The sequence below is a fragment of the Microcaecilia unicolor genome, chromosome 3 (genome assembly GCF_901765095.1).
Source record: "Microcaecilia unicolor chromosome 3, aMicUni1.1, whole genome shotgun sequence".
Classification (NCBI taxonomy): domain Eukaryota; kingdom Metazoa; phylum Chordata; class Amphibia; order Gymnophiona; family Siphonopidae; genus Microcaecilia; species Microcaecilia unicolor.
In genome coordinates, this window is record NC_044033.1 from 208,784,182 (window position 1) to 208,928,360 (window position 144,179).

Genomic DNA, 144,179 nt, shown 5'->3' on the forward strand with positions numbered 1-144,179 from the left:
AAACTATTTTGATTTTTTGGAAAAACAAGCAAACATGCTGGCCACAGCTAGTAAAATTTGCATGGGGGATCCTGTACATCCTTGGAGTATTGTGTTCAGTTTTGGAGGCCGTATCTTGCTAAAGATGTAAAAAGACTGGAAGCGGTGCAAAGAAAAGCTACAAAAATGGTATGGGATTTGCGTTGCAAACCGTACAAGGACAGACTTGCTGACCTGAACATATATACCTTAGAGGAAAGGAGAAACAGGGGTGACGTGATACAGACTTCAAATATTTGAAAGGTATTAATCCACAAACAAACTTTTTCTGGAAACAGGAAGGTGGTAGAACTAGAGGACATGAATTGAGGTTGAAGGGGGGCAGACTCAGGACTAATGTCAGGAAGTATTTTTTCACGGAAAGGATGGTAGATACATGGAATGCCCTCTCATGGGAGGTGGTGGAGATGAAACCGATAATGGAATTCAAACATGCGTGGGATACACACAAAGGAATCATGTTTAGAAGGAATGGATTTGTGACGGTGCCGGTATTTGGAGAGTAAAACCAGTGCAGGGCGGACTTCTAGTCTATGCCCTGAGAATGGCAAGGACAAATCAAACTCGGGTATAAAGTATCACATACCATGTAAAATGAGTTTATCCTGTTGGGCAGACTGGATGGACCCGTTCAGGTCTTTATCTGCCATCATGTTACATCTATGTTACTATCCTGCTACCAGCACATCTTCTGAGAAGACATTTTCTATTGCAGGAAGGACTGTGGAAGACAGGAGAGCTAGTCTGAATTCTGAGATTGTTGATGACTCCACAGATTAAAAATCATAACAGTGCGTCATAAGGCATATTTCTCCTCCACTAGGGCATACAGAAGGGGTTGTATTTTGTACTCCTGGACATTTTAACAGGGTGGATTAGGATTTCTTGGGGTAGTAGAAATCAACTATTGTTGGGATTGGAAGGGTAGAGGGTGGTGGTGAGGAGGGTTATTATAGCTGCTCGTTGTTATTATTGTTTTCTATGTGTCATTTATACACAACAGTTGCACAGCATGCTGTTTCTTTTTATACCTTAATAAGATGATTTAAATATAAAATCATAATTGTTCGAGGCTTCTGCAGATGAGAACAGAGCCCACGGGGATGGGGCGGGGACAGGGAAAGAACCTGCAAGGATGGGGCAGGGATGGAGACAGGGTGGCCAACCCTGTGCACTTATTATCTTATGTGTTGCTCTTGTCCCCTTAAAAGAGGCAGTGGAAGAGAGAAACTCAAATGCCTGAAGTCCTCTTTGTGTTAGAGCAGAGTCTAGAAAGAAAAGTATAAGAGGGAGAAAAAGCAGGGTAAGCAGTACCAGAGAGTTCCTGGATTAAAATCTCTGTTACTGTTTGTTTTCCAACTGTGTCTAAGAAAGAGAGATATAAGAGGGAGAAAAATACAACTCATTCTTAGTGGGTGAATTCTGGCTCAGACAAATGGTGGTTCTGGGTTCAAGCTGGTAACAAGCAGGGGCAGGCTGATCATTTGGGCAACCGGGCAGATCCTGAGGGCTCAATGGCTCTCCCCCACTGCTGCCGCACTCCCTCCCTGGTCCCACCTTCAAAGGCCCTGGTGGTCTAGCGACCTCTGCGGGTGCTGAAAAGAACAACGCTCTTTCCTGCCCTGCTGCTGCTATTCTGCCTGGCATCGCCACGTTTTTAAACATGACTGCCGAGACTGTCGAGACCCACAAGACTACCCAGGGATGTCTCAGCACCCATTTTGAAAACATGGCAGCACTGGGCACAATAGCGGTAGTGGGCAGGAAAGGGTGGGGTTCTTTTCTGCCTCCGAAGAAGCCACTAGACCACCAGGGTTCTTCCAAGGTAGGACTGGGAAGGGCTCACTGAGGATTGGGGGACTGTAGTGTGTGGGAGGGGGTGGCGGCAGCAAAGCGGTGGGGGGGGGGGGGGGGGGGGGGTTGGGCAGCTGCCAGGGGGGGCCCAATGACCTTTAGTGCCCGGGGGCCCAGACCTCTATCAGTCCCCGCTGCCTTTCAGAATACTTAGAGGATGGTCTGCTAAAATTGTGATTTGCATGTCCCAATCCTTAGAGCTGTACACCTGGACATTTCTTCTGGTACATTTAAGTGCAGCTCTACAGATAGGTTACAGCAGACACATTCCTAAGGTCTTAAGCTTATGCCCACCCACCCCAAGACGGACACTTCATAAATAACTTCCCCAAATACACTACTTATCACAAATTAACTCCACCCATATTACAACTATCTCTGAAAAGAAAACCCCTCATTATCACAGGAATCCCCAGTCTTCTACTCACCAGCTAAGGATTACTGCTCTAATAATAAGAATCTCAGCCAACAGATCCATAGGCTGCTGTTCTCACTATATCACACCTGTTCATACCCATTTCAACCAATCAGGATGACTTTTATTCTCTGTAATAATTGTGGTGCTTTAGTTTCAAGACCAATTATCTGGAGACTTAAGGCTTGTCCTATCTGTCTGCAGCTCACTAGATTAAAACACGAGCTCAGTAAAGTAAAACAGGAACTAGATGCACTTAAAGCAGCATCTAGGACCGCACAATATCATACTGCACAGAATCATACCAAATTATCACCACTACCACAAAGGATAAAACCACCTAAGAATAGATGGATCACGGTAGGCTCAGGCAGACTTCGTTATGTGACAAGAAAGCATCCGACCTCACAAGTGTTGCCCCTACAAAATTCTTTTACTCCATTACAGCACTGTGATGTTCTTGAAAACAGAACAGAAGCCAAAGAAAAAACAATAAAAGTGGAACAAAAAGATATGAAGGTACCCAAAGAGAAAAGAAACCCCCAAATCACTAATGTTGAAACGCATACCAGGAAATGTAGATGGAAAGCAATGGCCACAAATGCTCGCAGTCTAAGCAATAAAGTTCATGACCTTCAGGCCCTGATGTTGGAGGCAGACTTGGATGTTGTTGCAATCACGGAGACGGAGACGTGGCTCAATGGTTCCCATGAATGGGATGAAAACATACCAGGCTATAATCTATTTAGGAAGGATAGAGAGGGTAGTAAAGGTGGAGGAGTAGCTCTGTATGTGAGGAATGATATCACTGCGACTGAAATGACAGGGACCTGGGGAAAGGAAGAAGCGATATGGATCACCTTAAAAAGAGATGATAGAACCTCTGACTACGTGGGTGTTGTTTACAGACCTCCGACACAATTGGAGGAATTAGATAAAGACCTGATCGCAGATATTCAAAAGTTGGGAAGCAAGAGAGAGGTGCTGTTGCTGGGAGATTTCAATCTGCCGGATGTAGATTGGAAGGTTCCATCTGCAGAATCGGAAAGAAGTAGAGGGATCGTGGATGCTCTCCAAAGTGTTTTACTCAGACAAATGGTGATGGAACCCACGAGGGAGGGAGCGACACTGGATCTGGTGCTCACAAATGGGGACAGCATGTCAAATATCCGAGTGGGTGCCCACCTGGGCAGCAGTGACCAAACGGTTTGGTTTGATATAACAGCTAAAGTGGAGAGCGGCCACTCAAAACTCAAAGTCCTGGATTTCAAGCGTGCTGACTTTAGTAAAATGGGGGAATACCTGAGGAAGGAGATGATGGGCTGGAAGGAAGTACGAGAAGTGGAAGGACAGTGGTCCAGGCTGAAAGAAGCTATAAATAGGGCCACGAATCTTTATGTAAGGAAAGTAAATAAAAGCAAGAGAAAAAGGAAACCGATATGGTTCTCCAAGCAAGTGGTTAAGAAAATAAAGGCTAAAGAGTTGGCATTCCAGAAATACAGAAAAACTCAAGAAAAGGAACACATGGAGGAATACTGGATGAAACTGAAAGAAGCCAAGAGAGCGATACGACTGGCAAAAGCGCAAGCGGAAGAACAAATGGCTAGAAATGTAAGAAGGGGTGACAAAAATTTCTTCAGGTATATTAGTGAAAGGAGAATGACTAAAAAGGGAATTGTGAGACTAAAAGATACTGTGAACCGCTATGTGGATAATGATGAAGAAAAAGCAAATTTGCTAAATAGATACTTTTGTTCTGTTTTCACAGAAGAAAATCCTGGAGAAGGACCGCGATGGACTGGAAATAGTACAAATGAGAATGAAGTGGATAGAGCACCGTTCACGGAAGAAAGTGTGTATCAACAACTTGAAAAGCTAAAGGTGGACAAAGCCATGGGACCGGACGGGATCCACCCCAGGATATTGAGGGAGCTCAGAGAGGTTTTGGCGGGTCCTCTTAAAGATTTGTTTAATATATCCTTGCAGACGGGAAAGGTTCCGAGGGATTGGAGAACGGCGGAGGTGGTCCCTCGTCACAAAAGTGGTGATAGGGAAGAAGCTGGAAACTACAGGCCGGTAAGCCTCACTTCGGTTATTGGAAAAGTAATGGAAGCGATGCTGAAGGAAAGGATAGTGAATTTCCTGGAAGCCAATAAGTTGCAAGATCCGAGACAACATGGTTTTACCAAAGGGAAATTGTGCCAAACGAATCTCATTGAGTTCTTTGATTGGATGACAGGAGAATTGAATCAGGGACGAGCTATGGACGTAATCTACTTGGATTTCAGCAAAGCTTTTGACACGGTTCCCCACAGGAGGCTCTTAAATAAACTGGATGGGCTGAAGATAGGACCTGAAGTGGTGAACTGGATTAGGAACTGGTTGACGGACAGACGCCAGAGGGTGGTGGTGAATGGAATTCGCTCGGAGGAGGGAAAGGTGAGTAGTGAAGTGCCTCAGGGATCGGTGCTGGGGACGATTCTGTTCAATATATTTGTGAGTGACATTGCCGAAGGGTTAGAAGATAAAGTTTGCCTATTTGCGGATGATACTAAGATCTGTAACAGAGTGGACACCTGGGAGGGAGTGGAAAACATGAAAAAGGATCTGAGGAAGCTAGAAGAATGGTCTAAGGTTTGGCAATTAAAATTCAATGCGAAGAAATGCAAAGTGATGCACTTAGGGAATAGAAATCCACGGGATACGTATGTGTTAGGTGGGGAGAGTCTGATAGGTACGGGCAGAGAGAGGGATCTTGGGGTGATAGTATCTGAGGATTTGAAGGCGACGAAACAGTGTGACAAGGCGGTGGCAGTAGCTAAAAGGTTGTTAGGCTGTATAGAGAGAGGTGTGACCAGCAGAAGAAAGGGGGTGTTGATGCCCCTGTATAAGTCATTGGTGAGGCCCCACCTGGAGTATTGTGTTCAGTTTTGGAGGCCATATCTTGTTAAGGATGTAAAAAGAATTGAAGCGGTGCAAAGAAAAGCTACGAGAATGGTATGGGATTTGCGTTACAAGACGTATGAGGAGAGACTTGCTGAACTAAACATGTATACTCTGGAGGAAAGGAGAAACAGGGGTGATATGATACAGACGATCAAATATTTGAAAGGTATTAATCCGCAAACGAACCTTTTCCGGAGATGGGAAGGTGGTAGAACGAGAGGACATGAAATGAGATTGAAGGGGGGCAGACTCAAGAAAAATGTCAGGAAGTATTTTTTCACAGAGAGAGTAGTGGATACTTGGAATGCCCTCCTGCGGGAGGTGGTGGAAATGAAAACGGTAACGGAATTCAAACCTGCATGGGATAAGCATAAAGGAATCCTGTGCAGAAGGAATGGATCCTCAGGAGCTTAGTCAAGATCGGGAGGCGGGGCTGGTGGTTGGGAGGCGGGGATAGTGCTGGGCAGACTTATACGGTCTGTGCCAGAGCCGATGGTTGGGAGGCGGGGATAGTGCTGGGCAAACTTATACGGTCTGTGCCAGAGCCGGTGGTTGGGAGGCGGGGCTGGTGGTTGGGAGGCGGGGATAGTGCTGGGCAAACTTATATGGTCAGTGCCCTGAAGAGCACAGGTACAAATCAAAGCAGGGTGTACGCAAAAAGTAGCACATATGAGTTATCTTGTTGGGCAGACTGGATGGACCATGCAGGTCTTTTTCTGCCGTCATCTACTATGTTACTATGTCAGAGACAGGTTGCTTGGTAATTCAGATTTCGGAGGCCCACAGTACATAAGGGCATAAGAAACATCATGATGAGTTGGACCACCACGGTCCATTGAGCCCAGCTTCCTTCTTCTGACAGTAGCTTGTCCAGGTCATAAGTATCCAGTAAATCCCAAAATGTAGATCTGTCCCATAGTTTATTTCCAGCGATGACCAATGGCTCTTCCAAATCTATGTGAAGATGATTTCCTTTCTCTCTCTCTCCTCTCTTCTCTTTGACTTCCTCTGTCGCTCCATCTCTCTTATCTTCCCCCTTTCCCTTTCCCAGTTTCTTTTTCTCCCTTTTGGTTGTTCAGCCACCTGCACTGTCCATATTATTTCCACAGAATGACCCAGAGCAGTCCGATAGGTTCATCTATGCTTATGTTCAGAGACATTTAGCCCCGGAATTATTAACCTCCCCAAATTAATTAGTTAACAGATCGGGCTGTGGTTTTGAGTTATGTGCATAATTATACAATATGGGGCTCTGCGTGTAATTTTAGGCTCAGGCATTTGCATCAGCTAAATTTACATGCAACCCCTGGGCGCAAGCGCTATTCTATAAACTGCGACTAACTTTAAGTGTGATTTCTAGAATAGTGATTTTTTTTCAGTGCCAATAGTTTTGGCACAAAAAGAAAGACCCTGTATGAGAAAGCCGATATTTTTGGCACCATATAGAGAATTCCCCCCTATATGAGTAAAGAAATTTGATGTGCTTTCTGGGTGTCAAAATCCTTTAAATTCCAAATTGTATAGGGTGGTTAGAAAGCAAAGAGAGAAGCTGAATCTATTTATCTTATCTACATCAGCTCTAATCCCCAGCTCTGTCACTGAATTTTTATGTGTGATCCCAGGTCAAATTCTTTATCTCCTTGGACCTGTCACTAATGCTCTGTGTGTCAGCAAGGGGGAAAATCCCATTCAGCCCCTGGCCTCAGTTTTGATCCTGGCTGACTGGGAAGGCTTTCAGCCTTTAATTGGGATGAAGTGTCATTCCAGCCCATAGCTTTCCCGCCAAATCTATGAAGTCATGCAGAAGGAAGCAGGGTGGGGAAAGGCGGCTGAGTCTCATCTGGAGTTCTGTCAGGGAGCGGAGGGCTATCTCATGATCTGATTGTTTTTCACTTCTGAATTTCTTCAGAGGCACCCTTTTTTAATTTCCTGTAGTCGCTCTCCATGATGGACACACCCATCCTGCCTGTAGATGTGGCTTTCGAAGTCCTGGCATACCAGGGGCCGCACAGAAAAATGCAGTGGTGTTGGTGGGGGTTAGATGCAAGTGGCAAAGCCTATTGAGCCAGACTTGGTATGGATGAAAGAGTCTGGTGGAAAACATACAGACAACACGTGAGCCTGCTCTGTCAGTGTGTGACCGCATGTAGCGTTACCACCCGCTTCTCTGTCATAAGGATGGGCTAATTCAGTCCACGCATGCAATCAGATAACATCAGGATTGGGTGGCAGAAGTTTCCGTGATGTTGCTGAACTACAGGTCCCGGGGAGCCTCCAGCTCTGGTGGAAAGAAAGCATTGCTTAGAGACAGCTCATAGCATGGCCCCTTCCACTCCGCGTGGCCAGCTGCTACCTGGATAAGGGATTATCCAGGTGGCAGCTGGCCCCGCGGAGTGGAAGGGGCCACGCCATGAGCTGTCTCTAAGCAATGCTTTCTTTCCACCAGAGCTGGAGGCTCCCCGGGACCTGCAGTTCAGCAACATCACGGAAACTTCTGCCACAGTGTCGTGGACTCCACCTATGGCCTCCGTGGACAGATACAAGATCTCCTTCCAGCTAGCCCACGGCGGTAAGAGGGAATGACAGGTCAGGTGACAGCAAGGGACTAGACCAGTATCTTCAAGATCTTGGCTTCTGTTTGGGTGGCGGTGCATCAGGGATCTGTGCTGGGGCCTGTATTGCTTCATGTGTTTATTAAATGATCTGCAGCTAGGGGTGATGAAATGGCAGAGAAGTGCGAAGATTTTCAGGAGGCTGGACATCTAGGTAGCAGATGAAATTTGGTGTGGACAAGGGCAAAGTGATACACATAGGGGAAAATGTGTTCTTGTGCAGTTTATTATGAACACAGTACATTAACATTTGCAGTCCAACATACCGAGGCTATTGAAAAGGCAAATAGAATGTTAGGAAGTGTGTGAAAAAGGACGGAGAACATGATGGAGACTATGTAAAGGTCCCTGGTGCATTTGCACCTTGATTATTGTGTGCAGTTCTGGGAATCCCATCTCAAAAAAAGGATATAGGGAAAATGGAAAAGGTTCAAAGAAAGGCAACGGATGAAGGAAAACCAAACAGAAAAGATGTCAGAGAGGGGATATGATAGTCTCTTTGGTTTATCTGTTTCCTGTCCTGTCTATTTATTGGCGTTCCTTTCTGAAGATTTATTAGGTATAGCAGGTAATAAGCAGCATAAGAAAGCGAGAAGGTTTGGTTTTACTACTACTACTATAAATCATTTGTATAGAGCTACCAGTCGTACGCAGCGCTTCACAATTTAACATGAAGAAAGACAGTCCCTGCTCAAAAGAGCTTACAATCTGAATCAAGACAGACAGGACAAATAATATTTTACTGCTAGTCTATGTCTGGGTCTTTCAGTTAAAGAGCAGCAAAAAAATACAGGTTCCAGAATGCATTAGGGCAGAAGGGGTGGGGCTAAAACCAAGACTGTCTCAACCTGTTCCTCACAATCTTTTTTTTTTCTTTAGGGACTCTTAGGGCCCTGAGTGCGATTGGTGCCTGATCCCCATCCTGTTTGATTTTTTTTCCTTAGGGGAACCTCTAAGCCCGAATGTGGACAGTGGAAAGACTAAAGGCACCCTCACTGACCTGGTCCTGGGTCGTGCTATGAGGTCAGCATGATGGCATTGCATGAATTTGAGGAGAGTGGACCTCTCACCGGTTTTCTAACCACAGGTAATGCCCCTCTTGCCCCCTAGCATGTCTGAGATCTGCTGAAGGAGAGAAACACATCCTTAGCTTTGTACTCTAATGTCACTCTGCAGTGATCTGAGCTGGGCACCTCAGAAGCAGCCACACACAAACACAGGCAATACTAGAAAGGATCGTCTATACAAAGGCATGAGCAATAGGAAAAAAAACACACCCTGAGCTTTGTGCTCTAGTGTCACTCTGCAGTAAATGTAGGCAGCAGCAAGATCTGAGTTGGGATACCCAGGAGCAGTCCCCCCCCCCCTCCCCCACCCAAGCAACACTTGAACGGATCATCTGTACATAGAAATATCAGCTACAGGAAAAATAAAACACATCTTGAGCTTTGTCTTCCAATGTCATTCTGCAGTAACTGAGTGTAAGCTGTCAGGAGATCTATCACTTCCTACGGGAGGCTGTTCCATCCACCACTATTTCCACGAAGAATTGAGTTTTTTATTTTGACCTTGCAGCTTCGTACTGCTCCTTTGGACTTCCAGTTCAGTCAGAACCAGGCCTGGAATGTGATGCCCTGAGCCCCCATTCACAACTACACAGGGATTTCTCCTCTCTTTTACACCCCTTTCTAATTTATATAGCCCAGTCATTACCAAATGTGTCATGCTAAGTCTGGCCTCTATGAGTCACTGTTGTATGACTCCCTTCCCTCGGCTAACCTGGAGAACAGAAGGCTATGCCAGTTTAGCCCCCCCGCTCCCCCCTCAGACTATAGGCATGTGGTCAACTAAGACAGGGGAGTTTCTATAGAAAAGTTGCCGAGGGTCGGGGGGGGGGGTACTTTTACTACTGAAGCACGAATATGTATGAGCTGAATTTCTATACACTGCCTCCATTACATGCAAATACCCATCATGCATATTCATTGTGGGTATCTGGAAAATCAAACTGGGCTTCAGCCCTGGAGCAGGGGCGTATCTGCGTGGGGCCACAGGGGCCTGGGCCCCCGCAGATTTCGCCTTGGCCCCCCTCCCGCCGCCAACCCTCCCCCGCTAATGTTGTTTACCTTTGCTGGCGGGGGACCCCAACCCCCGCCAGCCGAGGTCCGCTTCCGCCTGCTTTTAAAAATAATTCTTCAGCTGGCGGGGGACCCCAACCCCCGCCAGCCGCTGAGGTCTTCAAAGTTCTTGTTCGTCGTCCTCCATGGCCATGCTGTACCCTGTTGATTCGGAGTCTGTCTGACGTCGCACCACGTTGTACGCGCGTACAACGTGGTGCGACATCAGACAGACTCTGAATCAGCAGCGTACAGCATGGCCACGGAGGAGGACGACGAACAAGAACTTTGAAGACCTCGACGGCTGGCGGGGGTTGGGGTCCCCCGCCAGCTGAAGAATTATTTTTAAAAGCAGGCGGAAGCGGACCTCGGCTGGCGGGGGTTGGGGTACCCACCAGCAAAGGTAAACAACGTCAGCGGGGGAGGGTTGGCGGCGGGAGAGGAGGTGGAGAGAGTCGTTGGTGGCAGGGGGGGGCTCTGGCAATGGTGGGGGGGGGGGAGTCGGTGGTGCCAGGGGGGGGGCTAAATGTGCCCCCCTCCCTCTGGCCCTGGCCCCCCCTACTGCCAGAGTCCAGATACGCCCCTGCCCTGGAGGACTCTGTTCTAGAGCTTCCTGCTCCCTGGAACAGCTTTGGATCCTGTGAATGATTTATACCTTTAAAGCAGGGGTTCTCAGCCCAGTCCTCAGGACACACCTAGCCAGTGAGGTTTTCAAGATACCCACAATGAATTCAAACTCATTAGCTCAATATTCTTAATAGACTTCCACTCAGAAGCAGCAGAAGAATACTTAGCTTGATCAGCAGAGGTGATCCCTAGGGTGACCAGTTTCACCTCTCGGGCTTCTTCAGGGGATCTCAACGCCCCACCGTCATCCATATGCACTCAACGAATAGTTAAGCTCTGGAACTCTTTGCCGGAGGATGTGGTAACAGCGGTTAGCGTATCTGGGTTTAAAAAAGGTTTGGACAAATTCCTGGAGGAAAAGTCCATAGTCGAGACAGATATGGGAAGCAACTGCTTGCCCTGGGAATTGTAGTATGGAGTGTTGCCACGATTTGGGCTTGGCCACTGTTTGGGAAAACAGGATACTGGGCGAGATGGACCATTGGTCTGGCCCAGTATGTCTACTCTTACGTTCTTATGTAAAGATGTTTCCTATCATTAGTCAGATAGGAGAGTTTTCAGTATCTTTCTAAATGATAGGTAGGTGGATTCGAGGCATATTGTGATTGGTAGAGAATTCCAGAATGGGATAACTATGAAAGAAAACAGGGCGTTGAAATATTTGAAGAAGAGAATGTTCTTGGCGCTTGGTGTCCAGAATACCAAGGATTTTTGTAGTCGTGCGGAATGTCCGAATAATATATCTTTGAAGCTGTTAGTCAGCATCTCCGAGGTTAGCCCGTGTACAACTTGCAAAAGTAGGCAGATAGCTTTAAATCGGATTACCTTTGGAGCCAGTGTAGTAGTTTTAAGCAGGGTGATATTCTGTCATATTTTTTCAATCCAAAAACTAGAAGGGCTGATGTGTTTTGGATGAGTTGGAGCCTGGACAACAATTTCATTGAGAGGCCTGTATACAGTGCATTACAGTAGTCTGTATGAGATTGGACTAACATTTGGATACGTAATGAAAAGGACGACTGGTCAATTTTTGCTGTTTAAGTTTGTAGAATGTTTTCTGCCGTAGTTGATTAATTTGTGGTTCGAAGGTCAGGGAGGAGTCTAGGGTTACTACTATTACTATTTAGCATTTCTATAGCGCTACAAAGCGTACGCAGCGCTGCAAAAACATAGAAGAAAGACAGTCCCTGCTCAAAGAGCTTACAATCTAATAGACAAAAAATAAAGCAAGCAAATCAATTAATGCGTAGAGGAAAGAGGAGAGGAGGGTAGGTGGAGGTGAGTGGTTACAAGTGGTTACAAGTCAAAAGCAATGTTAAAGAGGTGGGCTTTCAATCTAGATTTAAAGATGGTCAAGGATGGGGCAAGACGTAGGGGCTCAGGAAGTCTATTCCAGGCATAGGACGCAGCAAGACGGAGCGAAGTCTGGAGTTGGCTGTAGCGGAGAAGGGAACAGATAAGAAGGATTTATCAAGGGAACGGAGTGCACGGGAAGGGGTGTAGGGAAGGACGAATGTGGAGATACTGGGGAGCAGCAGAGTGAGTACATTTATAGGTTAGTAGAAGAAGTTTGAACAGGATGCGAAAACAGATAGGGAGCCAGTGAAGCGACCTGAGGAGAGGGGTAGTATGAGTAAAGCGACCCTGGCGGATGACGAGATGGGCAGCAGAGTTTTGAACAGACTGGAGAGGGGAGAGGTGACTAAGTGGGAGGCCAGCAAGAAGCAGATTGCAGTAGTCCAAAGGCAGTGGCGTACCAAGGGGGGGGGGGGCGGTGGGGGCGGTCTGCCCCAGCTGCACGCCGCTGGGGGGTGCTGCGGCGCGCGCCTGCTCTGAGTTCGCTGACTTCGAGTGTTCGCTGCAGCTCCCTCTGCCCTGGAACAGGTTACTTCCTGTTCCGGGTCAGAGGGAGCTGCAGCGAATGCGCGAAGTCAGGGAACTCTGAGCAGGCGTGCGCTGCGGCACCCCCCCAGCGGCGTGCACCCGGGGGGGGGTCCACGCTGCCTGCCCCCCTAGGAATGCCACTGTCCAAAGGAGAGGTGACAAGGGTGTGGATGAGGGTTTTGGTAGAGTGCTCGGAAAGAAAGGGGCGGATTTTACGGATGTTGTAAAGAAAGTACTCATAGTACCCTAGATTTTTTTCTCCACTGGTAGGGATAAGCCAGGGATAAGGTTACTGTGATAGGAGGAACAGTAGATGACGGCAGATCAAAACCTGTATGGTCCATCCAGTCTGCCCAACAAGATAAACTCATTACATAAGGTAAGATGAGATACTTCTGATGTATAACTGATTTTGATTTGTCCTTGCCATTTTCAGGGTATTATTCTAAAATACCCTGAAGTTGTCATCGACAGCCCTGAAAAGTTCCACACCAGCCCATCCAAATCTATTCAACCACGATCAGGGCACAGACCATAGAATTCTGTCCTGGTTTTGGTGTTGCCATCTAATCACTGCTAAGCTTCTTTGGATCCATTCTTGTTAAACAGGATTCCTTTGTATTTATCCCATGCATTTTTGAATAGACAAATGCAAAATGATGCACACTGGGAAGAATAATCCAAATCATAGTTACCTGATGCTAGGATCCACCTTGGGGGATCAGCACCCAAGGAAAAAGATCTAGGTGTTGTAGATAATATGCTGAAATTTTCTGCCCAGTGTGTAGCGGTGGCCAAAAACTCAAACAGGATGCTAGAAATTATTAGGAAAGGGATGGTAAATAAGAGCAAGAATATTATAATGCCTCTGTATCGCTCCATGGTGTGACCTCACCTTGAGTATTGCAATCAGTTCTGGTCACAGTATCTCAAACAAGATATAGCGGAATTAGAAAAGGTTCAAAGAAGAGCGACCAAAATGATAAAGGGGCTGGAACGCCTCTCGTACGAGGAAAGGCTAAAGAGGTTAGGGTTGGAAACGAGATGGCTGGTGCTGATTCGCTGTGGGTTATTTTTCATGTTTGCTGTATGCTTTTTGGTATCTTTCTTCATACTTTTTTTGGAGTCCTTTGTCCGTGGTTTGTATACTGTGTACGCTGTTGATTTTTGCCTCTGGCACAGCTTTTCATCTCACAATTATTTGTGCTACTATCATATGTAGACTTTCCGTGGTTGTAGCGTCCCATTTTATCAGCCTATCTGCTAACTAACATTATTATCATATGTACTCTTGCAGGTTTTTGCATATTTGAGGTTTATTTTAATTTTATAGCATCTCGTATTATTAATATTTATCTTTTAGCATTTTACACTACACTTTGTCCCCCAGTTGTATTTTATATTATGTTGGTTATATTTTACTTACATTTTCATCTTATTAATTTTTACCCAGGTTATTCTCTATATCATCTTTTATATTCCATCAGGAACCTCTTTATGATTTTTATCTATTTATAGCACTACCCCCCTCTCTCCTGTCCATTACCCTCCATTTTAGTGAGTACATTGTATATATTTTGGGGTAGTCACTGTTGCTCTTTTTCCAACATCTTACACACACACAGGTGCTTATTCAGCTTATAATCGAAAGACAAAAACGCCTATATTGCGACCTAAATTGGGAGATAGGCGTTTATCTCCCAAAAACGAATAACGCGGTATAATCGAAAGCCGAACTTGGACGTTTTCAACTGCACTCCATCGCGGAAGCGTACAAAGTTGACGGGGGCGTGTCGGAGGCATGGTGAAGGCGGGACTGGGGCATGGTTATCACCTGAACAGAGATGGGCGCCTTTCGCCGATAATGGAAAAAAAGTATGCGTTTGTAGTGTATAATTATAGTACAGCAAGAGACCCTCACTGGATCCACCGGAAGGGTGGGAAGGCCAGATTTTAGGACTCAGGCTGTAAAAATACCAGCTAGGTTTAAAAATCTATGACTGGCTGCGCAAGGACTTGCTTTTCCTGTAAGTTAATATGCGTCCCCGCTTGGGATCCATCCACTGGAATAGTGATGGGTCAATTTACATACCTTTAACAGCTAAAATAACTGAAGAAGTACTGACTAGGCCAAATAACAGGTACATGATTTAATATTTCAGAATCTGTAAAAAGCAGGTCTGAACAATGAGTCCTGACACAAACTGGTACAACTGTCACTTTAAATCAGATGAACAAAATGGAGTCTATTAGTTTTGTATAGAAGGCTACAGAGGTTATACAGAGTTCTTAAGATGGTGTGAAAAATATTGCGACACAGAGAGATGTGGAACTGTTATCTCAACGCTTCCCAAAACATGCTGATAAGACCGCATGGGAAAGTCTCATGGGAAAGTATCATCTCAGAAATTGAGAGCTAGGTATCTAACCATTGACTTCTATGGAGAGGTTTGTGTATAAAAGAGGGGACAATTTGCCATAGCTTTGGAATCCTCCCCAACGCTTCCGTCAGACGGCGAAGCTCTGTCCGGTTGTACCCAGAATCTGTCTGCTGAATGTACCTGATTAAAGTCTGATGTCTGTATTTGTACCAACTTGAAGACTTGTCTTTGGGTAAGAAATAAAATGTATCTATCTATTTAAACCTATCTCTGTCTTTATTCTATCTTCTCTTTACCTTACATTTAGCTTACAAGGCACATCACATACACTCAGTCTCTGGAGAAACTTAGACAGATTTTTATTAGGCATTATCTGGGAACATAAATGGCCCAGAGTATACCTAGATCCAGGAACACAGAAAGCAGTAGTTATGGGAATCAGAATTCGATTACAGCCCCTAATGCAAACCCAGAGCAGACCTCCTTGTGATTGGGTGGCAATGGAGGTTGGAGAAATCATACAGAACCTGTTATGTGACATAGGTATCTTTAGCCCCCCGTGTGATCTGGAGTCAGAAAGAGGTCCAAGAGGGGGAAATTAAAACAGTGGTGACCAGCCGTACGCTGACCGTTCATTCTATCCTTCTTTCTCTTCTTTTGAACGCAAGAGGGGATACTTATATTGTGCGTTCAAATGTTCTATGTTATCTTTCTCTCACTTTTTTCTCTTTTTTTTTTTTTCCTCATCTTTCCTTCCCCAATCTCCCTGCTGTTATTCCTTCATTTTTCCCCTATCACGGACACTGCCCACTTCAGGGGTATTGGGCACCAATGTTCTGTCCGTTCTCACCCCTACTTTAAATACTCCTCTATTCTTCTGTCTTTTTACTTTCTTCCCTGAATGTTTTCATGCCCTGCGCTGTACTAACACGCCTGTTTCTCTGCCCTTTTTATGCTGATCTCTTTCCCTAATTTTTAACCTACTGGGGATGGTTCTTTGAGTTCTAACTTTCACTTCTATATTCTGTTCTGTTCTTTCTCACCCTCTTTTCTTTCTCCTATCCTGTCCATCTCTTTGATTTGCGAGATGTGCGCAAGACTGTGCTTGTTGTGTGAATGGTGCATTACACCGAATCCAGGCGACTGCGATTTGGGGTTTGCTGTAAGTTTATTTCAATGTTCAAAATCTTTGGATTGGTCTTTATGCTAGCATACTCGCTTAACAATCCTTAGAGATTGTGCATTTTCTGTTTCCCATCCCACCCTGTGTTCTGTCTTAATCCCTCCTTATCAAATCCTTGTCCTCACTATGCATTCTGTTCTTTCCCCCTTTTCCTGTTCTCCTTCATCCTAACTTCTTCTATCTACCTCTTCCTATTAATCCCCTGGGTCTAATCCTGCTCAGTTCTTCTCTGTATGTTCCCGTCTCGGGGGAATTCTCTTTACTCTGGGAGGACAGCACGCTTTCAGATTGCTCCCTTCTAAAATCCTTCTGGTTTCTCTGACAGCCCCCACCTTTCCACATCTGCTATTGCCTTCACTCTGTGTGTGCGACACATACTTTTGATCTTGTGCTGAAACAGTTATCCACGAGATTTTTTAATGTCTCGGGACTGTTCCTTTTACTCTATGCCTCTAGGAGGGTATCTTCCTATTGGACTTCCTACAACTTTCTTTTCTTTTCAGCTGCAAACACTGCTTACCGCCGTCCAACTGCTGCTTTCCCCTTATCTCTCTAAGTCTTATCTGCAGTTGTTTTAAACTTCTCTGTCTCTCATGATAACTGCAAGAATTGTATATTCCTTCAGTTCTTTGCCATCCGTATCCACACCTTTGTGCACTACACTTCCCAGCATACCCTATTCTATTCTTTCAGTCCTCTGCACTATGCTTTCCCTCTAACAGCCCTTCTTCCTGTACTTTTCTCGGCTCTTTTTCATAGTGCAGCATCAGAACCTCTGATTTCCGTTTCTCCTTACACATATATAGTTTCTATCTTATGCTCCTGTGCTATCTTTTCAGCTGTTACACACATTTCCTGATCTTATCTTTCCTTTTTAATTTCTGTGACAGTATATGGCCGTCTTGTTGTCTGGGGGTGTGTCCGCTCCTTTTTCTTTTTCCTCCTTTTGCATCTTTGTGTGTGTGTTTTTGCACTCCGTCTGACTTGGATTTTTGTGTGAACTATACTGTTCCGTCTCTGCTTTTCTTAGTTCTTATCTCTGTATGCCGCTGTCATACAAGGCACCGGTTTCCACCTGTCAAAATCTGGCTTGGCTCTTTTTCACTTTGAAGCGCTTTTCCGGTTCTTTATTATTTGCTGCGTAGTTCAACTAATTGCTCTTTTTCACAACCGCTCAGTTCTGTGCTCTCACCCCACCCTCATAGCCGTTCTTTTTCCCTTAAGTCCAATCTGAATTCCTTCCTCTACAACATTTTGTTCTGCCCCCACTTTTTCTGCCCTAATAATCCTCTCTGCCCTCTTTTCTGATGCTCTACCGACTGTTCGTGGTCCGTGTAAAATTTATAAGGGTGTGGCCCGCACGATACCAATTGGGGTAACTTAACACCTTACATACACCTTTTTGGCTTCTGGTGCAAACTAGAAATCATTTTTTTGATTCCCTATAAAACTATTCTTTTTCCTTCTCAGTCCCATGTGGTGTGAGTTTTAATTTTCTTTCTGGAACAAAACTTACTACATTACTAGTAATACTCCCTCTTGGGCTTCGAATCTGCCTTTATAAATCCATTTAAATTTGCCCGAAGAGCTGAAGTTCTAAACCCTTTTTTCCCTCACATATCCTTATCCAGGCTTCCGAAACTGCCATTTCTTTCTGTAACTTTTAAGAGTTTTCCCTAACAAGCGCTGTAGTTCACTATCTCAAGGACATGAGATTCTGGGAAGCTTGCCCACTTTAGCTGCCTTATCAGTCCAGCACTGCTTCGGCAGAGGAGGCTCTACGGTTCACTTTTGAAAGCTCAGAAAGTGATTTTTTTTTTTCTTTCCCCCTGTTCCGTCCGTTTTTTCTGTTCTATGCTGAAGTGGTACAAGTTAACCAATCATTTACACAGGGATATTGTGAACCTCTTGCTGTCTATCCTCTGTCAACTGCATCGCTCCTAAATCCATCTAACTAACTCCCTCTCATATCTTTTTCATATCTTTCAACTCCGGTTTCCCCTCATAATTGTAGAATGACTTATCTTTTCATGCCTCATGCTGCCAAGTCCGTTATACGTGCACCTTTGAGCATGTAAGATTGTACGGATGTATTTCTGCTTTCATTTTTAAAATTATGACACTGCATCTTAGTCTTACTCTGCATTCTCCTTTTATTAGGACGTTGTCTCCCACTCCCCAAAATTTATGCTCATACTGCTTTGACTTTTGTGCGTTGCCCTCTCTTTCAGCTCACCTCCCTTAAACAATAGATACTCTAATGCTTTCTCACTCCGTCTTTGAGTCATGATTTTAAACCCGAGACAGGTTTCTTTATTTTTGCGCTGCTTGTGACAGCCTGATAGACTTCATTGTGCTACACCATGTGCTTACAAAGTGTTAAAAAGGTATTTTTCCCTCAAACATACATAACTTACCCCTTTGAAAACCGGCTTTCTCCTTCTTTGTCCGAGTATGGCTTCCTATGATTACGTTACAATGCTTCTTTAATCTGTTTTTGGTATTATGCTGATAGTTCATTTACGTGGCCCCCCATGATTTATGCTTCATGATCCTGGTTTTTGCACTTTAAATGGTATTACTCAATTCCTACAGATGATACTTTCTTTTGCCCTGTACAGATATATGTCTTAATGTTCCACTATAATGTCATATTTACCTTGGTATGATTAATACGCATGTATTTCTTGCTGAATGCTTAACTGGTAGTATTTTTGGAAGACTGTTGCATATTTGGTTTTATTGTTAAAAAGCAAGTGTTTTTGTCCCATTTCAACGCTATCATATTGTGCTTTTGTTCTATAGGAAAAACGGTGTATAGTGTTGTTTCCAAAGTATTCTAGATACAGACTCTTTCCTGTATAAATATTTTGGCTCGGATCATCTTAAGTTTTACTTCTGTGATGGCAGTGCTGGTTCACTGCTCGCCTATAATCTTTACACGGTTATAGCACTAATCTTGTCAGCCATGAAAGAACATTTTAGGCTGTTTGTTTAATGATTTACAATGTCAAGTTTTTCTCTGGGTTTTTTGCTTTGCTCGTCTCGGATGATTGATTTTATACTGCCTGTCATAGCTCCTTTTCGGTCAGTTGTCATGCTTGAGTGCTCTTTAGTGCTGTGTGGCAAACTTATTCTATGTTGTCTGATTACTGTGCCTTACCCGAAGAGCTTACATGTTTTTTCCCTTTAAAATAATTTTTTTGCTTGTTACTTCTGGATTAGGTTTCAGAGGTTCTTTCTAGGAACATGCCATATTTATTATTTCCTTTTTCTTTCTTTCTCCTTTATTTCTTAATATTTTTTCTCTCTCTACTTTATTGTACTAGTGTCATGCAATTAACTTTGATACCGATGTCTGGGACTTACATGCATTGAAGGAGATCCTTCAATGGATGACGGCATCTTATTTATTAGGGGCAGACTTCCATTCCATTTTCGGAGTGGCCTGCGGTTTCGGCATTATTGCCCACCTATGAGTTACTTGTATAGATGAGCGCGGGGTTAATAAAGAGACGTCTAACGACTTTCGTTGCGATTGTATACAGGTTGACTGGGGCCCTAAATTTTTGTTCTCTTCTAGACGAATATTTAAGCATCTATTGGGGGTTAGCGACAGAATGGCGAGTGTATTCCCATATATGGCGAGTGTATTCCCATATTTCTAACCGGCGAAAACCAATTAGATCGCTGCCCTTTAATTTTAGAGAACTTATTTTCGCTGTTCGCTAAAATCTTGTTGGAGTTTTTGCTTCCCCCACTTTTGGGGTTTTCAATATGGCGAGTGTTATCCCATATCAAATTCATGGCGAGTGTTATCCCATACCAAAATTCATGGCGAGTGTTATCCCATGGTCAATTTCTATAGAAGCATACTCTGGAGGGCAGTATTTTTAGAGTAGGTTATATATAGTAAGTGACACAACTGACTCCTGCACTATTCTCATATTCATGGCTATCATTTCTTTGTTAATATAACCTGCGGCAAAAGCATTGAGCTTTCCGCCAATTAGTAATTTATGTTTTAGGTTCCACTTCTGGGACGCTCTTGAAGACGCGTGAGTATTAAGGTGTTTTCTATACGCATGATGCATGTTTTCCTTTGAATGATCTGCCTTTGAACTAGGATCCAATTGGGAATTTAATTTGCCATTTTACACTGCACACCTCCCCCCCCCCCATGTGGATTGCTTTTCCCTTATACCTGACTCCATTATGTCCACTCAGTCCTCTACTAGCCCCCTGGAAAGAGTTCTTAACTTTTTCCCCGCTGATAAAAAAGAACTTTCCCGTTTATGTCAGACCTGGCACACCGTTTGGTCCGCTAAAGACCCAGGACTAGAATGGCCAACAAAGGGTTCATTTGATCAGGGTAAGCTCCAAGCTTTGATCTGCTACAATGAATCCAACAAAACAGGAAAATCTAGGGATAAGCATTTAGCTGCTATTAATAAATTTATACTTATTGCACAAAACCAGCATGACAGAGCCCTAGCGAAGTCTGATTGCGATCAAGTCCCTTACCAAGAGGCAATAACACCTACTGCCCCACCACCCTATAATGCTGCTACCGCTGCAGGTACTACCAAGCTCCTACCATGTGCAGTAGGATATACCCCGATACCCCCAGGATATTGTGATAAAATTCAGCTACAGATTTCTCAGGGATCTCAGACACAGACCCCCTCATCTCAAGGATCACAGACAGTGATACCCTCGCTGCCTGCGATATCTCCCGCTCCTATAAAATTTGACCCACCCACTACCGTACACATTGCCGGTGTAGTTGATCTATCTCTTCCCTCATCACAAAAAGACCCAATTCCAATATCTCAGGGGTCAGTACAAACCCAGACGCCCTTAACCCCTTCAACAATCCCAGTGGCCACAACCACCGCCCAATTGCCCACTATTACTGCTGCTCCAACGATGCAAGGCACTACCCAGGCGCTAGCGCCACCCCCGCCTCATGTATATCGTACTATCGGAGGCCATGAGATTGAGATACCCCCACCCATTATTGAGCAATATCCTTGTGTCCCGAACCCATTGGTTCCGGTCACCGTCCAGCATCCTGCCATCAGTCAAATTGATGCGGCTACCCAGACCTCTACTTATCCTGAGCTAGGATCAGGATTCACCTCGCACATGACCACCCAAACGACTACCTACCCACATATGGAGCACACAACTCAAACATTACCTCCACCACTATATTTTGACTCCCATGTCCAAACTGATCCCTTGCCCACTGAATCCCTACAGTACCCTATCCTGTCCCAATTACGACAGATGGGTTTCATTCCATGTAGTCCTGCTACACAAGCGCGGGCTATTTGTCAGGAACTCTATGATCGGGGTTTCATTAAACCGCCCCCTGCTCCAGTGAACCCTTCAATGCCCATTCTAGAACCTCAGTGTTCTACTCTTCCTAGATGGGACACGTTAGGTGCACGGCCAATGCGTCCCTTGGTACTCCCAGCCAAACCAGCTAATGAGCGACTGAAGGTTAGACTCTCCCCATTAGACGAAGCATGGGAAGTTTTAAAACAACAACTCCCCACAAAATCGGACATAAAGGATATTCGAAACGAGCCTCCTCCGATGTTCCATTTCTCCCCTTTTTCAGATAGTGAAGTAATCCCTTCCCTTGCAGACGATTCACCTCGTTTCACGTTACCTAATACCCCAGTCCCCTCGGAAGAACAATACGGTCACACATTGGCTAGTATGGGAGATGGCCTCGCGTTTGTTTCAGAAGGACTTCGTTCCTTACGCAAGTCCCTGACAACACAACCGCGCCTTGATACCCCGGACACCGTGGTATCTGTTGCACCAAAATCTGATTTTCCTCAACAACATGATCTTATTTCTCATCATACCAGACAACGCCACCCTCAAAGTTATCTTACTAATGAGGGATCTAGCCGCTGCCTTACAGTCATTGATAGTCCCCATCATCCTACAGTTTTGCCCGCCCTAAATACCAGTACAGGACCTATCCTATCTGGTCCACCTAGCACACCTGCCCAATATGTGGCATTACATGAAAATTCATGGCATTATGTTCAACCATGGATTGATAACCTTGCAGGATGGTCTGAGGCGCTCCAGCCCCAGTCCGCCCTTTTCCCGCGTGAAGGATCCTTACGATCAGACAAGCTCTCACTAGTGAGAGATCTTATTTATGATCACCCTGACCCCCATTGGGATCAGAAAACGACCCTCTACCTAATTCAAGGTCTCCAAGTTTGGAAAAAGTATGAGAATCATTTTCCCCCAACCGCCACGATTGATAAACCCTCTGAGAAAGTAAAACTTTTTCCCCTGTTGAATAAAATGTCCGGAGGTGTCCCTCATACGGAATATACTCCACTTTCAGCGGTTGAATTGAATAGCCTCATACTACAGCTCCCGGATATTGCACAGGGAGGTAATCGATGGTTGAAGAAATTACAGGACATAACCCTGGGGACCACTCTGTCAGTCGGCGACATGAAAGCGCTCCTGGGCAGAACCCCGCACGCTAGTGTCACTGACATATTCACTCAATCGGGCTATGCAAAATTTGTTACAGATACCCAATATGATGGTAACCCTTTGACTGAAATTCAGACAAAAGTATTTCAGGAAATCCGGACCATGTATCCGACCCTTAAAGACTTTTCTGTTATCACTTCCCAAAGATGGGAAATGGATTCAGAGCCTATTGAGGCTTATTTACTCAGACTCCAAGACCTATATAAAGAACAGACAGAGGAAAAATTTGACTCTGATAATGCTCTTCCAGTATTCTACCATTTACTGAAGGGAACCTTACCTTCAGAAATTAAACTTAAGTTGGAGAACACCGTAGGTCTCCAATTGGAAAAATGGCCTAAAATTCGTGAACACATCCTTCATCATTGCAGACGGCTTATTAAAAGCAAGCAAGATGAAGCCCAACATCGTAAGACAGTACACACTAACTTGGAAGTGCTGCAGACTGAAGATCTCAAAGAGAAAAGAGCCTCTAGGAGCTCTGACTCAGATACCAATACTCTTGGCACTTCTCCCCCTGTTATTGTTATGTATGCTGACCAACGCTATGACAATAACGGCCGAAATCAGGGCCTAGACCGTAGAACTGTTTACCCAGAAGAAAGAGGTCGTCGCGCTCAACCTCAGCGAGGTCCCCTAAGGGGCCCTCCTGATGATAATAGACGACCTAGGGACTATCGTTCCCGGCCTAGCCCTGATAGCTATCCTGATGTGCTCTGTTATCGCTGCCAACAATATGGTCATTATGCTGCTGAATGTCTTCAGACGCAGCCATATAGATTTAGAAAACCGCAGGTCCGTCAAAATCCCCCAGAACGACAGTCATTCCCTTTGTGGAACCCGGATCAACGTAGACTGCAGTGACCACAGACCTAGGGATCAATATTAACCGCCCCATAATGACTGGACGTAATCCGAACCCGATCTAATTTTGTTGCTCTCAGTTACTCACACTACTCAGCTTCTCATTTAGTATCCAAAAACCATTTCTCTGTATATATATTGATGTGATGTTTCTGTTTCTAGTACAGATAACATGTCTTTATTTTATACTTTTCTAGGTTTAATTGCAAGTGTATATTTATGGTACCATACAAATGACCTAACTAAGTCAGCAAGTTATTTATTTATTTATTTGCTTTTATGCATACCTTCCCTGGGGAGTTCTTATCAACTGCAGGGATGAGCGATCCCCGAAGGATGTTCATTTTATATATATACCTGTACTGACTTATTTATGCCATTTTACTTTATACGGGATCCCTTTTAAATAAAAGCTGTGTATTGCTCATGGTTAAAATGTTTTCTGCTTTAACTGTTGCGCTATTTAAATTGATGTGACATTCACTTCTTTAGTTTTTTCATGAATATAAAGCCTTCATTTTTGAAATCTCTCTATGATATGTGTGACATCTGAAAGCTTTTCATTATTTCCTTGTCTAAGAAAGAAGAAATATTTAATAACCATTATCCGTTATATGGAATGAATGCGAAAAATATTCCCTTGAACTGGCCATTTGGGGGAGCATTTTGCGCTGATCATAGATTTTATAGTATTCTTGGACTGAGAATTGGTGAAGCTTTCAGACATAAATTGAGAAAGTTGTACACTCCACTTTCTGATTCCTTTCTATTCAAAACAGGTTATCACAATATGGCAACTATTGCTCTTTTTATCTCTCTGTCTTTCACTGTGAGTGATTGTGAGAAGAACTGGTGTACATTATTTGTGTGCAGCAGTCCTGGAATTTATGCTTTGTGTATTTAACTAACACCTTGCTTCAACTAACTCTTACCACGTGGTAGCTTTGTCTTAAAGCGATATGCTTCTCCCTACTTCTTTGACTGATTGAAAAGGGTTACTTAAACTCTATGTGGCTGCACTTTTTAATGTTTTTTCCTTTCCATTTGTCTTTTTCGAGGAACCTTTTCCTTGCATTGCCATCTGAATATGCCTTGCCGCAATTCAGATGTATAATATTTTGTTTTATTTTTATTTTTATTTTTTTTTAAGCCTATTTTTATCTTACACCCTTCAGGGTGCTTTTTTTTTTAAATATTTTAATTTTTTTAATTTTTTCATTTTCGATGCTTTGTTCCTTACCATGCCTCCTTCCTGAACCCCATTTATACCCACAGCCCGCCTCCTAGCATTCTGACTTCTTTCAATAAGCTTACCACATAAATTGCACTAATGGTCTGTTTAAGTTTTGCCTTTCCCCAGATGGCTACAGAAATTCCGTTGACGTCCCTCACCGAGGAGATGACTGCTATCAAAGAAGAGCTACCCGATAATGTATCCGATCTGAAGGCTATGTTGCAGCAAAGAATCGCTAAATTAAAAGACAGATGCACAGACCCCAACATTACCTGGTGTGAAAAACGAGACATTATTGAGCGTGAGTTTCAACAGATGCATCAAGTGGTCCATGAAAGAGTCAGGCTCTCCACTTATTAGAGTTACAAAAAGCTTTGGCCTCTACCTCTCTTTCTGAATCATCTAACTCGTAAGTCCTGCTGGCCTCCTGCAGCTGAGGGCTCAACCCTTGGTGAATGGTAGTCATTACAGGTGAAGAATCCATACCTACTGGCTATACATTGCAACGCATTATCCGTGCCTTTTTGCCTATTTCTGTTCACCATATTCCTTGCCCTCCATACATCAATAATTGAACATTTACCATCATCTCTAAATTCTAATTGTTTTTTTGTAGATATAATTTCATATATACTATTGCTATTTATGTAAATTGGCTTTTCATTATTGAACCCTTCTGGTTTCCCTTTTGCTTTTGCACTTAATTAGCACTGTTTTCTCCATGTTTACATTGTCTTTCATGTCTATTCAATTCACACTGATTATGCCCACTAAGATATAGCAATGTATCATTCAAGCATACAGTTATTTTGCTTATTCCTTTGCCAGCCTCTGGCTCTTGATGGACTGATTATGATGGTGTATGCCTAGAATAAAGACATGGAAAGATCCCACTTTATACACCACAAGTACGTCTTCAAGATCTATCCAAATGATGTTAGATCCCCCAAGGTTGTGGCAATAATCTTTACACCTTGCAAACTATTGGACCATAAGTTTTGGGTCCATGTGAAAGATATACGCAGAACCAGCCTAACCATCTCAAGACCAGTCACTTCCTTCAGCAGGCCAGCCTGAAAACCCAGTCCTGTTAGATCTTCCAGATCTCCGTCCAGATTCTTCAGCGCTTCCACCGCCTCAACCATGATCGATGAAAGAGAATTTGGAACTGATACTTAATTTGAGAATTACTGTTGCTGTTTATGGACATTATAGATTCATATTTTATTTTATTTTCAGTTTAGCAGTAATCATGTCTAGATATTGAAAAGGTTTTATTTTTATTTTCCTATTATTTCCTTTATTGTTCTAATTGTTTTTCTAAGAGTTTCCCCGTTATTTCTGTATGTAACTCAAATTGAAGTTGATATTGCTCAGATACAAGAGTTATGCAATTGTTTAACTCTGGTGTAGGCTTACTTACGTTGCATGTCTTTCTGTAGGCTTGACTAAGCTCCAAGTGGGGTAATGGATATATAAATTGCTTCCCATACTTCCAGGTCATTATGCATATGTCAAGATCCATGCATGACCTTTGGTGCTGGGATTGACCCTCTTTGCTGTATGAGGCAACCTCATACTTGCTATCCACTTATTAGTGCTCATGATTGAATGCCAATGATAAGTACTAGTAAGGTCCAAGAATCCCGACCTGTTTGAGGATTCTGAATATCTACAACCTTAAACAGCCTGCAATCTGAATACTAACCATATATTTGTTGAGCCACCATAACAATGCTTAATCAAAACCACTATTCCTTCTCAAGACCACTGAGAAAGATACATTAGATTATCTCCCCATGTACTATGCAACAGATACAATAGAAGTCATAGCAAAACCTGAAAGTATTTATTAGTATGATCCACCTGAAATTGCTATTACCCGTATACCTATACTGCATGGGATTTTGTAAATGAACTCGTGGATTAGTCCCATTCATAAAAACATTTCTCACTACAGGTTTGACTAAGTCTCAAGAGAAATGACATCAGGATAAAGCCCAAGGGGTTGAGTAATATAAAGGGAATTCCATATGCCCAAAAATATACCACCTAAGATTGAAGTTTTCTGTCTGGCATAATATCTGCTAGCAACCCATAAGAGCAAAACTCCCCCTCTCGTTTGATAGCTTGCCACCTTCTGGAATGGATGATGACGAGCTTTGTGTCACCCCTCCTCAGAGGGGGTGACAAGTGGGGAATGTATAATTATAGTACAGCAAGAGACCCTCACTGGATCCACCGGAAGGGTGGGAAGGCCAGATTTTAGGACTCAGGCTGTAAAAATACCAGCTAGGTTTAAAAATCTATGACTGGCTGCGCAAGGACTTGCTTTTCCTGTAAGTTAATATGCGTCCCCGCTTGGGATCCATCCACTGGAATAGTGATGGGTCAATTTACATACCTTTAACAGCTAAAATAACTGAAGAAGTACTGACTAGGCCAAATAACAGGTACATGATTTAATATTTCAGAATCTGTAAAAAGCAGGTCTGAACAATGAGTCCTGACACAAACTGGTACAACTGTCACTTTAAATCAGATGAACAAAATGGAGTCTATTAGTTTTGTATAGAAGGCTACAGAGGTTATACAGAGTTCTTAAGATGGTGTGAAAAATATTGCGACACAGAGAGATGTGGAACTGTTATCTCAACGCTTCCCAAAACATGCTGATAAGACCGCATGGGAAAGTCTCATGGGAAAGTATCATCTCAGAAATTGAGAGCTAGGTATCTAACCATTGACTTCTATGGAGAGGTTTGTGTATAAAAGAGGGGACAATTTGCCATAGCTTTGGAATCCTCCCCAACGCTTCCGTCAGACGGCGAAGCTCTGTCCGGTTGTACCCAGAATCTGTCTGCTGAATGTACCTGATTAAAGTCTGATGTCTGTATTTGTACCAACTTGAAGACTTGTCTTTGGGTAAGAAATAAAATGTATCTATCTATTTAAACCTATCTCTGTCTTTATTCTATCTTCTCTTTACCTTACATTTAGCTTACAAGGCACATCACATACACTCAGTCTCTGGAGAAACTTAGACAGATTTTTATTAGGCATTATCTGGGAACATAAATGGCCCAGAGTATACCTAGATCCAGGAACACAGAAAGCAGTAGTTATGGGAATCAGAATTCGATTACAGCCCCTAATGCAAACCCAGAGCAGACCTCCTTGTGATTGGGTGGCAATGGAGGTTGGAGAAATCATACAGAACCTGTTATGTGACATAGGTATCTTTAGCCCCCCGTGTGATCTGGAGTCAGAAAGAGGTCCAAGAGGGGGAAATTAAAACAGTAGCTAGAATTTAGGGCACTTTTCCTGGACCCTGTTTTTTCACAAATAAGGCCCCAAAAAGAGCCCTAAATGACCAGATTACCACCAGAGGGAATCGGGGATGACCTCCCCTGACTCCCTCAGTGGTCACTAACCCCCTCCCACCACAAAAAAATGATGTTTCACAACTTTTTATTTTCACCCTCAAATGTCATACCCACCTCCCTGGCAGCAGTATGCAGGTCCCTGGAGCAGTTGTTAGGGGGTGCAGTGGACTTCAGGCAGGTGGACCCAGGCCCATCCCCTCCCTACCTGTTACAATTGTGCTGCTTAATGCTTAGTCGTCCAACCCCCCCAAACCCACTGTACCCACATGTAGGTGCCCCCCTTCACCCCTTAGGGCTATAGTAATGGTGTAAACTTGTGGGCAGTGGGTTTTGAGGGGGTTTGGGGGGCTCAACACATAAGGGAAGGGTGCTATGCACCTGGGAGCTCTTTTACCTTTTTTTTTTTGTTTTTGTAAAAGTGCCCCCTAGGGTGCCCGGTTGGTGTCCTGGCATGTGAGGGGGCCCAGTGCACTACGATTCCTGGCCCCTCCCACGAACAAATGCCTTGTATTTATTTGTTTTTGAGCTGGGCGCTTTCATTTTCCATTATCACTGAAAAACAAAAACGCCCAGCTCACAAATTGTCGAATAAAACATGGACGTCTATTTTTTTTGAAAATACGGTTCGGTCCGCCCCTTCACGGACCCGTTCTCGGAGATAAACGCCCATGGAGATAGACGTTTTCGTTCAATTATGCCCCTCCACGTGTATTTGTTTTATTCACGTTGTCACTATTTAGTGAAATCACTAATTGTATAATACATGCTTGCATGTACTTCTCACTGTGTAAGGTTTGGTATTGTGTCATTTTATTCACATTCCTTTTGTGTATTTTCCTTTTTGGCTGTATATGTTATATATTTATTATACCTGTTTTGGGTCTTGACAACGTCACATTTTTAGAAGAATAAACTTTTATGTTGAAGATTGTGGACGTCTGTTTATTTTTGGAACATTTTCTTTCACCCTTTGGCTTGCTGGATAGTGATTCTACATCCTTTGTGACCAGAAGAGCAGCTGGTAGTTAACTGCTTGATGTTTTCCAATGAGAACTTTGCAGAGAAGAGCTGGAAGAGAGGCTGGTTGATGGAGACAGAGTGGAGAGGAATAGGACAGGGTTACTGCCTGGGAGTGAGAATGCAGCTGTAAAAAGGCTAGAGGAAACAAAGGAATTGTAAGGAAGAGAAGGCTAGGTAATCAGAGCAGAGCTAGTGGGAGAGGAATAGTAAGGGGTAAGTGACTTGAAAGGGGCTGGTGCCTAGGAGGGAGAATTTTGCAGTGAAAGGCTAGAAGTAACAGGCCCCAAGTTTTCTCTTTAGCTAGTGGGATACCAAAAGACTCAGCTATTGCGCAGAAGTGGTTGAGGGCGGACTGGCAAGCGTGACTATCTGCTGGACCCACGAATAAGAAATCATCTAGGTAGTGAATGATACGCTGGCTCCCCGAGGCTCTCTCCACGACCCAGTGCACGAATGAGCTGAAACATTCAAATAATGAGCAGGACACTGAGCAGCCCATGGGCATACACTTGTCGTAATAGTACTGCCCTTCGAACTTGAAACCTAATATGGGGAAGTTGTCGGGGTGTACTGGCAACAGCCGAAAGGCCGACTCTATATCTGCCTTCGCCATGAGTGCTCCCTGCCCCGCCTGCCGTAGTAACTGTACAGCCATGTCAAATGATGCGTATTGCACTGAGCTGGTCTCTGGGGGTAGAAAATCATTCACGGAATCGCCTGCCGGGTAGGATAGGTTGTGTATTAGCCTGTATTTGCCTGGGTCCTTCTTGGGGATAATTGCTAACGAGGATAGAATGAACTTTTCAAATGGCTGATGGGTAAAGGGGCCTGCCACCCTCCCTAGGTCTACTTCCTTACGGATGCGTGCCCTAGCCTCGTGGTGCAATCGCGTCACTGAGGGGGAGTTCCGAACTGCTTGTTCACGACTCGTTTCGGTAAATGGAATTCTAAAACCAAAGGTAAAACCTTCTTCTATTGTACGGGCGTCCCTTCTACGTGGGTATTTAGCCAGCCAGGGCCGCATGGAGTCTAGGTTGACGGGGGAGGGGGCTTTGTGTATCATTTTGTGACTACTGTTGGGTGGAAGGCCTGTCCGTGGCTTTCTTTGCACACTTATTAGCAGGATGCGGGGCTCCGCAAGAGGCACAAGCATGCCGGAATCTGCAATTTGGTGCGGAGCAAGCTGATCTATTGAAGCGCCAGCAGATTGCCTCGTGGGAATTCGCTGTTCTCCCTGTGCTGCTGAACCCCCCCTGGACGAAAGGGCCTGCTCTGGATCTTGATCGACCCTTTATTGGTCATGGTGTATAGCCACAAGTCGACATCTTTTGATCCCCACCCCAACGAGTCGTCCTCCTCCATCCTGTCCCTATATTCCTCGTCATATTTTAACCACCTATATCCTTCATAATCTCTATATGCCTGCATGATGGTATGGGCGTATGCCAGCATGGGGCTATATTGTGTGGGGTCTGCACGCCCTGCGGCGTCTATAACCCTGAGGATGGCCCAAACCCAGTTGAATAAGGATCTAGGTGTCCCCTTTGCCCGTGTGTATGTGTTTTCCTTCCTGTCCTTACTTCTTTTCTTACTCCTCTTCCTCCCTTCTAGTATTTGAAAAATGTCAAAGAATTTTTTATTTTTTATCTTCTTCCTGGTTGATTTGGGCACTAATCTCCACAGGCGCGGTATGGCGGCTACCGGCGGGTGACCCTCTGGCCTAGCGCTGGACGCCTTTCCCTCCGCACTCTGCAGTTCCTCCTCCTCTGACGAGGAAGAGGTCGATGACTCAGAGCTACTGTCGCTGCTGGTATCTCTTCTTCTACTCTTTCTTTCCCTTCCCTTTCTTTTTCTTCTTATCTTTCTTCCCTGTCGTGGGTTTTGGGTTACTAGTAGGTGTGCTCCTACTCCCGCTGTCATCCTCCCTCTCGGTTTGCGTGCCCTGCCACCCCATGTTTGGGTCGCTATCCTTCTCTATCCAATACTCCCCCCCACCCTCATTCATATAAAACATTAGCATCATATTGTGTGAATGTACCGCTGGACGTACCTGTGGGTTCAGAGTTCATAGGATAGTTCAGTTGGCTGTTTCTTGGCATGCCTTGTGGCTCTCCCGCGCTTTTGCGTTTTGAGACTGGATTGGGAGTGCCTGCGGGCTGCTTGCCCTGGAGTGTAGTTGGCTTCATCGGCAGTGATGTGAGGCATCTTGGCTGGCAAGGAGTCGGGGCGTATCTTGGCAATGCTCCGTATGTTGATGTGGTTGCTGTCTGATGCTGGCAGGGGCCTTCCGCTGGGCCGGGGCAGGTCGCCGCCTGCGCTACATCGTTCGGCACTGTCGGTGGTGTCCATCCCTGGCACTGTGCGGGGTTCTGCCATGGGCCGGGCGAGGTAGGCTTCAATGCGTTGTTCGTGTTGCTTGGCGCCTCGGCTGCCATCCGGGGAGGTTGCTGAGCATTCTTCTGGCCTCCTTTCTTTTTCCTTGTTGCCTTCGCCGCTGTTGTCGCTGCTTGCCCTTTAACCTTGCTGTTGGCCCCTTTCTTTTGCCCTTTCTTTTGCCCCTTTCCTTTGCATACCGGGGTCTTTGATCGTGTAACTGCTGCTGAAGTACTGTCATCGTCCTTGGCATGTGTCATGGCTACTTCTTGCTGGATGGGGGGTGCGCAGAAATTCTCATCCATATCGCGTTCGGATGGGTGGTGTGCTCTTTCCGTATCAGAGCTCTTTTCTGCTTCCATTATGCTCCAGGAGGTGTTATACACTGGTGTCGAGAGAATGGTCAGATCTAGATAACTTAAAAGATTATATGTTAGTACTACTTTTTTTTTTTTGGCACATATGGCATAACTTCGTCTAATCTGCTATAAAGACTTCCTAATTCTGCCAGTTCTTGTCTGCCCAAGATGGCCACCCTGTGATATATCCACTTGGGAGACGAGTATGGCCGCTCAGACTGGCTTCAAATATGGCTGCTCTGTACACCCTTCAACGATATAAACCTTTAATATGGCTTACCAAGATGGCTGCCTTGTATGCCTCCTGACTAACTGGGGCGGCTGATGTTTGTATCCTACCAATATGGCCTCCTGTCGATTGTTGACTTACCAAGATGGCCGACTTCTCTTACCTGAAGGCTTCCTCCCATGCTCTTATAGACTGACCAAGATGGCCACCCCCATGCTCTACCAAGATGGCCACTGTCTCTTCTAAATATATAAAAGCAAGGAGGGAAATCCATATCGCGAGGACCGATTGTGAGGGGGGGGAACTGTGGGAGATCGTCCTATGTCCGAAGCCGGTGCTGATGCACGCGAATTGAGGGTTCTCTTTTTTTTTTTTTTTTAAATCGCTCTAGATCAGACGGGCGCTGCGAGTACTAGTGGACCAGACCATTGATGGCAAACAGGGAAGGCGCGGGCCGCACTAGAACTTTATTTATTTGCCTCCCTGTCGATCGCCCACGCGGTGCCACGATCGCAGGCTGCCCGCGTGCCTATGCGCCCCACCGCAGGAGGCTGAAAAAGACCCAGGCTACATACTTAGATGAGGCAACTAGGCAAGACCAGCTACAGAGCCCGTGAGAGGGAGAAATATATTCCGAAGGGGAGTACTCACATTAATGTAGTTGTTCGAGTGAATTCCTTTAAATTACGCGCCGCTCCCTCTCCACGTGGTCTCTGTGTACCGGGTGCTGGCTGGTGCCCGGACGCCGAAGAGACTGTCCAAGCTCAGCCCTGGGGTTTTGAACCCCCCCCCTTTGATCCTGCCCCTCACAGAGGGGAGCACCTGCGGGGCGGGGTCCTGACCTCGCCCCCTCGCTCCCCGCTGCTTTGGGCATGAGGGCCCATCGGTGCACGGCGCCATGTTAATGTCGGCTCCGTGCACCGATGGGCACGTCGCCTCGCTTTTGTGACCAGAAGAGCAGCTGGTAGTTAACTGCTTGATGTTTTCCAAGGAGAACTTTGCAGAGAAGAGCTGGAAGAGAGGCTGGTTGATGGAGATAGAGTGGAGAGGAATAGGCCAGGGTTACTGCCTGGGAGTGAGAATGCAGCTGTAAAAAGGCTAGAGGCAACAAAGGAATTGTAAGGAAGAGAAGGCTGAGTAATCAGAGCAGAGCTAGTGGGAGAGGAATAGTAAGGGGTAAGTGACTTGAAAGGGTTCCTCTTGCTTCTGTCCTGGAGGTTGATAAAATCCATCGCTCCAGCAGCTGAAATCTCCATGATCAGCACTGGAGAAAGCAGGAACCTCTCCAGGTTGCGATTCTTTTTGATGTCCCATGAAAAGCTGGCACTGGAGCAATACAAAAAGTCAGGTATTTAAAAATATCTTTCCTTGTTCTGCTATATAAAAAAAAAAAGTTCTCAGAGTGTGGTGCCATTCTGGTTCCCACAGTTTACAGATATTATGAAAATGAGAGTTGTGAGTTAGAAATGATAGTTTAGTGCAGAACAATAATTAAAAACAGTGGAAAGGAAGTACAACATTCTGATTGTTAAGAAAATAACAGACCAATTTTGTAATAGTTTGTGTGTAGTGGTAATCCAGGGGGGATGTTTTTTGGAATGTAAAACATGCAGCCATGCAAGCTGCATCGGGAAGTGTAGCTGTATAGAGTGCTTACATTTAAGAGTTTTGGGGGATCTGGAGGAATGGAATGGAAATACTTTTAAAGAAAAGTGAGGAATATTTTTCACTCAATGAATAGTTAAGGTGTGGAACTTACTGCCAGAGGATATGGTAAAAGCAGTTAGCATAGTTGAGTTCAAAAAGGTTTGGACAAGTTCCTGGAGGTAAAGGCCATAGTCCATTAATGAGCGGGACATGAGGGAAGCCACTGCTTGCCCTGGGATTGGTAGCATAAAATGGTGCTACAACTGGGGTTTGTCAGGTACTCATGACCTGGATTGACCACTGCTGGAAGCAGGATACTGGGCTACATGGACCAGTGGTCTGAGCCCACTATGACTATTTTTCTCTTCTTATTCTATGACCAGAGAGTATTGGCTGGTAGCTAACTGATGTTGTCCAATGAGAAGTCTGCTGTTTAAGAAAGAGGCTGGTTGATGGAGACAAAGAGGCATATTTGCGTGGAGCAAGGAAGGGGTTATGCCTAGGAGAAACAAAGGAACTGTAAGGGGGGGGGGGGGGCAAAAGATAGTGATCAAGACAGGCACTTGCAGGGAAGAGCTGTGGAGAAAGGAATGGATGAAGGGAAGTGAAAGGGTTACTGGTTGGGAGAGAGACTGTTGCTGTAAAGAGCCAGGAACATCTGAAAGCTAGATCAGGTTTGTCAAAGAAGGTTGGTGGGGTCTTGTCTCCTTACACCGCCTGTTTCCTCTCTCCTGTGAATCACAAGAGGGCATAGGAGATCTATCAATTTCCAGCTGTCAGTGCCACAGGGATCGCAAAAAGATCACTCTTGGAGACAACAGGAACCTCTTTAGGTTGTGATTCTTTTTGATGTCCCATAAAAAGCTGGCACTGTAGGACCCCCACCAGCCCTTCCTCTGAATTCACTGAAAATAAAACATTGATGGGGGGGGGGGAAACACTGAGAAGAGCAGGAGTTGTGGTAAGGCCACACCTTAATCAATAGCGCTGGACAGGATAAAAATGATTAGAGAGTTGACAAACTCGTAAAGGTTAAGGAAAGCTTTTATTTTATTTGTTTGAAATTGTTATTCAATACAAGACAAAAGAAAAAATAAGATGGTACCTTTATTGGACTAAATTTTTTTTTAATTAGCTTTTGACGGTAATACCTTCTTCAGCTCACATTCAGAAATGAGCAAATGACGTGTGACAAAAGCATTCTTATGACAGTCTCATGTGGAAAGGTAGGAGTGGATGGGGTGGGGGAGATGGGTAATTAGAGTGTGACAAAGCAGTATTATGGTTTATAATGTGATAGGACCCAGATCTTTGTTAAGTCCTGTCTGGTAGGTGTAATTTTAACATAAAAAAAAAGTTTTACATTGCTGAATGATTTTGAAGTTTCCTTACCGTAGAGTCAGAAGACTGCTCCCAAAGCACAACAAAGAAAAAATTAGTGAGATCAGAGTAATTGCAACCAGGGGAAACATTTATTGATAATACTAAAAACGTGCAAGATACAAAGGCTGTAAGGCTGGATGGACTCGACAGTCCTGTGTTTTAGTCCATTACTGCCAGGAAAAAGGCAAGAGTGGGATACTTGAAGAAACTCCCTAAAGACACTCCATATCCCACGGACATATGTCCTCGCGTCTCTCACGAACGCTAGCCACAAGGAGGTCTGCGTGTTCTCTGATGCCTCAGAGAAAGCCATAGCCACAGTGGCATACCTGAAGACCATAGACGTCGGCGGTGCCGTCCATACGGGATTCATCTTCGGCAAGGCAAAGCTAGCCCCGCAGCCCGGGTTTTAGTGTGCCAAGTAACTGCCTCAGGAGTCAGTCCTACAATACAGAAACGCATAAAAGTACATAAGTATCTAAAAATGTATTTAAAAAAAAGCAAGCAAAATAAAAAACAGGCTAGTTGACAATGCAAAATAATTAGCGAGTATGAAAAACTTCTAAAATTGTAGCTTTTGTTTATTGTACGTTTCATCTGCCAGTGTGATCAGAACCCCATCCTCACTTAATTTGAATTTTTCTAGTGAAAGGTGCTATGGGGTAATCACTGGCATAAGAAGCCTCCACCTAGAATCATTAACTCTGGGCTCTGCTGTTATACTGCTGAACCTTAAGTGACAAACCTTAGCTTTCAATCAAAACGTGCTTCGCTGTGGACTCCACCAACCAGTGGCGTAGCCACAGGTGGGCTTGGGTGGGCCGGGGCCCACCCACTTAGGGCTCAGGCCCACCCAATAGTAGTACATGTTTAGCAGTAGCTGATGGGGATTCCAAGCTCTACCAGCTGAAGACTTCCCTCTGATGGTAATGAAAATGCTGCTCTCCACGATACTGGCACCTGTGAATGCTCTGTTTTCAGCACATGCCTGCTGCAGACTGCCAAGGTGGAGAGAAGCATTTTCCCACCAGCTTAGATATTTTTGGGGGGAAGGGGGAGAACACTTGGTGCCCACCCACTTTTTGCCTAGGCACACCCAAAATCTGCTGTCTGGCTACGCCCCTGCCACCAACTGTGGCCAATTTTTGCCCATTGGTTGTTTCAAGATGTGTCAGCTTGTTCCCACTTCTTGCATTTCAGCATCACCAGTGCTAACAAGCTGAAGCTGACTTCCCCTCTGTCCTGCGAGTTACAGGAGGGTGATATAATCCATGTCTCCAGCAATCTCAGTGCTGGATATATGTAAATACCAAAATGATGGAAACTCCTCAAAAATAAAACCATAGAAATAGTCAATAGAAAAAAAAATAGCTAGGAAACAGTATACCCAAACCCACCTCCCCGCTCCCCCCGTTTTCTATTTCTGTTGATGGCTCTCTCATTCTCCCTGTCTCCTCAGCTCGAAACCTTGGGGTCATCTTTGACTCTTCTCTCTCCTTCTCTGCTCATATCAGCAGATTGCCAAGACCTGTCGTTTCTTTCTTTACAACATCCGTAAAATCCACCCCTTTCTTTCCGAGCACTCTACCAAAACCCTCATCCACACCCTTGTCACCTCTCGTTTAGACTACTGCAATCTGCTTCTTGCTGACCTCCCACTTAGTCACCTCTCCCCTCTCCAGTCGGTTCAAAACTCTGCTGCCCGTCTCATCTTCCGCCAGGGTCGCTTTACTCATACTACCCCTCTCCTCAAGACCCTTCACTGGCTCCCTATCCGTTTTCGCATCCTGTTCAAACTTCTACTAACCTATAAATGTACTCACTCTGTTGCTCCCCAGTATCTCTCCACACTCGTCCTTCCCTACACCCCTTCCCGTGCACTCCGCTCCATGGATAAATCCTTCTTATCTGTTCCGTTCTCCACTACTGCCAACTCCAGACTTCGCGCCTTTTGTCTCGCTGCACCCTATGCCTGGAATAAACTTCCTGAGCCCCTACGTCTTGCCCCATCCTTGGCCACCTTTAAATCTAGACTGAAAGCCCACCTCTTTAACATTGCTTTTTACTCGTAACCACTCGCCTCCACCTACCCTCCTCTCTTCCTTCCCGTTCACATTAATTGATCTGATTTGCTTACTTTATTTATTTTTTGTCTATTAGATTGTAAGCTTTTTGAGCAGGGACTGTCTTTCTTCTATGTTTGTGCAGCGCTGCGTACGCCTTGTAGCGCTATAAAAATGTGTAGTAGTAGTAGTAGTAATCTCAAGGAGTATCAACATTCCATCTAGAACCCCAAAGAATAGCAAGATTCTGGAATCCTAAAGAGTGACAAGATTCCATGCAAGATTCGTAACCACTCGCCTCCACCTACCCTCCTCTCCTCCTTCCTGTACACATTAATTGATTTGATTACTTTATTTCTTGTCTATTAGATTGTAAGCTCTTTGAGCGGGGACTGTCTTTCTTCTACGTTTGTGCAGTGCTGCGTACGCCTTGTAGCGCTATAGAAATGCTAAATAGTAGTAGTAAAATAGTAGTAATAGTGCCAGTGTGGTTGGTCTGCCTACACAGGGTGAACCATTTGAAGAAGCAAAAGCATCTAAAACAATAAGTAAATCGAAAGCAAGTGCAGGAACAATGGTTTAGTGAAAACAGACACCATAAGGAGTGAAAATATGAGGCAAGACACCCCACACACAGTGCCAAATGGAAAAGAACAAAAGTTTAAAAAGCAGCATTATGCATATAGAAAGTGTTTGAGTCAACAGTGCCAGAGTGAGCGCAGAAACAGCTCTGTACAACAGACACAGACACCATAGAAAGTGAAAAAATGCAACACTTTCATATGAAGGAGGAGTGGGGAAAACACCACAACCCCAAGGAGTGTTAGAGAAGGTGGTGCTGGTGGTGGTGGGGTTAGACCACAAAGCACAAGAAAAAAATCATTGATTATAAACCTCATGTAAGTATAACAATGTGATCTTTTAGGAATGAAAATGAAATTCACATACAGGTAGAAGCTACTCAAAAATATATATTTACAAACAGTGATTCTCAGCAGTGATATTAGAAATAATAAAGAAAGAGAACAAGCCACTTACCAATCTGTAGACCTAAAATCATGTGGTGAAAAACAGTAGGTAGGGAGATAGGTTAGCATCCTACCACCTTAAATAGTGAAAAATCAAGCCTCATTCTGGTGTGAATAATCAAGCCTCGTTGTGGTGTGAAAGAGTGGAAAGAATTAGAAAATCAAGCCTCAGTTTGGTGTAAATGGAAGCACTATGTGGAAATATGCCAAGCCTCATTGTGGTGTAAAGCAGTTTCACTACAAGGGGGACTTTCTCTCTTGTTCTCTGTGGTTTTCTTTTCTTTCTACTGTAACAGGCTTTCCCTTGGTATTTCAAGGGAAGAGGCAATGTTCTTGGAGATTATTTTGGGGTTGTGTACTTTTTGTTTGAGGATTCAGTCAGGATTTTGAGGTGTTTATCTCTATCTTTTGGGTCAGAGCAGATACAATGGTATGGTGTGGCTTGGCTGTGTATAATGGATTTTTTTTTTGGTATGTGAAGGATGGAAGCTGTAGCTGTGGAGGTACCTGCATGGAGGTACCTGTGGAGGTAGTATGTCTAGTAAGTAGCGCTATAGAAATGATAAGAAGTAGTAGTAATCTGTCATTTGGTTGTTTATATACAGATGTTTGTAGCCATTGTTGAGAGAGCCTGCAATGTTTAGAAAGTTGACTTTTTCTGTGGAGTAGTCAATACTGAACTTGATTGAAGGATGCTATGCATTGAAAGAACTATAGACTTGTTTGAGAGTCTTTTCTCAGCAGAGCTGCCAAGTTACCCAGTCCTGATTTTAAACTTATATCTCAAAGCAGTGTTGTATTTGTAGTCCATGATTCTATCCATTGAAATCAGTGCTGCAGGTCCCATAATGCACCAGGATGAAGTTGGCAGAAATCCATTACCGGCCAAAAAGTCTCCCTCTTAGAATGTCGTAATACAAAGAAAGAGAGAATGAGGGCATCCAGTTCTGCCATGAAAAGGTTTGCATAGTGTGGTGCCATCCTGGTGCCCATAGCAGTGCCTATGATTTGCAGATAGATATCATTCTTACAATGGAAATAATTGTGGGTTAGAATGAATTTGATTAATTTTGTAATAGTTTCTGGTGTGTATTGGGGATCCAGGGTGGCTGATTTTAGGAATTTATCATATGCCATCTGCATGAGGAATGTTGTTGTATAGTGATCCTACATTCATTGTGACCAGAAGAGCATCTGCTTGATGTTTTCCAATGATAATTCTGCTGTGAGAAGCTGGAAGAGGCAGAAAAGAGCTATTTGGGGAAGAGAGGCTGGTTGATGGAGACAGGCTGAGAGTGGCGCTGGAGGCAGAGGAATAGGAAGGGGTTACTCCCTGGGAGTGAGAATGCAGCTGTAAAAGTCAAGAAGAAACTGAGACAGGCACTGGGAGGGGAGTTGTGGGGATAAGAAAATATAGGGGGTGAAGTAGGGGTGAAGAGAATTGAAAGGAGTTGCGAGAGAGAATAAGTGTCTGAAAGCTATATCAGGTTTGTGAAAAAAGAAGGTTCCCCTGGGGTGTGTCATCCCTTTACACCAGTGATACCCAAACCTGGTCCCAAGCAGTCAAGCTTTCAGGGTAGCTACAATGAATATTCATGGGAGAGATTTGTATGCGCTGCCTCCACTGTATGCAAATCTTTCTCATGAGTATTCATTGTGGAAATCTTTGAAAACCTGACTGGTGTCTTCAGGGCCAGGTTTGGGAACCACTGCTTTACACTGTCTTGTTTCATCTGTCCTGTGAGTCACAGCAGGGTGATATAATCTATCCAGTGGTGTGGTGGTAAATTTTTAACAACAGGCTCTCTCCCCAGCCCACCTCTGCGCCCCCCCCCCGCCCCGTCCACCTCTGCGCCCCCTCCCGTCTACTTCTATGCCCTCTGTCTACCTCTGCACGCCCCCCCCCCCCAAAAAAAAAAAATCGCAGAGCTGGCTATTCCCAGGGAGAGAGTTAGCTGGTAAAATTTTACCAACAGACTCTCTGGGCACAGCCAGCCCTGCAATTTGGATGGGGGGCGGGGGGGGGGGGGGGGGGGAACACAACACATTTCTCTCCCCCCCCCCCCTACTCGTGCAGGCATGCTACACATACGCTTATTTATTCAATATCACAATTCTTCATGTACAGCCACAAAACAACCTTTTAGGGTGGATAGTGTTCACAATGAGCTCCTTCTATTACCGACCAAACAGAGATAAGTTTTCTGTTTTCGCACACTGTAAGTTATCACAAGAAAAAAATATAAGAAAACCAATATGGGCTGCATTAGGGGCTTATGGCCCATTTATGTTTAAACAAAAGAAATCTGCATGAAACAAAATATTTATTTTTATTTTGACTAATAAAACCACTTGCTCCTGAAACATGTTCAAAACAGAATAATCCATTTGTGTATCTAAAAGATAAACTTCTACAAAACAGATTAAGATCTGATTCCGTGTGCCCCAATGAAAGGAGAGTTTAATTCTACTTCCATTTAATTTCAATATATATTCCATCATCTTTATAACACCAGGCTTCCCAAAGTAGATTACAACAACAGTTAAGATGAACCCATCAGGAAACAGGATATCCTCACTGAAATTTGGCCATCTGTATTGTATACAGTGTATTTATTATTATTATTTTTTTTTTAGTGTAAAAAAATGTGCACAAAATACAGAGTTTAAAATTGCTGTGTCTTCCAGCTATAATAAATTTTAAAGATGTTTTAGTGATATTCAATTGTTATTATTTTATGGGAAGCTTTCAAATAAGTTAAAAAGTTGTCCAATAAGTAAAAAAAAAAAACCCAAAAAACTTTACCTCTACCTTTTAAGGCACTACTCCTATCCAACTGAAACAGCTTTAGACAAACAATAAAGAACGACAATGTGGATGCAGCAGCTCATAGGTTTGCATGCTTTGGGAGAGTGGAAACAGAGATTAACCAAATTGGCTTCCTTGCTTACCTCGGCGTCTCATTACTTCAAACCCTCCTTGGTCCCGATGGTGTCCTTTGCCTGCCGCGTCCTGCCTATACGGAAACAGCAAGTTGAATCAGAGTAGGCGGGATGTGGCAGCAGAAGGACCCTGACGCCGGCATCCTGTCAACTACTGCCTGCTGCAGGTACGGTAACGGAACGATTCGGTTCGGAGGATGGTGGCGGCGGCGGTGGTGGGGTAAAGGTTGGGGGGGAGGGGAGAGAGGTTGAGGGCGGGAGCGGAATCAGCGGATGTTGAAATTCTTCAACGCATGGGGCGGGAAGGACAACGATCAGCCCAGCAGCCAGCAGGGCTCTCCTCTGTCCCCTCTGGCACCTGAATTCTCAGGAGGACAGTGGCGGGGCAGCCAAGCTGAGATCGTTGGAGTCAGATCTATCCGTTTTTTACCATTTGCCTGTGTTTGGGCATTCGTGCCTCCAGCCTTCCGCAGCAAATAGTGGGGAAAAAAAAAAACCCTTTACGTCCCGGCTGAGAGCACAACAACCGGCTCGCAAAATTGTTCAAAAATGAACAACCGGCTCTAAAGAGCCAGTGCGAGCCGGCTCCAGCACACCACTGAATCTATCTCTCCAGCATCTGCCTGCTGCTGAAAGCCACTCAGGGCTGTGTCTGAATCTCCAGCAGTCAGTGCCGCAGCATCTGAGAAGGATCCGTGGAGAAAGCAGGAACCTTTCCAGTTTGCGATTCCTTGTGATGTCCCTTGAAAAGCTGGCACTGTCCAGGGACCCTCACCAGCCCCTTCCTCTGAATTTATTGAACAGAAATCAGACATGAGACTGAAGAAGACCAGGGGCTTATGGAAGGGCTGCTCATCACCTGACAGGATTTAAATGATTGAAGTTGAGAGTTGGTCTTTATTCAAATGTTCTTCTCTAGCCTGTAGACCTCAGAGCCCAGATGAGGAGAAGTACAAGTTCCGAATAAGTCCTAGTGTGAAAGCCTAGGTGGCCAAGAGGTTGGGTTAGTAACAGTACACATGTGGGTTTGACTCCCACAGTCTCCAATTGATGAGCAGTAGGTTGTTTTACTAATTTTTTGGCCTACTTTCATAGGAAAAAGCAGCATAACCCTGGCTGCTGGTGGCCCATCTGCAGTTATTGAGTTTTCACCAAATATACTCAGTACACAGGTCTCTCTGCGCTGTTGCCCCCTCCACCCACCTGCTCTGGCCCCACCTAGCTCTGACCAAGCTTGACTAGAACCTGTGACCTCCTATAGTTGATCAAAGGCTCTTGAGCTGTCAGGTCACCAGTCAGCCAGTTACTCAGCCCTCACTTTTTCCTCCTCTTATACCTGTCATTCCTCCACTCAAATGAAAAACAGGTAGGGTCGTCCTGCAAGAGAGAAACTCAAACCCACCAACTATCTGACATGGGGCAGAACCACTTGCTCTGAGCCATAGCTCATTCGAAGGGAATCACTTTTCTTTTTCACCCTTTTATACCTCTCGGTCCTGGGCACACTTAGAAAACAGCATCATTGCAGGATTTAAATCCAGGAAATCTTCAATGCACTGTATTGAGCCTCTGTCTTGGTGCTGCTTACTTTCTTCACCCTCTAATACAACAAAATGGACTTCAAGCATTTGAGTTTCTCTTTTCCACTGCCTGTATTAAGAGGACAAGAGCAATATATCCTATATAATAATTCTCACCACCAACGTTCTAATGTGTCTGCCTGTGTCCGTGGCTCCTTAAGAGTTGCTGAGCTAGGCTCCGTAGCCAGGCTGATGTCACTCACAGCTGATGCCCAGGCAGGGGGAGGAGTAGGGAAACACGCGGAGCAAGTGGCAGGGAGCGGCGCATCAAACAATGACCCTCCTCTCCCCTGCCCCCCCTCCAGCCACCCATGTCCTGCGACCCTACTCTCCCCCTGCCTCCCTCCAGCCACCCATGTCCAACAACCCTGCTCTCTCACCTTCCCCTCCTTCATCCACCCAGGTTGTGTAACCAATTCTTCGGGGCAGGCAGGAAAGATCCCCAGTCCTGCATGCCCGCTGCTGGCGCTGGTGCAGACGCTCCCCCGCTGCCGGATCGCTGTTAAAAATGGCCGCCAATACTTACAAGGGCAGCCTCCAAGACTTCAGCAGAAGTCTCGCGAGTCCGCCATTGGAAGTCTCGGCGGTCATTTTGAACAGCGATCCGGCAGCGGGGGAGTGTCAGCGCCCAGCAGTGGGCAGGCAGGACCGGGGATCTTTTCTGCCTGTCCCAAAGAATTGGTTACACAACCTGGGTGGATGAAGGAGGGGCAGGTGAGAGAGCAGGGTCGTTGGACATGGGTGGCTGGAGGGGGGGGCAGGGGGAGAGTAGGGGTGCTGGACATGGGTGGCTGCAGGGGGGGCAGGGGGAGAGGAGGGTCGCAGGACATGGGTGGCTGCAGGGGGGGAGCAGGGGAGAGGAGGGTCATTGTTTGATGCGCCGCTCCATGCCACTTGCTCCGCGTGTTTCCCTACTCCTCCCCCTGCCTGGGAATCAGCTGTGAGTGACGTCAGCCTGGGTGGCTGCAGGGGAGGCAGGGGAGAGGAGGGTCACTGGACATGGGTGGCTGCAGGGGGCCGGGGGGAGGAGGGTCACTTGACATGGATGGCTGGAGGGAGGGGGTGAGGGGGGTCCTGAGACCAGAGAGGTGGGGGTGGAAGGGGGGTCTCAAACCATAAAAGGAGGGGGAAGGGGGCACACACTGACTCACTGTCTCTCACATACACTCTCTCTCTGACACACTCTGTATCACACTCTCCATCTCTCACACACACACTCTCTCTCAAACATACACTCCGAGGAAAATCTTGCTAGCGCCCGTTTCATTTCTGACAGAAACGGGCCTTTTTTACTAGTAAGATCATAAGTGCACAGGGTTGGCCACCCTTACATCAGGCTGAAACAGCCCAACCTTTGCTCTCTGAACCCCGTGTTAAATGTCTAAATGTTGGATTGGAAGTGACTGACACAGGGCAGATACAGAGGAAATAGGGGAACCTGCACCAGAGACAGGAAAACACTTGAGGGCATAGTTGAGGGTGTGAAAGAGACTGTCCTAAACCTCCAGAGAATCATAAGAGAGACTGTCTTGTTAGACGGTTTAAGGGAGACAAACTCTCTAATCTCAGGAGGTTTAGGACCAAGGAACACTGTCTTGTTAAAGCGTTTAAGGGAAAGTGTCCTAACTCTCTGGGCTTATAGTCCAACCCCCCTCACATGAAAACCTCCCCACTATCCTGATCGCTACTCCATTCCTCAACCCACTGTTCAGAACTGTGCTCTGCTGTCCAGTCAAAGTAATTAGTCCTGAACGACAGATTTCAGCTGCAGAGATGGAGGAGCTAGACCTTTAGCCCCAGGACAGAAAGGACAACATTCGCCACTTCCTGCCAAGTCCCCCACCTCCTTTTGAACTTATGTCCCAAGGCAGTGTGGGATTTATAGTTCAGTGCTGCAGGTCCCATAATGCACCAGGATAGGATCAGAAATCCAGCACTGGCTACTTTGCCACCTTCCAGGACTGCACTTTGCCACCCCAGCAAATCTAACCTTGGCTTCCAGGGCCAACTGTTAATCAGACTGGGTACTGCGCTGCGTACGTCTAGTAGCGCTATAGAAATGATTAGTAGTAGCAGTAGTCATCACTGAGGGCAGAGCATGTCAAACCTCCCCTGGAGGCACTTAGCAGGGCAGTAAAGCAAGGCAGGAAGGGTTTCTGTATCCCAGTTACTGCTCCCACATCCCATAGCCAGTTGGCTGGAATATCTGAGTAATGGTCTACAGGAAGAAGAGGGTCAGAGAATGAACCATCCTACTTCACCAAACTCCACCCAACCTCACCACCACTCCTTCTGGCTCTGTCCCTGGCTCACCAAAATTCTGCCAACCACAGCACCACCAAGACACCACCCCCCCTCCCTGCAGCAGGAGATGCCTCAGATTTTGTCCCATGCACACCTTGACTCAGAAACTGCCATCAGCACATGAAAATATTCTTTTTCAGTTGCAGTTGGTTTATTATAATTTCTGCAATAGAGATGAGGTGAAGATGTGATTCCATGTGCCCCAGGGTTCCCGAGGCAGATTACAACAGCTATGATGAACCCATCAGGAAATAGGATACCCTCAATGTGTTATTACTGTATTGTATAGAACAGTGTAGAAAAATGAGCACAAGAGACTGAGTTTATTACTGCTGCTTCTGAAGGAGTGGAACGCCGGTACTACCTGAATACTACTGAGCAACAGGACAACCTCATGTTTTGTGCCTATTGATGGACTTTTACTTATGCACTCTACCTCTGCTTTTGGCTGTTTGGCCACACCTTATTACTGCACTGGACATTTGTGCCTTATCCAGTTTTACTGTTTACTAACAAGACAAGTTTGCTGTTTACTAATGTGCAGACAGAATGCAGGGCTATTAGATATATCTTGTAACAGTAGTTTGCAAGGCCTATACAAGACCAGCTTGCACGTAGCAACGCCATCTGAATAGGCGACCTTGGAGGGTGCTGACACCCCCCCCTGCATTCCTGAGCCGCACCATATCTCCTGTGCTACAAAGGAGTATTGTGTGTACAGAATAAGCTGCTAAGTTTCGTTTTTCTTGCCAGTATCATTTCAGTGTTATGACGTGTGTACGTACTGGGACTACAATTTTGTACTGTAAGAACTACAAATGTTTACTGCGCATGATAGTTGTGACGTGTAAGGGGCCAAATGCGCAGGCCCAGAAGGGAAGTATAATGTAAGTGTCAGATGATTTATGACACACAGTGTCCCGAGGCTACTCGGTGCTGTTCACTTGCTAGCAATAAAGTTGCCTTGTTTGGAACCAAAATTTGCCTTTCGTCTCCTGATTTCCCACCTGTTTCATTGGCGACCCAGATGGGACAGAAGTAGAAAGGGGAATCGGATTATATTCTTCCCCTCCCCCACTGCAGTCGGATCGGGTCATCGATTCCCACCCGAGGAGGTGGTGAGTGGCCACCGCTGATTTCAGCGTCCATCTCCCGGAGGAGGGCCGATCCACTCCGCCTGACTGTAGAGGGGGCTGTGTGGTTCCAACAAGGCACCTTTTTCCATTTCAGGGAGAAGCGCACGACGGCGCGGCCTGCGACCCGGCGGACAGGCGAGTATACTCTACGTAGTGACCGGCCCAGTAAGGACCGAAGAAGAGGCGTGATCACCCTCTTTTAGCCAGTGACTAATACGGACTATTGGTATCCGACTAGGTCCCGAAACTCACTAGGCTCCGGCGACGAAACCGAGCGGCGAACGAACGAGGGGGGGTTTCTTGTGGCGTATGAAAGTGTGTGAGTGGGCTTGCAGTTCCAGGCCGGGCGACCGCGTCCTGGTCAGGCCGAGTGTTGACCCTTCTGTGTCTGGTGGAACGAGACCCCTTACTCCTCCACCTCCCTTTTCCCCCTTTGTCCGTCACCTGTCCTTTGGCACTCAGGTTAGGATGGGCGGGGGTGGGTCTTCACCGCTAGATTTAATGACGGAACACTTTAGCGAAGTGTTCGACCTAGATAAATGTAGCAGGGCCGGGATGATACAGAGATGTCAATTTATGTGGCCAGGGCTAGGAATTGCTGGATGGCCCCCGGAAGGGTCATTCGAGTATGAAAAAGTGGCGGCGGTCATGAATATTGTTATAATTGAGGGAAACCCAGGCTGTCCTGAGGACATTCCATACATAGAAGCGTGGTTGGATGTAGTCCGGGATCCGCCAGCTTGGGCCCAACGGAAGGTAGAAAAGGCCGCCCTTATGTTGGTAAAGCAGAGAAAAGGCCGGAAAACCAAGCTTAGAACCCTGCCGATCCATGCCTTCGCTCTTCAAAGCTCGGCAACCGCTGCCGTCCCGAAGGCCGCAGGGACCGCCCCCATACGGCCTACCGCCCCTAGCACTGAAGCCACTGAGACCACGCCCCCTGCTACCAGGGTGAAAGCAGGAACTACGCCCAGTACTACCAACACACTTTCTAGGAAAAAACCCCCAAAGAAAACCGCAGGGACAGTTCAGGGTTTGGCCGAGAAGAAGCTTCCAAAAGCCCCGATACTTGCTACGGCGGAAGCATACGAAGACGACATCGCGCCGCCGCCCTATGCTCCTATGTACCCTGACCTTACGGGCCTAGCAGAAGGCCCCGCTGATGCCGGGACTTCCGGGTCAGAGTCGGATGCCGGGGAGACGTCCCGCCCAGCCTCACCTGAGTCACCTGGCCCCGCAACCACACGGAAGAGTAAACGGGTTGTGAAGAACATTACTCGGTTCCCCCAATCGAGTCCGCAACAGGCCCTTCCGTCCAGCCGAAAAGAGGGAACCTCCCACTTATTCCCAGTTCGACAGTCCACCACCTATACCCCTAACCCGGCGGAAGGGGGGGGCCAGCCCATCGAATCAACCGTCTATAGCCACGTTCCCTTCTCAAGCGCCGATTTGTATAACTGGAAATTCCATGGGCCGTCCTACGACCAGAAACCCGAGCAGCTGATAGAGCTGGTGGAAGGTATTATATACAGTTATAATCCAACGTGGGCAGACCTTAGGCAGTTGAGCGCCCACATCCTGACCTCTGAAGAACGCCGCCTTTTACAACAAAATATGGAGCAAGCCATTCGGGATGCGAATCCGGCCCATGCCAATTTACAGAACCTACTAGAAACGGAGGCACCCATCGCTGCCCCCACGTGGGATTACCGAACCGCCGAAGGCCAAACCTTTATCCGCCGATACCAACAGGCGTACCTGGCCGCCTTAAAGAAGGGGAAGCAGAAGGTTACCAACATGGGAAAAATCCACAGTGTAGTCCAACAAAAGGAGGAGAGTCCAGGGGACTTCCTTGAACGACTTATGGAAGCATTTAGGAGGCACAGCCCGATAAATCCCGAGGACCCTAAGAACCTCCCAACCGTGGTTATGAGTTTTGTTAGCCAGTCAGCACCGGATATACGAAGAAAGCTACAGAGAACGGAGGGGTTCGAAGGGATGAGCCTAAGCCAACTGAAAGCTATAGCTGATCGTGTATTCGGATATCGAGACCAGGAGGAGAAGGTGGAGGCCCGGAAGGAATCGACCAGACGGATGCGGGAGAAGGCAGATGTGTTGGCCACGGTGCTGGAAGAACGAATGAGGTCTAGACCAAAGGGGAGGGGCAGGAGAACAAGAGGAACGCGGTCCCCCATAGGGCGTAACCAGTGTGCAAATTGCCGACAAGAAGGACACTGGTGGGCTGATTGTCCAGAGGAGATACGGGACAACCCGAGAGAAGAGGAATCATGGGACCGGCAGAGAGAGGAGGAGACCGGCGACCGCACGGGGGCCCCTAGGCGAGGCCGTGGAAGGGGCCGAAGAGAGAGAGGACGGGATGACCGGAGGGAATGGCAGATGGCTGTGGACGCTACCCGAGACGGCACAGCATGAAGAAACCGGGAGGGCAAAGTCCCCACTGACCCTCTGGTGGAAATTCGGGTGGGGACAGAATCTATGAAGGCCTTACTAGACACAGGGGCCCAGCGATCTGTTATCACCACTGCCATAGCCCCAGCCACGAAAGAAACTATACCAATTGTGGGAGCCTCCGGGAAATCCCTTGCGGCCCCCCTCCTCAAAGAGCGCCAAGTCCAGATCGGAGGGACGATGGTGTCCCATCAGTTCATACACATCCCTGGATGCCCGGTCCCCTTGATTGGTCGAGACCTACTCTGTAAGCTCCAGGCCACCCTGAAGTTCAAGACTACGGGTGAAGTGGAAGCTCGCTTTGAAGATCGGCCAGTAACACTTATCTGTCCAGTAAGAGAAGAATGGAGACTACACGCTCCCCCAACTGTGGGACCCGGCGACTGCCGTTACGACCAGAATACCCCTTTCGCCCAGCAGAGGCGGGCCATAATGGATGAAGTGCCTGATGTATGGGCAGAATTGAACCCCGGCGGACTGGCCGTAAACGCTATCCCCATCTGGATTGAGCTCAAACCGAATGCTCAAGTTGTTAACCAAGGACAATACCACATCCCCTATGCAGCCCGGCATAGTATGCACATACATCTACAGAAACTCCTTCAACAGGGAGTCCTTAAGCCAATCAGATCCGCATGGAACACCCCATTGTTGCCCGTTAAGAAGCCAGGAACATCCGAGTACAGACCCGTCCAGGACCTGAGGAAAGTCAACAACCAGGTAGCCGACATAGTTGCCCTCGTACCGAACCCATACTCCATCCTAGCCCAAGTGCCCTCTCAGACCAAGTGGTACAGTGTCATTGATTTGAAGGACGCCTTCTTCTCCATCCCTCTTGCTGTTGACAGCCAAAAGTTGTTTGCCTTCACGTGGGAAGACTTACAGACGGGAACCAAGCAGCAATATACATGGACCCGGCTTCCCCAGGGGTTCAAGAACTCCCCCACCCTCTTTGGTGACCAGCTTGCCCAGGACCTGAAAACGTACCAAGACGAGTACGGGCCGGTCGTCCAATACGTGGATGACCTGTTGGTGGCCCGTGAGACGTACACGGACTGTGCAGAAGCCACCCTTTACCTCTTGAAAACCCTGGAAGCCCAGGGGTACCGGGCCAGTCGCAAGAAGGCGCAGATATGCGAGATCGAAGTCGAGTATCTGGGGTTTCGCCTCCGAGAAGGAACCCGACGGCTCGGTATCCCCCGAACCCAAGCCATCCGCAACCAACCCACTCCTGCAAATAAGAAGGAACTACGGGCACTCCTCGGAGCCGCTGGATATTGCCGCATTTGGATTATCAATTTTGCCATCCTGACCCACAGTTTGTACGCCAAACTGAAAGGACCTGAACTCGAGGGCCAAAATCTCCAGTGGGAGAAACACGAACTGAAAGCCCTTCAGGACCTCAAGGAGGCCCTTGTGGCCCCACCAGCGCTCGGACTGCCAGATGTGACTAAGCCGTTCTACTTGTTCATCGACGAAAAGAAGGGATTGGCACTTGGAGTTCTCACCCAACTGGTCGGCACCTGGCAACGCCCTGTAGCATACCTCTCCAAGAGCATGGACAACGTGGCACGAGGATGGCCGGGCTGTCTCCGAAGCATTGCAGCGGCCTGTCTCCTGATACACGAGGCCAATAAACTCACATTCGGCCAAACACTTTTTGTGACCACACCCCACACCATCCGCGGCCTACTCGAGAGCCACGGACCCAGATGGATGACCAACTCCCGATTGGTCAAATACCAAGCCCTCCTGTGCGAGAATCCGGAGGTGCGGATCCTGGACACGACCAACCTCAATCCTGCCACCCTCCTTCCGGCCCCTGAACCACCACTCCACGACTGTGAAGAGGTAATGGCCACTGTGCACTCGAGCAGACCTGACCTGAAGGATCAACCCTGGCAAGGGGGCATCACCCTTTTTACCGATGGAAGCAGCCAGGTGATAGAGGGAATTCGAAGAGCTGGCTATGCGGTGGTATCTGAGGACCATGTGATCGAGGCTATGGCTCTGACACCCGGAACATCAGCCCAGAAAGCGGAGCTAATCGCCCTCACCAGAGCCCTCCTGTGGGCTGAAGGGAAAGTTGTCAACATTTACACCGACTCCAAATACGCTTTCCTCACCCTCCAGGTGCACGGAGCCTTGTACAAAGAGAGGGGATTTCTGACAGCTGAAGGGAAAGGACTTGCAAATGCCGCTGAAATCTGCCAATTACTCGAGTCGGTATGGAAGCCGAAGAAGGTGGCTGTGATGCACTGCAGGGCCCACACTGGAAGAACGGACCCTATCGCCCGGGGAAATCAGCGGGCAGACGACGCTGCAAAAAGGGCAAGTCAGCTCCCCTACTCCTCTCACCCTCCTGACCCCGTACTCGTCGTCCAGCTCCCTACGGAGACCCCTATTTACACCCCCCAAGAAACGGAATGGGCCCAACAAGAGGGTCTACAGTCACGCAATGGCTGGTGGATACTACAGGATGGGCGCATATGGATACCCGAAGCCTTGGCCTGGACGGTGGCCAAGGAGGCTCACGACCGCACCCACCTGGGAAGGGACGCCCTGGGGCGCTTACTTGAGAAGACCTACTACATCAACAAACTATCCCTGTGGACCAAAAACGCTTCCAGCCGATGCGCGACTTGTGCCCGGAACAACCCTCGAACGGGGCCCGGCCCTATGCCAGGACATGTTCTCCGAGGCACCAGCCCTTTCCACGTGTGCCAGATTGACTTCACACACATGCCCCCGGCGCGCGGTTACAAAGCTATCATCGTCGCCGTGTGTACCTACACCGGATGGATTGAAGCCCAGCCCACTAGAACGGAAATGGCTAAAGAAGTTACCTCCCTACTGCTTCATCAAATCCTACCCAGATACGGCCTCCCCAAGCAAATAAATTCTGACAACGGCCCCGCCTTCGCCAGTGAAGTAACACAACAGCTCAGTACCAGACTGGGCCTCGATTGGAAGTTGCATTGTGCCTGGAGACCCCAAAGCAGTGGAGTAGTAGAGAGGGCTAACCGATTCCTGAAGAACCAGCTTGCCAAGCTATGCCAAGAAGCAAAAGCCAAGTGGCCCGACCTGCTTCCACTGGCCTTGCTGCATCTTAGGTGTACCCCCAAGGCTACAGGCCTTACTCCTTACGAGATGATGTACGCTAGGCCACCACCACTGCCCTCCTTTCCCGACTCCTTGCAGATACAGGGTGAGAGTTCCTTAGTAAAACAGATGAGAGCCTTACACCAGGTAGTGCAAGACATCCAGCAGTACACTGAAAGAGTAGCTCCCTTGGTCCTCACCAATCCGACGCACCGGTTCAGGGTGGGAGACGAGGTATGGGTAAAAGAGTGGGATGAATCTGACTGCCTAAAGCCAAAATGGAAGGGGCCCTCCCTTGTTCTCCTAACGACCTCCACCGCTGTTAAAATTGCAGGAAGCCCAGTGTGGATACATTGGACCCGATTGAAGCCTGCTGCTCCCACTAGCAGCTCCCTGAAGCGTTGGACTGCGCACCAACATCCTGACGCTCCATTACGGCTGACTCTAAGAAAGACGTGAACCACCAGATTCATGCCTGCCCAGCAACAGGAACTCAGTTTCTGGACCCACTGCGTTTTTGGCTCTCTCTTTATCGCAGCCATAATCGTGGGCCTTATCATCTTCTTGCTGCAAAGGCTCGGATACCTTCCACCGCATATATGATGCTTAGCCTACTACTCCTCCTTTGCTCAGTCCCGAGCTCTTACCCCTTGAGCCCGAACTGTACTGAATGTTTGCGCCTCGTGCGCCACCGTATAGAGAAAGGATATCACCTAGTCACTACCCTCATTCACCAGACGCAGCCCCCGGAAGGCGATTGCCAGTTTCTCCCGACTTGTGCCCTCATCACTCCGAATGGCCTCCAACAGTTCCACAGATGCCTCCAAGGAAATCTCACTATCTGCCACAGCCCTACCAAACCAAGATACTACAATGTCACCCTCAGCGTAGGACTCCCTGCGTATGTGGCCGGACCTCCGGGAGTCGAGGGAGATGGCATCCTGTATTACATTAATTCCACTCGTATCCTTGTCGGTGGTATCCAAACTGTGGCAACCCTCACCTTCGACGTCTGTGCCGCCATGGACAAGCACCCTTGGTCTCGCAAGTGTGGTAGCCAGAGTTGGCGAGAGGCATACGTTAAGGACCACAAGTATGTCTGCCCCTTCAGTCCGGACATGAGATGCTGCTCCCCATGGGTGTGGCTCCCATGCGCCGGCGACACTCGAGCCTCCGGCTGGGACCGAGTATGTGCTTATACGGGAGGAGGATATGCCGGATGCGCCGGCCTGGGTGAATTTCGTCGAGGTTCTGGTAACTATGTGTCCCTAGACTGGCCCATCCGAGGACACGACATGCCCTGGAGAGGAACGTGGGGCCTCGGCATTGACGGCGGAGGAATGGATCCGTTGACATATATTACCATATATCAGAGTCTCGAAACGAAGCCTCCTACGCACTACCAGACTACTGTTGTCGGCTACCAAGACGTATTTGATGAAATTGCTCGTGCTGAGCAGACCGAGACTAAATTCCCCATTTCCCCAGAAGCCCGAAATATGTTCCTCAATTTGGCTGAAAACATCGCCCTCTCCCTCGGAATTGCCAACTGTTTCGTCTGTGGAGGCACCGACATGGGTGAACAATGGCCCTGGGAAGCGAGAGAGATCCGACAACACACATGGGATGCACTCAACACCACTAACATTACCTTTCCCCAACGGCCGAAGCCGTACGAATGGGCCCTGAGAACAAATATCATAGGTACCCTCTGCGCTAGTCGAGCGCCATCGAAGCGTTACTCTGTACCAGTGGGAGACTCTGCTTGTACGGGGGTTCTTCACTACAATGGCAGCCGGACGACCTGGTGGCAAACGGACAACCTGCCCGCCCCGGAGCCTATCTGGACAGAACCCACCTTGAACATGACATGGACCTACGGAGGGAACGCTTCCCTCAAGTGGGTAGCCCCGGCGGGCTACTACTATATCTGCGGACGCAGGGCCTATGAACAGCTCCCGACCCGCTGGTACGGTACCTGCCTCTTGGGCACGGTCCGACCTAGTTTTTTCCTTCTGCCCATACAAGTCGGCGAAACTTTGGGTATCCCCCTTTACGTGGAAAAGGGGCCTGATAATCCTACCCGACGACGACGGTCTTTCCCACCCGTCAAGCCCAAGGTCCAAATTGGAGACTGGAAAGACAATGAGTGGCCGCCTGAACGCATCATTCATTACTATGGACCGGCCACGTGGGCTGAAGATGGTACATGGGGGTACCGCACCCCTATCTACATGCTAAATCGCATTATTCGCCTACAGGCCGTACTCGAAATCCTCACTAACGATTCTGCCCTGGCCCTCAATATCCTAGCTCGACAAAACACTAAGCTCATTACCGCCGTCTACCAAAATCGCTTGGCCCTTGACTACCTCTTAGCCCAGGAGGGCGGGGTGTGTGGCAAGTTTAACCTCAGTAATTGCTGCTTACAGATTGATGACCAGAGCCATGTCATCAGGGAGATAACTGACCGGATGGTCAAACTGGCCCACGTCCCCGTCCAGACCTGGAACAGTGCGTGGGATTGGACTTCCTCCCTCACCAGCTGGCTCCCAACCTCCGGGAGCCTGCAAGGCCTCCTCGTCATGGGTGGCCTGTTCTTGCTGTCTTGCCTAATAATACCTTTGTCTCTCCCCTTAGTTTTCAGGTGTCTCCGCTCCACCATGGAAAGCATCGCTGACCGCCGTGCTGCTGCTCAACTTATGGCTCTCCAGATGTACTCCCCCATTCCCCAGTCTGATGAAGCTGACGATGAAGCACCTTGTGGCTGATGTGCACTTTGAACCCCCTGAGTCACTCAATGGGCCATCACCCTTGTGCCAGCAAAAGACCGGCTACAAAGGGGGGGGGATTCCACTAGGGGCCCTCCGTCTCAACCCCGGCGAAGCAACCAACGGCTGCGCAAGGGCTTAGGGCTCGCTTGTTGCCTCCCTCGCTAACTATCCTTGTCCTTTCTTTCCGTTTCAGGGTTCATGGAGGTGATACTCTCCACCAGAATGGATGTTCAAGTATCAAAAGGGGGGAATGAAGGAGTGGAACGCCGGTACTACCTGAATACTACTGAGCAACAGGACAACCTCATGTTTTGTGCCTATTGATGGACTTTTACTTATGCACTCTACCTCTGCTTTTGGCTGTTTGGCCACACCTTATTACTGCACTGGACATTTGTGCCTTATCCAGTTTTACTGTTTACTAACAAGACAAGTTTGCTGTTTACTAATGTGCAGACAGAATGCAGGGCTATTAGATATATCTTGTAACAGTAGTTTGCAAGGCCTATACAAGACCAGCTTGCACGTAGCAACGCCATCTGAATAGGCGACCTTGGAGGGTGCTGACACCCCCCCCTGCATTCCTGAGCCGCACCATATCTCCTGTGCTACAAAGGAGTATTGTGTGTACAGAATAAGCTGCTAAGTTTCGTTTTTCTTGCCAGTATCATTTCAGTGTTATGACGTGTGTACGTACTGGGACTACAATTTTGTACTGTAAGAACTACAAATGTTTACTGCGCATGATAGTTGTGACGTGTAAGGGGCCAAATGCGCAGGCCCAGAAGGGAAGTATAAATGTAAGTGTCAGATGATTTATGACACACAGTGTCCCGAGGCTACTCGGTGCTGTTCACTTGCTAGCAATAAAGTTGCCTTGTTTGGAACCAAAATTTGCCTTTCGTCTCCTGATTTCCCACCTGTTTCACTTCTACCAGCTACAATAAATTTTTTTATGCAGTCCTGCTAATGCCGACACAGCCCTTTCACTTTGATTGGGTTGTGTTTGGCATTACTGCCAGCTTTGAAAATCACTAACCCTCTTGTTTACTATTTTAATTCATGATATATCTGCATATGGGAAGCTGTCAAATAAAAAAAAATCCTGTATCCTCCACCTTTTAAGGCACTGCCTAAAGGAACAGATGGACCAGCACAGGCAGTCCCTTACTTCTAATAAGGGGTTGCTATTGTTTTGGGTGACTCAGTGCGATGCCAAGCTCCGTCTACTGGCACCAGTCTACATCATGGGCCAGATACACTCATGCCATCTCATGTTCTTTCTCCAACCTCCTTGCTGTATATCAACCTTATCCTCACTCTCCTCCACTCCCACCGCCCCAGTGACAGTGAGTGGCTTTCTGTTTTCATTGCCCCTGGGAGTTTGCCATGTGCTCAGAGAAGACACATCTTGAGGTTTTTAACAGGAATTGGTAAGTGTTTAAAACCGTTCTGTTAGATTTGAAGGGGTGGCAAAGTAGCCAGTGCTGGATTTCTGATCCTATCCTGCTGCATTATGGGACCTGCAGCACTGAACTATAAATCCTACACTGCCTTGGGACATAAGTTCAAAAGGAGGTGGAGGACTTGCCAAGAAGTTCTTCCTGTCCTAAGGGCAGGAAGTGCATGTGCTCCTGTCCTGGGGCTCAACGTCCAGCTCCTCCATCTCTGCAGCTGAAATCTCTCGTCTGTTCAGGACCTGGGACTAATGACTTTGACTGGAGAGCACAGCTCTGAAACGTGGGTTGGGGAATGGAATAGCGATCTGGATACTGGGGAGGTTTTCGTGTGAGGGGGGCTGGACTATAAGCCCAGAGGGTTAGGACACTTTCCTTTAAATGTTTTAACAAGACAGTGTTCCTTGGTCCTAAACCTCCTGAGATTAGAGAGTGTGTCTCCTTTAAACCCTCTAACAAGACAGTCTCTCTTATACTCTCGCTCCTCAGGAGGTTTAGGACAGTCTCTTTCACACCCTCTACTATGCCCTCAAGTGTTTTCCTGTCTCTGGTGCAGGTTCCCCTATTTCCTCTGTATCTGCCCTGTGTCAGTCACTTCCAATCCAACATTTAGACATTTAACACGGAGTTCAGAGAGCAAAGGTTGGGCTGTTTCAGCCTGATGTGAGGGTGGCCAACCCTGTGCAATTATCTTATACTAGTAAAAAAGCCCCGTTTCTGATGCAAATGAAACGGGGGCTAGCAATGTTTTCTTCTGTGTGCATGTGGGAGTGTGTGTGTCCCTGCCCTCTGGCCTCTCTCCCCTCCCCCCTCTGAGTCCTTCACTGTTACAGAGCCAGCGATTTGATTTCGTGCTCTGCTGTTTTCCTTCACTGACTGTGTTAGAGAGAGGGCGGGGCAGACACTCATAGGGAAACCGGATATCTCGCCCCCTTCACACTTCCGGCTGGAGGCTTCATAGAACGTTGGTGTTGCTTTTTATATAGAGAGATTCCGGCTGGAGGCTTCATAGAACGTTGGTGTTGCTTTTTATATAGAGAGATGTTGCTCTTGTCCTCTTAATACAGGCAGTGGAAAAGAGAAACTCAAATGCCTGAAGTCCATTTTGATGTATTAGAGGGTGAAGAAAATAATGTAAGCAGCAGCAGGAGGCTCAATACTGTGCATGACAGATTTCCTGGGTTTAAATCCTACAATGTTGCTATTTGTTTGCCAAGCTGTCCAGGACCGAGAGGTATAAGAGGGAGAACGGGTGAGCTATGGCTCAGAGCAAGTGGTTCTGCCCCATGCCAGAGAGTTGGTGGGTTTGAGTCTCTCTCTTGTAGGCTGTCCCTACCTGTTTTTCATTTGAGTGGAGGAATGACAGGTATAAGAGGAGGAAAACGTGAGGGCTGAGTAACTGGCTGACTGGTGGCCCTGTAGCTAAAGAGCTTTTGATCAAATATAGGAGGTCGTGGGTTCTAGTGTAGCTTAGTCAGAGCTAGGTGGGGCCAGGGCAGGTAAGTGGTGAGGGTAGAGGGGGCAACTGTTGCAAAATAACTCTCCTCTCGTGTGTCTGGGCAAAAAACTCTTTATTTGGGAGTCAATCCCCTTCTTATATACTCTATGAATATTCATGGATATTACATGTATTATCATTACTATTGGTTACATTTTGCTTACACAACCATGATCATGCATTGCTTACAAGAACAACTCTACATGAACAGCTCGTGAACCTGCTCAGGAATGTACAAACATCACCTGCTATTCTGCTACTTTCTCAGGAAAGAACAAAAACATCACATGCTAGATTCTCAGGAATATACAAAACATCATCTGCTGCCTGTATCCAAATACATTCTATCTACATCTCCACCTTTTTTTTTTTTTTTTAATGAAATCTCCGTGGTGTGCCAGCTGGAGATGGAGGTGGAGATGTTTGTAATAGCTTATAAACATATTGAGCAGAGTGACGTGTTGGAGCGAATGGACGAGGAAAACATAAAGAAAAAAGGTTAGGAATGCATTGTATACAACAGCAAAAAATAGTGAAAACAAAAATACCAATGACTAAATACTGGATAATAGGGCGGAGCCAGGTCCAAGGGATCCATTGCCACAATTGATCCCATACATCAGAGAGTAGGTTATTATGAATAGTAATATGAGTAGTTAAATTCCGTAGGAAAGCTAATTGTTTGTCAATGGCCTTTGAATTGTCAGATAAATTAAAACAGCACATGTCCTGAAACTCTTCGCAACCATGATGGTTAAGTAATAAAAGATAATCAATGGCTGCTCGATTTTGTAAAACTCCATGACGTAATTGCTGTTGCTCAGCATTAAGTAAACTAATAGCAGTGGAGGTTGCATTGATTGATTTAATTGCCCAACAGGCTAATTCACGAATATTTTTTGCATTTGCCGCTGCCAATGCAGGGACACCTATTAATGAAAATGCAAGTGCCAGATATTCAGTTTGACTCAGAAATTTAACATTATCATTGCAATTGGCAGCAAGGGTCATACGCTTGGATCGCATATGTGAGGAGTTAGAAAATAAAATATGTTTACTGGGAAGTACCATAGTGAGTCGACTTAGACAGCATGTAGTACCATCAGATATATTAGCTGGAATATAATTAAAGGTATACATTCCACATGACCAAAACCAGCCAGGGGGTAAATGAGTAAATTTATAAATATATGAAACATTTTCGTAGGAGCTACAATTTAACAAAGTTGGTCCAAAATTAACACAATTTGATCGGGTACAATTAACCATACGAGCACATGTCATATTGATACTAGCTATTTGATTGGTTCTCACATGCATTGCCAAAGTAGGCGGCAACAGGGTTTGTGTTCCCCAATTATGGTATTCATAAGAAGCATTTCGATAGGATGAATTAACAGGAAGCTGTGAATAAAACCAAGTATCATTTTGCATATCTTTAGGATCATGACATACTGGAATCAGGCAAGTTGCCAAAACTTCTCCAACTGCCTTTTGATGAGAAAGACAGAAATCAGTTTGGTTCAGTGAAATTGCAAACGCTTCCCAAATATTTTTTGTGGGAAGTAATTGTGACTGTCCACAAGGTATGTACAAACAACAACACAGTAGAAGCAATGTAATGGAATTAGCATTAAGCGCTGCAATAATAGCCACTACGAAGTTATCATCAGTCTTTTCAATATGAGCTTTTTCTAAAGTCTCTGTAGCTTGTTGACTCAAGGCTTTAATTTGTCCCCAAGTAACAGGAGCATTAGGTTGACGAGTCACTGACCGTTTGCGTGTTTGCATCTGCGGTCCTTGAAGGGTGAGTGTGAAATTGGGAATTGGGTTGTGAAGACCTTGATGCCACGACATGAGGTTTCACCCACTTTGCTGGAATCCACACCGGGCCAGAATCTGTTTGAACAGCAGCGTAACCACGACCCCAGGTAAGGAGAGGCACAGGGGAACTCCACTGATCAGAAGGTAGTTGTCGGTATATGACCAAAGGACGAGATAAAGGTGGGGCAGGAGTACGAAAATGTTGTTCAAATCTGGAAGAAAAAGTTTTTGTAGCAGGATTATTGATGAGATTGAGATGATTCAGTGTGTAAAGGATTTGTGCTAAGCATTCATCAATGCTTACTCTATGACGGAGAATACCGTCTTTTTTTGTAGTCAGATTACTTAAAGCAGTTTTCAGTGTGCGATTAGCACGTTCAACAATAGCTTGACCAGTGGAGTTATAGGGGATACCAAAAAGGTGCTCAATATGCCAGAGGGTCAGGAACTCCTGTAAGGAGGTGGAAGTATAAGCAGGGGCATTGTCTGTCTTGAGAGTTTTAGGAACACCCATGACCGCAAAAGCTTGGAGAAGATGAGAGCGGACATGAGATGTAGTTTCCCCTTTTTGTGCAGTGACCCACAAAAATCCAGAATGAGTATCAACAACCACATGAAGCTTAGACCATTGACCAAAAGGGGGAAAGTGAGTAACGTCCATTTGCCAGAGGCTATTAACTTCCAGACCACGAGGATTAACTCCAGGAAAAAAGGTAGTAGGAGCTGAAAAGGAACATTGTGGACAATTTTTGATAATAGCTCTAGCTTCTTCTAAAGAAATTTGAAACTGGCGAGCTAGGCTAGGTGCATTTTGATGATGAAGTTCATGACTGCAGTGTGCTGTGGAGAAAAAATGAAGATGGCGATCCGCTCGAGCATTCCCTTCAGACAGACCACCAGGAAAAGGTTGATGACTGCGGATATGACCTATAAAGAGAGAAGAAAGGCGATTCTCCAAGTAACCTTGGAGGGTTAACAGTAAAGCATAAAAAGAGGCATCCATTTTGAATGATACATAACTGTCGGGCATGCGACGGACAAGATTAGCACAATATTGACTGTCAACAATAAGATTCAGTGGTTGATCTGAAAATAAAGAAAGAGCCAGGATGATGGCAGCAAGCTCTGAACGTTGAGCAGAGGTTTGTGGAGAGGTAAATTTGACGTGCCATTTGTTCAGATTGTACCAAGTAACCACCCCACGAGTGGGACTACCATCTGTAAAGACGGTGAGAGCAGTAGGGAGTGGACGTAAAGAAATGGGATCATGAAGAGTGATTGGCAAAATGGATGTGCCCTGTATGCGAGGGTCTTTAGGATAGTGGCAATCTATAATACCAACATAAGTGGCTAAAATAAATTGCAAGTCGTCGGAGAACTGAATCATTTTTTCCCACTGCCACAAAGAATGAGGAATGATGAGTTTAAGAATGTCGAAACCAGTCATGAATGTTGCTCGCTCTCGAGCTTTAGTAATCAGCAAGGCTAGTTGCTGGGGCCATTGTGTAATAGTAGAATGGAGAGTATTCTGTAAATAGACCCATTCTATCAATTTCGGAGGAGTTGTATCTTGATATAAGACACCAAACGGTTGTCGGTGGGTGGGGTCTTTGAGAACGCAAAAACAAAAAAGGGCAAATGCATCTCGTCTATCTGTCCATTTTGTTTGTAAGATTTGATCCAATTGTGACAGAATTGTTTGTTGCGATGCAGTGAGTGTAATTAATTCAGCAGGTGTTTTATGACCTTTTAATGCGAGAAACAGGGGTTGTAAAAATTCTGTAGGAAGTTTCAAGTAGGGACGTAACCAATTGAGATTTCCTAAAATCTCTTGTAATTGATGTAATGTCGTGGGAGACTGTAAATTGAGATGAGGAGCGACAGGTTGGGCTGCAGCTTTAGTCATACGGAAACCTAGATATAAATAGGGTTCCTTTTCTTGAACCTTCTCTGAGGCAATTGTTAATCCTGAGGAGGCCAAGATAGAAATTAAAGTAGATTTCCAAGAAGGGGGAAGAGTTATCCCTGCAATTAGTATATCATCCATATAATGATATACCAAAAGTTGAGGGAAATAGGCACGAAATGGTTGCAAGGCTTGATGAACATAGTATTGACAAATAGTGGGTGAATTTAACATTCCCTGGGGCAAAACTTTCCAACAATACCTAGTAGTAGGGTGTGCATTATTGTAAACAGGTACAGTAAAAGCAAAGTATTTATAATCTTTTTCCTGGAGAGGAATTGAAAAAAAACAATCCTTCAGATCTATAATAGCTAATTGATAATCATAAGGAATCAAATTAGGATTTGGAATACCACATTGTAACGGGCCCATTGGTTCTAAAATCGCATTAATAGCTCGTAGGTCATGTAAAAATCTCCATTTTCCGGATTTTTTCTTGATCACAAATACCGGAGTATTATATGGAGAATTGGTAGGCTCAATGTGATTTAATTGTAATTGTTCTTCCACCAATTGATGTAAAATCAACAGTTTTTCTCTGGTAATCGGCCACTGCTCTACCCAAACAGGTTTGTCAGTTTTCCATTCCAAAGGAAGAGAAAAAGACATATTTATGAACTGTTAATCAGGTAGGATCAATGATGCATCTAATTGTTCCAAAAGGTCACGACCCCATAAATTAAAGGGTACTTGTAAAATACAGGGCTTAATATGTCCTAGAACCTTGGTATCGTTAGGATATGTAATAGATAACCATTGAGAACTTTGGGAGGCTGACTGAGTTCCCCCTATTCCTGTCACATGTGAAGTATCTTCAATGGGCCATTCCACAGGCCATTGTTTATAAGCTATGACAGAAACATCCGCCCCGGTATCTAATATACCAACAAAGGGCTTTTGTTGCAATAAAAATTGAGCAGTGGGTCGTGCATTAGAAACCGGTTTTAAAACTGCACTTACCTGTCGCGTAGATCCAAAGCCCCCTGTACGAGAGACAGTAGAAGGAATAGGTGCTGTAAAATATGGTAAAATAATTAATTGTGCCCACGAGTCCCCGGGAGAAATTGTTAAAGGTGATGAGGACCATACTTGAATTTTAACAATGCCTGTGTAATCAGCATCAATAACTCCAGGGATAACATGAATACCTGCCTTCGATGCAGAGGAGCGAGGTAATACTAAACCTACAGTAGCCGCTGGAATGGGTCCTTTAAAGGTAGTATTATATACCAAAACTTCATGAGGTAAGATGGCAGTTTTACATTCCGCTGCAATAAGGTCAATTCCTGCACTACCTTGTGTAGCAGTAGTACTATGAGCAAAAGACCCTTGCACTCCCTTTGGACCGAGGTTAGGAGTTAACCCGGAGCAAAGTTTTTTGGGGGTGGCGGTGTGGAATTAATTGGATTAGAGCGACATTGATTGGCCCAATGATATCCTTTTTGACATCGAGGACATTTTCGAGAAGGTCGAGAAGGTCCTTTTGCAAAGTTGGCACCCCCTCCTGGGGCTCTACACTGAGCTCGAAAATGTCCTGGTTTCTTACAATTAAAACACGTCCCCTGTGGCTTATTACCTTTTTGTATAGCTCCTGCTAACAAATTCATAGAATAACCATGAGTCCCCACATCTGCACATGCGCTCAATAAATCTGCTAAAGTAATTCCTGGGCGATGAGCTACAGTCTGCAATGCCTTTTTGCAATCTGAATTTGCATTTTCTTGGGCTAATTTAATCAATAACTCTGTTTGCGCATCAAGATTATCAATTTGCCTAGTTACAGCTTCCTGCAATCGATTAACAAATTGAAGGTAAGATTCGGTTGCACCCTGTTTAATTGATGCAAAAGATTTTGTTGGTTTATTCCCTTCTGGTGTTCTTTTAAATGCTCGCAAGATACAAGTGCCTATGGCTTGAAAACAGGTATCGTTTTGTTGAATTTGCATATCAAGGGTTGAAAATGGTCCCGATCCATAAATTTGATCAGGCACCAAATTAGTCCCAGTGATAAGTTGTGCTGCTTGCTTATATTCATTATCCCACACTACATATTGCGCAGGAGTTAACAGCATACGGAAAAGGTCTTTCCAATCTTTTGGAGTCATTAAGTAACCGTTACTAATCCCTTCTATCATGCCTTGAACAAATGAACTTTTTAAACCTGATTCTACGATAGCTCTACGTAATTCTCTCAAAACTTGATAAGGTAGAGCAGTCCATTCTGCATGATGTGTTTCGTTCCCTGCCTCTATTGTTGTAGTTCTAGTAACTGGGTATAAATTAGGATTAGGTTCCGAATTATCCCATAGATCATCGTTCCAAATGAATTCACCATTTTTTCGTGCTTGCTGTATACCTAATTGAATTAAACTAGGTCGTTCTACGCTCTTTGGTGTTTTGGTAATAATAACGCTATCATTAGCGTTGTTGTTTTGGATATTTTCAATTGGTTTATTAGGGGTAGTAGTAGTAAAGTCAGGAGTTTTGTTTTGCTCTTCCCTTCCCATATCGGTGGCCAGCCGACAAGAAGGAGGAGAAGGTGTAGGTCCAAGAGTCGCGGGAGGTAAAAGAGACCAGGTCTTGCCTGGCAATTTGTTGGATATATTTTCGTTAGTAATGCCTGTCAATCCAGAAGAGAGAATTACTATAGTAGAATATATCTCTCTCCAAGTCAATAATATAGGAGTCGAAACTCTAGGCTCTAAACGAAACTGCTGCCCTATCTTTTCCCATGTTTGAGGATCGAATGATCCCTTCTCTGGATACCAGGGACATTGACAAACTATTTCCTCAATTAAACGCTCTATATCTTTAAGAGTTATTGGATTTCGGGAGGAACCATATCTTTGCGTTATAGTATATAGCTCCTGTGCATGTTGTTTATGTGATGATGTTAAATTTCCCCCCATACTTACAGTGTTCCGTAGAAGGAATGGCGCGCTGACTGTTCCAGTCGTAGTAAGTACGTCACGTTTTCACCGATCACGTCGGGGTCACCAGATGTTGCAAAATAACTCTCCTCTCGTGTGTCTGGGCAAAAAACTCTTTATTTGGGAGTCAATCCCCTTCTTATATACTCTATGAATATTCATGGATATTACATGTATTATCATTACTATTGGTTACATTTTGCTTACACAACCATGATCATGCATTGCTTACAAGAACAACTCTACATGAACAGCTCGTGAACCTGCTCAGGAATGTACAAACATCACCTGCTATTCTGCTACTTTCTCAGGAAAGAACAAAAACATCACATGCTAGATTCTCAGGAATATACAAAACATCATCTGCTGCCTGTATCCAAATACATTCTATCTACAGGCAACAGCACAGATAGACCTATGTACTGAGTATATTTGGTGAAAACTCAATAACTGTGGATGGGCCACCAGCAGCCAGGGTTATGCTGCTTTTTCCTATGAAAGTAGGCCAAAAAATTAGTAAAACTACCTGCTGGTGATCAGTTGGAGTCAAATCCACATGTGTACTGTTACTAACCCAGCACCCAACCTCTTGGCCAGCTAGGCTTTCACACTAGTATCTATTGGGAACTTGTACTTCTCCTCATCTGGACTCTGAGGTCTGCAGGATAGAGAAGAACATCTGAATAGAGATCAACTCTCAGAAGCTACTGCTGGCTCAGAGATAAAATCCACCTAATAAAAGGGCAGGTGGTCAGGGGTTCAAATCCCACTTGTTCTTAGTTTAAATATATTACTAAAATACAAGAGTTTTCTCTTGTTCTTGACATTTTCAAAGAAGTAATAAAACATTTTCTGTAATCAGAGTTTCAATAGACTCTAACTCAACTTCAATCATTTAAATCCTGTCAGGTGATATCAACTAATGAGCAACCCTTCCATAAGCCCTTGATCTTCTCTCCCCCCCCCCCCCCCCCCCCAGACTGTCATGTTTGATTTATGTTCAATGAATTCAGATGAAGGGGCTGGTGTGGTCCCTGTACAGTGCCAGCTTTTCATGGGACATCAAAAGGAATCGTAAACTGGAGAGGTTCCTGCTTTCTCCAGTGCTGATCCTTCTCAGATGCTGCAGCACTGATGATCCTGGAGACTCAGCCACAGTAGCTAAGAGATTTCAGCAGCTGGGAGTGCTGGAAAGATAGATTATAACACCCTGCTGTGACTCACAGGACAAATGAAACAAGACAGTGTAAAGCTGTGGTTCCAAAACCTGGCCCTAAAGACACCCCTGCCAGCCAGGTTTTCAAAGATATCCACCATGAATATTCATGAGAAAGATTTGCATACAGTGGAGGCAGCGCATACAAATCTCTCTCATGAATATTCATTGTGGATACCCTGAAAACCTGACTGGCTGGGGTACATCCAGGACCAGGTTTGGGAACCACAAAGGGATGAGACACCTCAGGTGAATCTTCTTTATCCACAAACTCCTTCCTATTCATCTGCCTACAGTAGAATTCGCATTGGAAAACATCAAGCAGCTACCACCAGATGCTCTTCTGGTCACAATGGATGTAATACCACTATACATATACAGCAACATTCCTCATGCAGATGGCATATGATTAATTCCTAAAAACATCCACCCTGGATCCCCAATACACACCAGAAACTATTAAAAAAATAATCAAATTAATTCCAACCCACTATTTCCGTTTTAATAATGACATCTGCAAATTATAGGCACTGCTATGGGCACCAGGATGGCACCACAATATGCAAACCTTTTCATGGAAGAACTGGATGCCCTCATTCTCTCTCTCTTTGTATTATGGAATTCCAAGAGGGAGACTTTTTGGCAGGTCCTGGATTTCTGCCAACTTCATCCTGGTGCATTATGGGATCTGCAGCACTGGTTTAAATGGATAGAATCATAGACTACAAATACTACACTGCTTTGAAATGTAAGTTTAAAATCAGGGCTGGCCAAAAAGTCTCCCTCCTGGAATGGATAACTTGGCAGCTCTGCTGAGAAAAGACTCTCAAACAAGTTTATAGTTCTTTCAATGCATCAAGTTCAGTATTGACTACTCCACAGAAAAAATCAACTTTCTAAACATCACAGTCTCTCTCAACAATGGCTATATACAAACATCTGTATATAAACAACCAACAGATGCAGCTACCTCCACAGCTCCAGCTTCCACCCTTCACATACAAAAAAAATCCATTATACACAGCCAAGCCACACCATACCCAAAATATAGATAAATACATGAATCCTTCAAACAAAAAGTACACAACTCCATAATAATCTCCAAGAACATTGCCTCTTCCCTTGAAATACCCACAGAAAACCTGCTACAGTACAAAGAAAAGAAAACCCACAGAGAAAAATAGAGGAAGTCCCCCTTGTAGTGAAACTGCTTTACACCACAATGAGGCTTGGCATATTTCCATATAGAGCTTCCATTTACACCAAACTGAGGCTTGATTTTCTAATTCTTTCCACGCCCAATTGTTTCTTTCTGTTGTGCTTTGGGAACAGTCTTCTGACTTTATGGTGAGAATACTAAAAGGAAGCTTCAAAACCATTCATGATTGTAAAACATTTGAAGTTTAAATAATGAAATATTTTGACACCCACCAGCCAAGAGTTAACAGAGACCTGGGTTTCCTATCATATTGTAAACCATTATACTGCTTTGTCACCCTATGATCACCCATCTCCCCCAACCCACCCACTCCTACTTTTCCACAGGAGACTGTCATCAGAATGCTTTTGTCAGTCACATATAAGCTGATCTGAAGAAGGTATTACTTTCAAAAGCTAATCTCTTTTGTTTTGTTTTCTTACAGTACAAGAGTATTTTCTTGTGTTTGAATGACAATAAAGTTTTCTATAAGTTTCAGTAGACTCTCCTTTTAATCATTTTTATCCTGTCAGGTGCTCTTGCCAAAGGTGCAGCCTCACCACATGCCCCTGCTCGTCTCAGTGTTCCCTCCCCCCCCCACCCCCCACCAATGTCAGTCTTGATTTCTGTTCAAAGAATTCAGAGGAAGGGGCTGGTGGGGTCCTTGTACAGTAGCAGCTTTTCATGGGACATCAAAAAGAATCACAACCTAGAGAGGTTCCTGTTGTCTCCAAGACTGATTCTTTTGAGATCCCTGCACCACTGACAGCTAGAACTTCAGACACAGCCCTGAGCAGATCTCTTATCACCCTCCTGTGATTTGCAGGACAGAAGCAAGTAAAGGGACAAAGCACCCCCACCCGAACTTTATTTGCAAACCTGATGTGGCTCTTACATACTTCAGCTCTTCACAGCAACATTCTCTCTCCCAACTAATAACCTCTTCAATTCCCTTCACCCTTTCCTTGTCCCCTCTCTTCCTTTCTCTACAGCTCCCCTGCAAGTGCATGCCTCTATCACTATTTTTCTTCCTCCTTACAGTTACTGTCTCTCTTCTAGCCTTTTACACCTCCATTCTCACTCCCAGGCCATAACCCCTTCCCTCTTCCTTGCCCTACAGCTCCATTCCATCTCCCATCAACCAGCCTCTCTTTCCTATCTCTTCACAGCAGAATTCTTATTAGAAAACATCAAGTAGCTACCACCAGATACTCTTCTGGTCATAATGGATGTAGAATAAGAGCAAAAACAGTCAGTGGGTCAGACCAATGGTCCATCTAGCCCAGCATCCTGCTTCCAGCAGTGGCCAATCCAGGTCACCAGTACCTAACAAACCCAATTTGTAGCACTATTCCATGCTACCAGTCCCAGGGCTTCTCTCATGTCCATCTCATTGACTATGGATTTTACCTCTAGAAAGTTGTCCAAACCTTTTTAAACCCAGCAATGCTAACTACTGTTACCACATCCTCTGGCAGTGATTCCACTATTGAGTGAAAAAAAATATTCCTCCCATTTTTTTGTGTTTCATGACACCAAATTCCCCTAAACTCTTAAATTTAAGCCCTGTCTATACAGCAACATTGCCTGCATGTGATAAATTTCAAAAACCATCCACTCTGGAACTATTACAAAATTGGTCAGATTATTATTTTCTTTCCTATCCTAATTTTGTACTGCCTTTCTACTCTTAAATTATTGTAAACCTCCCAGTTCTGCAAGTTTTAATAAAATATAATTTCCATTTTAATATGTGCAAATCATGGGTACTGCTGTGGGCACTAGGATGGCACTACACTAAGCAAACCTTTTCATGGCAGAACAGGAAAAGAGAGTTTTAAATACCTGACTTTGTATTGCTCAAATGGCAGCTTTTTCATGGGACATCACACCCTGGAGAGGTTCCAACACTTTTTATATGAATGATTTTTACATTTGGCACTGTGTGGCAGTATCTTTGTCTCCTTTTCACTTTCTATGGTATCTGTTTCACTGAGCTGTTCCTGCACTCTGTAATCCATTGTGTGGTCTTGATTCAAACACTTTCTATATGCATAATGCTGCTTGATTAAAACAAGTTTTTTATATGCATAATGCTGATTTTTTTAAAACACTTTTTTTTTTTTTACATTTTGGGGTTGGGATTCTGTGGTCTCTGCCACCATCTGAAAAAAAATGTTGCATTTTTTTCACTTTCCATGGTGTCTGTTTTACTGAGCTGTTTCTGCAGTCACTCTGGCACTGTTGATGCAAACACTTTTTACATGCATAATGCAGCTTAACTTTTTCTTTTACATTTGGTACCGTGTGGGGTGCCTTTGCCTTAGATATTTTCACTTTCTATGGTATGTTTCACTGAGCTGTCTCTGCACGCTAATCCATTGTGTGGTGGTCTTGATTAAAACACTTTCTATAAGCATAATGCTGTTTTAAACTTTTTTTTTTACCTTTATAACAGTGTTGGGTGTTTGATTCAAACACTTTTTCATAATTTTTAACCTTTTTTTTTTTTTTTACATTTGGTGCAAAATATCATTGCCTCAGATATTTCCATTTTCTATGGTGCCTGTTTCACTAAGCCATTGTTCCTGCACTTGCTTTCTGATTTACTTAGCATTTTAGATGCTTTTGCTTCTTCAAACGGTTCACCCTGTGTAGGTGGACCACACTGGCACTGCTTGTTTGGGTGTACTATTTCCTAGCTATTTTTGTTTTCTTTTGCTGTCTTTTTTCCCCCCTCTTTCTGTCCTTTGGAATTGACTATTTCTCTGCTTATATTTTTGTTTTCATCATTTTGGATATATATTTAAAAATATACTTTGGCTGCAGGAAGGTGCTGGAGAGAAGGATTATATTGGTCTCCTGTAAAGCACAGGACAAAGTGCACTTCAGCTTGTTAGCACTGGTGCTTATGAAATGCAAGAACAAGCTGACACATCTTGAAACAACCAGTGGGCAAAAATTGGCCACAGTTGGTGGTGGAATCCACAGGGAAGAACATTTGATTAAAAGCTAAGTGTTTTGAGTTACTTTAGGGTTCATTAGTCAGTATAACAGCAGAGGCTGGAGTTAATGATTCTAGGTGTAGAGGAGTGTGGTAGCCGTGTTAGTCCACTCTTAAGGTTATCAATAGAAATCAAACAAAATAAAACATGGAAAAGTAATGCTTGAATGTTTTCACTTATATACACTGTCAGCTAGCACATTTGCTTATTTCCGATCTGAGGAAGAAGGGCAACCTTCGAAAGCTAATCAAGAAATGTATTAAGTTATGTCCAATAAAAAAGGTATCATCTTATTTTCTTTTCCATGTTTTATTTTGTTTGATTTCTATTGATTCTAGGTGGAAGTTTCTTATGCCCATGATTACCCTAAAGCACCTTTCACTCTGAAAATTCAAATTAGATGAGGGTGGTGGTCTGATCCCACTCTGGCAGCGGAAACATACAATAAACAAAAGCAAACAATTTTGGAAAAGTTTTTCATACTTGTTAACAATTTTGCATTGTCAACTAGACTATTTTTAATTTTGGTTTTTCTTATGTTTATTATAAATACTTCTGTACTTTTTATGCATTTCTATATTGTAGGAATATCTCTGACTCCTGAGGCAGGTGCTCGCTGTGCTGAAACGGAGAACTGTCAACTCTATCTACTCTTCTTGATATTTTGGACCTACCAGCCTTTGTATAACTTTTAGTATTAACAATAACGGTTTCCCCTGGTTGTAACTACATTGATTTTGCCAATTGTTTCTTGTTGTGCTTTGGGAGCAGTCTTCTGCCTTTAAGGTGAGAACAGTAAAAGGAAACGTCAAAACCATTCAGGCATGTAAAACCTTTAAAGTTAAAATGATGAAATATTTTGATACCCACCCAAAAGGACAACAAAGACCTAGGTTTCCTTTTGCACTATAAACCATAAATTATACTGCTGTGTTACCCTTTGATTACCCATATCCCCCACCCCCCCACTCCTACCTTTCCACACGAGATCATATAATGCTTTTGTCACATGTCATATGCTCATTTCTGAATATCTGATCTGAGGGTATTGCTTTCAAAAGTTAATAAAAAAATGTATTAGTCCAATAAAGGTATCATCTATCTTTTCTGTTATAATACAAGAGCATTTTCTTGTATTGAATGACATTTTCAAACAATTGATTTCTATAACCAGTTTCAGTAGCTCTCATTTTATCTTGTCAGGTGCTATTGACTAAGGTGCAGGCCTTACAACAAGCCCCGGCTCTTTTCAGTGTTGTCCCCCAATCATTTCTGCTCAACAAATTCAGAGGAAGGGGCTGGTGGGGGTTTCTTGTACGGTGCCAGCTTTTCATGGGACATCAAAAGGAATCGCAACCTAAAAAGGTTCCTGTTGTCTCCAAGACTGCTGGAACTTCAGAGATGGCCCAATAGATTTCAGCTGGAGGGATGGATTATATCACTAATGCCACTCACAGGACAGAAGTGAGGAAACAGACAAGGCACCCCACTTGAACCTTTCTTTATTCACAAACCTGATCTAGCTTTCAGATACCTCTGGCTCTTTCCAGCAACACTCTCTCTCCCAACCAGTAACACTTCTAATTCCCTTCACCCCTTCCTTTCTCCACAGCTCCCTTGCCTATGCCTGCCTGGATCACTGTCTTTCTCCCCCTTACAGTTCCTTATAACCTTTTACGGCTCCATTCTCACTCCCAGGCACTAACCCTTTCCTAATCCCTCTGCCTACAGCGCCACTCAGTCTCCATCAACCAGACTCTCTCTTCCTCCTACTGTTCTTTTCTGTCTCTTCCTGCTTTTCACAGCAGAATTGTCATTGGAAACCATCAAGCAGCTACCAGCAGATGCTCTTGTGGTCACAATGGATGGGGACAAGGGCCGAACAGGCCAAAGGAGCGCAAATTCGCTTCAGCACTGCCGCCGCGCCCACGTCGCTGCACCGGTAAACCCGCATCAGAGCAACGCAGCTGGCTGCGATCGGGCGCTCGGACGCTGCGGGCTTAACCGGAGGCTAGGGATACTAGTAGGGACAGGAGAACGCGCCTGGCCGGCAATGGAAAGGGATCGTTCGCTCCCACGGACCTGCATGCTGGTGCCCGGACGCCTGAAGAGGTCATCCGGGCTCCTCCCAAGGGTTTTTAAACCCCACTTAGCCCTTCCCCCTTTAACAGTGGGGTGCCTTTGGTCGGCGGGAACATGCCCGCCACGCCTCGCCCGCACCCCGCTGGCACTTATGCGCAGGCCCGTTGGGGCACGGCGCCATGTTACTGGCGGCTCCGTGCACCCGTTGAGGCACTGCGCCTTGCTTTAGTCATTGGAAACCATCAAGCAGCTACCAGCAGATGCTCTTGTGCTCACAATGGATGTAGAATCACTATACAACAACATTCCTCATGCAGATGGCATATGATAAATTCCTAAAATCAGCCACCCTGGATCCCCAATACACACCAGAAACTATTAACAAAATTAATCATTCATTCTAAACCACAACTATTTCCATTTTAATAATGATATCTCTTTGTAAGTCATGGGCACCAGGATGCAGCACAGTATGCAAACCTTTTCATAGCAGAACGGGAAAAGACACTTTGAAATACATGTCAGACAAAACCCCTAAAATGCTACTGGTCTATTGATGACATTTTTGTATTTTGGACAGAGATTCTCAAATATTTTTTACAGTTCTTTCAACGCATCCTACTCATCAATTCAATATTGACTACATCACACAGAGTCAACTTTCTAGACACCACAGTCTCTCTCAACAATGGCTATATACACACATCGGACAGATGCAGCTGCATCCACCCTTCACATACCAAAAAAATCCATTAGACACAGCCACCCAGGGAAAACCCATTACATAAGTACAGGAGTATTGCCATACTGAGAAAGACCAAAGGTCCATCGAGCTAAGCATCCTGTTTCCAACAGTGGCCAATCAAGGTCACAAATACCCGTCAAGATCCCAGAAATGTACAAAACATTTTATACTGCTTATCCCAGAAACAGTGGGGTTTCCCCAAGTCCATTTAATAATGGTCTATGGACTTTTCCTTTAAGAAGCTGTCCAAACCTTTTTTTAAACTCCGCTAAGCTAACCGCCTTTACCATATTCTCTGGCAACGAATTCCAGAGTTTAATTACACGTTGAGTGAAGAAAACTTTTCTCCGATTCGTTTTAAATTTACTACATTGTAGCTTCATTGTATGCCCCCCTAGTCCTAGTATTTTTGGAAAGCGTGAACAGACTCTTCACATCTACCCGTTCAACTCCACTCATTATTTTATAGACCTCTATCATATCTCCCCTCAGCCGCCTTTTCTCCAAGCTGAAGAGCCCTAGCCGCTTTAGCCTTTCCTCCATAGGGAAGTCGTCCCATCCCCTTTTATCATTTTCGTCGCCCTTCTCTGCACCTTTTCTAATTCCACTATATCTTTTTTGAGATGCGGCGACCAGAAATGAACACAATATTCGAGGTGTGGTCGCACCATGGAGCAATACAAAGGCATTATAACATACTCATTTTTGTTTTCCATTCCTTTCCTAATACCTAACATTCTATTTGCTTTCTTAGCCGCAGCAGCACACTGAGCAGAAGGTTTCAACGTATCATCAACGACGACACCTAGATCCCTTTCTTGGTCCATGACTCCTACGTGGAACCTTACATGACATAGCTATAATTTGGGTTCCTCTTTCCCACATGCATCACTTTGCACTTGCTCACATTAAACGTCATCTGCCATTTAGACGTCCAGTCTCCCAGTCTCGTAAGGTCTGCTTGTAATTTTTCACAATCCTCCCGCGATTTAACGACTTTGAATAACTTTGTGTCATCAGCAAATTTAATTACCTCACTAGTTACTCCCATCTCTAGGTCATTTATAAATATGTTAAAAAGCAGCGGTCCCAGCACAGAGCCCTGGGGAACCCCACTAACTACCCATTGAGAAAACTGACCATTTAACCCTACTCTCTGTTTTCTATCTTTTAACCAGTTTTTAATCCACAATAGAACACTACCTCCTATCCCATGACTCTCCAATTTTCTCTGGAGTCTTTCATGAGGTACTTTGTCAAACGCGTTCTGAAAATCTAGATACACAATATCAACCGGCTCCCCTTTATCCACATGTTTGTTCACCCCTTCAAAGAAATGTAGTAGATTGGTGAGGCAAGATTTCCCTTCACTAAATCCATGTTGACTTTGTCTCATTAATCCATGCTTTTGAATATGCTCTGTAATTTTGTTCTTAATAATAGTCTCTACCATTTTTCCCAGCACCGACGTCAGACTCACCGGTCTATAATTTCCCGGATCTCCTCTGGAACCTTTTAAAAAAATCGGCGTTACATTGACCACCCTCCAATCATCCGGTACCACGCTCGATTTTAAGGATAAATTACATATTTCTAACAATAGCTCCGCAAGCTCATTTTTCAGTTCTATCAGTACTCTGGGATGAATACCATCCGGTCCAGGAGATTTGCTACTCTTCAATTTGTAGAACTGCCCCATTACATCATCCAGGTTTACAGAGAATTCATTACGTTTCTCCGACTCGTCAGCTTCGAATACCATTTCCGGCACCGGTATCCCACCCAAATCTTCCTCGGTGAAGACAGAAGCAAAGAATTAATTTAATCTCTCCGCTACGGCTTTGTCTTCCCTGATCGCCCCTTTTACTCCTCGGTCATCTAGCGGTCCAACTGATTCTTTTGCCGGCTTCTTGCTTTTAATATACCTAAAAAAAATTTTACTATGTGTTTTTGCCTTCAACGCAATCTTTTTTTCGAAGTCCCTCTTAGCTTTCCTTATCAGCGCTTTGCATATGACTTGACATTCCTTATGCTGTTTCTCATTATTTTCAGTTGGTTCCTTCTTCCATTTTCTGAAGGATTTTCTTTTAGCTCTGGGCTTCCAGGATGGTGTTTTTAGATAGCATCCACACCTGATGTAAAATTTTGACCCTCGCAGTCACTCCTCTACGTTTTCTTTTTTCTCTTTGTACTGACATACAATTCAGAGCTGGAAAAACCATAAAAAATCTACAGTCACTACTCCAGGAGGATGAATTACTGAAGGGATTATTCTCACTTGGTGCAACAAACAGCAACTGGGGAGATCACGTGGTGCGATGAGCTGAGCAGCTGTGCTTTGCTTCAGCTCGAGAGCCCCCGCTCCACACTCGGAAAATACTGCATGACAAACGCCTGAAACTTGCATTGTTGGACTTAATATCATTGTATGGACAGATTTATTACCAAATCCCCAGCTGGAATGGCGTTACGAACGGGGAAAAGAGAGAAAGAGAAGACCAAACTGCTTACCCCTGATTCCAAGATGGCGGTGGCCCCGTTGCAGGAGGACCAAATATTTACAAATTCGCAACTCGAACAGATCACTTTGGCAGTTGCAAAGGCCTGGCAGCCGAAGTGGGACGTGTTGGACCAAAAGTTGGATGCCATTCATACAAAATTGGAGGGACTGGTGCAACAGTGACTAGCGTCAGACCCATACTGCATGACCAGCACAGAAAAATAGCTCCACAATGCTCAAGACTAATGGCAGGCAAATTATATGCAAGCTGTGAGACCAAAAGTAAGGAAGAGGATTGTGCCTGGTGCATGTGCACAAGAGTTTCACAGAGTATCTTGTGCAGAGATACCCAGACAAACCTGGAAACGAAGCACGCATCAGCATCGTTCTTCCGTGCCTTTAAAAATAAGCGGTTCGATTTTTTTTTTCACTTGAAAGGCTTATATTTAAGTAGAGAAAACAGGCACCAATGTGTACTTTCACATCTAGGTTTGCCCGGTCTCACGCTCATTTGCTTCTCACTACCTTAGAGGCTTGCACGGGCTTCCTTTTGCTGCCACATCAAAACCACAAAATCAGAGGGAAATCCTCTCCTCAAACACCCCAACACCAGCTCCAAGCTGGCAGTAGGTTTCCAGCGGTAAGGGCAGGGGTTGTGTACTTTTCTCTGAGCATTGGGAGGGAAAAGCAAATGAGTTCATTAACATTTGACTATATTTGGCATACGTTTTTTCCTGCGCTGAAGCCCTATGGATATTCCACGCAGATTAACACTGGCACTAGTCTGTTTATTATTACTTTCTCTACTGCCTGAACTGATGTGCAGAGCTAGGCAGTGTACACATTTCCAAAAGGATTAATCAGAAACAGAAAGGAATTACGATAATATAAAGGACAGAGCTCACACATATCACAGAGAGGGTCAATCATGACCAGTACATCCAAGTCAAAGGATAGGGTTCAGGCACAACCAGGTAAAAAATGAAGCTTAGAGAGAGGCTACCCCCACATAGTCTAAGGGGTTAATTTTCAAAGCACTTACTTATCAAGTTCCACACATTACTATGCAATTTTGTAAGTTTACGCCTCTAAGTGTCAAAAGCTAATCATCTCTAATGCCTTAAGTTCTGAGATTTGGCCCCTGAAAGAGATATTCCTAGTTCTACCTATGCTGGACTAATGTGAAACAAGAATTAGTGAAAAGCAGGTAACATAGTAACATAGCAAATGACGGCAGATAAAGACCTGTACGATCCATCTAGTCTGCCCAACAAGATAAACTAATTTTACATGATATGTCTTACTTTATATGTATACCCGAGTTTGATTTGTCCTTGCCTTTCTGAGGGCACAGACCATAGTACTGTTCTTGTACTAACTTCTGAAGCTAACGTCAAAGCCCCTTAAAATTATATCGTAGAAGCTCAAAAAGAAGAGAATGACACACGCCCCTGCAATAGCCCAAGCTGCAAACTGTGCCCGACCCATATCACAAGACCCCACAATCATTCAGATGGGAAAAACATTCAGCATAAGGGGATCCTACACATGCTCATCTTCAAAAGTAGTGTATGTATCATTCAGTGCAAAAAATGTGAAGACGGATGCTGTGTTGGAGAGACAGGCCAGATGCTTAAGACAAGAATCAACTTACCTAGGCACCACATCATACACTGCAAAGCTAACCAGGGTGATACCTCCGTGGTATAACATTTTTGCCAGACCAAAGAACTTTATGGCGAGAATACTAAAAGGAAACTCCAAAACCATCAAAGTTAAAATGATGAAATATTTTGACACCCACTAGACAGGACTTAGCGAAGATCTGGGTTTCCTATCACATTATAAACCATAACATTATACTGCTTTGTCACCCTCTGATCACCCTTCCATCTCTCCTCCCCCATCCCTACTTTTCCCCCATGAGACTGTCATTGGTATGCTTTGAATGACCACTTCACTCTCCCTGTCAGAAATCCTTCAATTCCCTTCCTAAACCTCTCTATTCCTGTCCCCACAGCCCCCCTTCCCAGTGCCTATCCCCATCATCCAGCCCTCCCCCCCCCCCCTTACAGGTCCGTTTCTTCTAGTCATTTACAGCTGCATTCTCACTTCCAGGCAGTAACCCCTTCCTACCCCTCAGCTCCACTCCCAGCCCATATCCTTGGTTATACAGCAGCTCCCTCCTTCCCCTAGAGCCCATCAGTCAGACACAGCTAGCCACTACCCTGCAAAACAGCTCACATGCACACACTCTCTCTCTCTCCCTCTTGTAGCCCATTGGTCAGATATTTCTACAGAGGGAGGCGGAAGAAATAGGACACAGAAACCCTTCCTGCCCTGCAGCATAGAGATTTCACCTCCAAATTTTATATCATATAAATATTGGGGTGCCCAGACACCCACAGAGCTGGTGCCTGTGCCCAGAAGAGCAAAAAGCGGTGCTTAGAGAATCCTTTCTGTTTAAATGGGTGAATGTGTTATAGAGTTTGGGGCCCTTACACTAAGCTGAGTTAGCAGCAACGAATTGAATGCAGCGGGATGAACTCAGGCATCCTGCATTAACTTTGCAATCTGCGTGTGCTAATCAGTATTGTCCTGGTTAATGTATCTGTTCATGCTAGATACGAAAAACCCTGCAAATATTTCTTCACTCAACGTGTAATTAAACTCTGGAATTCGTTGCCAGAGAATGTGGTAAAGGCGGTTAGCGTAGCGGGGTTTAAAAAAGGTTTGGACGGCTTCCTAAAGGAAAAGTCCATACGCCATTATTAAAATGACTTGGGGAAAATCCACGGCTTATTTCTGGGATAAGCAGCATAAAACGTATCGAATGTTTTTGGGGGGATCTTGCCAGGTATTTGTGACCTGGATTGGCCACGTTGGAAACAGGATGCTGGGCTTGATGGACCTTTGGTCTGTCCCAGTGTGGCAGTACTTATGTACTTATGGGTGTTTCTATCAACATATCACACTGCACCTCCAATCACTTCACTGACGGGACTTTTAAAATACTGTTACTTATACAATGGGCTGCTGAACATAGTTTTTCTGATTATATTGCTTCTGTTTTATGGATTTCTAAGGATTTACAAGCAGACCAGAGATACTTAACCGTTCTGTCACTCAGGAAAACTTACTCTGAGGCGCTAAGACCCGTACATTTTCTATTGTTGGCCCGGAACCAGTATTTCAGAACATTATGAGATGTTCAAGGTTTCAGGAAACATTTGAAGGTTTACCTATTTAGTCAGTTTTTTTTCCATTGATCTGTTAATTTTTGACAGTCAAGAAGTTTGTTCCGCCTGACTGGTTTAATTCAGGGGTCCTCAGGTCACAACCAAGCCAGTCTGGTTTTCAAGATATCCACAATGAATATGCATGAGAGAAATTTGAATGCATTGCCTTCAAGGTATGCAAATTTACCTCATGCATATTCATTGTGGGTATCCAGAAAACCTGACTGGCTTGATGTGTCCTGAGGACTGGGCTGAGAATCCCTGGTTTAATTACATAGCTATGCAGTAATTTTTTTATTTTTGTAAAATTACTAATCTTTTACTAAGCTGTGTTGTGTTACCATGCGCTTAACAGAATTTAAAATGGTGGAACGTGGACCGCGCTCAGGCGTCAGCAGTAACAGCCAAATCAGCGCGTGCTAAAAGTATTTTTGATTTTTTTCTCGGAGGTGTGTCGGTGGGGGGGGGGGAGAGTGGGTGTTACTGCACTACTCAGTTTGCACAGCTACATTACCATGCAATGCAGAGAACACGTCGCTCGCTTTTGACGTATGCACGACGCGAGAAAGGTTTTGTGGAGAGGATTTTTTTAGGCATTTTATCCTACTGACTGCTCACAGCCCCCCCCCTCCCCCCAGTTATCATACCAGAGCCAGAATGAGAAGATGCTGGGGTACTTGATTTTAGGAGTACTTACAAGGGAACCAGCCGGTATAACAAAAAACACCGGGGGGGGGGGGGGGGGGGCATTGTATTTTGCATTTCCTACAGGATCCCCAGGGACTGAAAAAAACAAGAGGCATTTAATCTGAAACTGCAGGCAGGACTTTCAAACAGCAGTCATAAGACCATGTGAAAGGGAGCCAGACATTTCACACTGTGCATGTCCAAAAAAAAAAAAAAATTCCCCAACAGCTGGGAAGATCTGCCACATAAGTATTTTTTTCAGAGAGGGTGGTGGATGTGTGGAATGCCCTCCCGCGGGAGGTGGTGGAGATGAAAACGGTAATGGAATTCAAACATGCGTGGGATAAACACAAAGGAATCCTGTTTAGAAGGAATGGTTCCGCAGAATCTTAGCGGAGATTGGGTGACGCCGGTAACTGGGGAAACAAAACGGAAGCTGGGCAGGCTTCTACGGTCTACGCCCTGATCGTGACTGAATAGATAGGGATGGGCTGGAGTGTAAATTTTAAGGGGCTTCGACATTAGCTTCAGAACTTAGTACAACAGTGCTGGGCAGACTTCTACGGTCTGTGCCCTGAGAATGGCAAGGACAAATCAAACTTGGGTATACATATAAAGTATCACATACCATGTAAAATGAGTTTATCTTGTTGGGCAGACTGGATGGACCGTTCAGGTCTTTATCTGCCGTTATTTACTATAATTTATTATTTATTAGGATTTATGTACCGCCTTTTTGAAGGAATTCACTCAAGGCGGTGTACAGTAAGAATAGATCAAATATGAACAATAGACAATTACAGCAGTAAAAATATTCCAAAACAATACAAAGTATGGCATGGTATACTATTTACAATGTCAGCACAATACGTAATAGAACATTATAATTGATAGCGAAGGGTAAAGCAAAGATGTAACATATAGATAGGTAAGAAAGAAGGAAGAGTTAGAAAGTAAGGTGATTGATTTAAAGAAAGTTGAACGTGAAGTCAGAAAATGGTTTAATATTATCTCAGCTAGGGTAGGAGTGGATAAACATGTCCTGCTGCAGTATATGCAGCCTGAGTCACTCCTTGTGTGTGTGACTGAGACTACCGAGTGAGACTAACCAGTAAAGGCCTGGTTGAACAGCCAAGCTTTCACCTGCTTCCTGAAGCAGAGATGTTACATCTGCTATTCCAGAATACGGATGGGGAAGGGGAGAGAGAATCTGACACTGAACTAGACAGGAAATTATTAACTTACAATTGCAGTGAACAAGGAAAGAACTTATAAATCATGATCATGTGGGGGAGTACATGAAACACAGGGGTCACGGTTTAATATACTGTGTAGAGTGGAATGTTGCTGGGCTTGAGCTGGCAATAAAAATAAACACTAAAAATGACCCTCAAAATTTATCTGTGTACTGCAGCGTAACACTGCCTCACAAAGCTCAGGATGTGTTTTTTCTTTTTTTTTTTAAATTATGTCTCCATGAAGTGGTTCCTTCAGGTGCTGCATATGTTTGTGAGTGTAGGTATAGCTGCCTCTGGGACTCCCAGTTCAGAGACTTTTCTGCCATCTACACTCAGTTACTGTATTTTCTGCAGCTATGGATGAAATATAATTTCTGGTGGTATCTGTGTGTTTATGTATATGCACAGCAACTTCTAGGACCCCCAGTTCAGATCCTGGTGCACACACTTTAGTGCTTATGAAAGAATTTCACTTTTATGACACCTATCTACTGCAGAGTAGCACTAGACTACAAAGCACCAGCTGGATTGTATGTCAAGTTAGTACTCTAAACTATTTTCTGAAAAGCGTCATTAATAAACCAACCTACCCCACCCTTAGTCTATCCCACAGACTCACACCAATGAAACAGCGAAGGCTTTCATACTACTCAGTTTATTTATGCACCTGTGTTAGTATAAAACCAGAGACACACCTTTGGGAAGCATGCCTGAAGCCAAGCTTCCCTCTCAGGGCACAGGGGAGGCAAGAGGTTGCAGTAACGGGGATATGGGCTCAGAAGCCAGAGGGGGCAAGGTCGGGTCCTGGTTCTCCATGCGGAACAGACGACTCTGCTCCTGGGCGATGGCCTCTGCCGAATGCTTGCACTTCTCTGAGCCGCACTGACATGTGAAATACTTGCTCTTGATGTCCCAGAAGCGGTCGCCATAGTCAAAACTGTGAGGGGGAGGGTATGAAACATTAGCAAACCTCTAGGCTCCCAACATCTACAAACAAGCCTCTGTTCCAGCAATATATTCACTCATTGTGAGAAGAATATTAAACACAGGCACAGAGAATTAAAATGATCCCTGCCCTCTCTCATTTACACATACATCGTCTCACCATCTGTGATCCTTCACCCAAAACTCAGATGTTACACATAAATAAAGGGGTAAAAAGAAGAAAAGCACAGTCCTATAAACACAATTCCTTGCTGCAGATCTTACCCAGACCAGATGGTGCAACCAGTACAGATGGAAGTGGCAATGTACTGCAGTGTAACACTGCCTCACAAAGCTCAGGATGTGTTTTTTTTATTTTTATTTAATTTATCATTTTATTTATAGGCAGATCTTACACACTCTGGCCCCTCCCCTCCTTCATGAGACCACTCACCCCAGCTCCTCCCCAGCTCGAATGTCACGGCTAGAGAAGAAGGCGATGCGGGGGAAACGCAGGTCCTGGTGAAGCATGAAGACACGCACAGGGATGATGTTGGGGTCACACAGGTGGTTGATGAAGCGGCTGACATTTCCATAGTACCGGGCGTCGATGCAGTACACCTCTCCATCCTGTAACACAGGACACAGGTGGAGCAAGGAAGGCAGAGAGAGAGAGAGAGAGAGAGAGAAAAAAACCACATTTCCACCATGGATCAGAAATATAAGATGAGGAATAGCTGCTATAGGCAAGACTCAATCACACAAACATACCAGATCCTCTCTACCCTTTTTCCCTTCAGATGAGGGATACAGATAGACACCCCTACACATCACTATCAATGCAGTCTGCATATGAAGACCCCGCTAGGAAGCAGGACTGCAGTGTTTGAACAATTAAACCCCAGTTCTCGGCTGGAACAGAACGATCATCCCCTTCAACATCGTATGAGCCGAACAGAGGTACCAGCCGACACAGTGCATCACAAAATGCAAGACTCCTAACTGGAGTCAGTGGAGGAGTGGAGCCGTGTCCAGGAGGTCTACCGTTATGCCACACTCACTGGGAGCGATTAACTGGGTCAACACCCATAACACTGTGTAAGTTACGAGAAAATCCTGTCTGCTATGCAACCTCCAATCCACTAGATGGCACCAAAGACCTAACAACTATGACACTGTTATACCTGTGTCCAACTGATATCGGATCAATGCGACAACAGCGCAGGACACAGGAAAACTTGGCATAATGAAGGGCAATAAACATCTCTAAATCTGTGATTTGTCCTTGTGTAATACAGAACAAAGAATGCACCCTCTCACCCATCTTTCTGCAATGTCTTGCTGAATCTGACAAGTCTCTAATAAACGAAAACATAACATTTATTCTGCCTCCTTATAATATCAAGAGGGAGGCACCTTGCACACAGAAGCATGGATTCAGAGATTTACATTTCATATCCCGTCTTTCCCCTCCTCTACTTTCCCAGCTTCCCTCCACCCTCCTCGTCTTCCTGTAGCCCCCTCCTCAGAGTTCCCCTCTATCTCCCGCACTTACAACCCCCTCCCCAGGTCTCTTCCTCGCTTCAGAAAGGCGGTCTATCAAATCCAGGACCCTTACCTTGTTATCCAGGTCAAAGAGATAGGAGTCATCTTCCCTCACGTCTGCCTCAGCATCAGATATTAGCTCCCCAACATACCTGCCAGTGGAAGGGGAGGGAGTACATCGTTAGCTATATGTTAGGGACCAACCGGTAGGGAATTTCATGGGGCGAAAAGGAGGGGGTGAAGGGAGTCATCAGAGATCCTGTTCTCAGAAGAACCCTCAGCAAATGTGGAGAAAAACAGCGAGAGAGATGGAATGATGGGAAATAGCTGACTGGCCAGTATTGCGTTCAAATCTGGTTGCTGTATCTCAAAAAAGATATTGCGGAATTAGAAATGGTTCAAAGAAGAGTGACCAAAACGATAAAGGGGATGGAACTCCTTTCGTATAAGGAAAGGCTAAAGAGGTTAGGGTTCTTCAACTTAGAAAAGAGACAGCGGAGGGGAGATATGATTGAGGTCTACAAAATCCTCAGTGGTGTAGAACGGGTAGAAGTGAATCGATCTTTCACCCTTTCAAAAATTACAAAGATCAGGAGACATTCAATGAAGTTACACAGAAATACTTTTAACACAAACAGGAGGAAATATTTTTTTGCTCAAAAAATTGTTAAACTCTGGAATTCGTTGACAGAGGATATGGTAACAGCAGTTAGTGTATCTAGGTTTAAAAAATGTTTGACAAATTCCTGGAGGAAAAACCCATAGTCTGTTATTGAGATGGACATGGGGGAAGCCACTGCTTGCCCAAGGGACTGGTAGCATGGAATTGTGCTACTCTTTGGGGTTCTACATGGATCCTTGTTACTCTTTAGGTTTCCAGAATGTTGCAATTCTTTGGAGTTCTATATGGAATGTTGCTATTCTTTGAGATTCTGCTTGGAATCGTTACTCTTTAGGATTCTGGAATCTTGCTATTCTTTGGAGTTCTATACGGAATGTTGCTACTCTTTGGGATTCTGCTTGGAATCTTGTTACTCTTTAGGATTCCGGAATCTTGCTGTTCTTTGGGGTTCTACATGGAGTGTACTACTAATTGGGATTCTGCCAAGTACTTCTGACCTGGATTGGCCACTGTTGGAAGCAGGATTCTGAGCTAGACAGACCATTGGTCTGACCCAGCATGGCTACTCTTAGGTTCTTATGTAAGAGACAGACGAGATGGATAACAGGACTCACTCGCAGATGAAGGTTCCCTGAGGGATCGACTGCAGGGCCCGCACGCCCCAGCCCATCTTCGCTGTCCGGTACAACTGCAGCCGGACCCTGTGGGGTAGAGAGAGATGAGGGTAAGTGCTTTCTCCAGGTTCTCCGGTATAGGAGACACTCTTCCAGAAATACAAACCACTGCCCTCATCTGCTGGTGCCGCGCTCGCCTTGCCCCTCACCCCCCCATCCCCGTTCCGCGGGTACTCACTTGATTCCACACTGCACCACACGGTTCTTGCAGGTGTGCCAGCACGTACACGCCTGGTTACACTCGAAGATCAGCGGCGGCTCAATCTTGTTAAATTCCTGCAGAAGACGCCCGTCCTGGGAGAGAGAGAAAGACAGTAAAAGGGTTAAAGCACGAGGCCACAGTGAACAGAATCAGGGAGATGTTTCTTCTCGGAAACATTAAAAGAAATAAAATAAAAAGGGGGAGACAGGAAACCCCCCCAAAGAGGACTTTAAAAGTAGTGGACGGGGGGGGGGGGGGGGAGAGGGGTTCAATCAAGAGCTGCTGGGGAGGAGTGCTGGAAGGAAGAGAGAGGGTTTAGAGAAGGATGGGAGAAAGCGGGGACAGACAGAGAGAGAGGGAGGGAGGGAGGGAACATACCCTGTCATACCAGCAGCGGATGCTCAGCTGTCCACAAAGGCAGTTACTGGAGGAACAGTCATCCAAGCAGGCACAGTGCTGGAAACAGAACAGACAGGACTATCTAAGAAAGAGACCTGGGTTCTTTCACTCCCCACCCACTTTTACCTGCAGGTGGGGGCTGGTCCTATCCCTAGTCTTTCCCCTCCCTTAGTGCTTTCAGCATGTTAACAGCAGGCGGGCGTTCTCTTGCTCTCCTGACCAGTTGCCTCACCCATATTTTTTGCATGTTACCGGTAGGCTCTTCCTGTCACTTCTACCCCCTCCCCCGACTCTCAGTGTATTACCTGTAGGCGGGTGCTCTTCCTGTAGCTTCCACCTTCTGCCCCTTGCCCCCCCCCCCATCCTGCCGACCTGTACTCTCAGTGGACTCACCTGTAGGTGAGTAATATTCCTGTCGATGCTCATGGCTGAGGTTTCACAGTTTTCAGAGATGTACTTGTAGTCCTCTGGGGCAAGTTCATCGTCCACGGAGTTCACACAGGGGATGGGTACATTCTCGTAGCCGTGGGCAATGTCCCTGATGTGCATGAGCGCAGAAATTTAAATTAAATAAATCACCCAATCACATAGCCCATCCAACTAGTACCGTACAGCAGCAGAAGATACAGCATATCCCCCCACGTCCATGCATGCGCTCTCTCTGATTTGACTAGCGACAGCAAAATTTGGTCTGAATTGCTAATTTTCGTTCCTTGAGTCTAACCAGAGTAGTCCATCTGTTCTGGACTACTCTGTTAGGACAATAAGGAGGGCTGGTTTGGCTCCTCCTCCTGGTCTCTTCCTTCCTGGTTTGAGGACACCGGGAGAAGGAGCTAAATCAGCAATCACTGTGTGATTTCTACCAATAGACGAATCAGCTCTTTCTGTCAGCCAGCCCTCACTCTCCATTCCCTCTTGCACAATCCCTCTCATTCTATATGGAGAAATTAGGTCTTACCTGCTAATTTTCTTTGAGTCCCTCCAGATCAGCACAGTTGAATGGGTTATGCACCTCTACCAGTAGGTGGAGACTGAGAACCACTGATTTCTAAGTAACCTATAAGTGGGCTGTGCAGTCCCTCTAGAGTCAGTCTTTGAATAGCCAAGCAGAACACCCGAGGGAGACAACCTGACCCTCCACGTTCCTCTGAGAGCTCAAGATCCACCAGCTAACCCAGAAGACTATGTGCCCCTGCCCAGTCACACGAACTTCCCATCACTTGGAAAAAGATATCTCTTGTTTCTTAAGAAGGTAATATCTGCACCTCGCCGCAATCACAGAGAGACCTCCGGACAACTCAGGACACATCCGTCTAAGACCAAACATGCACAATAATTCATCCAAGGGTGGGTTCTGTGCCAGTCTGGGGGCACTAAAAGAAAGAAAATTAGCAGGTAAGACCTAATTTCTCCTTCTACAGTGTCCATTCAGACTGGCACAGACGAATGGGAATTACCAAAGCAGTGACCATTACGAATGGGACTCTGCAAGTCCCATCTGCATTACACGCGCCCCAAAAGATGAATCCTGAGGTGCCTGTACATCTATTCGACAGTGACGCATTAAGGTAAGCAAAGAAGACCACACTGCCACCTTACAAATATCCTGGGGTGGAACCAGGGAACATCAGCCCACGAGGTGGCCTGCCCCCTTGTGGAACAAGCCTTGAGGAACGCACAAAGTGTTTGGTTTTTTTTTCAAAAGATAAGCCAATACCACCGTTTCCTTAATCCTGTGAGCAATCATGGCCTTAGAATCTGCTTCACCTTTTCAGCTACCACCAAGCAGAACAAACAAGATGATCCGAACAATGAAATTCCTGAATCCTCTGTAGATATAAGCGGAAAGACCTGCCAACATCCAATTTCCTCAAATTCCACTGTACCATCGCCATCCCCCAACGGCGGCAGTGGAATGGAAGGATATGACATGAAATGCAGAGACTATCTTAGGGAGGAAATATAGTACAGGCCGAAGAACCACTCATTCCTTAGAAAAGAAAAGGAAAGGCTCCCTAAGAACATAAGCATTGCCATACTGGGACAGACCAAAGGTCCATCAAGCCCAGCATCCTGTTTCCAACAATGGCCAATCCAGGCTACAAGAACCTGGCAAGATCCCAAAACAGTACAATAATTATTTATTTGTATCCCACATTTTCCCACCTATTTGTAGGCTCAATGTGGCTTACATAGTACCGGAGAGGCCTTTGCAGGCTCCGGTGTGAACAAATATAGGGTGATGTTGTGGTAAGATCAAGTTCATGTGGCACAGCCACACTAGGGAATCGGAGAACGGAAGGGTTGTGTTATGTCCATTACGTGCTTTAGTTTGGTTGTGTTGCTTATCCTAGAAATAAGCAGTGGGTTTTCCCCAAGTCCATCTTAATAATGGCTTATGGACTTTTCTTTTAGGAAGTTATCCAAACCTTTTTAAACCCCGCTAACTGCTTTTACCACATTCTCTGACAATGAATTCCAGAGTCCAAATATACGTTGCGTGAAGAAATATTTTCTCCGATTTGTTTTAAATTTACTACTTTGGAGCTTCACTGTGTGTGCCCTAGTCCTAGTATTTTTGGAAAGAGTAAACTAGTGGTGCTCCCTGCATGAGAGAGCTTGCAGTTCTGAAACACGATACGCCGAACTGCTCGCCACCGAGAAGACCGGAATTGTGCAATCCCCCAACAGTTCAAAACGGAGGAGATACCAAAACTGACACCACCAGTTTCAAATCCCAGGGGGGTAAAAGATGAGCGGAACGGAGGACCAAGAAGACGCGCCGCTCGCAAAAAACGAGCAGCATCCGGATGAGAGGACAAACGCTTGCCCTGAACCAAACCCCGGAAAGAAGACAGAGCAGCCATCTGAACCCGTAAGGAAGCCAAAACAAGGCCCTTATCCAGGCCATCCTGCAAAACTTCCAAATCTGTGGCAAGAAGGCTCTGAGAGGCACGAGAAAACAATCGTCACACCAAGCACAAGTCTTACCACAGATGAGAAAGGCTCAGGACTGATATTCTGTCCCACGCTCTCCAGCGAATCTCTTTCCTTCTCGTTCATTTTTTTTAAGGCTGTTGTGCTGGAAAAGGAGAGAGGTGATGGGAGGGAAGAAGTAAATTCGTGGGGCACCACAGACAAGGATCTGAAGACCTCCAGATATGACTCTGCAGACTCAAGCTACCTGCAAAGCTCAACTGGGGACCAGTTGACCAACTGGACCAGAAGCACAGCACTCAGAACCAGAGGCTGAAAAGTGTGTCCATCTACCTGCTGGAGATAGAAAATACTGCGGAGATGGACTGGATACAAGAAAGATATGTCTCAGCTCAGTTTCCAGTTCTCTATCTCCACCTGCTGGTTGATGGACACAACCATCCCATAGGTTCGTGAATAGTGGGAAGCTACAAAATGGAAAAGTTACTTAGAAGTCAGTGGTTATGCTGGTAAGAGTGCATAACCCATTCGTCTGTGCTGGTCTGGAGGGACGCTATGGAATTATAATTTGTTGCTTGGCACATTCCTTTCTCTCTGATCCAACTAACTATACCTACCTCCACTCCTAGGTCTCCCTGTCTCTGGCTGTAATTAACAGAGTTTTCCCTTCTATCTCTGCTCTCTATCATTGATTGACTAGCAATGCCTGACAGTCTGATCAGTTCTCAGATTTGACTAGCAATGCCTGGCTCCGTCCCTCACCTGCTGATGATTCTCTCAGTACGCATGGCCCGGTTCATGATCCCTTGGCGTATCTTGCGGTTCAGCTGAAGTGCGTACCAGACCTCTGTGTGCTCCAGCGTCAAGTCAAAGGGCGAGTCCCCTTCCTTGTTCCTCATTTCAGTATCAGCTCCCCTGGACAGGAACAATCTATAGAGAGAAGGTGGACAAAAAAAAAAAAAATCCTACGTCAGCAAGCAAGGATAGCTCAACGTGTGTTCGACTAGTCAACGAATCAATTATAGTTGCTTTGCCAGGCGGATACTTACATGACGCACTCGTGGTAATTTTCTCGTGCCGCGATGTGTAAGGGCGTGTCTCCGTGGAAGTTCACAGAATGCAGGTCACACTGCGCGTTCAACAGGACCTCAGCGATTTCGGCACTCCCTGTGAAGGAGGCCCAGTGAAGACACACATTCTCTTCCTAAAAGCACAGTGTGTGAGGAGACAGAGAGAAAGACGCATTGAAAGGGGACCCCACAGACAGAAAGAGATGAGGTGATCAGTTAATTTTGAGGCTCCTGCTGCGAGACAAGACGTGGAAAGGGAACGACCCGACTGTCGAAGGCATTGATTGACCCCCCCATAGCCCCCCTGCCGTAGGAACTCAACTGAGAGAAACTAGCTGCTTGGTCATCCCTCCATCCAACCCTGGGGTGGTTACTCACGTTGTCCTGTAGAGTGACGTCGGCTCCTCTGGTCAGCAGCATACGGATCACCTGCAGGTGCTTGTGCTCAGCTGCCCAGATCACGGGTGTCCAGCCCCCGTTGTCCTGGAACGTGAGGGAGAAAAAAAGGTTGCCCACAGTGAGACGCACCGTGAACAGCAGAAGCTAGCAGCTTTCTAACACAGGGACCCCCTGACTACACATACCCAGAGCTCTAGAAACAGGACCTCAGTGTATATTCCTCCCTAAGCTTGGTCTGCAAGCTAGGCCTGAAAGCACTCAGATCTGCTGTCATCCGCATAAGTTTTGTTTCTCCCTACAGCTGCTTGTGTACAGAGTGCATGATCAGTAAATAGCAAATACTGGTATTCACTTCTGGTAAATCACGACAAGGAGAAACACATGACAAACTGAGGCTACGCCGCCCACATAAGGCAGACAAAAACTAATATAACCTTGATGGTCAGTGAGACTGAGGACTCTCCAAAGAAGGAGATGTTCCTCCAGAAATATGTGCTTGGGAAACTGGGAAGCCAGGTATTTCATGCTACTTGTTTGTTTGCTGGTATAGCATGCTGGGATCACGCTTTACAGGTAAGGGATTAACCAATGACCACTAAGTGTGCATGTGAACACAAGCAGGAGAGGATGGTAGAATAAAGGAAATATCCATTTTGGTATAATGAGAAAAAATAACAGAATATAACCATATATATGCAATGGAAGAAAACAGGAAAATCCTTATATGAACAATAAGTTAGAAAAAGAGAAATCACATGATTTAGGAGAAATGAAACTTGTATTAGTATATAAGTACAGAATGAGAAAGCCAATCTGAGCAGCCTTGTTGCTCAGCCTTAGCATCTTGTTTGGCTGTGTGACAAGTGCTCCAGAGGGATAATGACTTTTGTAATGACTTAGAGAAATACCAATAATGATTTTATTTGGTTGCGCCACATCTAAGTCTGACTTGTCTTTCTTATTCCAGACAAGGAGTTTACCTCCGAGGGCTGGTGTCTTCCCCTCCTATGGGGCAAGGGATGGGACTACACACCAGTTATATCCAGTTATAAACTGCTGTAGCAATGAGACCCCCAAACCTATGCTGGAAGATCCTACACTCTTGGGAATGAGAGAGGATCCAGTTTACAATTTCTCCCCCTCCCAGATGTCCTGTTGTTTCCTGACCTCCTTGAGCCCCTCTACTCACTTCTACAGGCCCTAATGCTCACCTTGGCGTTGACGTCTACCTGACCGGTGGACAGCAGGAAGCTCAGCATTTCCAGGTTCCCACTCTTAGCTGCATGATGCAAACACGTAGATCCATCCTCTTCCTGCAGACCAAGAAAGGATCAGAGAGAAACCATGTGTCAGCAACAAACATAGACCAAAATACAGCAAAAAGCACCAGGAGCCTTCAAAAACAGGACACAGTTCTCTTTATTATGAAAATTGATATTACAATGTACATCCAAGACTGGCCGTGTTTCGGCACACAGCACCTGCGTCAAAGGTCAAAATATATTATTGTATGGGATAAGCTCTAAATGCAGCAATCAAATTTCTTACTTGCAGAATTGGGAGATATCCTTTCTGTTCTACAAAATAGTTGCTCGATACGCACTGAGAAACGGAGAGACTCTATGACTTCAAAGTTATCGAGCAACTATTTTGTAGAACAGAAGGGCTATCTCCCAATTCTACAAGCAAGAAATTTGATTGCTGCATTTAGAGCTTATCCCTTACAAGAGTTTATTTTGAGCCCTGACACAGGCACTGTGCGCCAAAACACGGCCCGTGTCGGGTTCACATTGAAATATTGATTTTCATAATAAACAGAATAGTGTCCCGTTTTTGAAGGCTCCTGGTGCTTTTTGCTGTACTTAGCAACAAACATAGAAACAAGACGGCTGATAAAGGCCAAACGGCCCATCCTCTGGAACCCCTAACTCTTCCTTTTCCTAAGCGATCCCATGTGCTTATCCCATGCCTTCTTAAATTCTGACACAGTTCTGGACTCCACAACCTCCACCGGGAGGCCATTCCATGCCTCCACCACCCTTTCCGTGAAATAATACTTTCTTAGATTACTCCTAAGCCTGTTCCCTCTTAACTTCATCGTACGGCCCCTCGTTCCAGAGCATTCCTTCAGGGAATGGACAGCAGACACAGAGAGACTCCCCTCCCTGCCTCACCTTCAGGTACACACAAGCTCCTCGCTGCACCAAGTACTTTGCTACCTCCAGCTGATTGTTCACCACAGCCTCCATCAGTGGCGTACGCAAAGACTTATCCAAGGCATCGATTCGGGCGCCAGCCTTTACGAAGGACGTGGGGAATAAAAAAGGGGAGGAAAAAAAAAAATCAGGACCGCAGGAGACGTCTCGTTTCTGAAAATATTAAATACGGACTTGACCGTCTCACCTGCAACAGCACGTGGCAGATATCTAGGTATCCCTTCTGGGTGGCCGCATGCAGAGGAGTTCGCTTGCTCTGCTGGTCCGTGTGAAAATTGGGGTCCAGGTTGTCCACTGTAAAGAAAGAGGGGGAGGGGAGTTACAGTAAATTAGATCAGTGGCAGAATTGGATTCTGGTTAGGTAACGTTCCCTCATCCCTTTATACCCCCACCCTTCCCCATTCCAGAGTACTTACACAGCATCAAGACAATTTTCTGCAGCTCCCCTTGCTTGACGGACAGGTACAACTGGCGGGGGTGATACCTTAACTTTTTCCTGCGGTCCCGTTTCTGCAGCAGTATACAACAGAGAGGCAAAGAAGGGGCGAGAGATAAAGAACGGGAAAGAATAAAGAATGGGGGAGGGAGAAGACAGGAGAAAGTACAAGGTGCTAGCTCCCCTCCCCTTCCTATCCAATACCTCAGAGCACACACACCCCCTCCCCAGATAAAAGGCTGATTTCATGAACACACCCAATACCAGCTAAGCATACAAGAATCCACCTAAGAAATATCTGCATATAATATGCTACTAACACCTTCCAAAGGGGGTGGAAATTTGGTGGTGACGGTTTGGGGGGGTGGGGTGTAAAGAAAGAGAAATTAGATCTTACTTGATAATTTTATTTTCTTTAGTCCCACCAGATCAGTCTAGAACTTGTGGGATGCATCTGTCGCAGGTTTGACAGACACAACCCACAAGTTCTGGGCTGATCTGGTGAGGATGCTAAGGAACAGAAGGATTTGGTCTACAATACAAAGATTGCAGGTGGCATTGCATTCGCAAATTGAACATGAGATTGCGGCATCAGCTCTAGTCGTGGTGGGATAGGGGTGGCAGCAGGGCTGGCCTGGGACTCCATGCCATCGGGGGTCCGCCCACTAGACAAAGGAGGCAAAGCCTGCTGTCAGACTTTGGGGTCCAAATTTCTGCCTTGGTCCCAACATGTCTAACACCAGGCCTGGGAGGCAGCGAGAGCACCATTTGTGGCTGGATTAAAGAACCAGCTTGCCATGCACTGCTGAAACGTTTACAGCGCTTGTTAGCAAGGTACAAATTCACGGCAAGTCAAGCATTTCACTTCTTACTCCAAACTGGGCAGGGGACAAACCCAAGTTTGTTCAAGCTCCTAAGTCACTGGCCGCAGAACACTAACATGCATCAGTCAGAAAGGGATTAGGCAAGGAATTTGTGAACAGCGTAGTGACTCATCTTACTTCTCAGCTTCCTGCACCACCAGCGCCTTCTCCAGATTCTCCCGCACGGGGCCCGGAGGGAGACCCACTGCTGTGATCACCGCTCCTGAGGGCAGCGAGACCGAGGGACCCAAGCTGTCGATTCCGTCCAGGAGGGGGTCTGAAGGAAGTTCCTTCACCTCACCGCTGCCGCGCATCCTGGCGCTGATCCGGGAAGTGGGGAAGAAAAACAAGAGAGAAACAGTGACTCAGACTGCCCCTCACGGCTGAGTTCTAGTCCCCAGCTCTGCTCTTTAAGAGAATGACATACATCCCTGCAATATACCAAGCTCTGAACCATGCCAGCACATATCACAGGATCCCCACCCCCAGTTATCCAGATGGGGAAAAAATTCAGCATAAGGGGACCCTACTCATGCTGTTCTTCAAATGCAGCGTATATAATACAATGCACAAAATGTGGGTTATACTAAACAGGCCAGATGCTAAAGACAAGAATCAACTCTACTCAGGCACTACATTAGACACCCCAAAGCTAACCAAGGTGACATTTCTATAGGCGAGGGCATTTTTTAGGACCAAAGCACTGCACCAATGACTTTATGGTCAGAATACTAAAAGAACATTTTAAAACAATCCAGGAACATAAATCCTGTAAAGTAAATCTTGTGAAATTCTTCAGCACTGACAACAGGACTTAACACTAGGTTTCCTATCACATTATAAACTAGGAAATTATACCACTATGAGGCATATTTTCAAAGCACTTAGACTTACAAAGTTACGTGGAGGGGCATTTTCGATATGATGTCTAAGTCCAACTTTGGATGGTTTGCTAAAAACGTCCAAAATTCAAGTGGGGAATACTGCTATTTTTAAAACAGAAAAACATCTATCTTTTTTTTTTTGAAAATGGCTATTTGCTAGATGCTTTTGTGCTCTGTGCGTTTATCTGTTTGGTCCATTTTCGGGGGGGGGGGGGGGGGGGGAGAGGAAACATCCAAGTGAAAAACGCACAAAATCAAGCTAGGAGGAGCCAGCTTTTCTAAAAAGCTGGCCACACAGACATCCCAGGAGAGCAATGGGGCACCCTAGGGGGAAAATAAATGCTCCCAGGTACATATCTCACCGTTGCTCCCTTATCTTGTCTGCTGAACCCCCAAAACCCACTACCCCCAACTGTACACCACTACAATAGCCCTTATGGGTGAAGGAGCACCTATATGTGGGTACAGTGGGTTTCTGGTGAGTTTTTGAGGGTTCACAGTTTCCACCACAAGTGTAACAGGTAGAGGGAGGTATGGGCCTGGGTCCACCTGTCTATAGTGCACTGCACCCACCACTAGACTACTCCAGGGACCTACATACTGCGCCAATAGACATGAGTACAACATCTGAGGCTGGTTAAGTAATGTTTTTAATCACATTTTTGGGGGGTGGGAAGGGGTTAGTGTCCCTCATTTCCTCCAGTGGTCATCTGGTCATTTAGGACACTTTTTTGTGGCTTATTCATTAATAAAGCATGTCTAGACCGAAATGTCCAACTTACAGCCCTGGATGTTTTTGTTTTGTTTCACTATGGCAGAAAAAAACGTCCCCTTGTGATCTGAATGCACTTCTGATGGACTTCATAGAAAGACATCTAAAAATTGGTTTTGAAAATACCAATTTGGACGTTTTTTTTTTGTGTGAGAAAAACGTTCAAGTGCAGATTTATGCCACTTTTTTGACGTTTTTCTCTTTTGAAAATGAGCCCCACAGTAACCTATGGAACTTGGTAAGTCTAAGCGCTTTGAAAATGAGACCTTAAGTCACCTCTCCCTCTATCTTCCCCTTTCAGACGGTCATGGAATTACTTCTATGCTTCACCAACGTTTTCTGATATTTTCAATCTCTGGCTTCTATTTCCTCACCTGAGAAAGAAGGTTCCGGCCTTCACGGAATAAAATTCTCATTATTTTAAACTTTAAATAATCCTCGTCAATTAAACGTATAATTTGGAAATCAATCTCCCTAAATCATTCTCTTTCTGAAGAGGATAAATCACTTTTTGATTTCCTGGTTTTCATTTCTTTGAAGTTGGTGGTCAATCATTGGAAAGATAACTCCAATCTATCAATTTTACACGTGGTAGAATCGAGTATTAACGTATAGAAAAATATGAAAATATTTTAGTACCCAAATTTCTCTTAAATTGTCATCGCAATTGCCATGCTATTCATTTTGGGAAAAACAGGCAGTAGCAAGGATATGAAACTCTCTTGCCAGCCAGGCTGAAAAACACAATTGGAACAGGAAAAAAATAGACAATTATTTATCCACTATCTTCTCTAAGTCCAATTAGCCATTAACTGGTTACATGTTCCTTAACAGTGTTAATATTTCTTCAGACTAGGGTTAGGGTGGTGGACTTTGGTCCTGGGGAACTGAGGAACTGAGTTCGATTCCCACTTCAGGCACAGGCAGCTACTTGTGACTCCGGGCAAGTCACTTAACCCTCCATTGCCTCATGTAAGCCGCATTGAGCCTGCCATGAGTGGGAAAGCGCGGGGTACAAATGTAACAAAAAATAAAATTGTTGTTTACTATTTTCTTTTTTTTTATTATGCATTTAAACATTTTTCAATAAAAAGTTTGAAAAATTTATCAGTGTATTTTCCTATTTTTAATTTCTATTTATTGAACTGGACTACCACAGAAATTCACTACTTTGTCCTCCAGCCCCCCGTATAACCCCGGTACCTGGGCTGTATGGCTTCTGCTCGGCCAGTTCCGTCAGGATCCTGGGTCGCTGGTGCAGGCACGGTGCAGGAAGTGTCGGCTTTGGCGATGGTGATCTCCTGGGCGTCAGATGCGTCCTCGCCACAGTGGGGACAGAAGACCATGCCGTTCAGCTGCGACACACAGCTCTTGTGGAAGCGATGAGCAATGCGGAAATCCGGGTGGCACTCCAGAAATGTGCCCTGCAGAAAAGAGGCCGTATTATCAGTACAGTCCTTTCTGGGGGCTCACGAATCCTTTCTGATCGGTTAGGATATTAATGCTGAACAAGCCATGATGCAGGGACCACACTGCAAGTGAATCGCCAGTGACACAGCCAGAAACAAATGCAAGATTTTGGAACCCTAAAGAACAAACCCCGAACCTTTCACAATAATTGATCACCACAGTTTCAGCCTCTTATTAAAGATGCCCATTAAGATGTTGAACAGGGAAATCCCAAGTACATAAGTATTGCCACACTGGGACAGACCAAAGGTCCATTAAGTCCGTCATCCTGTTTCCAACAGTGGCCAATCCAGGTCACAAATACCTGGCAAGATCCCCAAAAAGTTCAATACATTTGATGCTGCTTATCCCAAAAATAAGCAGTGGATTTTCCCCAAGTCAATTTAACAATGGTCTGTAGACTTTTCCTTTAGGAAGCCGGCCAGACCTTTTTTTAAACCCCGCTAAGCTAACCGCCTTTACCACATTCTCTGGCAACGAATTCCAGAACCAGGCATTTTCAGCAGTACTATCTGGTTAAGTGTCGCTGAACGTGACTGATTAGCCCTAAACCAGCAATTTAACTGCCCGAGAGCCATTTCTGGACGGTTACATCACTTTGAATACTGACCCCAATAAATGTGACAATAAACATTATCATGACACCCAGGCCAAGGCAATCTTCCGCCTGAGGCGAGGGATGAGATGGTGCCCCTGCCCCCCAAGTTCCATGTCTCTCCCTTCACACTCTCTCTTTCCCAACTCCCTCCCCCCTCAGCTGTGTTCTGGCATCTCCCCCATTCCTTCCATAAGCCCCATCCCCGACTCTACTTTCTTTTTATTTTTTTGTTTTTCAAATCAGCAGGAGCGGATTCCCGTACGCTGCCCTGCCACCCGTCTCTAAGGAAACAGGAAGTTACATCGGAGAGGCGGGCCAGTAGTGCAGAGAAGAAATCACTGTTGGTGGCAGGGTACCATATGGGAATTGCTGCTGTCGAATTTTGGAAAAGAAAAAGATGGTAAAATCGGGGAAGGGGGTTGAGGAAGGAAGGGGGGCGAAGCTAGACAGCGGCCAGGGGAGATGGGGAGGGAGTTGGGAGAGAGAGAGAGAGAGTGTGAAGGGAGAGATGGCAAGCGTGGGGAGTGGAAAGGAGCGATGCTGCTCCATGAAGAATGCCGCCCGAGGCCCCTGCCTCAGTTGGCCTAATGGTAGGGCCGCCACTGATCGCAACTAACACAAGGCGTAAAGGCCACAAGCCACGCTTCCTTAATCAGTTTCACATTAGAGAATGACGCGGGGATGGGGACAGATCCCATGGGGACGGGGCCAAACATTGTCACTGAAGCCTGTTAATGAACTGGACTGTTATTTATGTTTGAGTGATGCCTACAAAGATATTTTTATTTTTTGGAAAAACAAGCAAACATGCTGGCCAGAACTAGCAAAATTTGCATGGGGGATCCTGTACATCCTGCTACCAGCACATCTTCTAATCTTCCATTGCAGGAAGGACTGTGGAACACAGGAGGGGTAGACTGAATCCTGAGATTGTTGATGACTTCTTATTCATTCACAGATTTAAAAATTCATAACAGTGCTTCATAGGTCATATTTCTCCCCTCTAGGGAATACAGAACAGGTTGCGTTTTGTACCCCTGGACATTTTAACACGGTGGATTAGGATTCCTTGGGGTAGTAGAAATCAGCTATTGTTGGGGTTGGAAGGGTAGAGGGTGGTGGTGGGAAGGAGGGTTATTATAGCTGCTCATTGTTATTATTGTTTTCTATTTGTAATTTATACACAACAGTTGCACAGCATATTGTTCCTTTTTATACTTTACTAAAAAGATTTAAATATAAAATCATAAGCGTTCAAGGTTTCTGCAGTTGAGGACAGAGCCGACGGGGACAGAACCTGCGGGGATGGAGACAGGGCCTGCGGGGACGGGGGACAAACTTTGTCCCCGTGTCATTCTCTATTTCACATACATAAAGCTTGAATACAACACAGGTCAGCTGAGGAGCAGGATCCGGTGAAGGTATCTTAGAAGTTTGATGTTGGCAGGGTTGGCAGCTGGCTGTGCCACTTGTGACAAAAAGAGCGTAAGCCGGGATAGCAAGAGCAAAGGACTTACCGCGGTGCAGAAGTAGCCACAGCCGGGGCAGCAGTGATGTTTCACCATCCTGGCTCTGTGGATCTCACATAGTACCATCAGGGGCACACGGCTTGAAGGCCTCATGGTCTCCCGTTTAGAAATGGCACTGCTGCAGCCACTCAGCTAAGCACGGTCAGCGGGACAGAGGAGAAAACAGAGGGGGCGGGGGTGGGGAGACTGTTAGAGGCTTCCTGCAGGAACATTGCTGTACTCAGATTCACTTACAGAACCCCCCCCCCCCCCCCCAGCCAGTGGCATAGCTACGGGTGGGCCTGGGTGGGCACAGGCCCACTCATTCTTGCTTCAGACCCACCCAGTCTAGTGGTCCCTAAAGCACCTCAATGGCAGTGCCTCACGCCTCTCTCTCTCTCGCCCTCATGGCAGCTGCCCATCTCTCTCTAAATTCCCCACCCCGCCCCCCATCTACCTTTGAGCTATCGCAGGCAAAGATTCCTGTAATCAACTTGCGCCAGCCTTGCAGGCTTCCCTCTACCGCATCCCACACTCAATGACATCATTTCCTGTTTCTTCACTGGCAGGGATGCCTGTTGAACTGGCGCAGGCTGTTTACTGGAATGGCTGCCGATGGCAGCTTGGAGGTAGACTGGGGAAGGAGAGAGGAGCAGATGCCGGTGGGGGGAGGGGGGAAAGAAAGACAGGAACAGATGCTGGGGAGGAGGGGAATGGATGCTGGGGGAGAAGCATAACAATAACAGGGGCAGAGGTGGGAAGGGCCCACCCGGGTTATCTGGGGGCCCACCCAAAATAACAGGTCTGGCTACCCTCCTGCCCCCAGCCCTGGAAATGTTAGACCGGAGGATCAACAGGAATACGCATCGTTGAGATAATAAAGAGGGTATTGATACGGCCTGTACCCTTCCCCAAACAGGGTACTACAAGGTTAATACTTACGTACAAAGCCCCGTCCCCAGATGCAGGCTTCAGTAACAGCTCCCACCCTCTCTCAACCACACATTTCTGATCCTTGTTCATAAAAACCTGACCCCCTCCCCCCCCTCAAACTGGGCGGCTTCCTTCCCCAGCCGAGGAGAGCGGCATCCAGCTCACCTCCCCGTCCACACTCTCGGTGGCCATGCACTTGTTGTTGGAAAGTTCGCTAATGCGATCGATCTTCGGCGCCTCCATACGGCAGCTGCAGAGCGGCAACTCCTCAAAGCGGTCGGTCTCCATGGAGCTGGTGTCGTTGGACACGCCTGCGGAAGGCAAGCTGGAGATGTGAGCATAGGGTATGGGAGATGAACGCACACAGCAAGACAGGAAAGAGGTAGGAACATGGGGCACAGAGAGTGAGAGATGGGGGTGTCGGGGTACAGGAGATGGACACAAGCGGCAAGTCAGGAACATGGGGCACAGAGTGAGAGATGGGTGTGTCGGGGTACAGGAGATGGACACAAGCGGCAACACAGGAAAGAGATAGGAACGTGGGACACAGAGAGATGTGGGTGTCGGAGCACGGGAGATGGATGTAAACAGCAGAGAGAGGCGGGAGTGGGAGAGGTGGGGGAGGAGGGTGGGTAAGGGACAGAGAAGCATGGGGGTGTTGGGCTGCAGGAGTACAACTGGGAGTGCAGGACATGTCCAAGGCACAAGGGAAATTACCTGCTTGGTTGGGAGAAAGGTTTCCCTCATTTGGAAGTTCCAAAGACCCCAATGGCACCTCTGTGTACTGACTCTCGGCCTGGCATTGGCTTCCTCCCCCAATCCCGTTTACACCTGGCACAGCGGAAGCACACAGGGATGAAGCGGAAATAAGAGAGGACAGGGCAAGAAATCACTCTGAATCCCATAAACACCGCTTCTACCTCCTACGACCCAAGCCCACTTACTTTGGCCGGATTTGGGGTGCTCCTTCTTCTTACGTTTGCGGCACGGCTTCATCCAGAGGCTGTCCATTTTCCATTTCTTCTTTTTATCCTTCTTCTTCAGACTCGATGAGCTCTGGGGAAGGGGAGAAAGAGTTAGTGGGAGGTGTCAGCCAAGCAGGCAAGGGGACCTGAAAGCCATGCCGATCCCAACCACAACGCCCAAACCTGGTATGTATTCGTTCAATAAAAACAGTGCACAATGTCCACCGAAGCATGTCCTGCTTTCTGATTGGCTAGTGATCAAGTGTTGAGTCCCAGTTCCATGAAATATGGCAATCAAATGCCCAGGAACGTTTGTAATTGGGGAAATATCTTTTTTTTTTTTTTACATAGGGTTAGCAATCTTTGCATGAAACCAGGTCATGGTTAAGTGTTGAAATTTCATAACCTCCCCCTCCCTAGACCTTTTTTGGGTAGCACGTGATCAAAGAACTGAGGGCTCTTTCCAGAAACTCTTATCATCACCCCCCCCCTCTCCAGGATCTAGCATCAACAGGCAGTGAAAATACCAACAAGATTCCCCCCTAATTCTACTAGGAAGGACCCTAAGCGACTCACTCGGTCGGACAGGTTCCCCGAGCCTTCATCATCCTCCTCTTCACTCATCTGCTCTCCGGCACCATCTACTTCAGACTGAAGAAAGCGTGAGAAAGAAAGCCGTCAGAAGCAGGGGACGCTTAACCCTGCTATCAACAAGCCTGTTTACTCTTTCCAAAAATAATAGGACTAGGGGGCATGAGATGAAGCTACAAAGTAGTAAATTTAATATGAATCGGAGAAACATTTTCTTCACTCAACGTGTAGTTAAACTCTGGAATTCGTTGCCAGAGAATGTGGAAAAGGTGGTTAGCTCAGCGGGGTTTAAAAAAGGTCTGGACAGCTTCCTAAAAGAAAAGTCCATAGACCATTATTAAATTGACTTGGGGAAAATCCACTGCTTATTTCTGTGATAAGCAGCATAAAATGTTTTGTACTTTTTGGGGATCTTGCCAGGAATTTGTGACCTGGACTAGCCACTGTTGGAAACAGGATGCTGGGCTTGATGGACCTTCGGTCTGTCCAAATATGGCAATACTTATGTACTTGGGATTCTGAATGGAATCTTGCTACTCTTTGGGGTTCTACATGGAATGTTGCTACACTTTGAAATTCTGCATGGAATCTTGTTATTCTTTAGAATTCTAGAATCTTGCTACTCTTTGGGGTTCTACATGGAATGTTGCTACTATTTGGATTTCTGCCAGATACTTGTGACCTGGATTGGCCACTGCTGGAAACAGGATGCCGGGCTTGATGGACCTTCGGTCTGTCCCAGTATGGCAATGCTTATGTACTTGGGATTCTGAATGGAATCTTGCTACTCTTTAGGGTTCTACATGGAATGTTGCTACACTTTGAAATTCTGCATGGAATCTTGTTATTCTTTAGAATTCTAGAATCTTGCTACTCTTTGGGGTTCTACATGGAATGTTGCTACTATTTGTGTTTCTGCCAGGTACTTGTGACCTGGATTGGCCACTGCTGGAAACAGGATGCTGGGATTGATGGACCTTCGGTCTGTCCCAGTATGGCAATGCTTATGAACTTACGGACTCTGTGACCTGTAACCCCTGCCCCAATACTGTGGGCAAGAATGCAGGTTCGGACCTCTCTGTGGTACCTCCTCACTCCCCCACCCCCACAGCAAGATGCCTGCTCCTACAATAGCTAGCAAAGCACCCACCCACCAAACGCAGGGAAGGGAGTCCTCCCCCCCCCCTTAAAAACAAGAATTTTGGAAAGGCGATGGTGATATAGGGGTTTCCCTCGCTCAGAAGCAACCCCTCGTCCACTCACTTTGCTGTCTGAGTCGGCCCTGTCGTCCAGGGAGTAGCTGTCATAGAAGAGGCTGAAATCCTCGCCCACCTCGGCTTCCCATTCCTCCATGCCTTCTGTGCTCCCCTCGCCCACCGCCTCCTTAACGGAGCCGGGTGCAACCGGCAAGGCAGAAGCGACGCTGCAGGCGGCAGAAGTTTCAGAGAAGCTCTAGAATACAAGCAGTAGAAAAATACAAATAAAAAGACCATACATTTGCGAGACCCCCGACGGTCAGTTAAGCAATTCCTGTTGGTCAACGATGAATTTTCAACCCCTCCAATCTTCAGTTTCATTACCCGTTTCAGCCCCTCCCCCCTTTGGGGCCTATGCCTTACCTCTATGCCTGATCGGCCTGACCGCTCCACCAATGGGTTACCCTTCTTCACTGGCCCTTCACTGGCCCCCAGAGTTTCCAGTTTCCTCTTTCTGCTTTCTTCTGAGGTGGGGAAACACAAAATGAGGCACACAGGCGAGACACAACAAACGATCAACTATTACGCGAGGTCAGCTCTTCGCCAACCTAAAGAATACAATCCCCCGACCCTTCATGTGGCAGTGACCTCCCCAGGGCATGGGGGTGGGTGGGAACTCTCTCTGAGGCAGCAGCAACCAGCGTCACCCTTTCACTCCAGTGAGAGAATTTCCCTCGAGGGTCGTTCAGCCCAACTCCTGATCCTATATATATTGTAAAACTGGATTCTTACAACAAATTACTTTCTTATGCATTATTCTTTGTTATATATCCTATACTGTTTATTGTAAGCCACATTGATTGTTTGGGATAATGTGGGATATAAATGTCACAAACAAATAAATAAATATGAAAAGGCAGAATTTTTACATAAAGTTTGAGTATATTTAAAAGCGAACTACTGCAGAGACAAAACACACTGACTGTGCATTAATTTGAGAGTATGGCAGGGAACTAAAATGAAGGCAAGTGGTTTGGGTGTTTTTTCCCTCACAACCAATTGGCCTAAAATTCTCTTTTCCTATCACGGCCTACCTGTCATGGCTGCCACCTCGCTGCCGGGCCTTTCCACCTCTGCTGTTGCTCTTTGCTCCAGCGCTGAAATCTGTCAAAGCAATAGCAGAAGAAAAATGAGCAGCTATCCTGTTTGAAATCAGACAAGCCAGATCTCCAAAGCCTACCCCTAAAACAACTTTCTAAAGCCCGAGTCCCTGTATCTAGAACTCAACAGGGGTGAGGTTTCAGGTATCCTGCCACAAACTTAAATGACATATCCTCACCTACGTTAAGGCCCAAGAATCAGGTTGACATAATGCAATGGGTGAAAGGGGGGAGGGGCTCAATGGCCTAAGTTTGGGAACCACTGCCTCAGGGTCCTCAAATTCAGTCCTCGAGGCCCATAGCCCAGCCTGGTTTTCAGGATCTACACGACGAATTATGTATGAGATCTATTTGCATTCACTGCGTCAACTGCATGTGAATAGATCTCATATATAATCATGGTGGAAATCCTGAAGACCAGGCTGGTTTATGGACCTCGAGGACTGGATTTGAGGGTACTCCTCCACTCCATATAAAACTGTGCAGTCAAATACATGTATAAAAGTATGTATATTGACAAACGGAATACTTGGTTTTACCTGCTGAGTCTCATCAGACAAGTCCAAAACCAATGGATTATGCCCATCAACCAGCAGATGGAGACAAAGACCCAACAGCTGTGATTTCTGCCATATAAAGGGCACTGTGTAGCCTAGCTCCACCATATTTCTGTAACAATGCAATGTGAAACATCCCTTATCTTTTCCCAAAGGGTGGAATAAGAGTACCAGGTAAAAACATCACAATAGGGAGCAACAGTGCCTCAATATCCACAGAAACAGGAATAAAACACAACACACTACCTAGAAAGGAACTCTGGACTGGTCTGGTTGGACTCAAAGAAAGTTAATAAGCAGGAAAGACCACATTTTCCCTTCCTTATTGTCCTCACCAAACTACTCCAGTACAATGGGAGGTACAAAAGCAACCCTCAAAAGACTGATCTCTGTCTCCATCTGCTGGGTTGGTGGCTGTAATGCATTAGTTCTGGAATGGCCTGGTGAGAATAAGAAAATGTCATTTTCTTGGGCCAACACAGCATCTGAGCAGGACATGTAGGCAAGCTACTCTTATCATTAGGAGTTGTTTTTCAATTCTGTTTAGCATACAACAGTGGAGAAGACCAAAGAGTAGCTCATATCAAAGATGTCCAAATACAATTTATTCAAATCATCTTCAAGACTCCACACGACTCGTGTTTCAGCCTAAGAGGCCTGAATCAGGAGTCTGAAACATTACTTGTTTTTTTTTTGTTATGTTTTATATATATGTACGTGTTCTACATGTAATATTTCAGACTTGCTTGCCACTCAGAGTGGGTTGCCTCTGTGCCCCCCTGAAGTGCATCACCCCACCACCCTTTCTCCTAGCAAGGCGGTGCATGGAACAGTCTCACAGCTGTCAGCTCTGCCAGTCCCCTGCCCCAGAAGTAACGACAGAGGGATCAGGAGAACGGTGGAGCCGACAGCCGCATTAAGTGCTCCGTGCACCCCCTTGCTGCCTGCACCCGGGGTGGACCACCCCGCCCTTGGTACACTACTGTAGGTGCATACAGAGCCCATGAATACATTTCCACATTCTTCGGCACAGGTGTAAATCTGTGCAAGAGCATGTGTAAACTACCAAGGGGAGAGCCACTAAACATATCTATTTTATAAAGGTAAATAAAAGGAACTCTATGAAAAGAGAGTCAAATCATTCAACTTTCTTTTTTCTATAGTCTCTCTCGCTCCAGGCAGCTTTATGCAGTGGCTCCAGATTGATTCCCCGTGTTGGGTCCAGTATCCCCTGGATAGGGCCATGGTAACAGGATGCAAAGGACAGAAGTCTTGGACATCCCTACGTGGGGTCTAACAGCAGCTCCTGAACAGGTTAAAGGCTGGTGAGTCTTGCATGAAGGAGATTAAGCTGGATCCTCCCTACTGCCTAGTCAAAGTTGATTCAAGACAGGGTCCACAATGTTTCCACCACCTGAGATCCCTCTTCCAGCTGTCAGATGCATCAGGAAGCACTTGAGGGGAGGGGGGAAAGGTCTATGACCAACCATGATATAGGATCCCCCCTTACAGATTAACATCTCTCATGGCCCATCCAGATATCCTATTCGTGTGCACCGATCTGGCATGGGTGATAAGGAAATCACTGACAATGCATGAGGCTGCTTTGTGCTGCTGCCAGTGAGAGGAATGCCTGCTTCTGCCTGCTCCAAGACAACATTCCTTTGTGCCATATAACATCATCAAAACCGGCCAATGAGCAGCAATAATACCCTGGAAGAGACATCAGGAGTTCAGCGCAAATTTAAGAGATGATTTTGAAATTGGACGTGGACCAAGTAAAGATTCTGCTTAGCCATGGACAGTACTACACATACAATTTAGCACGGACCCCCTAGCATGCCCCAGGCTTTTCAGAGCCCCCAGGGGAGAGGCTGGTGCTACGTTACCTGTCCACTACTAGGTTTGGCCATCGTCTTTCTGGCTCGGTGCACCTTCACTCGATTTTCCTGGGCAGCAGGTGGTGCAGAAGGCGTAATATCACCACTTCCCGCCCCTGGCAAACTCAGTAACTTCATGGCCAAACCCTGCACAGAGTTGGGAGACTTGCAGGTCCCCGTCAGGGACATCTTCGCCCGACTGGAGCCCGCTGTCTTGCTGGGGGAAGAAGGGAAGGTCTTCATGGCATGACCTAGAGCGTCGCCATGGGTGGGGAAAACAGGTAGGGGTGAAATATTTTTAAATGAACAGATCAAAAAAAATCAGATTAAATCATCTTTCAATTCATTTCATCTTCCGATCTGAATATTTCAGATGGCTCCCCCATGCCCAGTGCTGATTTAAGAGATGCTTCAGGGTGCTCTGCTGTGAAATCTTCCCGTAAGAACAGGAGGGAACACTGAATAATCCCTCAAACCAATGCCAAGTCTAGGAGATGCTATAAAGACTTGCACCGTGCAGTGATCAGAGTAATTATAGCTTTCACATTCTACTCAGCAGGTGAGCCTCTGGTTCCTCACCTGGAAGCCCTTTGCTGGTCGGTGGGGTGGTCCCACTGGCCATCAGTGGGGAAGCATTCTCCACTTCAGTACCCCACACTTGAATCTCTGCCAGTCTCCCAGCTCCAGTTTCCATAGAAGCAGCTACCCGTGTGCCTCCTCCCCCACCATCTTGCCCCTCCCTGGGGGTCTCTGCCTCACCCTGGGCCTTCAGCAGAGAGGAAATGGCAGCGGGTTTAACGGAGCCTGATTCTGGCATGTCCCTGGGGGCAAGGTGTCCGAACGAAGTTTGACCTGAGAAATGAGAAGAACAGGACTTTTAAAATCATTTAATCCAACATTCTCAAAAGACACCCCTTTTTTTTATTTTAAATAATTAAAAAAACATTAAACTTTCCCCCGTCTTCTGAAGAAAATTCTATTCACTTCCTTATGTGGTTATCAATATTTAAAAAGTAATTTTAAAGCTCTCCCTACTCAATCATGCCTTCCACTAATGGTCATCTGGCTCGTTAGTGTGCTTTAAAATATTTAGCGAATGCTAACCTATGAATTAACATGTACTAAGTCAATTAGAGCACGTTAAAGTTTCATGTACTTTAAAAGGAAAAATTTGGACTCAATTTTCTTTCCTTGAATCCAACCAGATCGGTCAAGAACTGATGGGTTATGTCCTTTAGCCTTCAAAAGGAGACAGAGATTTAAGATCTATGAGCTCTGTATTAAAGGACTGCACAGGTACACCTCACCAGTATTTCTGTAAAAAAAAAAAAGCAACTAAGAAAATAATCTGCACTAAAATTCAAACTATATCTCAGAAGAAAATTAAAGTGTGTATTTGTGCAAAAAAGGCATCATAAAAGCTAGCAGGGGCACTCAGGGAAAACGTGGAGGGGCATAATCAAAAGGAATGCCCAAGATTTGCTGAGGACATCCTCACAAAACGTCCCGATGGAGGGGCGGGGAAACCCATATTATCGAAACAAGATGGACGCCCATCTTTCGTTTTGATAATATGGTCGGGGCCGCCCCAATCTTGAAATTTAGGTCATCCTTAGAGATGATCGTCACTAGACTTGGTCGTTTCTGATTTTCGGCGATAATGGAAACCAAGGACCCCCATCTCAGAAACAACCAAATTCAAGCCCTTTGGTCGTGGGAGAAGCCAGCATTCGTAGTGCACTGGTCCCCCTGGCATGCCAGAACACCAACCGGGCACCCTAGGGGGCACTGCAGTTGACTTCAGAAATTGCTCCCAGGTACATAGCCCCCTTACCTTGTGTGCTAAGCCCCCCCCAACCCCCCCTAAAACCCACTACCTACAACTGTACACCACTACCATAGCCCTTAAGGGTGAAGGGGGGCACCTAGATGTGGGTACAGTGGGTTTTGGAGGGCTCGCTGTTTCCTCCACAAACGTAACGGGTAGGGAGGGGGATTCTCACCACCTCCACCCCCCACTCAGGATCAGCAAAAAGGAAAAAGCCAAGCGAGAGAGAACATTACTACTACTATTTAGCATTTCTATAGCGCTACAAGGCATACGCAGCGCTGTACAAACATAGAAGAAAGACAGTCCCTGCTCAAAGAGCTTACAATCTAATAGACAAAAAATAAATAAAGTAATCAAATCAATTAATGTGAACGGGAAGGAAGAGAGGAGGGTAGGTGGAGGCGAGTGGTTACAAGTGGTTACGAGTCAAAAGCAATGTTAAAGAGGTGGGTTTTCAGTCTAGATTTAAAGGTGGCCAAGGATGGGGCAAGACGTAGGGGCTCAGGAAGTTTATTCCAGGCGTAGGGTGCAGCGAGACAGAAGGCGCGAAGTCTGGAGTTGGCAGTAGTGGAGAAGGGAACAGATAAGAAGGATTTATCCATGGAGCGGAGTGCACGGGAAGGGGTGTAGGGAAGGACGAGTGTGGAGAGATACTGGGGAGCAGCAGAGTGAATACATTTATAGGTTAGTAGAAGAAGTTTGAACAGGATGCGAAAACGGATAGGGAGCCAGTGAAGGGTCTTGAGGAGAGGGGTAGTATGAGTAAAGCGACCCTGGCGGAAGATGAGACGGGCAGCAGAGTTTTGAACCGACTGGAGAGGGGAGAGGTGACTAAGTGGGAGGCCAGCAAGAAGCAGATTGCAGTAGTCTAAACGAGATGTGACAAGGGTGTGGATGAGGGTTTTGGTAGAGTGCTCGGAAAGAAAGGGGCGGATTTTACGGATGTTGTAAAGAAAGAAACGACAGGTCTTGGCGGTCTGCTGGATATGAGCAGAGAAGGAGAGAGAAGAGTCAAAGAGGACCCCAAGGTTTCGAGCTGAGGAGACAGGGAGAATGAGAGAGCCATCAACAGAAATAGAAAATGGGGGGAGCGGGGAGGTGGGTTTGGGGGGGAAAATGAGAAGCTCGGTTTTGGTCATATTTAATTTCAGGTGGCGTTGAGACATCCAGACAGCAATGTCAGACAAGCACGCTGAAACTTTGGTTTGGATGCAAGGTGAGATATCAGGGGTAGAAAGGTAGATTTGGGAGTCATCAGCATAGAGATGGTAGGAAAAGCCATGGGATGAATCTTTACATGCCCCACTCCCTTCCCAAATCCATCCCCATGTATACTCCAAAGCGTCTTTATGACTTACCCTTCTCCAGCTGGCTGGTGAGATCCTTCTGGATGCCGAGAGAAGGGCCTGGAGCCAAAACTTGCCCCACCCTACTGGGCTCCCCCTAGGAAGAGAAATGGAAGAACATAATGTTGGGCTAAATTGACAGGGTGGGGGAGGCATTTTTAATTGGCAAATTAAATCACATAGGTAGAAAGGTGCTAGCATTAATTTTTAAGTCTCTCTCTGATAGAAACTACCAGGCTATTCTAGGTTGTCAATAGCTCAGGAACAGATGAGCTCATTTTAATAAGGATTTGCAGAGAACATGTCAGGCTGATAAGGCTCTGGTGCAGAAATCAACGCCCTGTGTTAAGGGACACAGGCAGGACACCGTAAGAAGACCAGCTTGTGTTTTTCCTTAAGAGTGGAACAACAGCAAAGCTATTTTTCTGTATTGCACTGGTCAGCATGACTTGTTCTAGCATGTTCTCACATGTAAACAGGCACAGTATATAAGAAAGTGCAAGATGATGCATGTGGGAAAAAAGAACCCGAATTATAGCTACGTCATGCAAGGTTCCACGTTAGGAGTTACGGACCAAGAAAGGGATCTGGGTGGTGTCATCGTCGATAATACACTGAAACCTTCTGCTCAGTGTGCTGCTGCGGCTAGGAAAGCGAATAGAATGTTGGGTATTATTAGGAAAGGTATGGAAAACAGGTGTGAGGATGTTATAATGCCGTTGTATCGCTCCATGGTGCGACCACACCTTGAGTAAATTGTGTTCAATTCTGGTTGCCGCATCTCAAGAAAGATATAGTAGAATTGGAAAAGGTGCAGCGAAGGGCGACTAAAATGATAGTGGGGATGAGACGACTTCCCTATGAAGAAAGACTAAGGAGGCTAGGGCTTTTCAGCTTGGAGAAGAGACGGCTGAGGGGAGACATGATAGAGGTATATAAAATAATGAGTGGAGTGCAACAGGTGGATGTGAAGCGTCTGTTCACGCTTTCCAAAAATACTAGGACTAGGGAGCATGCGATGAAACTACAGTGTAGTAAATTTAAAACAAATCAGAGAAAATATTTCTTCACCCAACGCATAAACTCTGGAATTTGTTGCTGGAGAACGTGAAGGCGGTTAGCTTAGCAGAATTTAAAAAAGGGTTAGACGGTTTCCTAAAGGACAAGTCCATAAACCACTACTAAATGGACTTGGGAAAAATCCACAATTCCAGGAACAACATGTATAGAATGTTAGTACGTTTGGGAAGCTTGCCAGGTGCCCTTGGCCTGGATTGGCCGCTGTCGTGGACAGGATGCTGGGCTCGATGGACCCTTGGTCTTTTCCCAGTGTGTCATTACTTATGTTCTTAAAGCAGAGGACGGCTGGTGGAGTGTGTGGGGAGGGGTAGCCAGGTGGAAGAACCAGCTTGTGAAGGTGTGAGCTAAGCCGGGGGCAGCCCAGATATCTTGATTCCTAGGAGCAGGAACAAGATTTGGAAGGTCCCCCCGAGACGTTAGCAGGGAAGGCCAAATCAGATTTAGCAGATCTTCTGTTCTTTTCCCATATTTTAAAAAAGGTTGGGGACAGCCTAGTAATCCTGAACCTGTAGACGTACAGGCCAGTAAGCTAGCTGAACCCCATCAATTTCAAATCACACTGCATAACCTTTGTCTTATTTTTCTGTAAACAGTGAGCTGTGGTTGAGAAGTCAGGAAGCACCTGACAGAAATACCGGAAAACCCCAACAGGAAAGGATGTTTTCCCTAAGAAGAGTCACAAAAAAGCCAAACAAGTAAGGAAGAGACTTAGACCAGACCAAAAAAAAAAGGCTCAAGATTATCCAGAGGTTGATTGCTGTAAATTTATTAAATATCAAAATACATGCAGACTCGACACGAAGCTGTGTTTCGGCAATGAATCGCCTGCTTCAGGAATCAAATGTACTGTATCTAAGAATGCACAAACAAATACAACAATTAAAAAAGAGGAATCAGTATATCTCAAAAGTATAACAACTAAAAAAGTTTAAAAATGTATATAAAATGCTAGTAAGATTGACGAGAGGTACTCAAAATTATAAATATAAATGAATGCATAAAAAAGAGATGACAGTATCATCTCTTACAGTTTACTCAAACCTGATATACAGCTTCCCTACCCCAGCAGTCAAAGCGGTTTACAATTAGTAAACCATAATAACATATAAAAACAACTCCACAGAAACCCAAGATCACAAAAGGGCTCATTTTCAAAGCACTTAGACTTACAAAGCCCCTTTGTAGCCTATGGAACTTTGTAAGTCTAAGTGCTTTGAAAATACGCCTCCAAGTCATCCGGAACATACATAACAAGTAAAAAAAAAAAAACAATATTCACCTATATCTTTTTATGTGTTCATTTAATTATTTATAATTTTATTTGTTCATTTGTATCCCACATTTTCCCACCTATCTGCTGGCTCAGTTTTGCAATTTTGAGAACCTCTTAGCAAACATAAACATTTTATATATTTTTTAACCATTTTTTGCTTATTTTTTAATTTGCAATTTTTGAATATCTATATAAATAATTTTCACCTCCAACGTTCAGTGAAGCACTGAATCTACTCTTCCTAGGCTAGGCTGTTAGCACCACTCACCCTCAGTCATAGACCCGCCCTCAGCCACGCCCCTTCCGGACATAATTCACAACTCCAACGTTCTAATGAAGCCAAATTTCTAATCTCCAACTTCTGTCATGGTGTAGATCGGAATTCCACCATGACTGTGTGCCCCGCCCTCGCGTCAAACGTCATGACATCGAGGGCGGACCAAAAAAGTATTAAAAAAAAAAAAACCTGCCAACAGCGCTAAAACAGAAGAGCAGTGCCGGTAAGCCCCCCCCCCCCCCCCCGCACCTCTGTCACTCGGCCCTCCCGAGGGGCCACTTCACCACGTCCCCCTCATCTGACTTCGGACCCCGCCCTCTCCTCTACGACTTCAGACCTCCCCCCCCCCCCCCACACACTCCCTCTCGAATTGGCGAACAATTCGTTCCTACCCTCCGCCCTCCTGTCACGATACACCTCCGGACGTACAGGACACCACCCTCTCCTCCCCCCCCCCCAAAGGGTTGTCGAGTCGTCCCTACAAAACACTTGCAGCCACCATCCCTCCATCGTCGCTGTTACGGCGAATGGCAGCAGCAGTCCAAAGCGTCCAGACTCTGCACTTCTCTCTCTCACACAGCTCAGGTAAAAAAACACACGCTGACCCGAATCCAAACCCCCTGCAAAACCCTCTCAGTTCAAAAACACTTCCTCCAACTTTGCCAGCACAACAGAAAAAAAAAAAAACAACAAACAAAAAAAACCTTTGCAAGCAAGGGACATTCACCGAACCCCCCCACCCCCCCCCACACAAAAAAAAATACATTACAAAAAAAAAAAAAACATTCCGGGAAAAACCCACTCTCCACACCCCTAAAAAAAACATCAACCCTCCAAGCCCCCTTCATACAACCTATCAATTCAACAAAACAAACAAACAAAAAAAACCCCTGCACAATTACACAATAAACCTCTTTCAACACAATCATTGTAGAAATCAAATACCTTGCTAGCGCCCGTTTCATTACTCACCGAAACAGGCTTTTTCACTAGTATTACACTAAAACATGATACAGGAAACTTTAAAGTCCACATCAAGGAGAAAAAAACTTCATTAAAAAAATACATTAACAAATTAATATTAATTACATCCTATTAACTTTATTGCTTTGCTGTGTTTGTTGGTAATTTGATGTGTGTATTTTAACTTGTGTATATTGTTTTGTTACCTACCTTGGATAAAGGCGGGATATTCATTCATTTATGTTTAAATGATTTTTATTAATAGCCATAATCGTATAACATTAAACTTTATTTTCGTTGTTATACTTTTGAGATATACTGATTCCTCTTTTTCAATTGTTGTATTTGATTGTGCATTGTTAGATATATCATTTGACTACTGAAGCAGGTGATTCACTGCCGAAACACAGCTCCATGTCGAGTCTGCACATATTTTGATATTTAATAAATTTACAGCAATCAACCTCTGGACGATCTTGTGTCTTTTTGTTTTGGTTGGCCTAAGTCTCTTCCCTATTTGTTTGGTTTTCTGTTTTATCTGAGACAGATAGGTGGTGGTGGTGGTGGTGGGCTAAGAGAGGGAAAGTCTGAAGCAGTTAAGAAAGAATCTAACGAATGCAGCCTGCAATATGTTCGTTTTTTTCTAAGCCACATAGAAAGAAAGACAAGTACATGTGTTGAGTATTTCTATGTAACGGGCAATGCTGTGAAATTATATTATCTAGCTATAGTATTCTTTTGTGCTTATTATAATTAAGAGCAAATAAATTGACATCCTTCTTACACTAATGGATATGTTTACTAAGGTGCGTTACCATTTCTAACGTACCTTTAAATTTAAGGTGCGTTAAACGCTAACGCCCCTATACATTTTTATGGGCACGTTAGCGTATAACGCGCATAAACCATTTATGCATGTTAAAAACGTCAATGCGTCCCTTAGTAAACATAGGTGTAACTGTTTCTGGAGAATTTATTTGTATGGAATTAGTAAGAACTCCCCACCCCTGTTATCTCATACAGCAGAAAGTGATTCACATTTTACTAGCTTCACTTAAGCAGTCATATCGGGAAGGGTGTAGCTACGTGGGGCCATGGGGGCCTGGCCCCTGCCGACCCTTTTGACCCCCATTCCCGCCGCCATCGGGTACCTGTGCTGGTGGGGGTCCCCAACCCCCGTCAGCCGAAGTCCTCTTCAACCGGTCTCCGGGCCAGCGCGTTGCTGCAGCTGATGTGGAAGCCTAGGATTCTGTTTCTATGTGAGTCGTCCTGACGTCCTGCACGTTCAACGTCAGCTGTAGCAACGCGCCGGCCTGGAGACCGACTGAAGAGGACTTCGGCTGGCGGGGGTTGGAGACCCTCACCAGCAAAGGTACCTGACGGCGACGGCAGTGGAATCAGGGGAGGGTTGGCGGCGGTGGGAGGGGCGCCGGGGGTGTGTGTGTGTCAAAGGTGGCAGTGGGGGTCCACGGCGCCGGGGGGGCTAAAATGTGCCCCCTCACCTCTGGCCCCCCCTCACGCCGAAGTCTGGCTATGCCCCTGATATCGGGACCCGTTTACAAAGGTGCGAAGGTGCCTATGCACGTCCAAAGCATGTCGAATTGACGTTACTGTTTTCCCCCGGGCTGCAATTCCATTTTTGCCGCTCGTGCCCAAAACACGCGGTAGAAAATATTTTCTATTTTCTACCGCGTGGCACTTACCCGGCGGTAATCAGCAATTTACAGGCGCCGATGCTTACCGCTCGGTTAGCACGTGAGACCTTACCGCTAAGTCAACGGGTGGTGGTAAGGTCTCAGCCCGAAAATGGACGTGTGCCGGTTTTATTTTTGCCGCACGTCCATTTCCAGGCACTAAAAAAAAAAAAAAAAAAAAAAAAAGACTTTTTTCCAGGTTCGCTAGAAAATGGACTTACGCCTGTCCAAACCACGTGCCTACACCAGTGCAGGCCTTAGTGAAAGGGCTCCTTAATTAGTAATAACGTCAATGTCTTTAGGCCCTGCGTGGCACAGGTGGTGATCAGTGAGGGGTGAAGTAGGTGTTCAACTAGTACTAGAGCTTATGTTTATAAAAAGCTCTCTCCATACATATGCGTACGAGTGCAAACAATTTTTAATACAGTAGATGGCAGGAGGAAGAAAAAAATGGCTAAGGATTTAACGAGAAGTGACAAGACCTTTTCAGATATATTGGGGAAAAGAGAAAAGCTAGGAATGGAATTGTAAGACTGAAAGATGCTGTGAATGGCTATATAGAGAGTGATGAGGATAAAGTGAATGTGCTAAACAAATACTTCTCTTCGGCGTTCACGGAAGAAAATCCTAGAGGAGGACTGCGGTCGGCTGCCGAGGGAACACCTGGGAATGGAGTGGATACTGCGCTGTTTACGGAAGAAAGAGTTTATAAACAGATGGAGAATCTGAAGGTGGACAAAGCTATGGGGCAGGATGGGATACATCCCAGGATACTGAGGGAGCTCAGTGAGGTCCTGGTGGGACCTCTTAAAGATTTATTTAACAGATCTTTAGAGACGGGAGAGGTTCCACGGGATGGGAGACAAGCGGATGTGGTCCCACATCACAAAAGCGGAGACAGGGAAGAAGTGGGAAACTACAGGTAAGCCTCACGTTGGTGGTAGGAAAAATAATGGCGTCGCTGCTGAAAGAAAGGATAGTTAACTTTCTAGAAGCCAACGGGTTACAGGATCAAAGGCAACATGGCTTTACCAAAGGAAAATCCTGCCAAACGAATCTCATTGATTTCTTTGACTGGATGACCAAAGAACTGGATGAAGGTCATCCGCTAGGTGTAACCTGCCTGGATTTCAGCAAAGCCTTTGATACGGTCCCTCACAGAAGACTTGTGAATAAGCTGAAAGGGCTAAACTTAGGACCCAAAGTGGTGAATTGGAATGGAAACTGGTTGACCGACAGGAGGCAGAGGGTGGTAGTAAATGGAATCCACTCGGAGGAAAGGGAGGTGAGTAGTAGAGTGCCTCAGGGGTTGATACTGAGGCTGATTCTGTTCAATATATGTATGAGAGACATTACTGAAGGGTTAGAGGGAAAAGTTTGCCTTTTTGCAGATGACACGAAGATAGCCAATGGACTGGAATCCTTGGAGGGAGTAGAAACCATGAGAACACATCTCCAAAAATCAGAAGAATGGTCAATGGTCTGGCAGTTCAAATTTATTGTGAAGAAATGCAGAGTGATGCACTTGGGGTGCAGAAATCCAAAGGAGATACCTGATAGGAGGAGAGAGATTGATAAGTACAGCTCAGGAGAGGGTTCTTGGGGTGACAGTGTCTGAGGATCTGAAGATGAAGAAACAATGTGACAAGGTGATGGCCGTGACCAGAAGGATGCTAGGCTGCATAGAAAGGTATAACCAGCAGAAGAAAGGAGGTGTTGATGCCCCTCTACAAGTCGTTGGTGAGGCCCCACTTGGAGTATTGTGTTCCGTTTTGGAGGCCGTATCTTGCTAAAGATGTAAATAAGATTTGAAGCGGTTCAGAGAAAAATGGTACGGGGTTTGTGTCGCAAGACATATGAGCAGAGACGTGAGGATCTGAACACGTTTACCCTGGAGGAAAGGAGAAACAGGGGTGATATGATACAGACATCCAAATATTTGAAAGGTATTAATTTACAAACAAACCTTTTCCAGAGACGAGAAGGTGCTAGAACTAGCGGTCGTGATTTGAGGTTGAAAGGGGGATGACCCAGGAATAACGTCAGGAAGTATTTTTTCACGGAGAGGGTAGGAGATACCTGGAATGCCCTCCCAAGACAGGCGGTGGAGATGAAAATGGTAAATGCATGGGATAAAAACAAAGGAATCCTGTACAGAAGGCATGGAACCAAACTAGCTTAGCAGTGATTAGATGGCTACACCAGTAACTGGGAAATGAAGACAGTGCTGGGCAGACTTCTATAGACTGTGCCTCAAAAATGGCAAGGACAAATCAAGATCAAGTGTACATATCATACCTTGTGAGTTTATCTTGGTGGGAACACTGGATGGACCATACAGGTCTTTATAGTCATCTACTATGTTACCGTATAAACATAGAAAGTAACTATTTTATATATTTATTATTATTTAGACCTAAGCAATTTACAATTTCTTATAGGTACTGGCACTGCCCCTTATGGGCTCAAAATCTAAGTAGTATATTGTAACTAGGGCAATGGAGGGATAAGTGACTTGCCCAGGGTCACATGGAGTTGCAGAAAGAACTGAACCAGGTTCCCCAGGATCTCAACCCACTGCCGACTGTAAGCAGCAGCGGGAATCGAATCCGGTTCCCCGGGTCTACAACCCGCTGCACTATTAGGCCACTCCTCCACTGGTAAACTGGGGTTTCTTCCATTATCTGTGCTCGCTGCACAGTCTCTCCCAGCTTCCTTCCTTCTAGGTGTCTCACAGGCTTGATGTCCTGGGCCTTGAGCTCTCTGTTCGCTGTGCAGTTTCCTAGGGAGTGGGGTGGGGGGTGGGCAAGAGGTGTCTCTCAATGTTTGTAGACTGAAGGTTTCTTTCTGCAGTACTTTGGGAGGAAGATGCTGTTTCTGTAGTGCTATGCAGAAATTATTCTGCTGTGCTTTATGGAGAGGTTTCTGATCCTCAGTGTTCTATGGGAGGGTCTTTAATGTGCAGTAATTTGGGGGAGGGTCTCTGTTCTGCAGTGTTCTATGGGAGGGTCTTTATTGTGCACGGCTTTGGGGGAGGGTCTCTGTTCTGCAGTGTTCTATGGGGGGGTTATTGTGCAGTGTTTTGGGAAGGGTCTGTTTTGCAGCGTTCTATGGGAGGGTTTTTATTGTGCAGTGCTTTGGGGAGGGTCTGTTCTGCAGTGTTCTATGGGAGGGTCTTTATTGTGCAGTGCTTTAGGGGAGAGTCTCTGTTCTGCAGTGTTCTATGGGAGGGTTTTTATTATGCAGTGCTTGAGGGGGAGGGTCTCTGTTCCCAATGTTCTATGGGGGGGGGGGGGTCTTTATTGTGCAGTGCTTTGGGGGAGGGTCTCTGTTCTGCAGTGCTTTGGGGGAAGGTCTCTGTTCAGCAGTGTTCTATGGGAGGGTCTTTATTGTGCAGTGCTTTGGGGGAGGGTCTCTGTTCTGCAGTGTTCTATGGGGGGGGTTATTGTGCAGTGTTTTGGGAAGGGTCTCTGTTTTGCAGCGTTCTATGGGAGGGTTTTTATTGTGCAGTGCTTTGGGGGAGGGTCTGTTCTGCAGTATTCTATGGGAGGGTCTTTATTGTGCAGTGCTTTAGGGGAGAGTCTCTGTTCTGCAGTGTTCTATGGGAGGGTTTTTATTATGCAGTGCTTGAGGGGGAGGGTCTCTGTTCCCAGTGTTCTATGGTAGGGTCTTTATTGTGCAGTGCTTCAAGGGGAGGGACTCAGTTCTGCAGTGTTCTATGGGAGGGTCTTTATTGTGCAGTGCTTTGGGGGAGGGTCTCTGTTCTGCAGTATTCTATGGGAGGGTCTTTAATGTGCAGTAATTTGGGGGAGGGTCTCTGTTCTGCAGTGTTCTATGGGATGGTTTTTATTATGCACTGCTTGAGGGGGGGGTCTCTGTTCTGCAGTGTTCTATGGGAGGGTCTTTATTGTGCAGTGCTTTGGGGGAGGGTCTCTGTTCTGCAATGTTCTATGGGGGGGTTATTGTGCAGTGTTTTGGGAAGGGTCTCTGTTTTGCAGCGTTCTACGGGAGGGTTTTTATTGTACAGTGCTTTGGGGAGGGTCTGTTCTGCAGTGTGCTATGGGAGGGTCTTTATTGTGCAGTGCTTTGGGAGAGGGTCTCTGTTCTGCAGTGTTCTATGGGAGGGTTTTATTATGCACTGCTTGAGGGGGAGGGTCTCTGTTCCCAGTGTTCTATGGGGGGGGGGTCTTTATTGTGCAGTGCTTTGGGGGAGGGTCTCTGTTCTGCAGTGCTTTGGGGGAAGGTCTCTGTTCTGCTGTGTTCTATGGGAGGGTTTTTATTATGCAGTGCTTGAGGGGGAGGGTCTCTGTTCCCAGTGTTCTATGGTAGGGTCTTTATTGTGCAATGCTTCAAGGGGAGGGTCTCAGTTCTGCAGTGTTCTATGGGAGGGTCTTTATTGTGCAGTGCTTTGGGGGAAGATCTCTGTTCTGCAGTGTTCTATGCGAGGGTCTTTATTGTGCAGTGCTTTGGGGGAGGGTCTCTGTTCTGCAGTGTTCTATGCGAGGGTCTTTACTGTGCAGTGCTTTGGGGGAGGGTCTCTGTTCTGCAGTGTTCTATGCGAGGGTCTTTACTGTGCAGTGCTTTGGGGGAAGGTCTCTGTTCTGCTGTGTTCTATGGGAGGGTTTTTATTATGCAGTGCTTGAGGGGGAGGGTCTCTGTTCCCAGTGTTCTATGGTAGGGTCTTTATTGTGCAATGCTTCAAGGGGAGGGTCTCAGTTCTGCAGTGTTCTATGGGGGGGTTATTGTGCAGTGTTTTGGGAAGGGTCTCTGTTTTGCAGCGTTCTACGGGAGGGTTTTTATTGTACAGTGCTTTGGGGGAGGGTCTGTTCTGCAGTGTTCTATGGGAGGGTCTTTATTGTGCAGTGCTTTGGGAGAGGGTCTCTGTTCTGCAGTGTTCTATGGGAGGGTTTTATTATGCACTGCTTGAGGGGGAGGGTCTCTGTTCCCAGTGTTCTATGGGGGGGGGTCTTTATTGTGCAGTGCTTTGGGGGAGGGTCTCTGTTCTGCAGTGCTTTGGGGGAAGGTCTCTGTTCTGCAGTGTTCTATGGGAGGGTTTTTATTATGCAGTGCTTGAGGGGGAGGGTCTCTGTTCCCAGTGTTCTATGGTAGGGTCTTTATTGTGCAATGCTTCAAGAGGAGGGTCTCAGTTCTGCAGTGTTCTATGGGAGGGTCTTTATTGTGCAGTGCTTTGGGGGAAGATCTCTGTTCTCCAGTGTTCTATGCGAGGGTCTTTATTGTGCAGTGCTTTGGGGGAGGGTCTCTGTTCTGCAGTGTTCTATGCAAGGGTCTTTACTGTGCAGTGCTTTGGGGGAAGGTCTCTGTTCTGCTGTGTTCTATGGGAGGGTTTTTATTATGCAGTGCTTGAGGGGGAGGGTCTCTGTTCCCAGTGTTCTATGGTAGGGTCTTTATTGTGCAATGCTTCAAGGGGAGGGTCTCAGTTCTGCAGTGTTCTATGCGAGGGTCTTTATTGTGCAGTGCTTTGGGGGAAGATCTCTGTTCTGCAGTGTTCTATGCGAGGGTCTTTATTGTGCAGTGCTTTGGGGGAGGGTCTCTGTTCTGCAGTGTTCTATGCGAGGGTCTTTAGTGTGCAGTGCTTTGGGGGAAGGTCTCTGTTCTGCAGTGTTCTATGCGAGGGTTTTTATTGTACAGTGCTTTGGGGGAGGGTCTGTTCTGCAGTGTTCTATGGGAGGGTCTTTATTGTGCAGTGCTTTGGGAGAGGGGTTCTGCAGTGTTCTATGGGAGGGTTTTATTATGCACTGCTTGAGGGGGAGGGTCTTTGTTCCCAGTGTTCTATGGGACGGGAGGGTCTTTATTGTGCAGTTCTTCAAGGGGAGGGTCTCAATTCTGCAGTGTTCTATGGGAGGGTGTTTTTGTACATGGCTTTAAGGAGAGATAATAGAAATAAAGCAAAACAAAAAAGGGAAATCTGATGATCCCTTTTTAGCTGGACTAAATTGGGAAAGGACCACTAATCTGCACTAATCCCCGTTTACTAAACCATGCGCTAATGCCGACAGAGCCCTTTCCCTTTGAACGTTCTGGATCGGCATTGCCACGCGGTTTAGACCACTCGGTATTTTCTGCAGAGAAACCACATTGCAGGCAGCATCCGATCGCCCTTATATAGTCTCCTTTTCGCGCAGGACCGGAGACCGTTCCGCTCCCCCCTTCCTCGGCGATCCTTCTCCCAGTCCGTGCGAACCTGGGCTGCAATCTCCATCCCCGCCCCCATCCTACCTTCATACTCATGCCTGAGATCAGCCGCCACCACCGCCGGCCCCCGCAGCCGATTAATTTCCTCCTTTGGCGCCCCGCCCCTCTGACGTATATTCCCTACGTCATTGCGTTCTGCGGCCGTGCCGAAAACAGGAAGTTGCGTCAGAGGGGCAATGGACCAAGCAGGTTAACCTCCCTGAACCTAATTGGTTTCAGGCTTTTTTTTTTTTTATGGCAGCCGGCCTGCTCTCTCTCTAATCTCCTTGCCTCCAGCTGCCTCTCCTTTCTTTTCCCAGAGGCCTCCTTCTACCAGGCGGACGAACTTCATAAATGAAGCCATGGAACGTGTATGCAAACCTTCTAGAGACTAGTGTATTTTAGACTTAGCAGCTCTGTCTCTGAATCTCCCCCACAAATTCAAACTTAGTGGGTGTGACCTGATTCTCTGTTAGAGGGGCAGCCTTCTATACCAGTTTTTCTTGAGAAATCCATCTTTTTTACAGATTAACTGGCTGTGCTGCAGCTCTGTCTGTACATTTTAGACTTAGCAGCTCTGTCTCTGAATCTCCCCCACAAATTCAAACTTAGTGGGTGTGACCTGATTCTCTGTTAGAGGGGCAGCCTTCTATACCAGTTTTTCTTGAGAAATCCATCTTTTTTACAGATTAACTGGCTGTGCTGCAGCTCTGTCTGTACATTTTAGACTTAGCAGCTCTGTCTCTGAATCTCCCCCACAAATTCAAACTTAGTGGGTGTGACCTGATTCTCTGTTAGAGGGGCAGCCTTCTATACCAGTTTTTCTTGAGAAATCCATCTTTTTTACAGATTAACTGGCTGTGCTGCAGCTCTGTCTGTACATTTTAGACTTAGCAGCTCTGTCTCTGAATCTCCCCCACAAATTCAAACTTAGTGGGTGTGACCTGATTCTCTGTTAGAGGGGCAGCCTTCTATACCAGTTTTTCTTGAGAAATCCATCTTTTTTACAGATTAACTGGCTGTGCTGCAGCTCTGTCTGTACATTTTAGACTTAGCAGCTCTGTCTCTGAATCTCCCCCACAAATTCAAACTTAGTGGGTGTGACCTGATTCTCTGTTAGAGGGGCAGCCTTCTATACCAGTTTTTCTTGAGAAATCCATCTTTTTTACAGATTAACTGGCTGTGCTGCAGCTCTGTCTGTACATTTTAGACTTAGCAGCTCTGTCTCTGAATCTCCCCCACAAATTCAAACTTAGTGGGTGTGACCTGATTCTCTGTTAGAGGGGCAGCCTTCTATACCAGTTTTTCTTGAGAAATCCATCTTTTTTACAGATTAACTGGCTGTGCTGCAGCTCTGTCTGTACATTTTAGACTTAGCAGCTCTGCCTCTGAATCTCCCCCACAAATTCAAACTTAGTGGGTGTGACCTGATTCTCTGTTAGAGGGGCAGCCTTCTATACCAGTTTTTCTTGAGAAATCCATCTTTTTTACAGATTAACTGGCTGTGCTGCAGCTCTGTCTGTACATTTTAGACTTAGATCCCTCCCACCCACCCCTAGGGTGATAGTTCTTATATACCCTCCCAAGCAACCTAATCTGCCTGCAGATAACTGCTCTGTCTCTGTGTTCAGGCTCTTCACCTCCTTTCCTCCCACATTTTTCAAACATAGTGGGTGTGACTTGTTCTTACTGGGCAGTGCCTACCTGCCTGCTGCCTAGTGCCTACCATTCCAGTTTTAAGCCTCTAATCCAGCTCTGCCGTTCTATCTATCACTTAACACCTCAGTCACTACATATATACCCATAACACCTCAGTTACTACTTATGGCCCCTTTACACATTCTCTTCCTTGCCCTGTCCCTTCCTAATCTTTTTCCCCTCCCCCTACCGCTGTCTACCACTGGAACTCACTGCCCACCCATGTCCTCTCCCATCTTGCTCACTACTGCAATACCCTACTCACCCCCGTCCCTCACCACCTCACCATCTCTCCTGTCCCCCTCCTCCTTCCTAGCTCTCAACCTTCAACACTTCCTTCCTGCCATTAACCCATCCCCATTCCTCCTAAGCGCATCCCGTCTTCGTCGCCTTCGTCGCCCTACCTCCCCCACCCTCCTCCGCACTCTCTTGCTCCTCCTCCTGCTATCCGCAGGAGACATCAATCCCAATCCAGGTCCCCCACACCTGTCTTCGTCCTATCCATGCAAACGTTTCCGGGATGTCTCCAATCTCATATCTATTCCCCTCCTCCCCCCCTCTTCCCTCCCCTTCTCATGTGCACTGTGGAATGCCCACTCGGTCTGCAACAAACTTCCCTTCACCCACGATCTCTTCATCTCTCATTCCCTTCACCTGCTTGCCCTAACTGAAACCTGGCTCTCCCCTGACGACTCTGCCTCAGTTGCGGCTCTATGCCATGGAGGCTATCTCTTCTCCCATACTCCCCGCCTAGTTGGCCGTGGAGGAGGCGTCGGGTTACTACTCTCGCCCTCCTGTAGCTTCCAATCCCTCCTCCTACCACAGTCTCACTGCTTCTCATCCTTTGAAGTCCACTCCATCCGTCTATTCTACCCGTTGCCACTCAGAGTGGCAGTCATTTACCGCCCCCCTGATAAATCCCTCCCTTCCTTCCTCACCGACTTCGATGCCTGGCTTTCTGTTTTTCTTGAACCCTCATCTCCATCCCTCATTCTCGGAGACTTCAACATACACGTTGATGACCTGTCCAACTCTCACGCTTCTCAGTTCCTCACTCTAACATCCTCCTTCAACCTCCAGCTTTGTTCCACCACCCCTACTCACCGTGATGGCCATTGCCTTGACCTCGTCCTCTCCTCTTCCGGCTCACCCTCCAATTTCCACACCTCAGCTCTTCCTGTCTCTGATCATCACCTGATCACCTTCACACTTCTTCACCCTCCCCCTCAGCCCCGCCCAACATTAACCACTACTTCCAGGAATCTCCAGATTATTGACCCTCCCACCTTATCATCTAGTATTTCTAATCTCCTCCCCTCCATCATGTCCTCCGAGTCTGTTGACGAGGCTGTCTCCGCTTACAATGCCACTCTCTCCTCTGCTCTGGACACCCTTGCACCATCCACCTCCCGTCCCACAAGGCGTACTAATCCCCAGCCCTGGCTGACCCCTTGCATCCGTTACCTTCGCTCCTGCGCCCGATCTGCTGAACGCCTCTGGAGGAAATCTCGCACCCATTCAGATTTCCTTCACTACAAATTCATGCTATCCTCCTTCCAGTCCTCACTATTCCTTGCCAAACAGGACTATTACACCCAATTGACTAATTCTCTCAGCTCTAACCCTCGTCGTCTCTTCGCCACCCTTAACTCCCTCCTCAAAGTGCCCTCCGCTCCCACCCCCCCGTCACTCTCTCCTCAATCACTGGCTGACTACTTCCGCGACAAGGTGCAAAAGATCAACCTTGAGTTCACTACCAAGCCACCTCCTCCTCTTCACCCTCCAACCCTCTCCCTCAACCAACCAACCCAGACCTCCTTCTCCTCCTTTCCTGATATCTCCGAGGAGGAAACCGCCCGCCTTCTTTCCTCCTCAAAATGCACCACTTGTTCCTCTGATCCCATCCCCACCAACTTACTTAACACCATCTCTCCTACTATCACCCCCTCCATCTGTCATATCCTCAACCTCTCTCTCTCCACTGCAACTGTCCCCGACACCTTCAAGCATGCTGTAGTCACGCCACTCCTCAAAAAACCATCACTAGACCCTACCTGTCCCTCCAACTACCGCCCCATCTCCCTCCTACCCTTCCTCTCCAAGACACTTGAGCGCGCAGTCCACAGCCGCTGCCTTGATTTTCTCTCCTCTCATGCCATCCTTGATCCGCTTCAATCCGGTTTTCGCCCTCTTCACTCGACAGAAACAGCACTTTCTAAAGTCTGTAATGACCTGTTCCTTGCCAAATCCAGAGGCCACTACTCCATCCTCATCCTCCTGGATCTATCCGCCGCTTTTGACACTGTCAATCATGACTTACTTCTTGCCACACTGTCCTCATTTGGGTTCCAGGGCTCTGTCCTCTCCTGGTTCTCCTCCTATCTCTCCCACCGCACCTTCAAAGTTCACTCTCATGGATCTTCCTCCACCCCCATCCCCTTATCTGTTGGTGTTCCCCAGGGATCGGTCCTTGGACCCCTTCTCTTCTCAATCTACACCTCTTCCCTGGGCTCCCTGATCTCATCTCATGGTTTCCAGTATCATCTCTATGCTGATGACACCCAACTGTATCTCTCCACACCAGACATCACCGCGGAGACCCAGGCAAAGGTATCGGCCTGCTTATCCGACATTGCTGCCTGGATGTCCAACCGCCACCTGAAACTGAACATGTCCAAGACCGAGCTTATCGTCTTTCCACCAAAACCCACTTCTCCTCTTCCTCCACTTTCTATCTCAGTTGATAACACCCTCATCCTCCCCGTCTCATCTGCCCGCAACCTCGGAGTCATCTTTGACTCCTCTCTTTCCTTCTCTGCGCATATCCAGCAGATAGCCAAGACCTGTCGCTTCTTCCTCTTTAACATCAGCAAAATTCGCCCTTTCCTCTCTGAACACACCACCCGAACTCTCGTCCACGCTCTCATTACCTCTCGCCTGGACTACTGCAACTTACTCCTCACCGGCCTCCCACTTAGCCATCTATCCCCCCTTCAGTCTGTTCAGAACTCTGCTGCACGTCTCATATTCCGCCAGAACCGATATACTCATATCACCCCTCTCCTCAGGTCACTTCACTGGCTTCCGATCAGATACCGCATTCAATTCAAGCTTCTCCTTCTTACCTACAAATGCACTCAGTCTGCTGCCCCTCACTACCTCTCTACCCTCATCTCCCCTTACGTTCCCGCCCGTAACCTCCGTTCACAGGATAAATCCCTCCTCTCAGTACCCTTCTCCACCACCGCCAACTCCAGGCTCCGCTCATTCTGCCTCGCCTCACCCTATGCTTGGAACAACCTTCCTGAACCCTTACGCCAAGCCCCCTCCCTGCCCATCTTCAAGTCTTTGCTTAAAGCCCACCTCTTCAATGCTGCATTCGGCACCTAACCCTTACCGTTCAGTGAATCCAGACTGCCCCAATTTGACTGCCCCTATCGGACCGACCGTTCACTTGTCTATTAGATTGTAAGCTCTTTGAGCAGGGACTGTCTCTCTTTGTTAAATTGTACAGCGCTGCGTAACCCTAGTAGCGCTCTAGAAATGTTAAGTAGTAGTAGTAGTAGTAGTAGTGTATGTGTTCTAAGCCTCGTTCTGAAAAGGCCGACGGAATGCCGGGAATTCTAGGGAGGTGTTTTTTTTAGGGCCGCCTCTCTCTGAGCACCAATCAAACCTCCTGGTGAGCACTTTCCCATGTGTTGCAAGCCTCACTCTCATTGGTGGACGTCCCTTCTTTTCCAATTTCCTTAATACAAGGTTTTGTTGCTCTGCGTTCCAAGTTTCAAACCTGCTTTGTTCCCGGAGATTTTTCCTCCTTTTGAGACGTTTGTTTGGGCAGCCATTTTTTCCCCATTTTACTATTATTAAATGTTCTTATCGTCTCATACGGTGGCAGGGGGGAAACGCCTAAGATTATAAAAAGGGCTGGTCTGTATGGTAACCAAACAGCCTGCTTCAAAGAACTAAATGGCATTCGAATATATCTCATGCAAACTTCGAATACCCTAGGTTCGGTGGACTAGTACTATCTACTGTTGTGTTAAGAGGTTGATCATGCACCAAACCGCAAAAGTGATTTAAATATGTTATCTTTGCACCCCTATTCCTCCAGCACAGCTCAAATCCTTTATTCACCATAAGACAAAAATTATCATACTGCTTACTTAAAACTTTCCTTGCACGTTACATCTTTTCACGAGGATGTACATCCTTTAGAATTAGACCACCGCATGTAGCATCTCAGCGATGCTGAAATGCTGACCCTGCAAAATTTTGGAGGAATACCAACTTGCTCTTCACCAAGGCATTTTAATAAAGCAGTACCAGCAAGACGTTTGTGTGGTGGCTACTGTTCGCATTTTGTTTGTGCTTCAACTGGGTACATATTTACAAGCCCTGATACTGGCATTTAGTGTTGGGGAATAGAAAACAACCAACTGATAAAACTGTAAAAAGCCCTTGCAGTAACCATTTTAGATGGCAATCAATAAACGTAAGCAGTAGGGAAAGGCCTCACTATTTCAACAGCAGGTCTGGTTTTCAGGTCACACTAGCGATCCAACATCTCTCTGGGCATGGAAACCTAATAAATTTTGGGTTGCCAGCTGGTTTGGGAAGCCCTGACATAAAGGAAAGGTGTCACTAAGAGAAGGTAATTCTATTTATATAGGTCAACTGCTCTAGGCTCCCAGGCCACAGAAGGCCCCATGACAGTACAGCACTGCGGACATGTTAAGAAGGAATGGGAGGATGCAGAATTGCAAGACAGAAAGTCAGATCTGTAACAAGCTACAATGATTTACAAGAAAAGAAATTCAAGGAGGAAGAAGTGGGTAGGAGGGGGAATGTTTTACCAAGATGGTGGTGAATACCTTGAGCTGCTGAGAGGTGGACATCAATATTTTTAGGCACAGCAAGCACGAAGAAAAAGCAGCTGGCCAAAGGACCATCTACCACAGGCAATGTTGCGTAAAATGAAGCAATTTCCTGTGGTGGATTGCCCATTGACACCAGTGTTTTGACAGAATTTAAGAGTGCTTCTGACAAATAGAGGGTAATGATGGGAAAAAGGCTGAAAGGCTAGATTAGAAAAAAAAAAATGCCAGCAGTGGTAGGGGAGGGAAACAAAAGATGCTGAATGAATGCATGCTCATCTAACCAAAATGGTAGCAACCAAAACTTGAGTAATCAAGAAACAACTTATTTGGATAGACTGTGATATTCTGCAGATGACAGACACCTAGGAGACATCTTCAAACTAAATGGGGAATAACTGGGTAAACTGATGGGCCAGTAAATCTCTCCGCCATCTTTTACTGTATTAAGAACAGATTTAAGGGATACCAGTACTCTTCATCTGCTACAAATCCACAACAACTTTGAAAATCATTCCAACACGAAAAGTAAAATGCTGAAACTGGCTTATTTTAACTTCTCTTTGATCTGTTGGAGGAACAGCCCTTTTGTAACTCTTCAAGTATGACTAAAGTTATCATTGCTTACACCAGAGTAGCATCCAGAAGGTCTTTATTCTGTTAAATTTACAGTTAAAAAGCTAAAATACAGCACTCAAAAATAATTTTTAAAAATCTTGTTCAAAAATACTGGTTTCATTTTTCTAGAGGTGATTCTGTTTCTATACGAAGAACTAGGTTAGGTTTTTTTTTTTCCTTTCTAGCCAACAGAAGGGAGGAGAAAGATGCACTTATGGGGTCTTTTACTAAGTTGCGGTAGGTGGTGTTTGTAGCTCGCGGTAGAAATCAGCTGGCAGTAAACTTCAAGATGCCCATTATATTCCTCTAGGCATCTTGGCGTTTACCACCAGCTGATTTCTACCACAAGCTAAAAAACGCTATCGCGGCTTAGCAAAAGATCTGAGATGGAAGGGGATCAGGAGTAAGTAAAGAATCCCGTGCCAAGCCAGGAACTCTTTCCTTCCCCAGACTCTAGTCCTGATTTTACAAGCAGCCCATCACTGGGATATCTGGGATTTGTAGTCTTGCGTTAAGGAGAAAAAAAAATCAAAATACTCAAGAGACCAGTATTTTGTATAAGGCTACCAACTGGATCCAGGTTTGATCCAGTCCTGAGTTTACACACGTGCATGCTGGCACTTGTAGTCTTGCTTTTCTTAGGTAATGCAATGGGGAAATCAGAACTACCAAGTCCCTGCATTCAACAGGGTAAACCCAGGACTGGATGAACCCTGTCCAACGAATTTGGATTCAGTTGGCAGCCTTATTTTTGTGAGAAAAAAAAATAAGAATGGGTTAAAAGCACCATGGGAGAATCAGAGTTATATGAAAAGGTTTGTGTCTGCAAGGCCTTAGTATTCATTACTAGGGGTACCAGCAAAAAGAAAAAAAAACCAATGCATTCTTGGTTTTACTTCTCCTTGCTACATGCTGGGACTACTTATGTTTCCTTAAGGAACTACAAATTAACAGTTACAGAAGATAGTAACATGTTCAAGTGTACAGCACTGCGTACATCTAGTAACGCTTTAGAAATGATAAGTAGTAGTAGTAAATGATGGCAGATAAAGACCTGTACGGTCCATCCAGTCTGCCCAACGCTTCTCCCCCAACCCCCAGTTTTGCTCTTTTATCAGTTATTTTTCTAACACTTTTAGGCTTTTTTTAAAATTTGGGCTTTTCTTGAATTTAAGGCACCCAGGATAGGTCCCAGCATACATTGTGGCTGTAGCAATGGAGTAAAACCAGGAATGGATCTGTGTACCAAACCCCAGGTCAATCCATCAACGGATGTGCTCAGTGCCAAAACAGCACTGAGCTACTCCTAATTTTAACTTAGTGCTCTTCAGAGGCGTAGCCATGGGCGGGCCCAGGCCCACCCAATTTGGGGTCAGGCCCACCCAGCAGCAGTGTTCCTTCCTGCACAGCAATTCCGGTCGCAGGCTCGGCTCGCAGCGATTCCCACACGCTGCCTACCGGCTGCCGCTCAACAATCTCCTTGCTCTTGAGTAACCCACATATAAAACCTGATTCTTACACAATTCAAGTAACCAACCAGGAAATATTTTTCCCATTAAATTTATCAGTCCTTTTTGCTGCAATTTTACAGCAATATTTCCACCTTGTATCCACTCGTATGAAAGTTTGAGACCACTTTAAAGGCAGATGCTAATCCAGGTGTGTAATGTAATCTAACCTTTATGCTGAAATAGGAGTACCACCTTTCTCCATGAGGTAAATACTGAGTGGAACAAGTATATGCAGTTAGCTTAGCAGGGTTTATAAAAGGTTTGGATAATTTCCTAAAAGAAAAGGCCATTAAGCCATTATTAAGATGGACTTGGGAAAATCCACTGCTTATTTCTAGGATACAGCAACACTTCTAAATGACACTCTACTTTACATGTGTAAACAACTCAAAAAACAAAATAGTAGAGATAAGTAAATAGGATCATTCAATGAATGTGTTCAAGGGAAGTCTCATACTGTCGCTTTAAATGACTAGCTGGACTGTCAATTTCATGCGACTATTTTAATCATAGACGACCCCCCTACCATCCATTTATATATATATTTTTTGTCCTTAATGTGCTCAAACTCATCAAAAAAAAATCACAAAAAACTCAAACAATTGAGTGACCCCCTTCAAATCAGTGGAAGTCTTCTCAGATAAGCGTATACATATACATCTGGAAAACTTTCAAACCACTTATCTGTGTATGTATGCCTCGAGCGGTTCCAGGAGCTCTAACTATCCCGACAGGTCCTGTTTCGCTATAAGGCTTTGTCAAGGGACAGTCAGTCTTGTCTCCTCGGAATGCTTATCGCAGTGTAAGATGTATATGCTTATCTAAGAAGACTTCCACTAATTTGAAGGGGGTCACTCAATTGTTTGAGTTTTTTGTGATTTTTTTTTGATGAGTTTGAGCACATTAAGGACAAAAAATATATATATAAATGGATGGTAGGGGGGTCGTCTATGATTAAAATAGTCGCATGAAATTGACAGTCCAGCTAGTCATTTGAAGCGACAGTATGAGACTTCCCTTGAACACATTCATTGAATGATCCTATTTACTTATCTCTACTATTTTGTTTTTTTTGAGTTCTTTCTAGGATAAGCAGCATAAAATGTATTGTACGTTTTTGGGATCTTGCCAGATACTTGTAACCTGGATTGGCCACCGTTGGAAACAGGATGCTGGGCTTGATGGACCTTCGGTCTGTTCCAATATGGCAATATATAAGTTCTAACCAAGGAAGCCAAGGTAAAATTATGTATCATACCTGATAATTTTCTTTCCATTAATCATAGCTGATCAATCCATAGACTGGTGGGTTGTGTCCATCTACCAGCAGGTGGAGATAGAGAGCAATCCTTTTGCCTCCCTATATGTGGTCATGTGCTGCCGGAAACTCCTCAGTATGTCGATATCAAAGCTCCATCCGCAGGACCCAGCACTTAGAGAATTACACCCACAAAGGGACACTCTGCCCAGCTCACCACCGCCGAAACGGGGGAGGGGAATTAACCCAGCTCATCCCCACACAAGTGGGGGAGGGGAATCCGTCCAGCTCATCCCCGCGGAGCGGGGGAGGGACACCACACCCGCCGATGCGGGGGATCTGGCTTATCCTGCAACCGCAACCACGGGAGGAGCTGACTGACCCTAACACCGCCGAAGCGGGAGGGGTACAAAGCTGCCCTACAGCCGCACGAAGCGGGAGGGAGTGCCGGCAGAATTTAAATCTCAATCCAGCCCTGTAAAACGGAGGGGAGAGGAATGCAGCAGCTCACTGTAACACAAACTCGTCTCAACTCTTGAAGAATCCAAGTGAAAAAATAACTTGAGCACGAAGTCTTCCTGAACAGGAACTGAAGACTAAACTTGAATCTGAAATGCAACCAGAATATAAACAGTACAGATATCTGGGAGGAACTATGGATTGATCAGCTATGATTAATGGAAAGAAAATTATCAGGTATGATACATAATTTTACCTTCCATATCATCAAGCTGATCAATCCATAGACTGGTGGGATGTACCGAAGCAGTACTCACCCAGGGCGGGACATAGAAATCCCTGACCGCAACACTGAAGCTCCAAACCGGGCCTCCGCCCGAGCAGCCACAGTCAAGCGGTAATGCTTGGAGAATGTATGGGCCGAAGCCCAAGTTGCCGCCTTGCATATCTCTTCCAAGGAGACGGAACCGGCCTCTGCCATCGAGGCCACCTGAGCTCTTGTGGAGTGAGCCTTCAGCTGGATAGGCGGCACCTTCCCCGCGGCCACATAAGCCGCTGCAATGGCTTCCTTGACCCATCTTGCCACTGTAGGCTTAGCAGCCTGCAGGCCCCTACGAGGACCTGCAAACAGGACAAACAGATGATCCGATTTCCGGAAATCATTGGTCACTTCCAAGTATCTGATGATGACTCGTCTCACATCCAGACATTTGAGAGCAGAGTATTCCTCTGGGTAGCCCTCCCTACGAAAGGAAGGGAGACAGAGCTGCTGATTCACATGGAAGCGAGAAACAACCTTGGGCAGGAAGGAAGGCACTGTGCGAATAGTCACTCCTGCCTCAGTGAACTGCAGAAAAGGCTCTCGACATGAGAGCGCCTGGAGCTCGGAAACTCTTCTGGCTGAAGTGATAGCCACCAAAAAGACTGCTTTCAACGTCAGGTCTTTCAGAGATGCCCTCGACAAGGGTTCAAAAGGCGGCTTCTGCAATGCTCTTAGCACCAGATTGAGATTCCATGCAGGCACCACAGAGTGCAGAGGAGGGCGCAGGTGATTAACTCCCTTGAGAAAGCGCACCACATCTGGCTGTGAAGCCAGGGAAACACCCTTCAGGCGGCCCCTGAAGCAAGTCAGAGCCGCTACCTGGACTTTAAGGGAACTGAGCGACAGGCCTTTCTCCAGACCTTCTTGCAGGAACGCCAACACTGAAGAAATTGGAGCAGTGAAGGGAGAAAGGGAGCCTGCTTCACACCACGCTGCAAAGGTACGCCAAACCCTGGCGTAAGCAGTAGAAGTAGAGCGCTTCCTCGCTCTCAGCATAGTGGCGATGACCTTGTCTGAGAAGCCCTTCTTTCTCAGACGCTGCCGCTCAATAGCCAGGCCGTAAGACCAAAGGGGGAGGGATCCTCCATCACCACGGGACCCTGATGTAACAGGCCCTGCTCCACTGGCAGCCGCAGAGGATCGTCGACTGAGAGCCTGATCAAGTCCGCATACCAGGGACGTCTGGGCCAGTCCGGACCCACCAGGATTATCCGGCCCGGATGCTTAGCCACCCGGTCTAGCACCCTGCCCAACATGGGCCAGGGTGGGAACACATAGAGAAGCTCTTGTGTCGGCCACTGTTGGAGAAGAGCATCTACTCCCAGGGATCGAGGGTCCCGTCCTCTGCTGAAAAAGCGCGGCACTTGGCAATTGGCCGATGACGCCATCAGATCTAGGCTCGGCTGGCCCCAGCGCTTCATGATGTCCAAGAACGCCTGAGCAGATAGCTGCCACTCTCTGGGCTCCAAGGTATGGCGACTGAGAAAGTCCGCCTTGACATTCATGACTCCGGCAATGTGGGCCGCTGACAGCTGTTCCAGGTTCGCTTCCGCCCACTGGCATAGATTCATGGCCTCCTTGGCTAGAGGGGCGCTCTTGGTACCTCCCTGGCGGTTGACATAGGCCACAGCAGTGGCATTGTCCGACAGGACCCGTACTGGCTTCAACGCCAGTACCGGGATGAACTCCAAAAGCGCCAACCGAATGGCTCTGAGTTCCAGGAGGTTGATAGACCACTTTGCCTCTGCAGGAGACCAGAGCCCCTGCACTGTCCTTCCCAAGCAGTGGGCTCCCCAGCCCGTCAAAGAGGCGTCCGTCGTGACGACAATCCACTCTGGGGTCACCAGAGGCATTCCTGCAGACAACTTGTCCGTCTGCAGCCACCAGCTCAGCGCCTTGCACACTGCTGGGTCCAAGGGAAGGAGCACAGCATAATCCTCCGACATCGGAGTCCAGCGCTGCAACAGAGTGTGTTGTAGTGGTCTCATATGAGCCCTGGCCCAGGGCACTACTTCCATCGTGGCCGTCAAAGAGCCCAACAGCTGCACATAGTCCCAAGCCCGAAGAGGAGAGGCTACTCGGAACTGGTCCACCTGAGCCTGAAGTTTGACAATCCGATTGTCTGGCAGGAACACTCTGCCCACTTGGGTGTCGAATCGAACTCCCAGATACTCCAGGGACTGAGTCGGGCGCAGCTGGCTCTTCTCCCAGTTGATGATCCACCCCAGGGAGCTCAAAAGAGCAACCACCCGGTTCACAGCTTTGCCGCACTCTGCATAAGAGGGGGCTCGGATCAACCAGTCGTCCAGATAAGGATGGACTTGTACTCCTTCCTTTCGCAGGAAGGCCGCGATGACCACCATTACTTTGGAAAAGGTCCGCGGAGCAGTAGCCAACCCGAAAGGGAGGGCTCTGAACTGGAAGTGTCGTCCCATGACTGCAAAACGCAGGAAGCGTTGATGAGGAGGCCAGATGGGAATATGCAGGTACGCTTCCTTGATGTCCAAGGAAGCCAAGAACTCTCCTGCCTTCACTGCCGCTATAACAGAGCGGAGAGTCTCCATGCGAAAGTGCCGCACTTTCAAGGCCCGATTGACCCCTTTGAGGTCGAGGATAGGCCGGACAGAACCTCCTTTCTTTGGTACCACAAAGTAAATGGAGTAACGTCCCTTGCCAATCTGATTTTCTGGCACCGGAACGACCGCACCCAGGCGGATCAGGTTGTCCAAGGTCTGCTGCACTGCCACAGCTTTGACCGGAGACTTGCAGGGAGAGAGTACAAACCCGTCTCTTAAGGGTCGGCAGAACTCTAGCTTGTAGCCGTCTCTGATGACTTCCAGCACCCAAGCGTCTGAAGTTATTGTGGTCCACTCGCCCAGAAACGAGGACAGCCGTCCTCCAATCTGCACTGGGGCGTGGACCAAGGCCCCGTCATTGGGTACGAGACCCTGGGGGAGGACCGGAGGGAGCACCTCCGGGACGGCGGTCTCTGCGAAAGGAATGCTGCTTGGGGGAGAAGTTCCTCTTGAAGGAAGAGGGGGCAGAGGAGCCCGACCTGCCCGGGCGGTACCGACGGGCTTCCTGAAACCATCCTCTGGAGGTACCGGAACGAGTACTAGCCCGAGCCCTGACCTCTGGTAACTTCTTGCCCTTAGACGTGCCGAGATCGGTCACGATTTTGTCCAGCTCGACCCCAAAGAGCAGCTTGCCTTTAAAAGGCAATCTAGCCAGGCGGGATTTAGAGGCGTGGTCAGCAGACCAATGTTTCAGCCAAAGCCACCGCCGCGCAGAGACTGTCTGAGCCATGCCTTTAGCTGAGGCTCTCAAGACATCATACAGCAAGTCTGCCAAATAGGCTAAGCCCGATTCCAGGGCCGGCCAATCAGCCCTCAAGGAATGATCCGAGGGGGAAGCCTGCTGCACCATAGTCAGGCACGCCCTGGCCACATAGGAACCGCAAACCGAGGCCTGCAAACTTAAAGCAGTCGCCTCAAAGGACGACCTTAAGGCCGCCTCCAATCTTCTGTCTTGGGCGTCCTTTAGGGCCGTGCCACCTTCCACCGGCAAAGCCGTTTTCTTAGTCACCGCAGTGATTAAAGAATCCACGGTAGGCCACAGAAAGGCCTCACGTTCACTTTCAGGCAAAGGATAGAGGCGGGACATAGCCCTAGCCACTTTGAGGCTCGCTTCCGGGACATCCCATTGAGCCGAAATTAAGGTGTGCATGGCATCATGCACGTGGAAGGTTCTAGGCGGGCGTTTCGTCCCCAGCATAATGGCAGAGCCAACAGGGGCTGAGGGAGAGACGTCCTCCGGAGAGGAAATCTTCAAAATGCCCATGGCCTGCACTAACAGGTTGGGCAAATCCTCTGAGCTAAAAAGCCGCGCTGCAGAGGGGTCATCCGCTCCAACCGAGCGGGGATCCGTCTCCTCCAAGGAATCCGCAAAGGACCGTTGGGAGAACTCAGATACGCTGCCCTCATCTACATCGGAGGAGACAAGGTCCTCCAAGGCCTGGGAATCAACCCGAGGGCGTTTACCTCCGGGGACCTCAACCTCTTTACCAAACGAGGGAGCAGGGGCAGCGTTTTGCATAAGGAAGGCCTGATGCAGCAGCAAAACAAACTCGGGGGAGAAACCCCCCAGACCGTGCACTTCCGCAGCCTGGGCTACAGCCCTAGACGCACCCTCAACCGGCGCTCGCAAGAGCGGGGGAGAGACATGCTGCGCATCCAAAATGGCGTCCGGCGCGACACTCCACGAAGGAGCCGCGCGGGAAAAACGGCGCTTAACTTTAGCCGCTTTGGTGCCGTCGCCCAAATTAAGGGCGTCCATGGCATTAATGTCTCCCTCAAGGGCGGCCCACGAAGAAGCCGTCCGAGCCGCGTGGCCGGCCAAGATGGCGGAGGCGAGCAGCGGGGGATGGGCGTTTATGGCGGGGAAAACCGCCACGCCGGAGGAAGGACCGGGACACTCATCGGTCACGAAACTGTCACCCAACAAGGGCGAATCAGACTTTAAGACCCCCGCATCCCCTCTAGAAGCGCCTAAGTGATCCGGGGAGCGACTCTTTGCGCCCTCGCCCTCCGACGCCATATGCCACATGGAGATCAATCGGGGAACCCCCTGCCCGCTATAAAAAGGTAAAAATTACCTGCTTTCCGCTCCGAGCTGTAACGACCTGGTGTCCCAGTGAGTAGCTGCAATAAACGTTTAAATAAACGTCGAAATAAACGCCTTTAAGGACGTTCAAAATTTTTTTTTTTTTTTAACGGAGCCAGCGGGAGGGGGGAGAAAAGGAGGGACCTGGCGCCACCAGGTTTGCACTTGCTCAAGAAGAGCCCTCAACCCCAGGCACTCAACAAAACCTAAAAATTAGGCTTGGAGGCCTAGCCAGAGCTGCTGCTGTGTGTGACCACCACCTGCTGAGATAGAGAACATACTGAGGAGTTTCCGGCAGCACATGACCACATATAGGGAGGCAAAAGGATTGCTCTCTATCTCCACCTGCTGGTAGATGGACACAACCCACCAGTCTATGGATTGATCAGCTTGATGATATGGAAGGTTCAAATCCCACTAACGCTCTTTTGTAATCTTGGAAAAGTCACTTAACCCTCCATTGCCTCAGGTACAGACTTAGGACCCATTTTACTAAAAAGCGTTACGAAATGGACTTAGCACATTTAAACACGTGACTTTCCCGCATGCTAAGCCCATTTCTAACACAGCCCCAAAATAGGGCTTCTTTCTTTTGGCAGGTTAATTTTGTGTTATCCCGTTAGCGTGCGCCGATGCGAATGCGCTAGCTAGATAATGTTTCCACATCCATTCCCTACCCAAAACAAATTCCCTTCCCAAAAAAATAGTAGCGCACAGGCAAATTACCGCAAAGCGTTTTAAGCCTTTTAAAAGCATGTGCTAGCGCTAAACACGGTTCAGTAAAAGGGCCCCTTAGACTAAGACCCCCTAGGACTGGATTAGCCCCGATCCCTGACCCAGAGAGAGGTGGCAGTCCTAAATGAAAGTTTATGGGGGGTGTCAGAGTTTTTTTTTAACCAATAGGAAAACAGAGGGCCATCCAACCCAGAATGCTTTGTGTGAGAAGATAAGGGAGGCCCCCAGTTCCCTTCCCAATATCGCATCAGCGCTGGCACTAGACTCCTCTCAGTGACACTGAAGGTCATGTGGGATCCCTCCCCTTCCACAGCTTTAGTATGCCTATGGTTGGTGTGGGGAGGATAAAAGGGTAGGGAGGTCATTTTGGAAGCAAGGGTGGGCTAAATTCACACAGGCACCCAGAAATTTGGAATTCCCCACCCATAGTCCTCTAAGATCACCACTCAAACTGCCAGTGTGTGTTTATCATGATTGGGTGGGGGGTAAGGACATCTTTTCAACAGGACCAGTAAATCTGGGGATACAGGAGGAGTTTTGAGCTAAGGTGGGCAGGGAGCTGAGCCATCAAGCAAGATTGGCTACATCTTGTGTGACAGACCTGTTGCTTAATGCAGTACCATTGAGGAATGGAAAGGCAGCCATGATGCTCAGTTTCCTTATTCCCTCTGCCTCCTCCCGTCCCCCCCCCAAAAAACAAAAACCTGAATGGAAATGTAGGGTACAGTTCTCCTATGGACTCAGAGCAGCAGAGGTACGTTCAGGTCTAGCAGGGCTGAGGAAGAGGGGTCTTTATTCTGCTGCATTACTCCCAGCTAGTCTACTGGGGCATGTAGGGGTTGGAGGGACAGAGCACTGCTGGTCTCAAGGTTCCTGCAGTGCATTCTGGGTCTAATGGTTCCGCCACTTTGAGGCAGGCATGAACTAGTACTTTCTGGAAAGATAAGCCCTATCTTCTGGCAAAAAATGTTAAATTCTTCCCTTCATCCTACAAATAAAATACAATGGTGGGACTATAAAACCCAAAATGTAGTTTGGTCAGTAATCAACTCATCAGCAGGAGGACTGCAAGTCCCATAATGCATAGGGATAATCACCGCATTGTTATGAGAAGGGCTGCAATTCCCAGAATATACTGGGATGGTTGGCTCAATGCTAAACCACAGGACAAGTCCCAGAATGCACTGGAATAACCAGCAATTATATAAGTCTTTTCCTTCAAGTCAGCATCCAGCCAGCCACGCAGAGTCCGTGGTTCTTCTCCTCTCCTTCAGCTGGGGGTTGGAGCAGCTTTCAGCGCACCACCACGTTAATCTCAGCCACGTTGGGATCCATCACACCACTTCCACCCGCACTGGCCACCATGACACTCTCAGCCACGCTGGCCTCCAGGACGTTCTCTGCTGTGGTCTTGCCATGCTGCTCCTTCAGGTGGCGGCGGATGGCAGGCTTGTGGGCAAAGCGCACGTCGCAGTAGGAGCAGCGGTACGGCCTTTCCCCACTGTGCAAGTTCATGTGGTCGTGGAGAGTGGATTTCTGCGTGAAGCACTTGCCACAGATCACACACGTGTGCGACTTCACCCCACGGTGGACGTTCATATGCCGGTTGAGGTTGCTACTGTGGTTAAACTGTTTGCCGCAACGTGGACACATGAAGATGAAATGGTGGGCCCGCATGTGGAAGACCAGCTTCTCCACCCCTTGAAAGACCTCTTCACATTTGGTACATTTGAGGTTCTTTAGGGGGTTGCCCACTCTCAGCACGTCCTTCACGGTGCCAGAGGTCAAGGGCCGGGAACCAAAATTGACTACGATTCCTGAGACATCCCCTCCTCCTCCTCCGCTGCTCTGGCATTTGCTACTGCTAGCTGTGGCTTCTCGATCCTCATGGAAACTACTGGGAATGATGAGCAAACCCTCCCCCTCAATGTCCTCTGAGAAGCTATAGCAGGCCTTCACCACCCCCTGCTGGCTGTGCTCCAGGCTTGCGTTCTCCACCGTAGAGTTGACCTGAGACTCGTCCTGTTGTACCACCTCATCTGATTCCTTCAACCAGATGCACTGCTGCTGCTTCTGTTTCTGCCGATGGGCCACCTCCAGGGCGGACTCTACTTTCACGATACAAATGTCGGAGACAGCGTCGTCATCTTGGTCGTCGTAGTTATCGTCATCTTCATCCTCCTCGTCCTCTTCCACCTTCATCTCCAAGTCTTCATCCAGGGACATCTCCAGCTTAATGTTGGTCTGGGTGGATCTCATCCGGACCCGGCCTGTCTCCTTCGCTGCAATGATCCCGGCATTGCTGCTGCCTTTAGTCCTGACTTCCCGTATGCCACCACTCCCAGCCTCCTCCTTCAGGTTGATCTTGGGCTCAATGAATTGGGACAAGGCATTGCGGCACTTCTCTACCACGTGTTCCATCTGAAGGTAGCTGGCGGCAGTCAAATAGTTCACAATGTCACGGACGGCAAACTCCAACATTCCTGTATAGCAGGAGAGCAGGAGGTCTGTCACAATCTTGGAACTGTGCATGAGGGAGACCTGCAGCTCCGAAGAGGGGTTCAACAAGAACTGGTCTCTCAAGAAGGGGGAGCAGGCTGCCAGGATGACCTTGTGGCCTCGGAATTTGAGGCTGTCGGCCACAATGGTCACGTCACAGAAGCGTTCCTCCGAGCGCAGCTGGTTCATGTTGCGAAGTGTCGCCGCCTCATGGCCCGGAAGCTGGAAACGCAGGACCTCAACGCCAGACGCCATGTGGTATGCCCCTCTCTCTTTGTTCCCTTCCCCACTCACGGAGATGAAGCAGAAATCAGCGGCTGGGAAATTCTGTGCAAACAAACTGGTGAAAAAGGGGCAAAGGGACGAGATAAAATAGTACTGGAGGGAGAGAGGAAAAATTTAAAAAGCAAGACCTGCAGAGAGGCTAAAAGATTTTTTTTAAAATGATAAAGTAGACAGATAAAACTGATAAAAAAAATAAAAGAATGGCAAAAAAGAAAACAAAGATAAAATTGATAAAAAAATAAATAAAGGAGACAAGGATAAAACGTATATTAAAAAAAAAACAGAGACAAAGATAAAAAGTGATAAAAGTAAACCAAAACAACACAGAGGAAGAGAAACGAGAAGGTGGTAAAACAAGTGACCAACAAAAAGCAGAGAAAAAAAAAAGACAAAACAAAATATACACAGCAAGCAAAGGAGGAGGGAAAGAGGAGGAAGAGAAGAGAGTTGTAAATAGAGTAAGGAATGTACAGATCATGGGGCAGAGGGAGAAGAGAGACAAGAAAAAGACATTTTAGTTGCATATTACATTAAAGCTCAGCCCCTCTCCCACAAAAGCATGATAAGGTTCTCAGCAGCCCTCCTCCGGCGAAGCCTGTAATTCCTACCCCAAAGGTAAGCTCTAAGCATAGGAGGCAGCTCTGCGGGTGCTTAAGCACCCCTGATATTTGAGCAAACTCACTGACTGTGTCCAGGGAGGGGTAACTTCCAATGATGTTAGCACCCCCAAGCATTTTGATAAGCAGCTTCCCCACCCCCCAAGCTTCTATCTCTAACACTAAAGGCCTTTAGTGCCCCCCCCCCAAAAAAAAGCCTGCATCTCCTACACTATATAAAAGACTCTTAGCATCCCCCCTTCCCAACGCTTCCATCTCCTATTCCAAATATAAGGCTTTTAACAACCCCCCCCCCTATAACCTAAAGATCATGTCTCAACACCCCCCAAGCTCCAAAGCTTGCATCTCCTATACCAAATATAAGGCTCATAGCAGTCCCCCACCCCAAAAGCTTCTGTCTCTTACCCTAAACTATCAGAGGATCCCCTCCCCAATAAAAAACGTCAGCATCTCCTACACCAAATATAAGACTTGGAGCAGCCCCATCCTCAAAATTTGTACCCCCTACTAAAAGATACGTCTCTCAGCACCCCTGCCCCCATTCCCAAAGTTTACATCCCCTACCCAAAACATGAGGCTCTCGGCCCACCCACTCCTCCACCCAAAGTTTGTATCTTCTACACAAATAAAAGGCGCTCAATAGCCTTTCCATTCCCAAAGATAAGGTTTTCAGCAGTGTCCCTCCCCCCCCCCCCCCAAAAAAAAAAAAAAAAAAAAAAAAAAAAATCCATCTGCTATCCCATAGAATGGGCCCAAACCAGCTTCCTTTAACCCGAGAGGAAGGGACTCTGTGTAAAATCTACCTCCCAAGGCTTCAGGGCCCCCTTTTCTGAATTTTCCTTCCAAAAGTTGCATGCACAATGCAAGCCCCCCCCCCCCCCCGCCGCTCCGAATTGTGCTCCGGCGCTCCCCCTCCTACATCGTCTGACTCCCAATCCTGTGCTCTCCTTTTTACTCCCCTGACCCCGTCCCTGCTCCTCCGACCCTCGATCCCTGCTTACCTTTCCCTTCCCTCCCTTTACCCCCGCTTGCTGCCCTCCCCGCCTTCCTGGGCCTCTGTTCCTCTCCCCCTTTACCTCCAATCTCTGCTATCAGGTTATCGCTTCCCCCTGAGCCCCGATCTCTGCTCCCACTTTCTTACCTCTCCCGACCCCTGATCCCTCTGCTCTTCTCGCCTCCCTTGACCCTCCGATGCCAGCTCTCTACCCCTCCTTACCTCCTCTGCCCCTTGCTTTATCTGCTCTCCGGCCCTCCACCTTCAGCACCCAGGCGCCATCCACCATCCCGGCCAAGCAGCACAAAAGGGATTTAAGGCGCCGGCTGCTCTTTAAAGGGACAGGCACAGTCAAAGCCGAGAATCAGCTCCCGTCCCATGTCGGGCCATTGTTTAACAGAGGCATTTTATTGACTGTATTATTTATTATTCGTACCTAACCCCCTACCTTCAGTGTTGGGGTCCTGACTCCCCCACCTAGAGAATCATGACAATCTCATCCCTCCCTTCTAATTCATACAAGTAAATGGGAAAGAGAGAGGGAGAAACAATCCACTCCATCTTTTCACTCCAGCCCTCATTGCCAGGCAGGCATGCCGGGAGGTTCCCCCGCCCCCTCCTTCCGGGCCATTCACCACCACCCTTTCTACTGATTTTGCAGAAGCGATACCTATAAAGACCGGCATGTATTCATAGCTCGGTTATCCCTCGGACAGATACAAGATGGGTAGTTCCGGATTAGCACAGACCAATTGAACCAGAACACCCAGTCTGGTGTATTTTTGGGATATATGAATTATGGATGTGTGTAGAAGGCATGCAGGGAGAGAGTGAGAAGAAGAGATTCAAACAAAAAATACTGAGGCTGAAAATACTGGAGGGAGAGTCCTGCAAATGGGAGCTGAAAATACCAGGGGGAGGCTGGTTCTCATTCGGGTAAAACTTGGATCCCACGGATCCAAACCGTACGACCTTAAATACCGAGAGCTGTTTTTGTTGTTGCAGCTGCTACAGCTATTTCGGTGTTGAGGTCCACAGCAGGGGCATAGCTAGGTGGGGGCATGGGCCCCCACAGATTTAGCCCTGGCCCCCTCTACTTTCGACCCCCCCTCGCCGCCAACCCCCCATCACATTCGATCCCCCTCTTGCCACCTCCGTCCCTCCCCCACCACTTTCGATCCCCCCTCCTGCTGCCGCCAAGAACCTTTGCTGGCGGGGGTCCCCAACACCCGCCAACCGAAGTCTTCTTCAGCGCCAGTCTCCGACGCCTTCGCTGATCTGTTTCTGTCAGTCCTGACGTCCTGCGTGCACATCCTGCACACAGGATGTCAGGAGTCAGAGGGAGAGGGGGGCCGAAAGTGGCGTGGGAGGGTCGGCGGCTGAGGGGGGCAGGCCGCATGCTAAACTGTGCCCCCGGACCTTGGACCCGCCTCCCGCCGAGGTCTGGCTACGCCCCTGGTCCACAGGATCCAACTTTTACCCGAACCCCACAGGGGCTAAAAATATTAAGAGGAGATTCTAGCAAGTGGAGTGGAGGAGTGGCCTAGTAGTTAGGGTGGTGGACTTTGGTCCTGAGGAATTGAGTTCAATTCCCACTTCACGCACAGGCAGCTCCTTGTGACTCTGGGCAAGTCACTTAACCCTATGTTGCCTCAGGTACAAATAAGTACCTTTATACAATATGTAAGCTGCATTGAGCCTGCCATGAGTGGGAAAGCATGGGGTACAAATGTAACAAAAAATTAAAAATGCAAAGGGTATACAGGGGAAGCCTAAATACCAGATGTATAAGTCTCTTGCAAAATATAGAATGCACAGGGACTGAAAATACCAGGGTGGGAGGGGTCTGAAAATACCAAGGAAATAGAAACCAAGAGACCCTTTTACTAAGGCTTGCCCAAAAGTGGCCTGCACTGGTGTAGGCGCATGTTGTTGTTTTTTAAATTCTTTATTTATAAATTTTTCATTTACATCCAATGACATAAATGAGGAAATATCAGAAAATACAAACAGCTGAAAAAAAAAGAAAACTACTTATAGCCATTTCTGGCTTAAAATAGAAGATAAGCTTTTAAATTTTGTCCATAATCAATTTGAATCAAGATACTAGGCAATAAAATAAAAGGAAAAAGAAAAAAAAATAACATAGCTATAAACTAAGTTATTAACGGTTGGGTTAGAGCAGGGATTTTACAGCCAACATAACAGCGTTCTCAATTAGGGAGGCAAATCCTCGGGCTTAACAGCTTCCTTCAATACAATAAATTCTAACAATTTCGAGGGAGAGAAAAATATATAATTAACTGATTCAAGAGTTACATGGCATTTGCAAGGAAACTTTAACAGAAAAGATGCACCTACATTAATAACTCTAGATTTATACAATAGGAATTCCTTTCTCCTTTTCTGTGTGCTCCTTGCCATGTCGGGGAAAATCTGGATTTTCTGACCCAAGAAACAATCATTTAAATGGTGAAAGTATAGCCTGAAAATATTATTTCTATCAAGTTCAAGAGCAAATGTCACTATTAAAGTTGTTCTTTCAGTGATCACTTCCAGGGAGTTCTCAAGAAATTCTGTCAAGTTAAGATCTGAAGTAGCCTGGGGTTGTTGTTCTGAGGATCTCACTATTCCAGAGATATATTGGGCCCTTGTAATAGGGGGAACTCCCTCTACAGGGATTCCCAATATATCTACAAAATATTTTCTAAGCATATCCATTGATGATACTAAGGGAGATTTAGGAAAATTCAATATCCTCAGGTTATTTTTCCTCCCATTGTTTTCCGAATACTCCATCTTTCTTTCCTGAGTTTCTTTTTCTTTTACCAAAGTCACAGTTAAATCCTGTAATTGTTTAAACTCAGTCTCCATCTTCAAGATTTTTTCATTTTGTTCTTGAACTTTTATAGATAGACTCTGACTAGTTTGCTTCAGTTCCACAATTTTGCCCTTTATGGAAGTATTCATTTGAAGTAAAGTGTTGTTTACCTCCTGGATTGTGTCCCAAAGCATAGGCATTGTCACCTGGGTTGGTCTTTTCATTCCTCCACGACTCTCTGAAGTGGCTCCGTGGGAAGCAGGGAGCCTGACCAGCGTTTGTCCCTGAGTTGTTATCTCCTTCCCCGGAGTAGAGGGTACTCGAGGGTCCTCCTTCCACAAACAGCAATTCCAACTGTTGTGGACCCGTAAGCACGTGTTTTGGATGTGTGCTGGTCCATTTCCTCAGCGCGCCTGGAAAAAAGGCATTTTTTTAAATGTGCCGGAAAATGGATGTGCAACAAAATTTAAACCAGTGCCTCCATTTTCGGCCTGAGACCTTACTTCCACCCATTGATTTAGTGCTAAGGTCTCATGCGCTAACTGGGTGTCCAGCGCGTGTTAACTGCTGATTACCGCTCTAATTATAATATTCTCAGTTTTGTTTTCCATTCCTTTCCTAATAATTCCTAACATTCTATTTGCTTTCTTAGCCACTGTCACTCACTGAGCAGAGGGTTTCAACATACCAAAGATGACACCTAGATCCTTTTCCTGGGCGGTGACTCCTAAAGTGGAACCTTGCATTATGTAGCTATAGTTTAGGTTCCTCTTTCCTATATGCATCACTTTGCACTTGCTCACATTAAATGGTATCTGGAGTGGAGGAGTGGCCTAGTGGTTAGGGTGGTGGACTTTGGTCCTGAGGAACTGAGTTCAATTCCCACTTCAGGCACAGGCAGCTCCTTGTGATTCTGGGCAAGTCACTTAACCCTCCATTGCCCCAGGTACAAATAAGTACCTGTATACAATATGTAAGCTGCATTGGGCCTGCCATGAGCAGGAAAGCACAGGGTACAAATGTAACAAAAATAAAAAAAATTGGATGCCCAGTTTCTTAAGATCCTCTTGCAATTTTCACAATCCTCTTCAGCAAATTTAATGGCCTTACTCATTATTCCCATTTCTAGATCATTTCTAAATATGTTAAAAACAGTGGTGTAGCCAGACTGCCAATTTTGGGTGGGCCTGAACCCAAAGTGGGTGGGCACAAAATTTTCTCTCTACCCCCCTCCCCCAGCAAAATTTAGTCACACTTTTCAGTGAGCTTTCAGAGGCCAAAACCTCCTGCCTCAG

The 144,179-nt window shown here is 46.3% G+C and overlaps 2 protein-coding genes and 1 long non-coding RNA gene across 9 annotated transcripts; 1 reads left to right on the forward strand and 2 right to left on the reverse strand.

The window, feature by feature from the left end:
* The first annotated feature begins 7,632 nt into the window (after window positions 1–7,632).
* Window positions 7,633–70,632, forward strand: LOC115466205. Its single transcript, XR_003941515.1, has 3 exons — window positions 7,633–7,823; window positions 8,811–8,953; window positions 70,169–70,632. It is a non-coding gene; the product is annotated as an uncharacterized LOC115466205 (long non-coding RNA).
* A 10,084-nt stretch (window positions 70,633–80,716) lies between these two features.
* On the reverse strand, window positions 80,717–119,647 carry EHMT2 (euchromatic histone lysine methyltransferase 2). Of its 7 annotated transcripts, none has more exons than XM_030197313.1 (28): window positions 119,577–119,647; window positions 108,065–108,149; window positions 105,455–105,727; window positions 104,885–105,126; window positions 102,373–102,442; window positions 101,702–101,799; window positions 101,346–101,534; window positions 100,068–100,142; window positions 99,471–99,582; window positions 99,244–99,357; window positions 98,692–98,837; window positions 97,603–97,746; window positions 95,221–95,441; window positions 92,500–92,682; window positions 91,479–91,588; window positions 91,250–91,356; window positions 91,021–91,143; window positions 90,058–90,159; window positions 88,826–88,930; window positions 88,427–88,581; window positions 88,140–88,307; window positions 84,834–84,978; window positions 84,420–84,497; window positions 84,018–84,133; window positions 83,780–83,866; window positions 82,617–82,695; window positions 81,453–81,628; window positions 80,717–81,011 (listed from the first exon to the last, which is right to left on the reverse strand). In XM_030197313.1, the coding sequence occupies exons 1-28, from the start codon at window positions 119,586–119,588 to the stop codon at window positions 80,804–80,806; spliced, it is 3,723 nt and encodes a 1,240-aa protein (XP_030053173.1). In that variant the 5' UTR covers window positions 119,589–119,647; the 3' UTR covers window positions 80,717–80,803. The 7 variants fall into 7 exon arrangements, with proteins under 7 accessions (XP_030053173.1, XP_030053172.1, XP_030053171.1 ...); XM_030197312.1 differs by having other exon boundaries at window positions 91,479–91,585; window positions 101,702–101,802; XM_030197311.1 differs by having other exon boundaries at window positions 101,702–101,802.
* Window positions 119,648–136,948: 17,301 nt separating this feature from the next.
* ZBTB12 (zinc finger and BTB domain containing 12) lies at window positions 136,949–140,357 on the reverse strand. Its single transcript, XM_030197318.1, has 2 exons — window positions 140,286–140,357; window positions 136,949–138,632 (listed from the first exon to the last, which is right to left on the reverse strand). The coding sequence occupies exon 2, from the start codon at window positions 138,420–138,422 to the stop codon at window positions 136,962–136,964; it is 1,461 nt and encodes a 486-aa protein (XP_030053178.1). The 5' UTR covers window positions 138,423–138,632; window positions 140,286–140,357; the 3' UTR covers window positions 136,949–136,961.
* Window positions 140,358–144,179: the final 3,822 nt, after the last annotated feature.

Excerpts from the sequence above, each read along its gene's own strand:
- EHMT2 (XM_030197311.1), bottom strand. Across the intron at positions 91,589-92,499 it reads GTGGTGCAGGAAGCTGAGAA|TTGTATACTGCTGCAGAAAC; the intron begins GTAAGATGAGTC and ends TTTGCCTCTCTG. Across the intron at positions 91,357-91,478 it reads GAAAATTGTCTTGATGCTGT|TGGACAACCTGGACCCCAAT; the intron begins GTAAGTACTCTG and ends CTTTCTTTACAG.
- ZBTB12 (XM_030197318.1), bottom strand. The coding sequence starts at position 138,422 with ATGGCGTCTGGCGTTGAGGTCCTGCGTTTCCAGCTTCCGGGCCATGAG.